General features: G+C 38.4%; 3 protein-coding genes and 1 non-coding gene across 14 annotated transcripts in view; 2 read left to right on the top strand and 2 right to left on the bottom strand.

The window, feature by feature from the left end:
- Positions 1 to 7,701: 7,701 nt before the first annotated feature.
- LOC106884241 (solute carrier family 35 member F5) lies at positions 7,702 to 103,622 on the bottom strand. 9 transcript variants are annotated; one of them, XM_014935509.3, is made up of 14 exons: positions 103,538 to 103,622; positions 39,523 to 39,662; positions 37,622 to 37,753; positions 33,258 to 33,314; positions 32,477 to 32,546; positions 28,766 to 28,828; positions 27,665 to 27,801; positions 25,622 to 25,791; positions 24,158 to 24,324; positions 22,864 to 23,023; positions 20,897 to 20,987; positions 19,197 to 19,354; positions 15,306 to 15,346; positions 7,702 to 8,188 (listed from the first exon to the last, which is right to left on the bottom strand). In XM_014935509.3, exons 2-14 carry the CDS (start codon positions 39,625 to 39,627, stop codon positions 8,151 to 8,153), a joined length of 1,389 nt encoding a protein of 462 aa, XP_014790995.1. In that variant the 5' UTR covers positions 39,628 to 39,662; positions 103,538 to 103,622; the 3' UTR covers positions 7,702 to 8,150. The 9 variants fall into 9 exon arrangements, 7 of the variants coding, with proteins under 7 accessions (XP_014790995.1, XP_089196564.1, XP_089196555.1 ...); XM_089340435.1 differs by having other exon boundaries at positions 7,873 to 8,188; positions 28,766 to 28,825; XM_014935508.3 differs by lacking the exon at positions 103,538 to 103,622 and adding an exon at positions 61,630 to 62,133 and having other exon boundaries at positions 7,873 to 8,188; positions 28,766 to 28,825.
- Positions 88,679 to 91,954, top strand: LOC106884242 (neuropeptide Y receptor type 6). Its single transcript, XM_014935512.3, has one exon. The coding sequence runs from the start codon at positions 90,027 to 90,029 to the stop codon at positions 90,951 to 90,953; it is 927 nt and encodes a 308-aa protein (XP_014790998.1). The 5' UTR covers positions 88,679 to 90,026; the 3' UTR covers positions 90,954 to 91,954.
- Positions 103,623 to 125,035: 21,413 nt separating the features above from the next.
- The window catches only part of LOC106884240 (28S rRNA (uridine-N(3))-methyltransferase), a 21,733-nt gene continuing 2,589 nt past the window's right edge, over positions 125,036 to 144,179 (top strand). The window contains exons 1-11 of one of the 3 annotated variants that reach the window (XM_014935504.3): positions 125,036 to 125,171; positions 125,746 to 125,939; positions 128,681 to 128,714; positions 131,263 to 131,406; positions 134,178 to 134,266; positions 135,203 to 135,273; positions 136,953 to 137,077; positions 137,544 to 137,674; positions 138,568 to 138,637; positions 142,926 to 143,127; positions 143,597 to 143,744. In XM_014935504.3, coding sequence (XP_014790990.2) covers positions 125,841 to 125,939; positions 128,681 to 128,714; positions 131,263 to 131,406; positions 134,178 to 134,266; positions 135,203 to 135,273; positions 136,953 to 137,077; positions 137,544 to 137,674; positions 138,568 to 138,637; positions 142,926 to 143,127; positions 143,597 to 143,744 — 1,113 coding nt within the window. In that variant the 5' untranslated portion in view covers positions 125,036 to 125,171; positions 125,746 to 125,840. Of the gene's footprint in view, positions 125,172 to 125,745; positions 125,940 to 128,680; positions 128,715 to 131,262; positions 131,407 to 134,177; positions 134,267 to 135,202; positions 135,274 to 136,952; positions 137,078 to 137,543; positions 137,675 to 138,567; positions 138,638 to 142,925; positions 143,128 to 143,596; positions 143,745 to 144,179 lie in introns of those variants that run through there. The other 2 variants (XM_052975385.2, XM_089340473.1) reach the window with 2 other exon arrangements.
- LOC128247152 (U6 spliceosomal RNA) lies at positions 135,798 to 135,906 on the bottom strand. The gene has a single exon (XR_008263565.1). It is a non-coding gene; the product is annotated as a U6 spliceosomal RNA (small nuclear RNA).

Here is a 144,179-nt window from a genome sequence, read left to right on the forward strand (position 1 = left end):
TAGGGCTGGCTGTTGGATATGGTCAAATTTTCATGAGGGATGGGGGAGTACTCAGTGGTCGGAGCCAGCTCTATCCATCCCAGGTGAATACTACAAGTGTAAATACAAATAAATAAGTACATTATTTACATTCGACAGACATTTGTCCTTATCAAGTTTGTTGTTAACACGTTTTAGCTGATATACCCTCCAGCCTTCTTCAGGCGTCTTGGGGAAATTTGGAACCTGGGTTCTCATTCTCAAGGTATTTTTCAATGTTATTATTATTATTATTCAGGTCACTGCCTGGAATCGAACTCTTAACCACTACACCATATGCCTGTGAGCAATTACTGAATGAATTTTAGGGCTTGTAAGCCTAATATTTTCCTATCCTTCCTTAATACTGGTTCCCATATGCTGTTCATATCTGCACTCAGTCTGCTTAGGAGGTTGTTGTGTCCTAGCATATGGACTGCTTCTTTTAGTTTTCATATTTTCCAGTGGTGTTCTCTGTCTATTATTTTAAATCCATCCCACAGGGGGAGGTGGTCTCCATTTTTCCATACACGATCAGCTATACCAGATTTATCAATATCTCCTCGTGTCACAGCTTTGTGATGTTCCTCTACCTATATTTTGTAAATAATGTACATAATTCCTCATCTCTTAAATATAGAACTGCATTAAATAAATAAGTGCTGAATTTCTTGTAAGCAGAAATATTACCTGTCAATGCATGATCAAACCTATAGATATTTTCTTTTCTTTGAAATATTAATCAAACTTGATAAACTAAAACACATTGAATAAATACCCAGCTAAGAAACAATAAAATGCTTGTACCTGGTAGTCTAAACGCAAAGATCAATTTGTCTCAGAGAACATTTATTTAAAAAAAAAGACAAAGTTTGTCCTCAATGGAGTTGGCCAAGTGATCCTACCCCACCCCCAGCCCTAAAACCTCTAGCCTTGGCTGTATGAGTTGCGTTGAAGCCAACCAGGGGCCAACTGGAAATTTTGCAGAGTTCAAACTGCTTACACAAAACATCTTTTTTTGTCTTTCATTTGTTTCAGTCATTAGACTGTGGCCATGCTGGAGCAATGCCTGGAAGAATTCTAATCAAATGGATCGACCTTAATGCTTTTTTCAAGCCTAGTACATACTCTATCAGTCTCTTTTGCTAAACTACTAAATCAGAGAGACGTAAACACACCAACACTGGTCGTCAGGGATGAACTAGTATATAAATACGTGCAATGGGCTTCTTTCAGTTTCCTTCTATCAAATCCATTCACAAGGCTTTGGTCAGCCCAAGGCTATAGAAGAAGACACTTGGCCACAATCAAATGGTGCTTTTTACATGCCACTGGTACGGGAGCCAGCCAGGTGGCACTGGCATCGACCACGCTTGAATAGTGCTTTTTACATGCTGAAGAGTTGTATCAAGCTCCAGTTGTATGTTTTGGTATGGTTTCTATGGCTAGACGCCTTTCCTAATGCCAACCACTCTATAAAGTGTACTGGGTGCTCTTTTACATAGCACAGGTGCTTTATGTATGACCCTGGCACCAGTGCTTTTGTGCTTTTACGTGGCACCAGCAGGGTTGCCAAATAACGTATGACAATGTGCTATTAGTTGAGAGAGGGAATGGAACCAAGGGAAGTGTGCCAGGCAAGTGGTTGAGCATAATAGGGATGGGGGGCACACAGTAAGACTGAACCCAGAACCATGTGGTTGGGAAGCAAACTTCTTACCACACAGCCACACCTTTTAGTTTGGCCAGGGAGGAAGGAACTGCTCTGATGATCTTTACACCTCCTTCCTTCCATACCAGTGAAACTGCTGGAACTGATTTGGACAACTTTAAAAAATGGCATCAACAGGAAACTGGGAAGGGAAATACAAAGGGTTATTGTTCAGCCTCAGATCATCCCTAATCAAGAAGACCTCTAACGAAATGCATTCCAGCCATGACCATCCTGTCTTTATTTTAGTAAAGTGCAAAGAGCCCCAAGATCACTTTAGCCAACATCCATTCCTAAGATTCTGGGGTGTGATTTGCAGGAAATTTAGCTGCCATTTCTAGCAGGAAAAGCAACCAGCATACAGACTTAAATTTACAAGGGGTTAATATTGGTTTCAAGTTTTGGCACAATGCCAGCAATTTTGGTAGCAGGGCTAAGTCAGTTACATTGACCCCAGTGTTCAACTGGTACTTGTCACCATGTAGCCCCTTAACAATGGGTTTGCCCTTCGTCCTTTTGGGGGGTCAATAAAATAAGTACCAGATGAGCATTAGGGTCAAGGTAATCAACTCACCACCCCGCCACCAAAAAAAAAAAGCTGCTGGCCTTGTGCTGAAATTTGAAACCAGTATTTCAGACAGCAAGCTAGCAGAATCCTGAGCACATTGGGTAAAATGCTGAGCAGCATTTTGTCTGTCTCTACGTTGTGAGTTCAAATGCTACCCAGGCTGACTTTACCTTTCAGGGTGGATAAAATAAGTACCAGTTGTATACTAGGGTTGATGTAACCGACTTGGACCCACCTTCCCAAAAAAATATCCCTCAAATAACATCCTGCTGTTTTTAAGACAGAAAAATGTGGACGATAGAATGAAGAAAATTTTTATTTCATGATATTAAAGAGCGAAAGTAAATAAATAGTGAAGCCATTGTGGAGTTTTGTGTTTTCCACTTTAATACAATGTAGCTAAATTTTTAAGGGGGGGGGAGACAGTAAATATAGGCATAGGAGTGGCTGTGTGGTAAGTAGCTTGCTTACGAACCACATAGCTCCAGGTTCAGTCCCACTACGTGGCACCTTGGGCAAACCAAAGCCTTGTGAGTGGATTTGGTAGACGGAAACTCAAAGAAGCCCATCGTATATATATATATATGTATATATATGTGTGTGTTTGTGTGTCTGTGTTTGTCCCCCCAACATCGCTTGACAACCGATGCTGGTGTGTTTACGTCCCCGTAACTTAGCGGTTCGGCAAAAGAGACTGATAGAATAAGTGCTCCAATATGACCACAGTCAAATGACTGAAACAAGTAAAAGAGGGTAAAAAAGAATAAATACAATATTATTTGAAAAGAAGCTTAATTTTATCCTTGAAATACATAAATAATAGGGATCCTAGCAGGTAACATCATTTCTGAGACAAAAGTTTCATCTTGGCATTTCAAGTTTCTTCCAAGATGATTTCCCCCTTTGCATCATTCAGTTAAACCATCATCATCATCTTCATTGATTCAGGTTCATTTTTTTCCTCTCCATCTTTGCATGGATCGGGCAAGCCTTTTTCTGCCAGTGTCCTGACATTGGTTGCAGTCCATTTCCATTCTCCTGAAATCAATCTTCACCACCTCTTATAGATTTCTCTTCTTCAGCTTCAACATAACAAATCACTTTAACCAAGCTTAATTGTGGAATGGAAGCGATCGACGCCAATAAATGCTGAACCGTTGTGCGTCAATTGCTGACCTCAACCAAGATGATTACCGTCAGTGCAACCTAGTTGCCTGATAAAAAAACTGTTGTCATGGGGTGAATGTAGTTCTCAAGGAGATCCAATGTGACAAGGCTGGCCCCCTTTGAATTACAGGTACAACTCTTTTTTCTCCAGCTGAGTGTAAATGACTCCTAAATAAAACAATATTTGTTTCAAAATACAGTTTATAAAGTGTAACCCTTGCTAAACATACGCATGAACACATGTTATTCAATTTTACTTCACTGTAAATTCTATTAAAATTAGATTTTTCAATAAATACTTTATAAACCTGTTAATATTCTTTTTTACTCTAGACACAAAGTCCAAAATTTTGGGGGAGGGAGGCCAGTCGATTAGATCGACTCCAGTACACAACTGGTACTTAATTTATTGACCCCAAAAGGATGAAAGGCAAAGTCAACCTTGGCAGAATTTGAACTCAGAATGTAAAGACCGATGAAATACCACTGAACATTTCGCCCGGTGTGCTAATGTTTCTGCCAGCTCACCACCTTTCTAATATTCTCTTCTACTCTAGGTATAAGACCCAAAATTTTGGGGGAGGGGGACAGTCAATTAGATCGACCCGAGTATGCAACTGGTACTTAATTTATCGACCCCGAAAGGATGAAAGGCAAAGTTGACCTCGGTGGAATTTGAACTCAGAACCTAAAGAGAGACGAAATACTGCTAAGTATTTCGCCCGGTGTGCTAACGTTTCTGCCAGCTCTCTGCCTTAAACCTGTAAATAATAATAATAATAATAATGCTGGCAAACTGCTCTCACTTGCTCTTCCTTGCAAGTCAATACCATCAATTAGCAGCAACATGAAATCAAAAACAAAATTAAAATTTCTAAAAAAGATGGCTTTGCTACTAAGAAATATTGATCTTTATTTCATGTTTTAATTTTCCTTCATTTACATCAAATAAAATCAGTTTTCTTACTTTTAACATTATTAAAAAAAAAAAAACTACTTCATGATAAAATCTTTAAAAGTGTGTATATATATATATATGTATATATACACATACATACATACATACACACACACACACCAATCTCAAAACAATAACATTAAAAAAAGATTGAAACAAAACTTCTTTAGATCCCCACCCCCTTAAAATACACGTATTTTTACCGATTTCAATCATTGGACTATGGCCATGCTGAGGCACCACCTTCAATGGTTTAGCTGACCACATCAGTCACGGTAATTGTCTTGTACATATCGACCTCCATTTGTTGAACTGCTAAGTTACAGAACAAAGTGACAACATAGACAACACTTCTTAAAATGATGTAAATATTAACACAGGGGCACCCACCCACACATGTCGATCCAACTGGCTCTTGTACAGTTTTCCACCTACTCCATTCCACTCACAAAGAATTGGTCAATTGAAACCTGAAGTAGAAAACAAGTCACCCAAGATGCTGCAGTCTGGGGGTCGAAGGAGAAAATATTTGCCAGTCAAAAGGGGTTGTGCAATAAGTTCAAATCTGGAATCTCAACCACAAACTTATCTTTTACTTGTTCCAAATCATTAGACTGTGGCCATGCTGGGGCACTACCTGGAGGAAGTTTCAATTGAATGAATCAACCCTAGGACCCCCTTTATTTTTTTTTTACAGCCAGGTACTTATTTCTGTTGGTGTCTTCTGCTGAACCACTAAGTTATGGGGATATAAACACACCAACACAGGTTCTCAAGCAGTGGTGGTGGACAAACACAAAGATGCAGATATGCAGGAACACACACACACACACCCGACAGGCTTCTTTCAGTTTCCATCTACCAAATCCTCTCACAAGGCTTTAGTCGGCCCAAGGCTAGAGTAGAAGACACTTGCCCAAGGTGCCATGCAGTGGGACTGAACCCAGAACCATGCGGTTGGAAAGCAAACTTCTTACCACACAACCGTGCCTGCACTTATAATGCAACATTGCTTTCTTCCACAGGTACAAGGCCAATTTTTGTGTAGGGGCCGGCAGGTATATTGTTGATAAAATCCTCTTCAGGGATTATAGAAGACTATTGTAATGGTGTTTATGTAACCAATCCTTGACTGATGAACTGCAAACTTGGACCCAAGCAAAAATAGAGATTGTAGAGGGAGACCAAGTTCCATATTTTAGCCTGGCACTCTACTGTTTCTGATAACTTACCCACCCCACTTCAAGTTACACATAATAATAATAATAATAATAATAATAATAATAATAATTAAATATACCATTCATGGTATGTTGGTATCTGGACAACAAATTTTAAGCCAAATTTAAGATGTAAAGTGTAATATAATTTTTGTCCTCAATTCTTTTGAAAAATATTTATATATTAAGTATAGCTTAAATTCTACGGCCGAGTGTGTTGCATTTCACAGATAAGTTTCCAACTGATCACAGATCTCTTGTGTATTATGCTAATAATAATAATAATGATGATGATGATGATGATGATGAGGAGGATTTCGAATTTTTGCGATAAGGGCAGCTTGGGGGAAGAGATTAAATCGATTGCATCGACCCCACCCCCCAGTGTAACTGGTGCTTAATTTATTGACCCTGAAAGGATGAAAGGCAAAGTCAACCTCGGCAGAATTTGAACTCAGAATGTAAAGACAAACAAAATGCCACTAAGCCTTTCGCCCGGCGTGCTGACGATTCTACCAGCCCACCACCACCAATAATAATAATAATAATAATAATAATAATGATCTTTTCTACTCTAGGCACAAGGCCCGAAATTTTGGGGGAAGGGGGGGGGGCAGTGAATTAGATCGACCCTGTCAATAATAATAATAATAATAATAATAATAATAATAATCAGTAGAAATTTGACAAATTAAATCAAATTCACCAGAATTTACTGATGGAAAAAAAAAAGGTAAAAGAATTTAATTTATTTCCCATTTAATTAAAATTTAGTAGAAACAAAAATGAGAAACAAACAGAAAGACTGAAATGGTGTGTGTTTGCATGCTCATAAGCATCCTTTTAGAATCAAAGACAGATATAAATAAGACTTCAGGGGGGGGGGGGGGTAAAAAGGATTTCTTCCCTTCAACCTGCTGAAAAAAATACGAGTAAAATCAGTAAACTTTTTATTATATATTTAAAAAAAGAAAAAAAAAATTATAGAAAGTGAACTTAGCAATTCCAAATAGCTTCACAAAAGCTGACGTTATTGAAGGACAGGACCTGTCTATTGTGCAATGCACACACACACACACACACACAAATAAAAATAATTTACTTTCAGTTCACAAAGAAGACTTAACAGAAAACAGTAATGAGAATAGAGATTATTTCGTAACTATAAACGAGGTTTTGAACAGAAGACAACCATCTTGCTCAGGTGCACAACATTGTTCGCCAGACACAACACACGAAATTAGAAACCAACAGTTGACAGTCAACTACCTTCACCTGGACACTGCACTCAATAATAATAATAATAATAATAATGACAATGATGATGGTGATGGTGGTGATGGTAATAGTAATAGTTTCAAATTTTGGCACAAGGCCAGTAATTTTGGAGGAGGGGGTGTAAGTCAATTATACTGACCCCAGTGTTCAACTGGTCCTTTTTTTAACAGCCCCAAAAAGATGAAAGACAAAGTCGACCTTGGCAGAATTTGAACTCAAAACATGAAGGTGGATGAAATGCTTCTAAGCATTTTTGCCTGGAATGCTAACGAGTCTGTCAGCTTGCAGCCTTAATAATAATAATAATAATAATAATAATAATTATAATAATAATAAAATTTGGCATGAGGCCACAAAATTGTGGTGGAGGGTTGCTGTCTATTGTGGAGGCCTAATCCATTACTCAGTTAGAACTTGCTTTTGACTTGGAAGGCAAAAGTCAATCCTGATCAGATTTTAATTCAAAGAAATGATGTTCCAGGTAACTAAATACACCAAGGTATTCAGAAGGATGCTGCCCTACCATTTCAGCCACTTCATCATCAATAATAATAATAATAATAATAAGTGATGATGAAGATGAGAATGGTAGCAAAGACAAGGATTATTTAAATAAAAATTGAAACTGTGTTTATCAATTCAACATAAGGAGACAGCCGAAGATTCGTGTGAGTAACTCACCTCCACCAGTGAAGATTTCCAAAGACCACAAGAATTGCAATGAATCTCTCTCTCTCTCTCTCTCTCTTTCTCTCTCTCTCACTCTCAATTTCTGTTTTAATTTTCTTCTTTTTACCTTGAGTAAAGAAAATATTTTGGTTCTTTATATTTATTGTTCTTCTCCTTTCAGTTACTTCAGAGAACACACACGCACACACACACACACACACACACACATGCATAAGAAAACAAAACATTGTAACAACCGACAAGATGAACATGAACAATCAGATATGTTAAATTAGTGGAATACTTTACAAACTTTTTTTTTTTTGACAATGTCAGTGAACAAATTGTTTATAGTAGAAGAGGGGATATATTCCCCTGCCCCTCCTGTACCGTTTCACCCACCCCTTATTCCGTGAAGGAAATAGTATATTGTCTTTCAAACGAAAACTGCATCTACATCATTAAGAATTGAAGAATATGTTGATGTTTAACTAACAATAACGTTAGTGAAAACTCGTTTCCATCAAGAGTCTATCTGTGGAATCACATCACCAGCATTTATCAAACTTTCAGCCTGTTCTCTGTCCAATTCTCGCATTCTAGAAAAAGAAAAATTAAATAAATTATTTATTCAAGAGGAAAGAATGTATGCATGCAAGGACAAAGACACTCGTACATCTATAAACGAAACTAAAATGAACATGAAAAAACGTATCGTTCTAGCAAATAAACAACCCCAGCTACAGAACCGTTGCATTCCTGTAAATCTTGCCATAACATGGAATTTCATAGAATGAAATATAATTTCCCAAGGGGTTCCAGGTTACATGGAAGTCAATGGGAAATGCAACTCAATTTGGAAAAGTGAAAACTAATCCGTATTGAATCACAACAAAGTGTATATGCCATGCCTTGTCATGCAATTAGCTTCAATATTTATTTCTTTATTGCCCACAGGGGGCTAAACATAGAGGGGACAGACAAGGACAAACAAAGGGATTAAGTCAATTACATCAACCCCAGTGCATAACTGGTACATTAAACAATGATGACGAATCCTGAGACACAGTAAGTTTAACATAAACAATCTTTTTCTGGCTATTATCAAAAGGGTAACTTTCATCCTCAAGGGTGCACAAAGATATATTTTCTTTTTAAACAGCATCCACCATGCCAAGAAATATGGTGTCTCATAGATTGGTTGAGGATCTAGAACTTCTGATGGTTTTGTTAGTCTCCATAGCCTAATAATCCAAGGATCATTTCCAATCAATCAAAAACTTTTATCTTTTACTCCCTTTACAGTAAACCAGTAATTTCCAACCATTTTTGACTTATTGACCTCTTTCAATTCCTGTTTTACTCAGGTGGCCCCCTCATAACCATTGCAAGTTCGATAGAATCCTGTTGTATTTTTTCTATAATTAAAATATTTTTAGGAATTGTATAAAAATAAGTGTTGAAATATTTTGTGCAATGTAGAAGCATGACTAATCTGTTGCAGATAAATTTTAACAAACAAAATCTTGCCTGAACCCTGAAAGGGTCAGAGAGGCCCCAGTTGAGAACCAGTGCTAAACACTAACAGGAATCAAGTCAACAAGGGATCCTCTACTTGGTTTCTCTGCCTGCTAGAAATAAAAGCTAAATCTATTGCAAATCATACCTAATCTCTTTAAAAGGAAGCATACATTGGACAATGTGGGCTTAAAGATTAAAAACGAACCAAAAACAAAAAACACACACACACACACACACAGGATGGTCACAGCTGAAACAGCTCTAATCAAAAGATTGCTCAAGCAGAACTAATTTAATCACAGTAATAAGAGGGAAAAAAATTCTTGATCAAAAACTGAATTTCATTCTAAAGTCTTCATAAGTTTCTTCTTAACCTGAGTTTACATCAACATCATCATTTAATGTCTGTTTTATATGCTGGCATGGGTCGGATGATTTGATTGGAGTTGGAAGCCAGAGAGCCAACCAGGCTCTAATTATCTCTTTTGGCTTGGTCTCTATGGCTGGATGCCCTTCTTAATGCCAACCACTTTACAGAGTGTACTAGGTACTTTATACATGGTATCAGCACCGGTGCTTTTTATGTGACACCAGCAGAGGTACATATTGTTTGCCAACATAACATGGCAGTCCTGGTTTAGGACGAATGTTGCTGTAATTTAGCCCCGGGAGACAGTCTCCAGCTGGCTATACGACACAATCTGTGTCCTTATATTTTTGAACAAGGGAATCTAGCAGCCCCACTTAAGCTATTTCCAGGTTATTTCCCTTCATCAGAACAGAATAATTGTCCGGCTGTAATTTAGCCCAAGGAAACATCGTCTCCAGCTATATATTTCAAATGGGAATTTAGCAGTGCCACCTCTAGCCGAACAATTATTCTGTGCTGACGAAGGGATATAACTCGGAAAATGCGATACACAGATATTGTTCTGAGCTGAGTGGGGGTGCTAGATTCCCTTGTTCGAAAATATAAGGACACAGACCATGTCATATAGCCAGCTGAAGACGATGTCTCCTGGGGCTAAATTACAGTAACATTAATCCTAAAAAAGGACTGCCATGTTATGTTGGCAAATAATCTTTACTCCAAAGAACTGTTGCTGAATATCTCTCGTTGTGAGATTTAAAAATAGCAATTTTGTAACCAGCAGAGGTGTTTAGAAAAAAAAAAAGAAAAAAATTATTGTAACTGTACATATTAAAATAGACATTTAACTAAATAGGGCTGAAAGTAAGTAAACACAACAATTTCAATATACAAGTTTAAATGATAAATTCATGCAGATTAAAAGAAAAATTCACAGCTGTGGAAAAATTTACAAGCACATACATGTGTACAGTTTGGTACATAATATGTATGTATATTTCTCACACACATTAGAGAGAAAAAAGAAAGAGAGTGGAGAAAATAGAAGCAACCCAGAAGCATTAGTTTGCGATGCACCATGTGACACCATGTTAATACAGTTTGAGAGAAGCCTTAACCAAACCTATGGAAGATTGGGTGTCTATTGACAGCACACGCAACAGAAAAAAAAAAGTAGTTGTTAGCAGGAAGATCTAATTTCAATGAGTTAGTCAATAAGAGGATCGTATACTTTATAGATTTCGAGATAAAACAGCTAAAACACAACAAAGACAACAACACTCGTTTCTATCTTAGCAACAATAAGATAACAATACTTTAACTGCAAGTTTTATGTTAGAAGCAAATGTGATCGGACTCAATGGATATCTGATGCTGGAGTTGTGCACACGAATTGAGGTACAGTCTGCTGGTTGGGTTTCTAACTTTTATCTATGGCCATGCTGGGGCACCACCTTTGAAAAATTTTAGTCAACCGTATCAAGCCCAGAACTTTTTTTTTTGTTTAAAGCGTGGTACATATTCTATCAGTCTCTTTTTGCCGAACCACTAAGTTATGAGAATGTAAACACACCAACATAGATTGTTAAGTTGTGAGGGGGACAAACAGACACAAAGACGCACACTGGGTTTCTTTCAGTTTCCGTCTACCAAATCCACTCACAAGGCTTTGGTTGGTCTGAGGCTATAGTAGAAGACATTTACCTAAGGTGCCATGCTGTGGGACTGAACCTAGAACCATGTGGTTGGGAAGCAAACTCCTTACAACAGAGCCACATAGAAGACTATATTTAAAAGTGCCATAAACAAGTTAACCATCCAGAATAGGAAGCAGATCATCAAGGGATTGTTTAGCTTTGAACCAGAGATCACCTGTTATATTCTGGCCTCGGCTTTCGACATCGGTTCCAACTGCAATGGTAAACTGTATGAGTGAAGGTGTGTAACCATTCATGACAAGCCTGTCATCACACAGACCCCAACACCTGGTGCCATGTGAAAAGAGCCCTCATTGGTTCATAAGATATACTTAACTGTAAATGGGATTAGGGGCAGTTCATACTAGGAAACAGGGGCAGCAATCTGCAAATTAACAAGTGTTTGCTGCTAACTTATGATGCCAAGTTCAAAACCGTCTTAGAAACGAAATAAATATTCTTACACTAACCCTTTTTAAAATCAATTCTGGTTAATTTTTAAGATTCATCCCCTTATGCCAGTTTGGGTTAGAGGGTTAACTTCCAAGGTTCCTGAAATTTTCCAACACTACACCTGATATCCACCCCACTCCATATGCATGCACGCATGTACATCATGACACTCATACACTATTCACTTTCCTGACTTTTGTACATAATTCTATGCACCTTTGATGAATTGTAGTGCACCTGAGCACTATACACAATAATTTCAATATATTATTATTATTGCCTTTGCCCAGCTTCTAAGGCTGGAGATGTACTACAGTGTCAGCTGTTCCCTTCCAGTGAACTAAGGCAACACCTCTTATTTTTCGAGAACCTTCCGGAGTATTCGAGCGGTTCCAAGCAGTGCTCTTTTCTGCAAGTGCTCCACCCTTATTGCGGCCCCTATTTGTTCCATGTACTTCTCGAGATTTTTGCTCACTGTTCCCAGGGCTCCGACAATTATTGGTATTACTACCATCTTTTACAGCGACCACAACTGCTTAACTTCCCAAGCTAACCTGTCATATCTCTTAACTTTTCTTTCTTCCTTATGGCATATATTGTTGTCAGTTGGGCATGCTATATTTATGATCCAGCATCGTTTGTTTTCTTTCTCAATTAAGACTATGTCTGACTTCCTATTCTCTATCCCATGGTCGCACTGAATCATAAAATCCCACAGGATCTTTGCATTATCATTTTTGATGATGCCTTCGGGTTTGTGGTCGTACAAATTTTTTGCTCTGTGTTTGATTATTATTATTAATTATTACTATTATAAAAACTTTGAAGACTTGAACTCAGGACTGTGAATTAGGAGCTTCTTTAATTAGAGACAGTATGTCTGCACATTTCTTAAGGTGCCAGTGCCGCTTGACTGGCTCCCATGCTGGTGGCACGTAAAAAGCACCCACTACACTCTCGGAGTGGTTGGCATTAGGAAGGGCATCCAGCTGTAGAAACCTTGCCAGATCAGATTGGGGCCTGGTGCAGCCTCCTGGCCTGCCAGCCCTGGTCAAACTGTCCAACCCATGCCAGCATGGAAAGCGGACGTTAAACGATGATGATGATGATAATGATGCTTTGTGTAGTAGCAACTAAGACTCCTTCATTCAACAAACCATTTAAAGTCCTTAAAATGGTTTAATTGCTAAATATAGGACACAATAAAGATGAGATGGCCATAGATAAGATCTTATTTGTCCAAAGAGCAGCCAGAAAGTCTGCCAATGCAAAACTGACTGGATCCACTCAGAAACATGTAAGCTAAGCAAAGCATTGTGTTTTACGTAATGATTAAGTATAATAAATTCAGTGGGTCAATCACAGCATTTTCCCAGAAACTTCTCATTGCCAAATATTGTGACTGCCACGGAGGGGCAAACACAATTATTCACACAACCAAATGTTAGGAAAGTTAGCTTCCTCAATGATTAATGACCTCCAATGGTCATAGTTTTTAAGTTATCTCTACAGATTTTTAGAGAATTTAAATAGGAGTGTGGTAAGTAGCTTGTTCACCAACCGCATGGTGCCAGGTTCAGACCTACTGCATGGCACCTTGGGCAAGTGTCTCCTACTATAGCCTTGAGCGGACCAAAACTTTGCGAGTGGATTTGGTAGATGGAAACTGGAAGAAGCCCATCATGCATGTGTGTGTGTATTTGTACTCCCCACCCCACTATCGCTTGACAATTGATGCTGGTGCGTTTACATCCCCGTAACTTAGCTGTTCGGCAAAAGAAACCAATAGAATAAGTACTAGGCTCACAAAGAATAAGGCAGTACTCCAGCATGGCCGCAGTCAAACAAGTAAATGAATTAAAGAATAGTAAAAATTATGTTTCACATACAAATACGTCAATGTAAACAATGTGATTCTAGACAGCAAAAATAGGTAAGGAGTGAATATGCAAATTTCAGGAGTTAAGGAGCAACGACTCCTGAAATATGCAAATACACTCGTTGCCTATTTTTGCTATCTTTAATCACATTGTTTAATTAGACGTATTCGTATTTGAAACGTCACAACTTGCAGTGCTGCCCGTGTGAAAAAATCTGTAGAGATAGATGAAAAAATGAAAACAAAGGCACAATATTGACTTATATTTGGGGGTATATTACGGTTGCACAATGCTATAAGGTAGGGACAGGGAAACCCCCGCCCGTGGGCACAATTGCACCCACAAGCCCATTTCATTGCACCTGCAGGCTGGTATATTTGTATGTACAAGAATATAGTAAGTTTTCCAATTATGAAATTTATACAATATTCATATGCTTATTTGCGACAAAGGTCGGGTTTCCAATACAACTTAAAACGGTCAGGCTCGAATAGAAAATCATCCGGTAATTGCCATTTGAATGAAAATTTTGTTTCCACTATAAAACACATATTGTTAGGTATTTATCACCCCCTTGAGATCCAACTACACTCTAGCTGTAAAATATAGAAACCCCATAAGTAATATAAATGTCCTCAATTCAGTGGCAGCGTTAATGAAGATGTTACGCATTAATTTAACGTGTTAAACTTCTCTTTATTAATGTATATCGAATTACACGTAGATATTTACAAGATTTACACAGCTATAAGAGTTGGAACTTGTGATCTGCCTGTGGCCCTTTTTCTTTGGAAATTTTTGCAGTAAAAAGTTTCCCCACCTCTGATTTAAGGTGTCCCTATGAGCAATGAAAATGGTCATAGTGTTTAAAGTTTGACACAAATTACATGAATGATTAATTTTTAAATTCTTTAAAATAATTTCTCTCATAAATACATGATGTGGTAGGGAGGGAGAAGCAATACAAGTTGGAAAATTTCTCTCCCTAAAGTGAAGCAGCCAATTCTAACTATGGGATCAAAACAATATATTCTAATATTCTATCATCATCATCATCGTTTAACGTCCGCTTTCCATGCTGGCATGGGTTGGACGGTTTGACTGAAGACTGGCTCCAATCTGATCTGGCAAAGTTTCTACAGCTGGATGCCCTTCCTAATGCCAACCACTCCAAGAGTGTAGTGGGAGCTTTTTACGTGCCACCAGCACAAGGGCCAATCAGGCAATACTGGCAACGACCGCGCTCAAAAAGTGTTTTTTACGTGCCACCTGCACGGGAGCCAGTCCGGCAGTATTGGCAACGACTACACTCAAATATTTTCACATATCACCAGCACATGTGCCAGTAAGGTGACGCTGGCAATGATCACGCTCGAATTGGTGCTTTTTATGTGCCACCAGCATAGGAACCAGTCAGCCCTGACAATGATCATGCTTGGATGGTGCTTTTAACGGTCAAGCAAGGGAGGTGATAAGAGGCTCATACAAAATAGCTGTTTAAGTAGACAGGGTAGAAATATGCACATACACACATGCTAAAGACAAATCATAAAGGGACACCTACTTACATTTGCACACAATGTAATAAAATAGGGCTTTTTTTTTTTTCTCACCTTTTTGTTAGTATAGAAAACTGTTATCAATGTAGTAAATGAAGCTGATTAACCAGTGAAAAATTAGTAAAGGTGCATAAAAACTTTCTTTTTAATTTTTATAGAAGGTTTCTAGGCAACCTTGACGAAAGAGTACCACAAGCTTAAATGTAGATAAAACTCTATAAAGGTCTATCACTCACCAAACGAATTTAACGAATTCACTTGCTTAAACATTAATAATCTAAGAATTTGAAAGAAAATATATTTTGAGCTTTGCTAACACACAAACATTGGTGCAAACACACAGACTTCTGACGTGTCGAGATATTATTTAAAACCGTTTCATGCAGCTGAAAATTTCATAATCTGAAATGCTGATTTCAAAACCACTGCATTTCCACAAAATATACACAGATCAAAGGGTTTGAACTCGGTGCTAACAAAACACTTAAACCCCTTTTGCAATCTTATTTCATTAAAAAAAAAATTTTTTTTTTTAAAGTGCAACTTTAAGTTTCAGTTAATTTTGAAAATTAAGAATTTGGAAGAATTTAGAAAATTATCTAATGTTTCATTAATTGATATATTAAATTTAAAAGTGTGATGGAATAGTTTCTTTTAAATATTATGGTATATCACAGCATCGACCGGGCTATCGGATATTGCTGAGTACAATGTGCTTGGCATTGTTTTAACTTTCAAATGACACCACTCAGGTGGCAAGGCGAGCAGGCCAACATTGCCGTTGGTCAGAATGGCTAGTCTATGACAGGGTGACCCATTTACAGCTGAGTGGACTGGACCCATGGGAAATGAAGTGTTTTGCTCAAGAACACAACATGCCGCCCAGTCTGAGAATTGAACCCTGATCTAGCAGTCATGGGGGCAATATCCTAAACATTAGGCCATGCACCTTCCCATTCATTTCAATACAAATGCTTTAAAACGGACGACTGTGTAAGGGACAATCACAGAGTTATTTATACAAGGTTCTCATTTTTAACAGGAAGCTGGTGTCTACCCATGGTTAAACAGGGAGAGGTTGGTGTTTTGAGAAAGATGAAATGATACACAGAGCCTCTACTCTTCAACCCTTAAGACAACTCCATGCTGGTTCAGTTGCAACAATCATTTCCAAATGAAGCCAATACTGTTAATTCTCATGTTTAATCACAAGAGTCAACATCACAGAATTTTAAAAATATCAAGAATTCAGCCACCAATAGGTGAGAGAAGATTTTTAAAAAGGGTTATTCTGATTGAATGGAGAGAGAGAGAATCCCTTTCAACTTCATGGTGCATATTGTATATAGACTTATTTCAACCCATTTCTATTGTCTATGTAGGAGAAAGACGAATGGATGCATAGCAATTTCTTTTGACTAGGCACACACAAGCAATGGGTGTTGAGATAATTCATTTCCTAAATGCACTATTAACATAATTAAAATGAGACGGTTAATAGTGAAAAGCACACATCCTCTCTCCACAATGCTAACATCAAGAAGTCTTGTTGTGAATGTGACCTGGCCACTACTGTCAGCAGGGATTTGCACTGGACAAAGCACATTTCTACAATTGTCCAGAAGGCCGAGGGTGTCTTGGCATCACTCAGCAAGACCTTTGTCAGCCGCTCTCCAGCTATCTGTTTAAGGCTGTATATGGTCATGGTGCAGCCACACTTGGAATTTGCATCACCAGTCTGGAACCTCTGTCTTGCTCAGGACATTGACCTCCTGGAAACTGTCCAGAGACATGCAACCAAGTGAATACCCTCAATCACACATCTACCACACTCTGAACGCCTTGCTCACCTGGGCATAGATTCATTGAAGCTCCGACATCTGGCAACTGATTTGCTAAACACCCATAAAATTATTAACCATCATGCCAACAACTACCTTGAACACCTTTTTGAGCTCCATGTGTCTCTAATACATGTGGGCAGGCCTACAAAGTCAGAAAACAGCACAGCTTCCATGACTTCCGGAAACATTTACTCACACTCAGAGTTGCTGAGGCATGGAACAAACTCCCTGCATCAGTTGTTAACTGCCGAGACTGCATCCTTTAAAACCTCCATGCTTCCTGAAATTCACCAACACTACACCTGATATCCACCCCACACCATGCACATGCACACCTGTATATCATGACTCATACACTGTTCACTTTCCTGACTTTTGTACATAATTCTATGTACTGTGCCTGCACCTTTAATGAGCTGTAGTGCACCTGGGCACTGTACACAATAATTTCATTATTAAATTAATTGAATGGATCCATACACGAAACTAGTGCTTTTTGACACAAACTCAAAAAGATGTGATCACAAAATATAAAGGAACAGATCCAAAAGTTTGAAAAATATTTACAGAAACATTCTACATATTATGCCAACATGTCAGCCCAAGAATTTTAATCAAAAGTATTTTTTAAAATTTGCTGCAAAACAATTTCGAATATATCAATTTCTGGAAATGACACCTTACAATATTGACTTGAGAAGCAACCTCAACGTTTTAAATGTATGTATAGCAACAGATAATTGTTTACATGATATCTTTTCTTTTATCTATGTCAAAACGGAAATATAAAATTAATGATAAATCCCACAAAATGGAAAGAATTTTCCATTCAGGCTTGTCTAGAAATCTAGGAACAATTCAGGGGAGACAACCAAATGCTTACTTGAAAAACTATTTGTGAACATTACAAGAATAAAGCTTGAGCAACCATCGATAATAAGAATTGAGATTGGTGACTAACGAGGTTTCCTAACTAGAGACACATTTTGGCATCTAACTAGGACATGGGAGTTCAATTCTGGCCCGGTCACATATAAATTAAAGTTGAATTAGACGAAATGTCTATACTTTAGGTGCTGGGTAACTAATCTGGTTACAAGTTGCAACTTGGCTTCTTTAGATTGGTAAAAGAGAAGAAAAGGACTGCATTTTAAGGGTTTTATTATTCTTTTACTTGTTTCAGTCATTTGACTGCGGCCATGCAGGAGCACCGCCTCTAGTCTAGCAAATCGACCCCAGGACTTATTCTTTGTAAGCCTTATTAACTTATTCTATTGGTTTATTTTTGCGGAACCGCTAAGTTACGGGAGGTAAACACACCAACCTCGGTTGTCAAGCTATGATTGGAGGAATGAACAGACACACAAGCATATACATATATACATACATATATATATATACAACAGGCTTCTTTCAGTTTCTGTCTACCAAATCCACTCACAAGACTTTGGTCGGCTGGAGGCTATAGTAGAAGACACTTGCCCAAGGTGCCACAGTGGGAATGAACCCGGAACTATGTGGTTGGGAAACAAGCTACTTACCACACAGCCACTCCTGCGCCTATTATTATTATTATTGGCGTTAGGAAGGGCATTCAGCTGTAGAAACTCTGCCAAATTAGATTGGAGCCTGGTGTAGCCATCCGGTTGCACCAGTCCTCAGTCAAATCGTCCAACCCATGCTAGCATGGAAAGCAGACGTTAAACGATGATGATGATGATGATGATTATTATTATTATTTTCAAAAAAGCCATTAAATCCTTAATTTTCCTTGGCTGATAGTCAACATCTAATCTTGTTTTATGATTAAGCAACTAGCAGTAGAAAGAGCAGCCAAACAATAGATAATAAGCCCTACAAATTGAACCCCTTTTTAATTCAATAACTTATTTACATTTCATGGATATTTGTCCTCATCTCGTTTGTTGTTAACACAACGTTTCGGCTGATATACCCTCCAGCCTTCATCAGGTGTCTTGGGGAAATTTCAAACCTGGGTTCTCATTCCTAAGGTATTTTTCCATGTTATCATCATCATTATTATTATTATTATTCAGGTCACTGCCTGGAATCGAACTGGGAATCTTGGGGTTAGTAGCCTGCGCTATTAACCACTACATCATATGCCCATGGGCTTTCTAAAGTTTTTTTCTACCACTATTAACCCCATCTGCCCACCACTCTCTCAAAAGCCTGAATGGTTTGATGGTACTTCCATTCAGATAGATTATTCTTACCAAAAAATAGAAATAAATATAAACAGATAATAAAAACATAATGTACCTTGGAATAAGCTGCCGATGCCGACATATACAGTGTAGAATTTTCTTTATTGCTGTCATAACAGGGTCCCAGTTTTCATAGTATGTTAGCAGAGTCAATGCAAAGAATGACAAAAACACTGGTATAGATCCAACATAAAACATCCACGTGTAGGAAACCTGTGGTTAAAAGATATGCAAAAAAAAAAAAATTAAATTTTTTTATTAATTTCATGCTTTAAACTTCTCAACAACCTTATTAAGTTTCCAATTTCCTGTTCACCTCAAACCCCGCACGAAGGGCTGGTGAATAGTCAGATTTTCTATTTTATATATTCCTCATCTTTTTCATCAGTAGTCACCAGTTGCTTTGAGCTGTCTCAAACATTCTGAAAACAATTATAAATACTATAGCATGTAATATATTGAAATTAAAATCCCTTGAATGAAAAAAAGAGTCAAAGGTTACCCACAGGGCCCAAACCATATATAGATATACACACTGGGCCTCACAGAGGTGATAACAGGTGACTGAGAACTTAGGCAATATGCTGTATGTGAGAAGCCTCGTCAGGCCAAGTGAAATCACAGTTGTGGTCATTGCCAGTGTCTTGTAAATGGCACCCGTGCCAGTGGCACGTAAAAGCACCCACTACACTCTTGGAGTAGTTGGCATTAGGAAGGGCATCTAGCTGTAGAAACTGCCAAATCAGGCTGGAACCTGGGCTCCAATTATCTGTTTTGGCCTGGTTTCTATGGCTGGATGCCCTTCCTAATGCCAACCACTCCACAGAGTGTTTACTGGGTGCCTTTTACATGGTACGACCAACACCAAATATCTTGCGCAGTTAGAGGCATCTGTCAGAATGGTGTACTGAGTGGCCAAAAAGTCCAATCTCATTGCCAACATAACAAATATTTCAATGTCCATTATTCTTTGCTGGTAAAACCTGAATGAGACAAAAGCACATCACACTGCCAGGTCTCTTGATAATGTCATCTCCTCTCTGACAACTGCTAATTCATCTTACTTGCATTCTTTTATCGCATTCTTGGTTCTTGTCTGCCACCAGAATCTTGCACTAGCAGAAAACACTGCACTATGTCCAAGTGAAATTTACAATAATAACCAAACTAAAATTCTCAGACATTCTGCATTTTATGTCGGATTTTCCGTGCTAGCATGGGTTGAATGCTTTTATTGAGGCTATATTTCATAAGAGAATGCCCTTATTGTTGCCAACCATTTTAGTCATCTTCTCACAGCAAATAAACAGTGATGAGGTGTAGTTCGAGGACTGACTGGATCAGTACAGATCAATATAGATATGTAACCCTAACCTTAACCCTTTGAGATAAAATATGCCAGATGCAAAAAGTTCTAACTTAATGGTGGCGGTAAATGACAGAGATGGCTTATGAAAGATTTGGGAAAGAGATCAGACATGAAAACATCGGGTTGCATAGACAAGATGACAGAGTAAAGACACATTGAGATATTCAGAACTACAGAGGTGAGATAAGGAGAAGAAAAAGAATTTGAAAAACTAAATGTTAAAATCCTGAAAATGACATTTGGTGATAATATATAAACAATTTTATTTACATGTGGTTTACATACTCAAGGCAATGCCCCAGCATGGCCGCAGTTTAATAACTGAAACAAGTAAAAGATAAAAGATATATAATGAGAAAATGAGAAGAAAATGTAAATGTTCTTACCCCTTTCAAAATCATATCTGCTATCATAGAGAATGGTATGAGAAGGCTAGTAGCTAATGTGCCCATCAGGGATGATGTTAGGTAACAACCCCTACAATAATAACAGCAAAGGATATTTAGGCATCGAACAAGATACTCTTGGAAGTATACATAAAACATAAACGTTACTCTTGGAGGTATACATAAAACATATAAACGTACTCAATGACACTGGCTCTGATTTGATCACAACCAATAACATTGTATTGCTATTTGCTATTTACATATGCAAGCTTTTAAATTTGTAAGGCACAAGAAAGGGGATGTTATGATATTCATACCTTATTGCCTTACCCACGAAAAAAAAGAAAAAAAAAGATAAAAACAATAATGATTTTAAGTAAACTGAAATGGTTCCAAACCAGGATTGAACCTGGATTCAAGGTTCAGTCATTCAAGAATTAACCTCTACTGAGCAGTGGATTTGATTTCTATTTTACCAAGATGCAAGTGGACATAAGTATAGCCACGTGCTTTGTTTTGGACAACACACTGGCTTTCATAACCTGAAACAACAGCCCCGTCTACACAACCAAGGATGATATTCTTTTCTACTCTAGGCACAAGGGCCGAAATTTTGGGGGAGGTGGGGCAGTCGACAAGATCGACCCCAGTACACAACTGGTACTTAATATATTGACCCTGCAAGGATGAAAGGCAAAGTCGACCTTGGTGGAATTTGAACTGAGAACGTAAAGACAGACAAAACACTGCTAAGCATTTTGTCCGGCTTGCTAACGTTTCTGCCAACTCACTGCTTTGAAAACTGATGGAAACATTTTCTGCTCTAGGCAAAAGGCCCGAAATTTTGGGGGAGCGCAGTCGATTAGATCGACCCCAGTACACAACTGGTACTTAATTTATTGACCCTGAAAGGATGAAAGGCAAAGTCAACCTCGGCAGAATTTGAACTCAGAACGTAACGACAGACAAAATACCACCAAGCATTTCACCCGGCATGCTAACGATTCTACCAGCTCGCCGCCTTACAGCTGAAGATGATATCAACACATTGTTAAGTGAAGCTAGTCCATTAGCCATTAAGGAATGGTATTTAACTTGTGTTTGTTGGCTTGGCTCAGCTCACCTACCTGTAAGAAGGTGAGTAAAGAGAAGCATAACTTATTAGTGCCAGTAAATAGTGGTAGTGCACTACAGAACAAATACTGCCTTGCCTCTCAGTGCTGGGTTCAAGCCCTCTCGTAGGACAAGTGAAGAAGACAGGGGCTACAAGGAGTATTGATTATTGAAAATCAATAAGAAATAAACAACAACTGCACTTCAATGAGTTTTCTTGTAGCACAATGAAGTGAAGACACGAAGCTTATTTGTTAAGGTATATGGCTCACAATTATAAGGTCTCGAGTTCAATTCCTGACAGCACATTGCGTCCTTGAGCAAGACACTTTATTTCACATTGCTCCAGTCCACTCAGCTGGCAAAAATGAGTAGTACCTGCATTTCAAAGGGTCAGCCTTGTCACATTGTGTCACACTGAATCTCTCTGAAAATTACATTAAGGGTACATGTGTCTGTGGAATACTCAGTCACTTGCATGTTAATTTCATGAGCAGGCTGTTCTATTAATCAGATCAGATGGAACAACCTGCTCATTATAATTAATGTAGTGCCAGTTAATGAAGGAAATAACGATTATCATCAATTCCTTCAGTTCAGTTCTAACAGTAGAGAAGAAATATCTTTAACAATACTTCCTAGTTTAATAATCTAATCTTTCTAGAATTTGCATAAATGAGAACATTTCCATGTTTCCATACATGGATTTAATCAGCCTTTTAGAAGATTAAAACCAACCAGTAAAAATGTTTGTAACACGGAATTATTGTTGTTTGTTTGACTTTGAAAAACAATTTAGCTGTCAGTGAGACAGAAAAACAAGAAAAGAAAAATGTCTATCATCAACATACCATATCCAAAGAATTTCTGTTAAAGCTGTTCCTACCATTCCACTAATGGCCAAAAACATCCATTGTTTGTCACTTGGCCACTCAAATAATTCCAACTTACTATAATGAAAAATAAAGAAGCCAGGCCACAACAGCGTCGTACTGAAGAATCCAACAAAACCTGTAAAAACAAAAAATTCGTTTTCTAAATGAACAAAAAATTTTTAAATATAAATAACAAGAAAAACCTAAATAATAATTAAAAATATATTTTAGTTAAATTTCGTTGTCTTGGGAGGGTCATTATGCCAATAATAATAAACACATGCACTGGTTCAATATCACTTCTTAGTCAGCTGGTTACATATTTAACCAGTTGACTAATCAATAATTTGTTTAATGTGCTGGTTAAACAATCAATTGTTTGTTTGTCAAAGGTTCTTTCCTTGCTATTCCTGACCTTAACAACAACACACCCTCTCTCTTCAAGGTCTCTTCTACTGACCTTATATGCAGCATACTTCAGCAGTAATCTTATGGTACACATTTCATCTGCATCCAGCTGTACTATGCCATACCCATCAGAGGTATTACATATTGCAGTTAAAGCTGTCCAGTAGCTTACACTCCAACATAACAATTCCATTGATGTTGTTTGGCTGTCTACTTTGCTTTCTACCATGCTATGATCATTGTTACGATTTAAGATAATTCTACAATGTTAACCCTTTTGTTACCAACCCAGTTGAAACCAGCTCTGGCTCTGAGTACAAAGGTCTTGTTTTCATAAATTTTGAATTTAAATCTTCCACCAAACCTTAATCATAATTTATGTTCCTAACACTAGCTGAATGAGAACTAAGTTATTTTACTAAATTCTTTGTTATATTTAAAGTAATTGAAAGAAACACAGAGCATCTCAACAGAAATGTGGTAGCAAAAGGGTTTAAAATATATAATAGAGAAACAATTCTTAACCCTTTTGATACCAACCTGCCTGAAACCGGTTCTGGCTCTGAGTACAAATGTCTTGTTTTCATAAGTTCTGAATTAAAATCTTCCACCAAACCTTAATCACAATTTATGTTCCTAACACTAGCTGAATGATAACTAAGTTATTTTACTAAATTCTTTGTTATATTTAAAGTAATTGAAAGAAACACAGAGCATCTCAACAGAAATGTGGTAACGAAAAGGTGAAATCTATTGGATGGGATGTGATGAAAGAACAGTTCCGACTAGTAACGAAAGTGATGACACTGATGACAACGGCTAAATGAAATGTATAAGAAAAAGTAATATAAAGTTCCTTTACCCAAAAACATAGGCAGATCAAGTTTGTCTTCATGATCAGCTTTTTTTTTCAACACAACCAAATATATTGCAGTAAAGACTGCACTGGCAATGGTCCATACAGCACTTGCAGGAATCCCATTCTTAATTTTTGTATCCGATAAACTAACAAAAACTACACCACACATACTGCAAAAGACAAAAAGAATAAATAAAAAAAAGAATGAAAATATAAAAGGAAAGATAGCAAGCATAAAATAAATGATACTACAAACTTCAAGGTTCAATACCATGATATGAAACTTTGGGCAAGTTTCCTCAACATTAGCCTCAGGTTGACTAATACCTTGTTAGTAGATTAAGATACAAGTTAAAATCCAACTGAGGTCGACTTTGCCTTTCATCCTTTCAGGGTCAATAAATTGAGTACCAGTTGCGTACTGGGGTCGATCTAATCGACTAGTCCCCTCCCGCAAAATTTCAGGCCTTGTCTCTTTAGTAAAAAGGATATTAAGATACAAGGTGAGTTTGTGACCATGCAAGCAAGACTAAGTAATATTGACCCATTGAAAAGGTATTGTGTTATGTGGTGAAATGTATTCTTGGAACTTGATAGTCTGGGAGAGGCTGAAAACGTTGAGTCTATCCCTTGAATGAAAGCAGGAAAAATATGCAGTGATATACATCTGGAAAATCCTGGAAGGACTCATACCAAACTTCGGCATTGAAAGTTACACAAACAGCAGAATGGAGTTCCACTTCAAAGTTAAAGCACAACAACAAATGGTTTTGTGGTGGTTTCAAATGTTGGCCCAAGATCAGCAAATTTCAGGGGAAGGGGTAAGTCAATTACACTGACCCCAGTTATCAACAGGTACTTTTTTTTTCTTTTATTAACCTTGAAAATATGAAAGCAAAGTCCACCTTGGCAGCATTTGAACTCAGACAATAAAAAGCTGGAGGAAATGCCATTAAACACGTCAACAACTCTGTCAGCTTCGCCATCTTACTCTCTTGATTCTATAACAATGCCTTACTGTATCAGTTTGATGGGATTTGTTGCCCATTTCATTGTCAGGTTTCAAAACAGAAACAACCACGACTTTGGTTCATACATTTGCTTCTTATCAATTCAATCAGAACTTAATATTGTGAAAACTGAAAGGCAGGCCTTGTGTCTAGAGTAGAAAAGAAAAAAAAAAAAGAATATTTAATTCTTTACAAAGTGGCGAGCTGGCAGAATCGTTAGCTGGCAGAATCGTTAGCATGCCAGGGGAAATGCTTAGCGATATTTTGTCTGTCTTTACATTCTGAATTCAAATTCCGCTGAGGTCAACTTTGCCTTTCATCCTTTTGGGGTCGATAAATTAAGTACCAGCTGCATACTGGGGCTGATCTAATCGACTGGCCCCACTCCCCAGAAATTTCGAGCTTTGTGCTTAGAGTAGAAAAGAATAAAGGTGAAAATTGAGTTCATAAGACTTACCCAAATGTTACTGCAGTCAATTTGGACAAAGAAAACCTATCGGCACTATTACTAGGGAAAATAGTTGAACCTATGAGGGTGAAGAGACAAGTTGCAGAAGACATAACATTGACAATGTTCGTCTCATTCTCGTAGAGCCCTTTCTGGTAGCAGAAGTTTCCAACAAAATACTGAAAATACACCAAGTCAAGAAAATAGACAAATAAAAAGGAACCAATAAAATGCAACATCAAAGAGCTACCACCTTCCTTCCTCCCTGCCTTCTTTATCCCCCTGGGGAGGCCAAATGTCTCCTCTATATTAAGACAACTATTCCCGTCCCCCTCTTATATTCTAACCTCTTGCCTGGAACACAGCCACTTACCTTGGTTCCATTCCCTCTCTCAACTTTGGTCTTTGTCTTGCAAGTTACTCGGCAACCTCACTGATGCTGGTGCCACATAAAGAGTAGCTGTGCCAGTGCCACCCTAAAAAGCATCCAGTCCACTCTGTAAAGTGGTTGGAGTCAGGGAGAGCATTCAGTCACAGAAACCATACCAAAACAGACAACTGGAGCCTGGTGCAGCCCTCCAGCTGGCCAGTTCCTGACAAACCATCCAACCCATACCAGCATGGGCAATGGACGCTAAATGATGATGATGACATGCAATAGCACTAACAACGGTTATACATTGATCATAAATACTAATCTATTTTGAAGACAGACAAGTGTTTGAGGATCTAATTTCTTTATGAAAAATTATCTAATATAGGCGTAGGAGTGGCTGTGTGGTAAGTAGCTTGCTTACCAACCACATGGTTCCGGGTTCAATCCCACTGCGTGGCATCTTGGGCAAGTGTCTTCTACTATCGCCTCGGGCCAACCAAAGCCTTGTGAGTGGATTTGGTAGATGGAAACTGAAAGAAGCCCGTCGTATATATGTATATATATAGGTATATAAATATGTGTTTGTCCCCCCATCATCACTTGACAACCGATGCTGGTGTTTACATCCCCATAACTTAGCAGTTCGGCAAAAAGAGACCGATAGAATAAGTACTAGGCTTACAAAGAATAAGTCCTGGAGTCGATTTGCTCGACTAAAGGCGGTGCTCTAGCATGGCCACAGTCTAATGACTGAAAGAAGTCAAGAATACAGAAAATATACTTTGACTTAAGCAAAAGTACAATCAATATGATGAACCTGATGACTTTCATCATCATCATCATCATCGTTTAACGTCCGCTTTCCATGCTGGCATGGGTTGGACGGTTTGACTGAGGAATGGCAAGCCAGAAGGCTACACCAGACTCTAATCTGATCTAGCAAGGTTTCTACAGCTGGATGCCCTTCCTAATGCCAACCACTCCAAGAGTGTAGTGGGTGCTTTTTATGTGCCACCGGCACAGGAGCCAGTGAGGTGGGCCTGGCATCGATCACGTTTGGATGGTGTTTTTTACGTGCCACCAGCACGGGACTCTTGATCCATGTCAGGAGAAGTAAACATTCAATGATATTTGGAATCAAAGACAGACAAGGACAACTCAATGTACCCACACAAGAAAGAAGAGTCACTTTGAAATTTGGTGATGTACCAAAGTCTCAGCTGATTAAAATGGAAAATAGCCAATGTGGCAGGACAGGAATAAACTCATCTTTCTTTCCCACTTCATTATTTTGTTCTTTATATCATTTTGTAAATTTGCAGGGGGGATCTTTTTCATACAAAAATTTCTCAATGTACCCCCAAAAGCTAAAACTAATTATCTTAACAATTATTAACATAAAGGGTAACTCTTTAAGTCAGTGGTTCTCAACAGTTTTAATATCAGGGTCAGATCCAAAATGGGTAATTTCTTTTTTTTTTTTTTTTAGGGGGGGAGGCACACCAAAATAAGTAAAATACAAATCAGTTAAAAGAAAAATGTATCTTTATAGCAGAAAGACTGTGAAGGGCCACTGGGAGGATGCTTGAGGGCTGCAGTTGAGAACTACTTCTTTAAAGACCATGAAATTAGCAAAAAACTGTCCAATAAAGTTAAAAGAACAAACATTTCCTTACCAAGATGCAATATATTATGGCAACCTTTGCCAATTGTTTAAGGCTAAGTTTGCTTAGAGCTCGTAATTTAGCCTCTTCGGCTCGTATAGAGGCATTGTATGATAATCGGGCTATGACCGACTCTTCTGCATAGATATCTGAAAGGAAGAGAGAAAAGGAAGGAATCAGGGCCATAGGAATTCAAGTGGGGACAAAGACATGCAAGAATATCATTATTGTTGCACAGTTCTTAAAGCATTTCCTGTTCATTAAGGATGAATAACATCAAGATATTAGCTGGCACTCCGTCGGTTATGACGATGAGATTTCCAGAGGTTCCAATCAATGGAACAACCTGCACGTGAAATTAACGTGCAAGTGGCTGAGCACTCCACAGACATGTGTACTCTTAACGTAGTTCTCGGGTGACGCAGAGTGTGACAAGGCTGACCCCCTTTGAATTACTGGTACAACTCATTTTTGCCAGCTGAGTGAACTGGAGCAACGTGAAGTAAAGTGTCTTGCTCAAGGACACAACACACCACCAGGAATTGAACTCACGACCTTATGTTTGCACTGACAACAATCACACTCGAATGGTGCTTTTTATATGCCACTGGCACAGGAGCCAATCAGCGACCCTGGCAACAATCACGCTCAGATGATGCTTTTAATGTTCCAGCCTTCATCAGGTGTCTTGAGGAAATTTCAAACCTGGGTTCTCATTCCTAAGATATTTTTTGATATTATTTTTTTAAAATTATTATCATTAAGGTCACTGCCTGAAATTGAACTCGGAATCTTGGGGTTAGTAGTCCGCGCTCTTAACCACTATGCCATGGGCATATGGCGTAGTGGTTAAGAGCACGGGCTACTAACCCCAAGATTCCAAGTTCGATTACACGCAGTGACCTGGATAATAACAATAATAATAATAATAATAACATCGAAAAATACTTCAAATGTAAATAATGTAAATAATGGACATAATTCTTCCTCTCTTAAATATAGAACTGCATAGAAAAATTAATAGAAATTTTATCAGGCCACTAAATAAAGTTAAATGAGATAAGGATGAAGATTTGTCACAATAAGGTGGTGAGAAGAAAGAAAGTAACCTACCAGAAAGTTGACGAATTTCTAAAAGATTATTAAACCGCACTATTGTTGTGTTCTCCCGGTCTGCTGAGAAAAGAGAGAGAGAGAGAAATAATGGTCTCAAATTTTGGCACAAGAACAGCAATTTCAGGGACATGCTCAACTGGTTCAGGTCAAACAACTGACAAGCAAATCTGTGGTATTGAGCAGAATATTTGCTGTAGACCATCTTATTATTATTATTATTATTATATGTGAAAACCAACTCTGGAACCCGGTGCAGCCCTCCAGCTTTGCCAGCTCCTGTCAAACCATGCAACCCATGTCAGCATGGAAAACAAATGTTAAATGATGATGATGATGATGATGATGATGGACTGGCATTTGTGTTAACTCTTTACATTCTGAGTTCAAAACCTGCCAAAATAAAATATCAATCGACAAACTGCTCCCCTCAAGATTTTCTGGCTTGGTGCCTTAATTTGGAAACTTACTTATTGCTGGTCAACCTTACTTTCAAGTCACTCTTTATAATACTGCATTGCACCATGGACAATTGTATGGAATAATATTTTTATGAATTTATTTGCAAATCACAGTCGTGGCAGATACCAGTGTTACACAAATGGCACCCATGCAGATGGCACATAAAGGCACCTATTACACTCTCAGAGTGCTTGGCATTAGGAAGGGCATCCAGCCATAGAAAACCATGCCAAATCAGACTGAAGTCTGTATTACCTTACCTCATGTATATTTTTTAAGACAGTAGGACATAACAGGAGGGAGATTTGGTGGCTATTCCAAGCAGATCAAGCGACCACATTAGGGCTCCTCCCTCACTGGCTTGTACAACTAATGTCATTGAGGCAGTTGACTTGCAGAGGATAGGGGGGGGGGGAATCAGGAGAGTATCAAAACATTCGGCGACAGTTATCTCCCTTCACATTCTTAGTTCAAAGCCAATCTGGCAGCATTTATACTACACATTCTTTCTCGGTCACTGAATTAGCAATGCAAGAAATCATTATTGCAGCAGATGTAGTTGTGTTATGAAGTTCTCAGTGAACAGACGTCAATGGTGCTAAGATTTTTGATTATCAGAAAGAGATACTCTACACTGGTTTCAAATTTTGGCACAAGGCCAGCAATTTCAGGGGGGAGAGGTAAGTGAATCACATCACCAGTGCATAACTGGTACTCACTTTATCTACTCCGAAAGGATGAAAGGCAAAGTCGGTCCCAAGAGTAATTGAGCTCAGAATGTAAAACAGACGAAATGCTCCGAAGCATTTCGCATGATGTGCTAATGATTCTGCCAGCTCACCACCTCAGGAGATACTTTATAGTGTTACTGAAATTCTTAACCCAAAAAAATTCCCTCCACCCATCACCAGAAGGGGTAGATTTGGGGATTTGAATGAAGAAATTACTTTTACGCTAAAAATTTCTTTTTTAATTATTGACACAGTTTTTGCTAAATTCATTTTCCTTAAGAGATGTTAATGTAATTGATAGGAAGCTATTAATGTTATGCAATACATTGCACACTGCATACAAAATTACTTCAGTGGGATGTTTAGAAACAGTTCTAGAGAAAAGCAAGCACCAGAAAATCAAAGAAAAGTTTCATTGAAAAATCAGCATTATTGTTAAATCATCATCATCATCATTTAACATCCGTTGTCCATGCTGGCATGGGTTGGACAGTTTGACTGGGCTGGCACACTGGAAGGCTGCACCAGGATCCAGTCAGATTTGGCATGGTTTCTACGGCTAGATGCCCTTCCTAATGCCAACCACTCCAAGAATGTAATGGGTGCTTTTACATGCCATCTGCGCGACGCCGGCATCTGGCATGACTGCGATTTTGCTCAGTTTCTTGGGTCTTCTTCTCAAGCACGACACAATGCTAAAGTTCTTGGCCACTGCCTCCGTGAGGCCCAACACTCGAAAGGATCTTGGCCACTTTGCCTCCATGTTGTTAGAAATAATAATTATTATTGTTATTTCAAATCCCTCTCCTATCAATAAAGTATGGGGTTTTATTCAGTTGGCCATACACCCTCTGCATCATAAAAATTTGCAGCTTTCTATCTAAGAAACTGTGTCCTTCAACCAAACGACCAGCAGCCATCACACAGGGCCAACAGAGACCCTATATGCAGTTGCTCAAACTGCTGGAAATAGCAACCAAACACCCCACCCCTAACACAATGATTTTCAAATAGTGCATTAACCCATGAGTATTTAAACTGGTCATATCAGGCCCAAATATTCCACCTGTTTTAGGTTCAAACTAGCCAGGTCTGGTCTTTTGTACCTAACCTACAATGCCATTCTAAAAATACACAATCACATCATCATAATGTTGAAGCTACAAGATAATGCATGATTAATTCAAAACAATTATCATCTTGGTAGGTGGCATTCCCATTATGTGTGTGTGTGTGGGTGTGGGTGGTGCGTGTGTGTGTGTGGTAAGAAGCTTGCTTCCCAACCACATGGTTCCGGGTTCAGTCCCAAAGTGTGGCACCTTGGGTAAGTGTCTTCTACTATAGCCTCGGGTCAACCAAAACCTTGTGAATGGATTTGATAGACAGAAACTGAAAGGAGCCTGTCGTATGTGTGTGTTTGTGTGTCTGCGTTTTTTGTCTCCACACCCTCGCTTGACAACAGATGTTGGTGTGTTTACATCCCTGTAACTTAGTGTTTCGGCAAAAGAGACCAATAGAACAAGTACTAGGCTTACAAAAGAGTAAGTCCTGGGGTCGATTTGTTCGACTAAAGCCAGTGCTCCAGCATGGCCGCAGTCAAATGACTGAAACAAGTAAACGAATAAAAGAATATATATATATATATATATATATTAACTCTACATCTTAATCATCATCATCATCATCATCATCGTTTAACGTCCGCTTTCCATGCTAGCATGGGTTGGACGATTTGACTGAGGACTGGTGAAACCGGATGGCAACACCAGGCTCCAGTCTGATTTGGCAGAGTTTCTACAGCTGGATGCCCTTCCTAACGCCAACCACTCAGAGAGTGTAGTGGGTGCTTTTACGTGTCACCCGCACAAATCATAGACCTTCCTTTGGTTTGTGACAGGCTGTCCATGTTTGTGCCTTCCTCATCTTCCAGCTTCTGCACTGCTCACCCAACCACCTAAGTACTCGAGGCCTTCAGCAACATTCAATTTAGAACTGCTCAAAGCAAACAGTTCAGCTTCACTGGATTGGTAGCATTAGTCTTCCACCCAGACTAATGCAACCGCAGCCTGGGTGGAAGCCACTTTATGATTGCAGACACTGGCCTGGAATGTACGCAAGGCCTTGAGGCAGTGATGCTGGACCGAGAAGTGGGGGGGGGGGGGGCTATGTTGCCATGGTCTGGGTTGGAACCCGGCCCTAATCTTTTATTCGTTTACTTGCTTCAGTCATTGGATTGCAGCCATGCGTGTGTGTATCTTGGTGTCTGTGCTTGTCCTTCACCACCACTTGACAACTGGTGTTGGTTTATTTATGTTCCCATAAATTAGCGGTTCAGCAAAATGTAACTAATAGAAAAAAAACAATGGGGTCAATTCATTCGACTAAACCATTGAAGGCAGTACTCCAGTATGGCCACAGTCCAATGAATGAAACATGTAAAAGCTAAATCGATTAAACCACCACAACATAGTAAAATGAAAAAAAAATATTAAAAAAAAGTAGAAAAAGAAAATCTTACCAGATAAATCATCCGATTCTGTGGAATTGCATTTATCGTCTGACTTGAGTGGCACGAAAACTGAATCGCCCTGGATGAGAAAATAAAAATAAGAGTAACTTAAGTTTTACAATAAATTGATTAAGGTAAGAAGAGTGTTGTAATTTACTTGAAGCATTGTAGGACAGAAGTAGAATAGTAAATGAAATGAGAAATGAGGAAAGCTTCTAATAATGCAGAATGTTTTTTTTTTTTAAAACCTTTATATTTTGGGTTATCCAAAATGGCAGGGACCTATGTAAATATACATTTCTTTGACTGTATTCTACTAGAGATAGGCCTTTGCGTCTGATATACAAAGGTTTTTTTTTTATACTTTCTGCATTATTGGCAGCAAACTTATCTTACCATTCAGCCATGCCTGCAGCAATGTGCACCGTGCATGCACAAAAATGTACATATCTATGCAGGCAGGCGTGAAAATGTCAGTGAAAGGCGAGAAGAGGAAACTGGAGAAGATAGAAGGTACAAAAGGCAAGTGTGTGAATCATCCTCCTCATCATCATCGTTTAACGTCCGCTTTCCATGCTGGCATGGGTTGGATGAGGGCTGGTAAGCGGGAAGGCTGCACCAGGCTCCAATTTGAACTGGCAAGGTTTCTACAGCTGGATGCCCTTCCTAATGCCAAAATATAGAATGTTTTGGGGAGGACAAGACAAGAAAGTGGGGAGGATAGAGAAGAGGAGAAAGAGAATGAATAACTGAATCTTTTATTATTTGCAGGATATTGAAAAAGGCTCACCAATAGCTTGTCCACTTCAATGGGGTGTTCTTCAACAGGTTCAAATCTAGGAAGAGTCTGAAATAAATAATTGTTAATGATAACGATAATGATTTCTGAAATTAGTAAAAGGCTAATGAGCTTTTGAAAAGAACATAAATAATTAAATCGAGCTCAGTATTTCACTGGTACCATTTTTATCAGATGCTAGAGGAATGAATGGTGAAGTTGACAATGATGGCATATCCTCATAACTATAAAGGTGGGGGGAGGGGGCACGGAGATGCTAGAAACCATTTTGCATGGCATTGATGATTCTTCCAACGTAAGGATGAGAAATAGCTGATTTCTGTGGGATTTGAACTCAGAATATAGCGAGAGCACACGAATGAACTGAAAGAAAAGTTAGGTATAAGAGAGAAAAAGAGGCAGCGTGCAAAAGAAAAGATTGTACTGGCACGTGTGACGCCTACGGAGAATGTCAGTCATATACTAGGTGTCAAGTGGAAGAGGGAATTCTGGGAAGATATGGAATAAAAGACTGTTTTCTTAAGAACTAAAGAGGATGATAACAAAGGAAGACCGTGACACTGTGACATGCCAAGTTGAAGAAGACGCATCCGACTCCTGGGAATATGGTAACACAGATATCAAAATGGTGATGGAGAGAGGTTAGGAAGTATTATGTTTACATTTGGGTCTCGCCCTCCCGCCATATATAGGTCCCCATCTACTGCCAGTCCACTCTCTTCATGTTCTGCCCCCATCCATCACATCCTTATGGCACCACTTGCTTCACAAAGGACGGCACTGGATCTTCTGTCTGTATTCAATACCCTTACCATCATGCACCCCCCTCTCTCTCTCTTTCCCCTATAACTCATTGATATCCTCTCTCTTTCTCTCTCTCTCCCTCACATCATGCAACTCTTTTGCTATGCATCATTCCCTTTCCTTCTCTTACAATCAATCTCTCCATAGTTGTGGTTTTCAACTGTTTTAATATCTGGGCCAGATCCAAAACATGGATTTTTTTTTTAAGGGGCCCATTTAAGGGCACCCTTCAATCATTGGGCAATAAACTGTGCTTGCAAAGACCTGTTGAGTCAAGTGAAGTTCTTGCCGTGGCCGATGACAGTACTGCCTGACTGGCACCTCTGCCAGTGGCATGTAAAAAGCACCATTCGAGCGTGATCATTGCCAGTGCCGCCAGACTGGCCCCCATGCCGGTGGCACGTAAAAAGCACCATCCAAGTGTGACCGATGCCAGTACTGCTTGACTGGCCCTCATGCACCAGGCTCCAGTCCAATCTGGCAATGTTTCTACAGCTGGATGCCCTTCCTAATGCCAACCACTCCGAGAATGTAGCGGGTGCTTTTTACATGCCACCAGCATGAGGGCCAGTCAAGCGGTACTGGCATCGGTCAAGATGTGGACCCTGACCCCTTCAACCAGCATAATGAACAAAAAAAAAAAGGTTATGTTTCTATGCCTTCTACTCTTTTGTTTCAGTCATTTGACTACGGCCATGCTGGACTTATTCTTTGTAAGCCTAGTACTTTATTCTATTGGTCTCTTTTGCCGAACTGCTGAAGTTATGGGGATGTAGACACACCAACAACAGTTGTCAAGCGGGGAGGGGGAACACAGACATACACATACACACACACACATATATATATATATATATATATATATACACACACACACACACATACAACAGGCTTCTTTCAGTTTCCATCTACCAAATCCACTCAGAAGGCTTTGGTCGGCCCAAGGCTATAGTAGAAAACACTTGCCCAAGGTTCCACACAGTGGGACTGAACCTGGAACCATGTGGTTGGTAAGCAAGCTACTTAGCACGCAGCCACTCCGGCACCTATTATTATTAAAAAATAATCATGATTTGCAAACAAAGCAGGATCAGCTGGCAAGACAGAGAGCTGCACCAAGTTCCAACTTTGTTTTGGCCTGGTTCCTACAGCTGGATGCCCTTCGTAACACCAACCACTTTACAGAGTGCTCCACTGGGTGACTTCTATGTGGCACTGGCACAGGTACCTTTTACATAAGCAATTCCAGTACATTAGTGAAGAAATATCTAAAGTCAAACTTGCAAACAGCTATATTTATCTAGGGTCTTTTAAAGAAAATTTAAGACCAGTGTTTAAGTCTGTCAGCTGCCAAAAACATCAGATACAGAAATTAATTTGAAATGTGATGACTAATTTCTTGCAAACATCACATTTTGCTGAAGAATCTAAAAACTGTTCTACGGGCATATGGCATAGTGGTTAAGAGCGTGGGCTACTAACCCCAAGATTCCGAGTTCGATTCCAGGCAGTGACCTGAATAATAATAAGATTGAAAAATACCCTAGAAATGAGAACCCAGGTTCGAAATATCCCCAAGACACCTGATAAAGGCTGGGTGGTATATCAGCCGAAACGTGTTAACAACAAACAAGATGAGGATAAATATCCGTCAAATGTAAATAATGTAAATCTAAAAGCTGTTGCCGACAAAAGGATTTGAACACAGCACTGTAAGGAAATGAAATATTTGCTAACTACACAATGATTTCGTTGCATTCAGGAGTATGTTGCCCTTGCCTGTCATCTGTTTACATCAAACTAGACAGACACAAGAACAGTTAAAGAGATTAGCGAAAGACACAGTTGTGATGATGTGATAGGAACTGCTGACTGTCCAGCCTACAACTAGCAAGCTGCTGTTTTGGTTGGCTGCTGTAGAATAGCCACATAACAGTAAATCAGAGGGAGAAAAGAAAAACAAAAAAAAAAACAACAGTCACAACTATATAAAGAGACTTTTTTTATGTAGCAGAATTATTTCCTTTTCCAGTGTAATTATTGATTTTTTTTTTTTCTCAGTAACACCATTCTGTGTTATGTCATTCATTTGAGAGACACTTCTCACATTCATTATTATAGCAATGAACAGCTAGAATCTTTAAAAAGGAATATCCCAACAAAATAACAGTCCAATGAATGGATCCTAAAAGAGAGGAAAGAATATCACCATTCTGATTTTCTTTATCAGTAACAGATTCAATTAATTTTTTGGTTTTTTTTTTTCTATCGTGAGTTTGACTTGCTAGAAATAGAAGTCAAATCTTCTAACCACACTTTACCATTTAAAAATAAGACAAGTCATTCGATAAATCAGTCTTACATAAGCCTAAAAAAAATTCACTGATTTGGACTGGCGCTCTGTCGGTTCTGATGACAAGGGTTCTAGTTGGTGCGATCAAGAGAACAGCCTGCTCATGAAATTAATATGCAACTGGCTGAGCACTCCACAGACATGTAGTTCTCAGGGAGTATCAGTAGGACACAAAATGTGACAAGGTTGGCCCCTTTTGAATTACAGGTACAACTCATTTCTGCTAGCTTAATGGACTGGAGCAATGTGAAATAAAGTATCTTGCTCAAGGACACAACGTGCTGCCGGGAATTAAACTCACGACGTTACAATTGTAAGCAAACACCTTAACCACTAAGCTACTAACATTCCCCCCTTTCACATTTCTTTTATGGTAAACCAATTCCCTTTCAGTCCCCCCACCCCTGTTGCTTATGTCATTCGTATTCAAGGTTATTACGGAAAGATTATCATGTCCACTTCTTTTGCGATAACAATCCTTTTTCTTCTTTCCATCTGCTTCTTTCTGACCATCTTTAAAGAGCTGATTCACTCTGGAATCAAAACGGATTCACAGAAGGAAACCCAGACAATTCTTTGACTTTAAAATAATCCCAATATGTCAGAATAAGTCAGCTTTTCTTGGGAGATGTTTCCTAATTAACCGTTTTACATACAGCTTTGAACAGTAGGACATGTCATGGCATACTAATTGTTTTAAAGGAAAGAAATTATTCTAAAATATAAATCAAGAGTGAACGGACACAAAACAAAACAGCAGATTATGGTATTAGAGTCATTGGAGATTAATGCTTATCCACATGCCCAAGTTACGTTAAATGTGGTCTTTTATTTGCTAAACAATATCCAGCAACCTTAGCTGGAACTGGAAGCAGGAAAATAAAGAAAAACAAAAATGAAATACAAAACAATATTAATGAATTATTGTTCATACTAATAAGAAGCAACCATTCTTTGCTTTTATGAGTTGTCAGATGCTACAGGTAGCATTTGAATTGGAGTTACATCCTTGAGAACAATTCTTGCTGGATTTTCATTTAACCCAAGTTAGGCCGCATAGAGTTCTGCCTTTCTCATTAGAATTGTGAGTGACAGACGTCAATCATTGTGTTTCTAAAAAAGCAGTTTAGGAAAGAAAGAAAGAAAGAAAGAAAGAAGACCAATTAAATATCCAAAGTGGAACACTTATTGTACATACTTTGCTAGTCCTGCTGCATTGTTGTCTCCAGGGCTTCAAAACCAGGAAACCCAACAGGTATACCATAAACATTGCAGACTTTGCATATGCTATGAAAAATGGCTTGATGTAATGCTCTTGTTTAAAGATATACTGCAAAAGAAAAAGAAGAAATAGACAAGGATGAATTCATTATACCATAACATATTGGGTGATTTCTGATTGCTGTTTACGAGTAAGCTATCAGCCCCAAAGAAACCTGATGGTTCTCTTTGAGCCGATAAACTGGAAGCAATTCAACAATCCGACATCAGGATGCTTTTAAGCTGCAACTAATTAATGGGAGAAGTTGGAGAGTTTACAACAACACTTTGAAACAAAGAAAGAAAATATAAGCAATAATTTCATTATCATCAGTTAACGTCCATTTTCTATGCTGGCATGGGTTGGACAGTTTGACAAGAGCTGGCAAGATAGAGAGCTGCACCAGGCTCCAACTGTCCGTTTTGGCAAGGTTCCTAACATCCACCACTTTACAGAGTATACTGGGTGCCTTTTACATGGCACCAGCACAGGTGCTTTTTACATGATTTGAAAAACCTTAGGGCTAGCATCAAATTCTAGCACTCTTTGATGTGCAAGTACAATGTAGTGCCAAGTAAAGTAAGAAAACTTCTGGCCTCTCCACCCTGGGTTAGGATAAGATATTGTAATACGGAAGTTTAATGGAATAAAGTTCTTCATTGTCATCCAACAGAAACAAAGGACTAACTGGAATGTCATTGCAGTCAGACACTAGTAGAAAATTAGACTGTAAGATCTCAGTAAAGACACAAAAGTGGGGAGCAGATCAAACTCCGTCAATCACAAAATACTAAAGAGAAAATATGCATCATTATTAACCCTTTAGCATTTAAACTGGCCATATCAGGCCCAAATATTCTACCAGTTTTAGGTTCAAATTGACAAGATCCAGCCTCTCTCACCTACCCTACAATGTCATTTTAGAAATATACAATTACATCGAAATCTCAGTTTCCGACTACCAAATCCACTCACAAGGCTTTGGTCAGCCTGAGGCTGTAGTAGAAGTCACTTGCCCAAGGTGCCATGCAGTGGGACTGAACCTGGAACCATGTGGTTGGGAAGCAAGCTTCTTATTTCTTTACTGCCTACAAGGGGCTACACACAGAGAGGACAAACAAGGACAGACAAACGGATTAAGTCGATTATATCGATCCCAGTGCGTAACTGGTACTTAATTTATCGACTAAGGAAGGATGAAAGGCAAAGTCGGCCTCGGCGGAATTTGAACTCAGAACGTAGCGGCAGATGAAATACTGCTAAGCATTTCGCCCGGCGTGCTACCGTTTCTGCCAGCTCGCTGCCACACAACCACACCTGCACCTACTAAAAACATAAAATATATCTTAGCAGAATATAATCTGCAAGAACAAATAATTTCCCATTACTCAGGATGAGAAGAACTACAATGAACTAAAAGAACACAGATTGAGGGGGGGGGGGGGGGGGGTCATGTATGAAGCACTGGTGGTAAAAAGCACCCAGTCCACTCTGCAAAGTGGTTGGCATTAGGAAGGTTGTCCAGCTGTAGAAACCATGCCAAAACAGACAATTGGATCCTGGTGCAGTCTTCTGGTTTGCCAGCTCCTGTCCAACTTCTGCCAGCATGGAAAACAGATGTTAAATGATAATGATGATGAAACTCACCTTCACCCCACAAAAATACTTTATGGCAATTGAAATTATAAAGATTATACTCTCAGTTTCCTTTACATGGAACTTGAAAAGCAAGTAAAAGAAAATTGACAAAAAACCCCCAATCTTGAACATAAAACTTAAACATGCAACACTTTGTGAAGTTTAACAGGTTTAACAAGAAAGTGAAAGTGTGGGATTACCTGAGTGAATTCTGATGAGGCCACCCATAAGATATTGACAACCAAAAGCACTACCACACCTAGGATTAACCTCTGCGGCTTTGACAATCCACTTAGCCTTAACATGGCAGGCTTGAACGGCGCATGCTGGACTGCGTAATCTACAAAAGAAAAAAGGAAAGAACCTTAAAAGTTATTTTACCAATCAAAGATTTCGTTTCAAAGCACAAAACCAATCAAGTCCTCTCCTGGGGGCAGGGCAAAGACTATGATAAAGAGGTTGGATTAACAGAAACAAAAAGTTCAAATAAAATATCACAGGGGAGTGGGAATTTAAATAGCATTGAAGTAGATTTTGCTTTCCATCCTCTTCTTAAGTACCAATCAAGCACTGGATCAACAGAAGAAAGCAATTACCTTTTATTTTTTACTTGTTTTAGTCATTTGACTGTGGCTATACTGGGGCACCACCTTGAAGAATCTTTAGTCAATAGAATTGGCCCTGATATTTATTCTATCAGTCACTTTTGCCAAACCACTAATGGGGATGTAAACGCACCAATACCAGTTGTCAAGGGGTGGTGGGGAACACACACACACACACACACACACATCTGTGCGTAAACAGACAAAAATGAAAGAAAAAAATTAAAAGAGAACAATATTCTGAAAACAAAAGTGTGTAGTATTTAATTCCATATATATTTATATAAATGTATAGGAGTGTACCCGAGTGAAATTGTTTTAAAGTAAATACTGTTTATGATGAAAATTCGCACAGTGACTTCAGAGCAAAACCTCTCACTACAGTTTGCCAAGATTTCATGTCTGACTGCTACTCCCTCCCACTCAGCTTTAGTTTCCTTCTACCAACGTGACTAATAGGACATACATTTTATAAGACACACACACACACACACACACATACATATATACATACAAGTGAGACCGTAACCATGGCCTATGCCAGTGCAGCATAACCAGCCTTTTTAAGAGTACCTTTCAATCATTGAGCAATAAACTGCGCTTGTAAAGACCTGTTAAGTTAAGTGAAGTTGTTGTGACCGATGACAGTATCGCCTGATTGGCACCCATGCCAGTGGCACATAAAAAGCAGCATTCGTGCGTGGTTGATGCCAGTGCCACCTGACTGGCTCCCGTGGCAGTGGCACGTAAAAAACACCATTCAAGCATGGTCGATGCCAGTACTGCCTGACTGGCCCTCATGCCAGTGGCATGTAAAAAGCACCCACTATACTCTCGGAGTGGTTGGCATTAGGAAGGGCATCCAGCTGTAGAAACTTTGCCAGATCAGACTGGAGCCTGGTGCAGCCTTCTGGCTTGCCAGCCCTCAGTCAAACTGTCCAACCCATGCCAGCATGGAAAGCAGACATTAAATGATGATGATTATATATATATATATATATATATATATATATATATATATATATAAGACACTGGCTTAGTTGTGTGGTTAAGAAGTTCAGTTTGTAACCACATAGTGTACTGGTTTAATTCCAAAGTGCAGTTTCCTGCTGTAGATCTAGGTTACCAGTATTCACTCAAAATATTGCAAACTCAAAACTACAACAGAAGACATTTGCTGAGGGTGCCAGGCAATAGAATTGAACCAGGACCATTTGGTTATATAGTAAACTTTGTAACCATTTTAAAATGTTGTCAAGCCCTGGTTAGTACCAAGCAACTAAAAAGCAGCTGTTCACCAACACTAAGAAGATCAAAAACGTATGTGGGAGGGAAAACAATGTTCCTTGTAGCCTGCCACTTCTTGGAATATTATTTTGTCTATCAAATACAAACAACTGGTTTTTCAATAGCTAAAAGACTACACAGCATGAATACAAATTCCTATTTATTCTCTCTCCTTCTTGGAATTACTTTCCAATATGCTTTATTCAAGAAGAAACAAACAAAATTTAACAATCGTTGCCAAAGAGATAATGTGAACTTTAAGCAGATTACTACCATTTTACCACTTGCTTGTAATACAGAACACTGAGATAATGTTTATACAACGAAAAAAAAAAGAAAACTTGACACATTTAATTAGTCAGCTATGAAAAAATTGTGGCATTACCACTTTTATGAATAAAATGCAATATGAAAAATGTTCGTATATGGGTGTGTATGGTCAGACAGACAGACAAATAGTAAGAGAGAGAGAGAGAGAGAAAAGAGAGTGTGTATGAGTGTCTGTGTGTCTTATCTTTAATTTTTTATTTATTTCAGTCATTAGACTATGGCCAAGTTGGGGGCAGACGGTGCAAAAAATAAATAGTTGCATACACAGGTGTAGGAGTGGCTGTGTGGTAAGTAGCTTGTTTACCAACCACATGGTTCTGGGTTCAGTCCCACTGCGTGGCACCTTGGGCAAGTGTCTTCTACTATAGCCTCGGGCCAATCAAAGCCTTGTGAGTGGATTTGGTAGACAGAAACTGAAAGAAGACCGTCATATATATATATATGTATATGGCAGTGAAACATGGCAGTGAAACATGGGCTGTAACTGCTGAGGACATACGTAAGCTCGCAAGGAATGAAGCCAGTATGCTCCGTTGGATGTGTAATGTCAATGTGAATACCCGTCAGAGTGTAAGTATCTTGAGAGAAAAGCTGAACATTAGAAGCATCAGTTGTGGCGTGCAAGAGAGACGATTGCGCTGGTATGGACATGTGGTGAGAATGGAGGAGGATAGCTGCGTGAAAAAGTGCCACACCCTAACAGTAGAGGGAACCCGTGGAAGAGGTAGGCCCAGGAAGACCTGGGCTGAGGTGGTGAGGCAAGACCTTCGTACATTGGGCCTCACCGAGGCGATGACTACTGACCGAGACCTTTGGAAATGTGCTGTGCGTAAGAAGACCCGGCAAGCCAAGTAAGATCGTTGCCAGTGCCCCTGGACTGGTTCTTGTGCGGGTGACACATGAGATGCACCATTTTGAGCGTGGCCATTGCCAGTACCGCCTGACTGGCTCCTGTAGGATTTTCGAGCAAGATCGTTGCCAGTGCCCCTGGACTGGCTTGTGCGGGTGGCACATAAAAGACACCATTTCGAGCGTGGCCGTTTTCGTGCGGGTGACACGTAAAAGCACCCACTACACTCCCTGAGTGGTTGGCGTTAGGAAGGGTATCCAGCTGTAGAAACTCTGCCAAATCAGACTGGAGCCTGGTGTTGCCATCCGGTTTCACCAGTCCTCAGTCAAATCGTCCAACACATGCTAGCATGGAAAGCGGACGTTAAACGATGATGATGATGATGATACATACATATATATATATATACATACATATATATATATATATATATATATATATATATATATATATATAATTACGTCATATGTAAACAAACAAGTTTGTTTTGACGAGTTGAAATGTATTATAGAACAAGTAGAAAAGATATATTTTTCAATGCATAAATACTGATAGAACAGTATATAAAGGATAATAAAAACAGAAAAATATGTCAACAACCAGCTGGTTGCTGACAAAAATTTTTCTGCTCTTAAAGAATTTTATCCTATATACGCTGTTCTATCAGTATTTATGCATTGAAAAATATTTCTACTTGTTCTATATATATATATATATATATATATATACATATATATATATATATATATACTCTCTTTACTCTTTTACTTGTTTCAATCACCTTGAAGAATTTTTAATTGAATGAATCGACCCCCCCACCACCAGGACTTCTTTTTGTTCTAGGCTTGGTACTTATTTTATTGCTCTTTTTTGCCATACTGCTAAGTTATAGGGACGTAAACAAACCAACACTGGCTATCAAGCAATGATGGGACACACACGCAACAAGCTTCTTTCAGTTTCTATCTATCAAATCCACTCAAAGGCTTTGGTTGGCTTGCGGTTATAGAAGATGCTTGCCCAAGGTGTCACACAGTGGGATTGAACCCAGAACCATGTGGTTGGGAAGCAAACATTTTACCACTCAAGCATGCCTACTCATTTACAACTATCACGCGACATCAAGACCTGAGCTAAGGGATTCATACATACATACATACATATACATATATATATATATATATATATATTATATGTATGTATATATTTCTAAATCTCTCAGAGGGATTTATGCAGTAGCAGCACAATAAAGTGATAGCACATTGTCAACTTAATGTGACAGTCCCATGAAAGAGAAGAATGCTACTGTTATTTAGCCTTAGGAAACACTGTTTCCTGTTGGCCTTGACACATTTCCTGTGTCCTTATGTTTTCACAGGGGAGATAAGCACCTCCACCCAGAAACTAGTTTCAGAGTCATTGACCATCATCAGTCTGGAGTAGCATGGCTTGCTAGCTGTTAATGCCTATCTGCCTTTGAAAACAGATATATTTCAAATGAAATACATTCACCGATTTTTGAAAATGGAAATAGTGTGTGTGTGTGTGTGTGTGTGTGTGTGTGTGTGTGTGTGTGTGTGTGTATATATGTATCTCACATAGAAAATCTAAAAATATTTCATTTTATTAATATGCATTCTAAAAATGTCAAGTAAAGATAAGTTAATCTGGTTTCCTTCTTTCAGCCCTCCACTCACACGTCCCCATTCCTTCCACCACACACACACACCCTTCACTCACACTACCATTATCGAACTGTACATATACAGCTCTCTTCTGCGATATATTTCAAGCTGTTTTTGAAATTATGCCAACAGTAATATTAAAAATAATGTATCATTTTTTTATGACTATTTCTGTCAACTTTGAGTGCCACCATCATTATGCTTGCTAATACTCTTTACCAATGAAATTCACCATTACCACTACCATCGTCATTAAATTATTTTAGCTGCGTGGTCAAAATTTTAAAGTTACAAAGATGTTCTGCTTTCTTTTTCTTTCTTTTTTCCTCATATCATCTTTTCCGGTTTATTTCAAGTGGCAAGTCTATTAATTTTCTCTTAGTAAATATTCAGGAAGATTGCAGAGAAACCTGATAGAGCATATCCTGCCGAAAGTAGCACTCAATCAGACAAGTGTGTTGCTTGCTTTTAAAGATAACTGTTGATAATTAAGATTTCTTGTCAATGCATTTAGAGAGCAATGGAGAAAAGTTATTTCATTTGAGTGATATTTGAATTTTGGAAACAACACACATTTCCTAAAATGTAAGGAGCAGCAGATTTTATTCCTTTGTTTTGCAAGACACCTACACCTGTCCCTTCTACACCTTAAAATCTCTCAAATGACACAAAGCCACCCCCACTCAATACTACTTCCCACTCCCAGTTGAGGGGGTCTTCATCTTTGTGACCCTATCAGTGCTGGTGCTGCATAAAAAGTACTCAGTACACTCTGTAGAGTGTATGTCAAAACAGACAGTGGAACCTGGTGCTGCTTTTGGCCTTATCAGCTCCTGTCAAACTTTCCAACCCATACCAGCATGGAGAACGGACATATGACGAGGATTACCATTCCTTTCATTTCCTTGTCGAGTTTCCAGCAAATGATAATCTCTGCCAAGTTCAGTAGTTTCACTTTCTGGATCATAAAGTGAAACATTGCTTGCATTGAATACCGGCTTGAACTTGTTGCCTGAACTTATGTATACAATATATACATTTCCTATGTGAGTGCACACAAATCATCATCATCATTTAACGTCCATTTTCCATGCTGGCATGGGTTGGACGATTTGACTGAGGACTGGCAAGCTAGAAAGCTGCACCAGGCTCCAATCTAATCTACAGGTTTCTACAGCTTGATGCCTTTCTTAACGCCAACCACATCAAGAGGGTGCTTTTTACGTACCACTGGCACAAGAGCCAGTCGCGACTGGCATCAACCATATTTGGATAGTGCTTTTTACATGCCACCGGCACAGGGAGCCAGTCAGGTGACACTGGCATCGGCCACAACTACAATTTCCATTTTGATTTCTATCTTGATTTGATTTTGATTTTACTTGACTCAATAGGTCTTCTCAAGCACAGTGTGTCACCCGATGATTCAAGGGTACTTTTAAATGGGCTGGTTATGTATTTACTTGAAAACTAAGTGTAGTGAAAGCTAGATACCCAAGTTATACACACACACACACACACACATATACAGACGTTTATATAAGCATCATATGCATTCACTTTTCTGATAGAATGACTTTTCTCTTAGTGGCCCAGACTAGGAACTGAATGATTCTCAGCTTTTACATCAATGCATGTGTGTATAATTTATATATATGTGCCCAGGTGTCGAAACCATAATGATATCCGTGGGGCAGCTGATGATGGGGGTATGTTGGATTGTTAGTATGGCTGTTTTTGTATATGTGGAATAGTATTATTGGATTGTTGGAATTCAGAAATTCTCAAAAATTTCTTTACCAAAATGGCATCTCTCATTGTTTATAAGTGCATAAAAAAGGACAAAATCAGTCCAGAAGAAGGGAGGAGGGGTTTGCAAATTTTCAATATATTTTCTTTATAAAAAGCTTCCCTCCATGTGTGTGTGTGTTTGTTTGTTCCTCCTACCATCACTTGATACCGATGTTGGTGTGTTTACACCCCCGTAACTTAGTGGTTCGAGAAAAGAGACAGATAGACTAAGTACTAGGCTTACAAAGAATAAGTCCTGGGGTCGATTTGTTCGACTAAAGTCGGTGCTCCAGCATGGCTGCAGTCAAATTACTGAAACATGTAAAAGAATATATATATATATATATATATATATATATATATATATTACACACACACACACACATATCATGTAACATCCATCTTCCATGATGGTACCTTTATGTCTGTGTTTGTCCCCCCCTCACAGCTTGATAACCAGCGTTGATGGGTTTACATCCCTGTAAAATTAGTGGTTCAGCATAAGAGACCAACAGAACAAGTACTAGGGTTACAAAAAATAAATCCTGGGGTCGATTTCTTCAACTAAACCCCTTAAGGTAGTACTGCAGCATGGCCACAGTCAAATGACTGAAACAAGTAAAAGAAGGCATAGGAGTGGCTGTGTGGTAAGTAGTTATGAACCACATGGTTCCGGGTTCAGTCCCACTGCGTGGCACCTTGGGCAAGTGTGCGTGTGTGTGTGTGTGTGTATGTGTGTGTATGTTCGTGTGTCTGTATTTGTCCCCCCACCATCGCTTGACAACCGATGTTGGTGTGTTTACGTCCCCATAACTTAGCGGTTCTGCAAAAGAGACCGATAGAATAGGTACTAGGCTTACAAAGAATAAGTCCCAAGATGGATTTGCTCGACTAAAAACAGTGCTCCAGCATGGCCACAGTCAAATGACTGAAAAGAGTAAAAGAGAGAGTAATAACACACACACACACACACACATGCAAAATATCTGTAGCGTGACTTAATCCAGTAAAATTTACAGCAAGAGTTGGTTCAGCCCTTTATGTGAAAATCCTGCTCTAAAAATTAGTCTTTCAGCTCTCTCGGTTTAATACAATCTGTACCAATAACGTGTGTGGAGTTTACTCAATTGATTACAGCTATTTGCCAGAGCAGTTTCTTACGCCTAGCAAAAGGAAATCAATATTTATACATAACACAACTTTCAGCCATTGAGTAACTGAACAGTCAAAGAACATCATGTTCCCCGCTGTTGTAGGTTGATAGTCGTTTCTTCTTCTAGTTTCACGGTTTGTCCTAAGGCACTGCCATCGTATGTGCAGTCAAATATATCAACCCCAATCATTGATACGTGTTTATTCAATCAACTGAAATCCTATTTGTGAATGTATTATATCGAAGGTGTGTGGCTTAATGGCTCGGGTATTAGGCTCATGATCGTATGGTCAGGAGTTCGATTCCCAACACGTATTGTGTCCTTGAGCAAGACACTTTATTTCACGCTGTTCCAGTCCATCCACCTGGCCATATTGAGTTGTACCTGTAATTCAAAGGGCCAGCCTTGTCACATTCCGTGTCATGCTGAATCTCCTTGAGAAGTATATCAAGGGAATGCATATCTGTGGAGTACTCAGTCATTTGCATGTTAACTTCATGAGCAGGCTGTTCCACTGATCAAATCAGCCAGAATCCTCATCACCCTCACCGTCAGAGTGCCAGCTAGTTATCTACAATATGGTGTTAGCAATGTGGTGGAGCAGAAAGCAAACCCCTAATGACTCAGTCGCAATTCTTTGTTGGAGAGTCATTTTGAATTACTTACTCTCCTAACGAGCCAATCAAATAAGTCAAATTTCTTTCAAATCACACCCTACTTGCTTAAAAAGGAAAAAGGAGATATTAGATAAGACAGTTCTAATTATATTTTTCCTGAATAGATGGGATGGTCACTGCTGGAATGTTAATCATAGTACTACTTGAATCAAGGCTAGTCAAGTTGTGAGGGAGGAATAAATAACATATCTCCAAGACAGAGCAGAGCAGCATTTATATCGGTCATGACCCATCCCCCTTCCTACTCAAACTACAGGACAGAACTCCCAGTTGGAAAGCAGCAGGTCGAAATACAAACGGTGAAACCATTTCCTTTTTAATAATTAAACTGACAACCGAATTGGTTAAACACCCACAAAATTATTAACCATTACCCCAACAACCACCTTGAGCACCTTTTTGAGCTCCATGTGTCTAACACACATGTGGGTATGCCTACAAAGTCAGAAAACAGCACAGCTCCCATGACTTTCAGAAACATTTTTTTACATTCAGTGTTGCTGAAGCATGGAACAAACTCCCTGCATCAGTTGTTAGCTGCTGAGACATTGCATCCTTTAAAACCGCCATGCTTCCAGGAAATTTGCCAACACTACACCTGATATCCACCCCACTTCATGCACATGCACACATGCATGTATATCATGACTCAGACACTGTTCACTTTCCTGACATTTATACATAATCCTATGTACTGTACCTGCACTTTTGATAAGTTGTAATGCATCTAAGCACTGTACACAATAATTTCATTATCATTATTATTATTATTACTTAGGTACACATGTGAAAGTGGCCCTGGATGGGAATAAGATTGTGTGACACTCAAAAGGAGACATCAGCTTCAACAGGAAATCAATGAGGATAGAATAAAACACATACATAGTAATGGTGTGGCGTGGCTGTGCAGTAAGAAGCTTCTTTCTCAACCATATGGTTCTGAGTTCAATCCCACTGCATGACATCTTGGGTGTCTTCTACTATAGCCTTGAGTGGATTTGGTAGATGGAAACTGAAAGAAACCCATTATGTGTATGTGTTTTCGTTTGCCATCCCCACAGCTTGACAACCAATGTTGGTGGGTATTTATCCTTGTAACTTAGTGGTTTGGTAAAAAAAAAAGGGGGGGGGGGCAATTGAATAAGTACCAGGCCTAAAAGCTTAAAAATTAAAATAAAAACTGGGGTCAATTGATTCAATTAAACAAACAAAAGAGAAGAGATTAAAAAAAAAAAAGAAAAATTATTATGAGCCAGACAGATTTTATAGTTTTAGTTTGAAAATTCAACATCTTGAGTTCAAATTCTGCATGGGCCAATGTAGCTTTTCACATTCCTACAGGAGGGAGTGGGGAGCACAACAAAATTAGAACAGTCTCATAGTATCACTAACACCAACTCATTAAATGTACCCTTCTTCACACTCCAGTGTTTAGTGTAGCAAAAGAAAATCATTACTACAGTTCTATATTCAAGAGATGAGGAATTATGTACATTATTTACATTTGACGGATATTTGTCCTCATCTTGTTTGTTGTTAACACAGCGTTCCGGCTGATATACCCTCCAACCTTCTTCAGGTGTCTTGGGCAAATTTCAAACCTGGGTTCTCATTCCTAAGGTATTTTTCAATGTTATCATTATTATTATTATTTAGGTCACTGCCTGGAATCGAACTCGGAATCTTGGGGCTAGTATGCCACAGGCATATGGCTTAGTGGTTAAGAGCACGGGCTACTAATCCCAAGATTCAGAGTTTGATTCCAGGCAGTGACTTGAATAATAATAATAATAATAATGATAACATGGAAAAATACCTTAAGAATAAGAACCCAGGTTCAAAATTTCCCCAAGACACCTGATGAAGGCTGGAGGGTATATCAACCAAAATATTGTATTCAAAAATAAGATGAGGACAAATATCTGTCAAATGAAAATAACGTTAAAATCATGTTTATTATTACTCAGCCTACACAGTTGCTGTTTTTTTTTATTTCATTTGCCATGTGACGTGTTCTGTACAATAGATTTGTAATTGCATCTAAATTTAATAAAAGATTATACATCAACAAAGTTCAAGAGATAAGCTTTCGAGTGTTTTAATTAATATGGTTCTAAAAATCTCTCTCAAATATGAAATAAATCATTAAATAGTTTAATGTTACAAGTTCAAAATACTGTAGTGTTCTTGAGCAAGTCACATTACTCCACTGGTAATTGTCCTTCCTAACAACAATAAAAAGAAAATTTTGTGAAGAAATTTTAAAATACTTGTCAAGCATGGCTGAGCGGTAACAAAATTGCTTTCCATTAACATGGCTCTGGGTTCAGTCCCACTATATGACACCTTGGGTCAATGTCTTCTACTATAGCCTTAAGCCAACCAAAGCCTTGCAAGTGAATTTAGTAGATGGAAACTGAAAGAAGCTTGCTGTGTGAATGTGTATATATGTATATCTGAGTGTGTGTGTGTGTGTGTGTGTGTGTGTGTGTGTGTGTGTGTGTGTGTGTGTGTGTGTGTGTGTGTGTGTTTATTTGTCTGTCCACCACCACTTGACATCTAGTATTGGTGTGTTTACATCCCCATAACTTAAAGGTTCGACAAAAGAGACTGACAGAATAAGTACCAAGCTTTAAAGCATAAGTCCTGGGGTCGATTGATTCAGCTAAAAAATTCTTAAGGTGGTGCCCCAGCATGGCCACAGTCTAATGACCAAAACAACAAAAGCATAAAAGAACTATTTCATTTGAAAAGCCATTTAACATAGGTTTTATTCAGGTACGTGTTGCCTGGGTAGGCAAGGTAGGCAGTGCCTACCCTGAATAAACAATAGATTGAGAGCAACATTTTCCTTTTATAGCAAAATATGCCCCTAAGTCAATAAAATTATGAAGGTTACTCTGATTACTATGCATAAAATGCAAAATGTTTTTTGTTTTTTTTTTGTAGATTAGGTAGGCATAATACGCCTCTGGCCTTTCAATCTCAGTATTAAAGCTACACAGAGTATTGCTGTAGTACACATGCTGCGTACATTCCTACAACAATGTTTTCTTTATGCGCTATAAAGGCAGAAGTAATTCTGCCTTCAACTCAGTCGCTTTATTTTTTGTGTTTTACTAGATAAGCGCCACCTACTGTCTACCCTGAATAATTACTGACAACACGTGCCTGGTTTTATTGCTTTCCCAATTAATGTCTTCTATACTAGCTGAGGCATGATGGGTTTCAAGAATAAGATTGAGCATTTCAGCTTTCCACTAAACCACGAAGCTGGGCAAGCTATCAAGTGCTGGCGACAAGACAGAAAACGGTTGTATGGAAATGGCAAAGTATAATGTTGAGTGCAAGCATTGCAGTCTAGCATCTTAAACCTAAAAAGTCATTGCACCTTGTATAAATCACATATATTACCATAGGAAAAAATTGCTTTCAGGAAAATGTTAGAGAGATTTATTAAAAATCAATTCCTTGAAAGTTTCCTTTTGGTGATGATAATATTTTTTTTGTTTAAAAGATTTACTAATGACAGCAGCAACAGCTTTTGCATTTAAATGTCATAGCCAGAGGAACATTGTGAATAATTTGCCATAAGCTCGTTACGAGTAAACCATTATCTCCCTTGTTCATTCACAGTGTTTAAGATTCAACATCAAAAATATAACTTGGCATATAAACAGTATTCGCATGATAACATCTACAGTGTTTACAGAGTTTTATATCTCTGGATATTTGCCTTTCAAGAGTGATGCAAGTTGCCAAAACAATACAATGCTAACCACATTTTTTACAGCTTCTTTGCTTGCTACGTTTATAGGTTAATATTTAGCCAGCACAGACTGAAACAATACACTATTCAACTAAAAACCTTAAATCCTAATTGTCACTTCTCTACAATGCAATTTCAGAAGCTTTGACATTTCATTATTTACATTCCTGGTGGGTTTTTTAACCCAACCCTGGGTTCTCATTCCTAAGGTATTTTTTGCTGATATTATTATTTATTCAAGGTACTGCCTGGAATTGAATTCAGAATCTTGGGGTAAATCAGCCGAAACGTTGTCGTCATCATCATCATTTAACAAGCTCAAAATACTGTAGTGTTCTTGAGCAAGTCACATTACTCCACTGGTAATTGTCCTTCCTAACAACAATAAAAAGAAAATTTTGTGAAGAAATTTTAAAATACTTGTCAAGCATGGCTGAGCGGTAACAAAATTGCTTTCCATTAACATGGCTCTGGGTTCAGTCCCACTATATGACACCTTGGGTCAATGTCTTCTACTATAGCCTTAGGCCAACCAAAGCCTTGCAAGTGAATTTAGTAGATGGAAACTGAAAGAAGCTTGCTGTGTGAATGTGTATATATGTATATCTGAGTGTGTGTGTGTGTGTGTGTGTGTGTGTGTGTGTGTGTGTGTGTGTGTGTGTGTGTGTGTGTGTGTTTATTTGTCTGTCCACCACCACTTGACATCTAGTATTGGTGTGTTTACATCCCCATAACTTAGAGGTTCGACAAAAGAGACTGACAGAATAAGTACCAAGCTTTAAAGCATAAGTCCTGGGGTCGATTGATTCAGCTAAAAAATTCTTAAGGTGGTGCCCCAGCATGGCCACAGTCAAATGACCAAAACAACAAAAGCATAAAAGAACTATTTCATTTGAAAAGCCATTTAACATAGGTTTTATTCAGGTACGTGTTGCCTGGTTAGGCAAGGTAGGCAGTGCCTACCCTGAATAAATAATAGATTGAGAGCAACATTTTCCTTTTATAGCAAAATATGCACCTAATTCAATAAAATTATGAAGGTTACTCTGATTATGCAAAGTGGTCAGAGACAGAAAGGGCAGCCAGCCATAGAAACAATGCCAAAAATGAATGTGCAGATGAAACATTTTGAATAGGTCAAGAAAGGAGCTTAAAATAAAAACTGACTCAGACTTTACTAATTTGTCTAATCAATGGCAACAAAGAGAAGCATGGAAAACAATGACGAGAAAGACAATTATAATTACCCTCTCTCTCTCTCTACACACACACACAAAAATTCTCTTGTCTAAGAATAGTAAATTTGTGCTCTACAAAAGTATGGAGTGACCCATCAGATTAATGTAAAGTTGTTTTTATTATAACATAAAAACAAACATTTATATATATATATATATATATATATATATATATATATATATATATATATCTATCATCATCATCATCATCATCATCATCGTTTAACGTCCGCTTTCCATGCTAGCATGGGTTGGACGATTTGACTGAGGACTGGTGAAACCGGATGGCAACACCAGGCTCCAGTCTAATTTGGCAGAGTTTCTACAACTGGATGCCCTTCCTAATGCCATATATATATGTAAAAATATATATATATATATATATACTGAAGTCCATGGCTATATTTAGATAAGTCATCTTTAAGCTGCGTTTATCAGTAATTAGTATCTTCAAAATGCCAGCAAGTACAACAAACCAATCTGCATCAGAATAGAAAATTTATACAAAATTCTTCCAAAGAAAATCACAACAATAATAATGGTTTTTAAGACTGGCACATCATAAATCTGAGAGGGAGGGAGATGTAGTTGATGCAATCGATTAAACATCGTTCCCCCTCAATCAACATGGTTAATGGTTATTTTATCCACACTTTGAAGGATTTGAAATCAAACGAGTGTGGATTAAAACAATAAAGGCAAATAAAGCACCATCTGAACATAGCTGATGCCAGTGCGGCCTGACTGGTTCCCCTGACGGTGACACATAAAAAGCACCATTCAAGCATGGTCAATGCCAGTACCACCTGACTGGCCCTCGTGCTAGTGGCACGTAAAAAGCACCCACTACACTCTCAGAGTGGTTGGCATTAGGAAGGGCATCCAGCTGTAGAAACATTGCCAGATCGGATTGGAGCCTGGTGCAGCTTTCTTGCTTGCCAGCCCTCAGTCAAACTGTCCAACCCATGTCAGCATGGAAAGCAGACATTAAACGACGATGATGATGATGAAACAATATACAGTAAAATATTTTGGAAAACCAAACAGGGACCAAAATACTGGTTTCAAATTTTGGCACAAGGCCAGCAATTTAGGGTGAGGGGCAAGTTGATTACATTGACCCCAGTGCTTAACTGGTACTCATTTTACTGACCCCAAAAGATGAAAAGCAAAGTCGACCTTGGTGGAATTTGAACTCAGAATGTAAAGACAAACGAAATGATGCTAAGCATTTTGCATGGAATGGTAACGATTCTGCAAGTGTACCACCTTAAAACAGGGACCAAAATATTGGTCTCAAATTTTGGTAAAGGCTAATAAATTCCAGGGGGAAGTAGAAGACTGCTTACAGCCCACACCTAACTTATATCGAATTATACAAACAGAACTGATAATTTAGTGATGAACCCTAATTTGAATACCATTTATATAAGGGTTAATTAATTTGTATTATGCTTATAAGTTACAGATCAATTTTCAGTCATAAACTTCATACGACTTGTTCTTAATGGTGCACCGTTTCCTCAGAATAGGAGTGGAACGACCAGTTGGTAGGGCACAGGACTATTTTTATATTAATTACATCCCTAAAAAACATGTGTTGTAATTGTTGACACCTGAAAACGCACCATCATGGGCCAGGTCAACAATACTCCTTTATACAGAAAGGTTCCAGGTTATGTGAGGCAAACATGGCCAGCCAGGAAAGAAAGCCAGCAGTCCTTAACCCTTTGAACCCCAGATACCCAGTGTCCTTGACACCCTCACCCCAGGTTCCCTGGGTAAAAGAATCAAAATAATGATTTCCCACCTAATATTGTTTCAGAGTCATTAAATGGGTTTTCTGTCTCTCATATTGAAATAAAATTCCAAATAGAGGGTAACATTGTCCTTACATTTTTCTTTGTTTGTTTTATTGCCAATACTGGCACTTGTGGTGCCCGTCGACCCACCAGTTACTGTCTGGTTTTCCAATACAGAAAATACTGGCTGGTAAAGCAGCCACTGGGGTATTTGTATCTGTGGCTGGCGGCCGGAATAGTGGCCACTGGGATATTTGTAAACAGTACCACATGGCAGCCTGTAAAGTGGCCGCTGGGGTATTTATATCTGCAGTTGGCAACTGGAATAGGACCTGTTGGGGTATTTGTAAACAGTAGAACATGGCTGCCGGTAAAGCAGCCGCTGGGGTTCTGAGGGTTAAGGTGACACCTTTTCTCAGCACTTATTCTGTCAGTAAGTACATTTAACGTGTATATACATCAACCACATCAGTGCGTTCACTGAGAAACAGTTAAATCTTTGGATGATATCAAAGTCATTCAACAAAAGAAAGAAAATGATATAGTGTTCAAAATAATTTTTTTTGTAGATTCCTATTTTATTTAACCAAGAAAACAGCTGTATATGAAACCACAATGTTCTGGCATAGCGAGGCTTTAAACAAGTAAAAGGTTGAAACTGTGCAATCTGGAAACTACAAAAAATAGAACTTACCAAAAATTATGTAAAATTTCAAGGATGTTATTAAATTACGATGCAAAAGTGCTTATCTGTGATCACCAAATTCACATAAAATTTATGCAAATGTACAGGGTGTCCACAAAGTCTGGGTACATGGGGGATTAACACATACTTTAAGAAATTATTATTTCTTATATTTAATTGTTTATGTTATGATTTTAATTACTCCATGTACTCAGACTTTGTGGACACCCTGTATAATGTTTTATTTGGATAAAAAGTACTTAGCTCTTTAAAGACACATGATCCTGAAAATGGTAACCCCTAATAGGGAGGAGCAGCAGTAGAGCTTCAATTCCCAGCCTTCTCCTTAATTTGTTTGCCTAGCATATCATCAAAATATATCCGTTCTATAATAAGACACTAAATTGACATAAGGAAATAGTGAAATAGTACGCAAGCAGATCGACATCGTCAACAACAACAACAACCAAAGCAGTGAGTGACTGATGCTCACACGCGAGAAACAAGAACTGAAACGGTGGCAGGCTTACGTTCAGCTCATTTCTGGAAAATATTTTTTACAAACAACACCGATCACTATTGTTTATAAGTATCAATAGTTAAACTATCAATTTTCAATGCAAGTAACTGAAGAGACTGCCAAACATGACTGGTTTAGTTCTAACTGAAAAATTAGAGCAGATATGTTATCATCAACCTAAATGTTGAAAAAAAAAAAAAAAAAAAAATTTTTAAATCAATGTTTGCTCATTATTTAATATTCTGTAAAATTACTAAACGTAAGAAAAGAGAGAGAAGACAGACTGATTAACCTTACATGTTTATATTCAGACTACTCCCAAAATCCAAAATCTTTTCTCTTTAAATTCAGACTATTTCTCAGTGCTAAAATCTAGCTAATCAGATATGGTAACACATGTAGCGTAACTGATTAAAATTCTAAGATTAGTGGCCTACAGATCTGGGGATGAAATTTTGAAACTGGAATGGAAATAGTTTAGTGAATAAGATATTAGCCGGGAGAATGTTAAATCACAAATTCATGTATCACAGCAGGTGCTCTTAGAAAAGTAGTTTTCCATTGTCTCTGCTTATCTAATAGAAAAATATGAGCCGGGTCTTTCTGGAAAAGTTGTCTTTCTGGACTAGTATCCTATGCAGCAAGGCATTTCTCTCTTCGCAAATTAATGCTAAACAATCTTGAGACAATCATTCAATTCCTGCTTTTGCAAAAGAACTGAAAGAAGTCTGTAACTTCACAAGGAATCACTAAGCAGACACTGAATTTTGGGGGATTTTTCTAAAAACAGTGAAGGACTATTTCTGCATATACCTTAGGGTCTCATATAGACAAAAGCAAGGAGTATGCTTCAATCTCACTAAAGGTATCCTTAGTGAAACACATTTTACTCAGAGAGTAAAGGTGAGAAAGATCAGTGTATGCGTGTGTGATTATCATTTCACGTCTGTCTTCCATGCTGGTATGGGTTGGACAGGTTGATGAGAGTTGACAAGTCAGAGGATTACTTTGGCATGGTTTTTATAACCGAATGTCCTTCCTAATGCCAACCACTTTACAGAACAGACTGGGTGCTTTTTACATGGCACCAGCAAGACTGGCACATCATAAATCTGAGAGGGAGGGAGATGTAGTTTTCCATGCTGGCATGGGTTAGACGGTTCGACTGGGGTCTGGCAAGCCAGGAGGATACACCAGGCCCCAATATGATTTGGCAGAGTTTCTACAGCTGGATGCCCTTCCTAACGCCAACCACTCAGAGTGTAGTGGGTGCTTTTTATGTACCACCGGCACAGGGGCCAGAGGAGCTGGCATCAACCATGATCGGATGGTACTTTTTACATGCCACTGGCATGGAAGCCAGTCAAAGCAGCACTGGCATTGGCCACATTCGGATGGTGCTTTTAACGTGCTACCAGCACAGGGGTCACAACTACAATTTCCATTTCATTTGATTTTGCTGATGATGTACTTGACTCAATAGGTCTCCTCAAGCACGGCATGTCACCCAATGATTCAAGAAACTTTTGAGTGGGCTGGTTATGCAACACTGGTGTAGATTACAGCTGTGAACTCACTTTATTTGCCGGGTCTTCTCAGTCACAGCATATCACCAGAGGTCCTGGTCTTTTGTCATTGCCTCTGTGAGGCCCAACATTCAAAGGTCAGGCTTCACCACCTCATTCCATATCTTCTTGGGTCTCCCTCTACCCCAGATTCTTTCCACTGTTTGGGAATGGCACTTTTTGAAATTAAATATAGAAAATGGTTCTACTGTCACTTCTTGGACACAAATAGAAAGAGACTTGACCGGCAAATAACGGGACAAAATACTAAACTATTATCACTGATATCTTGTTGCTCTTCACCAGTAAGCTCTCGATAGAGACATATTCCAGAGTGACAGTCTGTAATGATGTTTATACTTTCAGTAAACTATTTGTCCTTTTGTTAAGAAAATTCAAAGAATATGCAATTGACCCACAGAAACCCCAACCTAACAAAGAACTTCTTTGAAGAGGATCTGAAAATACATGTCAAGAATATGGATGGTAGGAGGGAAAGCTTTGATCTAGCTATGAAAGTCATGATAAATGTTCTTGTATGGCTGTAAAACAGAAAACTACAAGCTGATCAAACAACATTACTATCAATGATCTGATTATTTCTGGCGTGGAATGTTACAGATGTCTTCAGAATAGATGAGAATATTTTCTAGAATGGAACCTGTAACCAGAAGATAAGTTCCTCAGAACTTTTCACATGCAATAATCAAAAGCTCCAAACATGTCTGCTGTTCTCAGTGCTTATGCCAACATTTAGGCTATTAGATGGGGTGCTAGGTAGAATCCAGGAATTTCCACAACAACATTGTAGACTGCCTTTACTTAAAACTCAAACAAGGTGGCAGAGGAGTAAAGATTATTTGCCAACATAACATGGCAGTCCTGGTTTAGGACTAATGTTGCTGTAATTTAGCCCCAGGAGACATCGTCTCCAGCTGGCTATACGAGACGATCTGTGTCCTTATATTTTCGAACAAAGGAATCTAGTACCCCCACTCCTGGGGATAAATTACAGCAACATTCGTCCTAAACCAGGACTGCCATGTTATGTTGGCAAATATTATCTTTACTCCAAAGTACTGTTGCTGAATATCTCTCATGGTGAAATTTACAAATAGTAATTTTCTAAGGTGGCAGAGGTTTAACATCAATCCAAACAGCCTTTGAATGCTGCATCATGTCTCTTTGACAACATCTACTGACCACTAAACCAAAAAGCCATGCCATAAATTGAGTTTGTGTACATGAAGCCAATGACATAAGAAAGAAATTGCTAACTTACGACATACACCAACCAAAGTGACAGAACTCAAGTGCAAAGGGTCACCAGAAGAGAGGCTACAGACATATCAGAAGTCATGCATGACAATATTCTTAGAAGCCTACGAAGTGATAACAAGACCCGGCAAGCGAAGTGAGACCCTAACCATGGTCTATGCCAGTGTCACATAACCAGCCCATTTAAGAGTATCCTTCAATCATTGGGCAATAAACTGCGCGTGCAAAGACCTGTTGGGGCACCATTCGAGCGTGGTCGATGCCAGTGCCGCCTGACTGGTCCAATACCAGTGGCACGTAAGAAGCACCATTTGAGTGTGAATTGTTACCAGTGCTGCCTGACTGGCTTCTGTGCTGGTGGCATGTAAAACCACCCACTACACTCTCGGATGGTTGGCGTTAGGAAGGGCATCCAGCTGAAGAAACTTTGCCAGATCAGATTGGAGCCTGGTGCAGCCTTCTGGTTTGCCAGCCCTCAGTCAAACCGTCCAACCCATGCCAGCATGGAAAGCAGACGTTAAATGACGATGATGATGATGATGATGAGTAGTTTACCCTGGACTAACTAGGATGAATCAACAATAAAAATGTCACCCAGCTCTTAAGTAGCTACTCAAAAATGTTTCTCTCCCTATAAGACATGATGTGGCCAGGACAGAGAGAAACAAGCTACAGTGATGTGGAAGGTAAAAACCACACGATTTGATTGGTGCTCTGTCGGTTACGATGACAAGGGTTCCAGTTGATCGGATTTGCAGAACAACTTGCTCATAAAATTAATGTGTAAGTGGCTGAGCACTCAACAAACACACGTTCCCTTAATTCTGTTTTCTCAGGGAGATTCAGTATGGCACAAAATGTGACAAGGTGGGCCCTTTCAATTACTGTATGGACTGGAGGAATAAAAAAAAAATAAAGTATTCTGCTGAAGGGCAATGTGCCACTGGGAGCTGAATACTCTTACCATTAAACCACGATCTAGAAAAATGATGATGGAAGGTCCAACTCAGGGCCAGCCCTAGGATTGCTGGTGTCCTGGCCAAGCTGAATTTCAGAGTGTACAAACTGACAATCATGGAAATTTGCTTGGCGCCCCCTGCCCCCAAGTACATGGTGCCCTGGATGACTGCCCGGGTTGCCAGTACCTTGAGCTGGCCCTGGTCCTTGTAAAGGTTTCAATAAAATGAAAGCACAGTAGACCCAACCTACTGATCTAAGACAGTGCAAAGAAAGTATACACTCTAGCTGAAGTCCCAAACTTATTGTTATTATTCAGGTCACTGCCTGGAATTGAACTCGGAATCTTAGGGTTAGTAGCCCGCGCTCTTAACCACTACGCCATATGCCCGTGGTCGATGCCAGTGCCAACTGACTGGTCTCGTACCAGCGGCAAGTAAAAAGCAACATTTGAGTGTGATTGTTGCCGGTGCTGCCTGACTGGCTCCGTAAAAAGCACCACAGTCATATGGCGTAGTGGTTAAGAGCGCGGGCAACTAACCCCAAGATCCCGAGTTCGATTCCAGGTAGTGACCCGAATAATAATAATAATAATAATGCCAAACTTGAGAAATCTGCAAGTCTTCTATCTAGATAACTTAGGATTTCTGCCAATAATCACTGGAGCACTCAGGTACGGCACTAATTACTTCAGCACCGATCTTGAGAAGCTGGGATTCGCAAAAAGTAATCAAAAGGACTACAGCTGTAAAAGGTACTGGCAACATATGTAAAAGAGTCTTGGAAATTCTTCAGCGTGTAATAAGATCCACATATATAATGCTATCCATGCTGTTTACCCATGTACACACGTAGCTATATGCACACGTGTAAACACACACTCACACACACAATGTATCGACTTCTATAGATCGCTCCTGGCAAACAGTGCTCGCGCAGTGAGTAGACGAAATATCAAGTTTTGTAGAGTCAGCGAATGTGACAGAGTCCTTTTTCACGGTCAGTTGACCGGCCCGACAAGGTGTGTGTGTGTATGTGTGAGAAGTTATTCAGTCATGAGCAGCAGGTAGTTTCTTTGGTGAAGGTGGGGGAGATATCGTATTCAATTTGTTTAATAAAGATATTTCGCAGTTATTATTAGCAGGTCAAACAATCATATGCACATGTCGCAGTCGACACACACTCACCTCTGGTTCGTGGCAAAAGGTGATCACCAAGTATATTATCAGAAATAAAATTCAAGTAAAAAAAAGAGTTCTATACATTTATATATTCTTTAAAAAATTTTTTTTTTTTTAATGTGAACTTAGATTCATCTGGAATCCATCCTCCACACTCCAGTTTAATCGAATAACATAAAATTTATTGCGCGTGGAGCAAATTAAAACGAACGAAAAAACTAAAAATTATTCGGTGTATTTGAATAAAGTTCATCCGACGTAAAACTCAACGCTCGTTTTCTATTTGAACATTTACAAGAATAGCGATGGAACGAAAATTGGGAGAATAAGAAGAAAAAAAAGAAACAATTCGAATAATCGGGCTTCCTACAGTTTCCCATAAAAAAAAAGAAGCAAAAAAAATGTATACATTTTCATGAACGGAAAACAAGGTATTTCGTTTTATTGGGTTTGTGCATAATGAACGAGAATTTTATAATTTAATTTACAACAGTTTTAGAATAGTAAAAGAAAAAAAAACGGTCGTTAATTATGCATCAAGTGAATTCTAATAATTTTTACTAAAAGTTTCGACCAATTCCGGAGAGTAAGGAACAAGATCCCAGAAAGTCGAGTCCTTGGTCCCTTCGCTTCACCTATGCTCTTGTAACCTCCTAAAACCCGTTCTTTTACTCAATAACAAACCAAATTGTTAGGAACGTAGCAAAGATGAATGAACGAGTGTTGTTTAGAGTAATCTAATTCATTCGATTGAAGAAGAGAAACAAAACTTTTTCAAAGATCCACGCTGATTAGAAGAGGGGAAATAATTCTGAATCACTTTATATGTTGACCTAGAAAAATAGTTTTACTTTTGGAGATGAGAAGAAATACAAGGAATTTGGCGAAAATATTTTTAAAAAAATAAATAAATGTAAGAAAGAAAATACTCACAACAGCATAATATAGTATCATGTATAAAATAAATCCTCATTGGTAATAAATACTAACCCTCCCCCTTTTTTGGGGCTTTTTTCGTGTATTGTATGCCTTCCTTATTTTAATTTGAATTTTTTTTTTTACATGGTATGTAAATCCATTATTTACAAGTCACTTGGAAAATCGCAAGCTGTCGAACAGCTTGTTCTTCGTCTCGACACGATGGGACTGGTGATTTTCTTGCTAGAATTACGGTGTTTATGTTTGTTTCTTTCTTCGGCATATTAAAAAGTCACGAGTAAGAGTTTGTTCTATACATATATATATACATACATATACATATTATATATATATGTAAGTATGTATGTCTATATGTGCGCACGCGCGTATATGATTGCTTTCTGTTCTAAAGTCTATTCAGTCAGGGTCACCAGGATACAATCAACGGCCATAATACACCTTCAATGAATGACTAACATACACGCATATTCGAAACCGTAACACCCACCCATTTATCACGAGGTGGAAGAGGAGAGCGTGTGTGAACTATAACAAAAGATCAGTAGTTGAAAACCACTGCGTTGTCCTAGAAAGAAAAAAAAAACATTACCACCCACGAAAAGCAGATGATTTTACTATTCAAGGTGGGGAAAAAAGTGTGTGAAAGACAGAAAACTTATTTAACTTCAGCCAAACTATGCAAACGTCAAGAAAATAGTAACAAATGTCTCCCTGGCTCCGATGTGTCTCTTGACGGAAAAAAAGACTTAATTCTTGATAGAACGCCAATCGATACACAAGTAAACATTCTTACTTGATCCAAGTTCTTATTTCTGGCAGATCGGTGAACTGACGCAAAAGACAGTCTCTGCCCAGAGACACGCACAAAAACGAAAAACAAAAGAACAGAAAAGCAGCAGTAAATTTGAACTCGTAACTCATAAAGCCTATAATCCAATACTTTATTCATTCCGTCCACGTCTCCCCACCTGGGAAGGGGAGTGCCTATGGGTGCTAACTTTTAACAAATTCATAAAGAATATGATTTCAAATGGGTGAACCGGAAACACTTATTTTAACTACGTGTTAACTCTCATACAAAAAGACCGTGGGGCTCTCTCGAGCAAAGTCATTTTTGTCTTGTCTTCTTCCTGCAGATCGCTAATTAACAAGGCAAAACAAAATTTCAACAACTGGCAAGTGTAATCAATTTAGAAATTCGGCTTGCCAGGAGGTTAATTTATACTCAACATGTAACCGACGGGGTACTCCGTCGGTTACAAGTGTTCCAGTTGATTCGATCGCCAGAACAGCCTGTTCGTGAAATTAACGTGCAACTGGCTTAGCACTCCGCAGACACACACACACGGACCCCTTAACTTAGTTCTTAGGGAGATTCAGCGTGACACACCGAAAGCAACAAGGTTTGGCCCGCAGAACTACAGACTGCAACTCATTCTCAGTGGGCTGGGGGGGGGCAAAACATGAAACACTCGCGACCCGATGATCGGGAGCCGAACACAGCCACCGCTAAACTACCAGCTCTCCCTCTCCCTCCCTCTCCCTCTCCCTCCCTCCCTCTCCCTCTCTCTCAACTGTTAAACCACAAATGATAGCTTTGTGGTATTTAGTGAAGTATTGTTGTCTACGAGTGGAACATTTCATTGTTATTACACCGAACCCTTCCTAACCTAACTTCAGAACTTAGGTAAATACAATATGTTCCCTTAAAGTATTTAGTGATAACGACACACTAAAATGGACTGGTCAGTTGGGTCACATTGTATGCATGTGTGCATATATAACAGAGGGGCTCAAACATTTTGGGCTACTGCACTCCCCTCATGGCCATATAATACCCTCAGCGCCCTCACCCCTATTTTATGTACAAATAAATATTCTATATTTTACTCATATTATATTATGAATCATTTAATATAATATTATATAATTTGTATACAATACAATAATAAATATGGCAGTCCTGGTTTAGGACTAATGTTGCTGTAATTTAACCCCAGGAGACATCGTCTCCAGCTGGCTATACGACACAATCTATGTCCTTACGTTTTGAAACAAGGGAATCTAGCTGAGTGGGGGTGCTAGATTGAATCGTATAGCCAGCTGGAGACTGTCTCCTGGGGCTAAATTACAGCAACGTTCGTCCTAAACCAGGACTGCCAGGTTATGTTGGCAAACAATCTTTACTCCAAAATACTGTTGCTGAATATCTCTCGTTTGAGATTTATAAATAGTAATTTGCTAATATTATAATAAATTCATAGCTCATAGCATCCCCTTCCTCCAAACGCCTCCTTTTTCTCTACAGCACCCGCCTGGACCATCTCAACGCCCACTGGGTGGGGGAGCAGTAGTACCCACTTTGAGAACCTATGATATACAATAATGAAAATGATGTTGAAACCAATATAGCTGTTTGAACCATGACAGAAGCACACGAGATAGGAGTATCTCGGTTCTGTCTCAAACAATTTTGTTACAGCCACTATCAAAATTGATATGATAAGACTCTTCACCACAAACCAACAATTTCTGAGTTGAAAATCCTGTAACAGATATCAAAATGACCAAGGTCAATAAAAAATTTTTAAAAACCACTTGAACTCAGATCAAACTCACAAATATTTGAAATAAAGAAAGGCATGTAAAAAGTACTGAGCACCATTCAAGTATAATCAGTGCCAGTGCAACCTGACTGGCCCCTGTGCCAGTGGCACATAAAAAACACCCACTACACTCTCAGAGTGGTTGGCGTTAGGAAGGGCATTGAGCTGTAGAAACCTTGCCAGATTAATTTGAAGCCTGGTGCAGCCTCCTAGCTTGCCAGACCTCAGTCAAACCGTCCAACCCATGCCAGCATGGAAAGCTGACGTTAAATGATGATGATATATCTGTGTTTGTCCTTGACCACTGCTTGATCACCAGTGTTAGTGAGTTTTACATCCCTGCAAGAGCGGTTCAGCAGGCTTTAAAAAAATATTGATGTCGGTTCATTCAACTAAAATTTTTCAAGGCAGTGCCCCAGTATGGCCACAGTACATTGACTGAAACAAGCAAAAAGATAAAAGGAAAGATAGTAAAGGTTTCTAATTTAGGGAGAAACCAACAATTTGAGGGGAGGACTATAATCAATTATACTGACACCAATACGTGACTGGTACTTTATTTTATAGACCCTGGGGAGATGAAGGACAAAGTTGGCCTCAGCAGGATTTGAACTTAGACTGGAAAGAGCTGAAAAAACTACCCCAAGGCATTCTTCCAGCCAGGGCTGTGGAGTCGAAACAAAACTTTGACTGACTCCTCTACTAGTGGCACCGCTGACTGACTCCTCTTTATGTAATTAAGTGATTCTGGTCTACATATCTCATAAAGCATACACTTTACTTTGAGTAGGTCTATATGTTAGAACTGGTTTATATTAAAGAATAAAGATATTGGGAGTCGGAATCAGAGTTGATATAGTTTTACCGACTCCGACTCCAGCTACCCCTTAATTGTTTCCAATTTCGATTCCACCGCCCTACTTCCAACATGAAAGATTTTGCCAAGTGCCTGCTGTTTAAATTCTAGCAAGGTCAACTTTACCTTTCATCATTTCAAAGTCAATGAATTAACAGCCGACGGCAGCAGCAGACTGACGGAATTATTAGAGCATCACACAAAATACTTTGTGGCATTTATTCCAACTCTTTGCTTTTCTGATAGCAACAACAGTGACAGCAGTGGTGCCAAGCGGTGTAACAGGCCTTACCCTCTCTTCTGGACAACATTGGCGATGCGCAGAGGAGGGACTTACTTGCATGCAAGGGCAACTACCAGCCTTCCAATAAGAATTTTATAAAAACCTATTTGCACCCATGCTAATTCCATAATCTCACAACACACACTATTCAAACAGGGAATTTTTTTTTTTCTCATAGAAATTAACATAATGCTTAATTTTCAGATATTGATTATATTGGACAATCACTAAAACACATTTGCAAAAAGTCTACATCTACCTTTATCTGTTCTTCACAATATGCTTTTGTAGTCAGGTTTTCTCTTTTCTCTACTGCTACTATTATCATCAGCCAGACATTTGTTTTGTGTAGTTTAGTAACAGATAGGCGTAGTGGTGGCTGTGTGGTAAGTAGCTTGCTTATGAATCACATGGTTCCAGGTTCAGTCCCACTGCGTAGCACCTTGGGCAAGTGTCTTCTACTATAGCCTCGGGCTGACCGAAGCCTTGTGAGTGGATTTGGTAGACGGAAACTGAAAGAAGCCCATCGTATATATATATATATATATATATATATATATATATATATATATATATATATATATGTATGTATGTATGTGCTTGTATATGTTTGTCTGTCTGTGTTTATACCCCATCATCACTTGACAACTGATGCTACTGTGTTTACATCCCCATAGCTTAGCAGTTCGGCAAAAGAGAGCGATAGAAAAAGTACTAGGCTTGCAAAGAATAAGTCCTGGGGTTGATTTGTTCGATTAAAGGCGGTGCTCCAGCATGGCCGCAGTCAAATGACTGAAACAAGTAAAAGAGATATAGGTGCAGGTGTGGTTGTGTAGTAAGAAGCTTGCTTCTCAACTACATGGTCCAGGGTTCAGTCCCACTGCATGGCACCTTGGGCAAGTGTCTTCAACAGCTTTGAGCCAACCAAAGCCTTGATGATGATGATGATGATGATGATGATCAGTCATTGTTATATACCTAGAGGTGTACCAATAAAGTTCATAACTGCCCTACTCCCCCACCATACCTCCAACTAAAAAATTCATCTGTTTTGCCGTTATCTTTCCATTATTGACTTTACAAAGTTCTTTGAGGAAAATAATTGGCACTCTGTCGATTACAACGATGACGAAGGTTCCAGTTGATCCGATCAATGGAACAACCTGACCATGAAATTAACATGCAAGTGGCTGAGTACTCCACAGACGCATGTGCCCTCAATGTAGTTCTGAGGGAGATTCAGCATGACACAACGTGACGTGGCTGGCACAGTTCATTTTTGCCAGCTGAGTGGACTGAAGCAATTTGAAATAAAGTGTCTTGCTCAAGGACACAACGCATCGCTAGGATTGAACTCACAACCTTACAATCGTGAGCTGAATACCCTAACCACTAAACCACACACTTTCACTTCAGGAAAATATACAATATACAGTGATTTAGTTGCTATTTCTTGCATGTTGAGTGACCACATAGAAATTCCTCTGACTTATTCATTTTGTGAAATGACTTAGAGAATAACACATTGGACTGCAGAGGAGGTAATTTCAAAGCCATGGCACATATTTTGCTGTGTATTTGTGTTGCACAGTTAATTCTAGACACCCCAAGGTAGCTAGCTGTTAGACATAAGTCTACCATGGTATCTGGAGATGATATGGTACCTCCTGAGATAGGTTGCCATCAAATGCAGTGAGGCAAGAGATTTGTGTAATTCATGAAATGTTATGAAACCAGAACTAAGCCCCTACGTCAGTAGCCCTTAAAAGCCATCAAAGGTTGAAAAGACACTGGCATATCCCACATATACTACCTATTTCATTTTTGCGTCATTTAGACAATTTATTTACCGCACCCTGTATATGTGTATGTATATATGTATATATATATGTATATATATATGTATATATATATATATATCATCATCATCATCATCGTTTAACGTCCGCTTTCCATGCTAGCATGGGTTGGACGATTTGACTGAGGACTGGTGAAACCGGATGGCAACACCAGGCTCCAATCTAATTTGGCAGAGTTTCTACAGCTGGATGCCCTTCCTAACGCCAACCACTCAGAGAGTGTAGTGGGTGCTTTTACGTGTCACCCACACGAAAACAGCCACACTCGAAATGGTGTCTTTTATGTGCCACCCACACAAGAGCCAGTCCAGGGGCACTGGCAACGACCTCGCTCGAAAACCCTACAAGGCCAGTCAGGCGGTACTGGCAACGGCCACGCTCAAAATGGTGCATCTCATGTGCCACCCGCACAAGAGCCAGTCCAAGGGCACTGGCAACGATCTTACTTGGCTTGCCGGGTCTTCTCACGCACAGCACATTTCCAAAGGTCTCGGTCAGTCGTCATCGCCTCGGTGAGGCCCAATGTACGAAGGTTTTGCCTCACCACCTCAGCCCAGGTCTTCCTGGGCCTACCTCTTCCACGGGTTCCCTCAACTGTTAGGGTGTGGCACTTTTTCACGCAGCTATCCTCATTCATTCTCACCACATGTCCATACCAGCGCAATCGTCTCTCTTGCACACCACAACTGATGCTTCTAATGTTCAGCTTTTCTCTCAAGATACTTACACTCTGACAGGTATTCACATTGACATTACACATCCAACAGAATATATATATCATGGCACTGTCGGTTACGAAGGTGAGGGTTCCAGTTGCGAACCCTTAATGTAGTTCTCAGGGAGATTCAGCGTGACACAGAGTGTGACAAGGCTGGCCCTTTGAAATACAAGTGCAACAGAAAGGAAGTTGTGGTGAAAGAGTACAGTAGGGTTTGCCACACACACACACACACACACACACACACACACCCCTGCCAGAGGCTCGTGGAGCTTTAGGTGTTTTTCACTCAATAAACACTCACAATGCCCAGCCTGAGAATCGAAACCATGATCCCGGGACTGCAAGTGCATTGCCCACCCAAACCACTGGACCAATGCGCCTCCATTTATCTCTCTCTCTTTCTTGTTTGTTGTACCTTGTTTATCATTTTGTCCATGTTCTTTTGCCACTTCATGTACCCAGTTATGTATCTATATGTACATGAAGGTATGTACATACATGTACATATATATGCATATACTCATATATTGTTTATATATATATATATGTATATATATATATATATATATATATATATATATATATACTCTTTACTCTCTTTACTTGTTTCAGTCATTTGACTGAGGCCATGCTGGAGCACCGCCTTTAGTTGAGCAAATCAACCCCGGGACATTCTTTGTAAGCCTAGTACTTATTCTATCGGTCTCTTTTGCCGAACTGCTAAGTGACAGGGACATAAACACACCAGCGTCGGTTGTCAAGCAATGCTAGGGAGACAAACAGACACACAAACACACGCATATATATATATATATATATATATATATATATATATATATACGACAGGCCTCTTTCAGTTTTTGTCTACCAAATCCACTCACAAGGCTTTTGTCAGCCCGAGGCTATAGTAGAAGACACTTGCCCAAGGTGCCACGCAGTGGGACTGAACCCGGATCCATGTGGTTTGTAAGCAAACTATTTACCACACAGCCACTTGATATATATATATATATATATATATATATATATATATATATATACAGAGAGAGAGAGAGAGAGAAAGAGAGAGAGAGAAAGAGAGAGAGAGAAAGAGATAAGACACCATAGTCATTCCAATAATTGAGCCTGCTTTGGAAGTTATATCTGTGTATATGCTTATATATAAATCTGCAAAGGAGGCTCGTTGCCATAGAGCTTGACTGATATTCAGAATCAATCATCAATTTGTATTTTATCTTCCTCAGCTTCAGCATCTCACTGCTGTTCTTTTGGTTAATGACCAGCAACTGGTTATCATTACCACGGTTCAACAGTAGCAGCATCTGAACAAGTTTCCTTTTAGGTCCGCCCTCCCCCCCCCCCCCCGTTTCCGTAAGAGTGATAGCATTGAAAACTCAACATGTGCTTCCTCAGGTTACCTTAGCAGTTGACATGGTTTCCAACACAAAAGAGAAACTTCTTAAGACTCCTCAACATTGATTGATAATAAAGACAAATCAATTTTGGCAAACAGTAAAAGCAATTAAGACTTTCAGCAAACTTGACCACAAGCTAGCAAGGGAACCTTTATCCAGTTACTTGACCTATATAACATACAGCAGTGAAATCACCTCCAGATCACAGTCTGCTGTTTTAAAACAACAAGGACACACTGGTCAGTGTAGTCTGAGATTAAAAAGAAAAGAAAAAAAGTCATCGGTCTACTTGATGAGAATTGATCTGGGACAAACTTGACCTTGGAATTTTATGCTGCAGTGACCTTCCATTTCAAGACAGCTAGGTGCTTGGTTTTCTGACTTCCTGAAGAAAAAAAAGGCACCAAATGCTAATGGCTGATTGGTACTATCAATGAAATCTTGTCAAAATATTCTTCTTCCACGATTACATTGAAAGTAATACAAAAATGGTCCTAACCATTTTATTAACCGACATAGGTAATGCAACTTGCACATGTTGGTAGATCATCATTGCAGGCAAATAGTGAGTTCCAAGTAGAAGCAACATGCAGTTATTGAGTACTTGATAAAGCTGGGATGCAAGCTGTCCAATGTCCACAGAAAGTGGTTTATGGGGATGACATCATTAACAAAAGTACTATGCACAGACGAAGAAATTTCAGTGAAATCAACAGAGGAAGACAAACCACACAAGTGGAAGAACATCGACTGCAACCATTGACATAAATCCCCAAACAGACAGACAAGTGACAGTCTGCAAGTCTTGGGAACTGGACTGTGACCCCAATGCATTACAGAAGATGGAAGAAGAATTTGAGTATCAGAAAAAGTGCGCAAAGTGGACACCTCTGCATTTGGCACCCAATTTGAAGAAGGATAGAAGCCTGCTTTGATATATTAGAAGCATTTGAAGCCATCTTTTACCAAACTGGTGAAAGCAATGAAACATGGGTCTACCTTTATGATTCAGAAACAAAGGCCAAGTCTATGAAATGGCATGGCACTTCTTCTTCAAAGTCTGAGAAGATCAAGAGCCAGCTATCAACACAGAAAGTTATAATGACTATCTGTGGGGTAAACAACTGCGCCATTTTCTTAGATTTTCTGTTGCGTAGCTGTACCACGAACAGCAAGCAGGACATTGAGACAGAAATCATTAACCGGAAAAAAGACCAAATACAAATTAGAAAATGATCTGCATTCACCCTTACAAATCATAATCCCACACATCTGTAGCAACCAATCAAGGAAGCAGTAAATTGGGCCGGTCAGTGATCCCCTATTCATCATACAGCCTAAATCTGACGTCCTCTAACATCTCCCTAATCAATCCAATCTTGTCTTTGGGGACAACAATCTGATCACACAGAAAAAGTGAAAGTGAGTATACAGTGTACACCTGAATAGTTTCAATAGGATTACAGAGTTTGGATCAAAGATGGCACAAATGCATTACTTCTGATGGACACGGGAAATAAGTACACAACCAAAAAATCTAATTTAAGCAACTTATGTCGGTTAATAAAAAGTAAGGCTCACTTCTACATCATTTTATTTACAACCCTCAGACTAACAGAGAGGACTGAAAATGAAGTCAGTCAGACCCCAAGACATAGAGGTAACACTAAAGAATCGCATAAAATACAGTAAATGATATTCAAAGACAACAGAAACTGAACTCCAAATCGTCATTATTAAAGCTTCGAGCTGGCAGAATCATTAGCGTGCTTAGTGGAATTTCATGTGCCTTTTTTTTTTTCCTTCTGAATTCAAATGCGACCGAGGTCCACTTTGTTGTTCATCTATTTGGGGGTCAATAAAATATGTACCAGTCATGCGCTAAGGTCAATGTAAACAACTAGCTCCACCCCCCACCCCGAAAATTCCAGGCATTGTATGTATACCCCAACTCCAATAATGAGAGAAGGTATTCAATTAAGCCTTACACAACCCAAAGGACCAGCCTCAAACTCAGGATCAAGTCAGAGACTCAGGAATCCTTACTGCCTAGTAATACATCCTACGCATTTACTCCCCGACACTCTGGTATTGCAAGCTACCAGAAACGAGTCTTTGTATCTTTCTCTACTAAATATACAAATAGTAATCTTGACATGGAAAACATCAGCTGAGCTTTATATATTTCTGCTAACAACTGAAATTCCAAAATTCATTCAACACTGCAAAACTCCTTCACTAAGAAAATAGCTTCGGCTCAAGCAGCTAAGCTACCAGGAATGATGGATCCCAAGTTTTGAAGCTCTTTTCCCTAAACTAGAGAAATAACATCTCCATTCAAACAATTAAACAGAAGAAGGAGACATCATCATCATCATCATTTAACATCCATTTCCCATGCTGGTATGGGTTGGACGGCTTGATAGGAAATGGCAAGGCCACACCAGGTTCTATAGTCTATTTTGGCATAGTTTCTATAGCTGGATGCCCTCCCTGATGCCAGCCACTTTATAGAATATACTGGGTACCTTTTACATGGCACCAAACAGAGTTTCATGATTCTGTTATATTGTCAAATGAACAAGGAACTGAAAGATACTCTCAACTAATGACAATTGATCAAAGAGACATTACAACAATCACCAGCATTTAAAGGGCTCCATTTATTTATCAACACAATGAACGCTGAGGTCTATCAAAGATTTCAAACATGGCCTAGATAAGATTTCCTGTGTCCCAGAGCTGCCATCTTCAGCAGGATATCATCAGTATAGAGTTACCTCTATCCAGCTACTCATTCCTTCACCAACTACACACACACACACTGCAAAACCTAAAGTACAAACACTATAAAACATGATACAGTGCACAGAACATTGCTCCAGCATAGGCAAAACTCAATGTTTCAACAAACCAATTAAAGAACAAATATCAAAAGAAGTTTTAAATCGTTATCTCCAATGTGAATTTGAAAAATAAAAGAACAACAAAGAGTCGGGGCGACAGGAAACGGTAACCATTGAAGCAGAAATACCTGTCCAATTTATTTACCATAGTTAAACGAGCATCTAATTTTAAAAAACATGTGTTGTAAACGTGGAGCTAAATTATTTACTCAAGCCCACAACCTACCTCTTACAAAATACAATAACAAAAATAGGCAACAAGTAATTTTCTCTAACGTATCTATCATATAATATGTAATCAATAGAGAGTAGTTGTGAAGATCAGCTTTGAACTGTTGATAGAGAATGCTCTAATTCAGTTAATATCCATTAACCGTAAAATGATAATCAACAAAAAAGTTGTTGGTCTTGTTAGCCGTTAATCAACTAATTTATAATAAGACAGTCTCGATATAGAAAGAAGTAAAGAAATAAGGCACTTGCTCACATGATAATAGATATAAGAGTGATGTGAATAATCTAAAAGATGACGTCAGCAGTGTTGTTCTGTTGCAGTGTGTACAAAAACAGTGAGTGAGTGTGTGTGTGTGTGTGTGTGTGCTGACGATCAGCTGGTAAAATAAGCATGTTTAGGTTTTAACGATTAGGGGCATCTGTTACATGAATATATATTCTTTTATTCTTCCATCTGTTTCAGTTATTTTGACTGCGGCCATACTGGAGCACCAGCTTTAGTCGGATAAATCTACCCCGGGGACTTATTCTTTGTAAGCCTAGTACTTATTCTATCAGGCTCTTTTTGCTGAACCGCTAAATTAGGGGATGTAAACACATCAGGATCGGCTGTCAAGCAATGCTAGGGGAACAAACACAAACAACAAACACATACATATACATATATATATGACGGGCTTCCTTCAGTTTCCGTCTACCAAATCCACTCACAAAGCTTTGGTCGGCCTGAGGCTATAGCAGAAGACACTTGCCAAGGTGCCACTGAGTGGGAATAAACCCAGAACCATGTGGTTCGTAAGCAAGCTACTTACCACAAAGCCACACACACACACACACACACACACCCACACACCCCACCCACACACACACCCACACACACCCACACCCACCCCACACCCACAATTTGCTTGTTTGTTTTTATGTCAAGTTATATATTATTTTATTTTTCATTTGTTTCAGTCATTTGACAGCGGCCATGCTGGAGCACCGCATTTAGTCGAACAAATCAACCCCCAGGACTTATTCTTTGCAAACCTAGTATTTATTTTATCGGTATCTTTTACCGAACCGCTAGGTTACGGGGACGTAAACACACCAACATCAGTTGTCAAGCGATGGTGAGGGGACAGACATATACATACATATATATATGTATATATACGATGAACTTCTTTCAGTTTTCATCTACCAAATCCACTGAGGTTATAGTAGAAGACACTTGCCCAAGGTGCCACGCAGTGGGACTGAACTCAGAACCATGTGATTGGTAAGCAAGCTTCTTACAACACAGCCACATCTGCGCCTATAAAAAAATGAATTTAATGTGAAACAGAATTGATACATTTTTAATAGTGAATGTTTATCAAACTTTCACAAGAGGAACAACAATCACCACTTGTAAATGAGTGAGGGGGGGAGGCTGTATGAGTAAGAAGTTTGCTTTTCCCAACCACATGGCTCTGGGTTCAGGCCAACTGCTTGGCACTTTGGGCAAGTATCATCTTCTATAGCACTGGGCTGACCAAAGCCTTGAGAGTGGATTTTCTGGACAGAAACTGAAGAAGTCAATTGTGTGTGTCTTTGTGTCTGTCCCCCACCACTGACTGGCTGGTGTTGGTTTGTTCACGTCCCTTTGATGCAGCAGTTTTGCAAAGGAGACTGATAGAATAAGTACCAGGCTTAACCAAGAAACAAATACCGGTGCCAATTCAATCTATTACAGATTCTTCAAGGAAGTGCTCCCGCATGTGTATGTGTGTGTGTAGGCACAAGCATGGCTGTGTGGTGAGAAGCTTGCTTCCCAATCACATGGTTCTGGGTTCAGTCCAACAGTGTGGTTGACCAAAGCTTCAGGCTGGCCAAAGCCCTGAGTGGATTTAAAAGATAGAAACTGAAAGAAGCTAGTCATATGTGTGTGTGTGTGTGTGTGTGTGTTTGTCCCCCACCAACACTTGACATCCAATGGTGTGTTTACATCCCCATAACTTAGCGGTTCAGCAAAAAGAGACCGATAGAATAAGTACTAGGCTTGCAAAGAATAAGTCCTGGGGCCAATTTGTTCAACTAAAGGCAGTGCTCCAGCATGGCCACAGTCAAATGACTGAAACAAATAAAAGTGTGTGTGTGTGTGTGTGTGTGTGTGTGGACTGTGAGATTGAGAAAGACAGTAAAGGGGTGTATGGGGAGTATATCTTGAAAATATTTTTGATTTGGTCTTAAATTGAATAACATACCGAGTACAGGACAACATAGCTCTACTATTCTATATTTTTGAGATGAAGAATTATGTCCATTATTTACCATGGATGGACAGGTGTCCTCATCTGGCTTGTTATCACAATGTTTCGGCTGATTTACTCTCCAGCCTTCATCAGGTGTCTCCTGGGGGAATTTTGAACCCAACCCTCTATTTGTCTAACATGGTACACTGTTTTCATTCGTAAGGTATTTTTGTTTAGCTTATATTATTTTTGCTGTTGATATTATTTTTGAAGTCCCTGCCTGGGATTGAACTCAGAATCTGAGGGTTTGTAGCCCACGCTCTTATCCACTATGCTATATGCCCATGGGCACAAAGAGTTGGGTTTGAAATTCCATCAGAACACCTGATGAAGACTGGAGAGTACACCAGCCAAAACACTGTGATAACAACAAAGTGAGGACACCTAATCCGTCTGTTGTAAGCTCTAGTCAGTAAAGTTGACACATTGTAAAGTGCCAGATCATGAAAAATAGAGCAGGTGATTTATTGAGAAACAAACTTCTAAAACTATACGCTAAACCCTCACCAGGTCATGGTTCACCTATCGCTTCCTCAGTACAATGCAGATATTTCTGGCTAATATATGTAAATATATATCGCAGACTCCTCAGTATATCACAGGTTTCTGTGGCCGATAGGTATTTATATTTTTTTAGATTTTAATTATTTCTGTGGTTAAATAAGCATTTCCATGCCTAAAGATTAATAAATTAATAAATAAAAATACAGTACAGTACTGCACTGTGTAACACATTAATTAAAATATATTAAAAGAAAATACGTAATGTACCGTAGATGAGTAAACAAAGAATCGCACATACTGTATGGGAAACGAAACTTGGGAGGAGAGTGTGTGGTATTGTTTTGCATTTATAATAAATTAAATATATACAAATTATAAAAATAATAATAATAAATATATACATTGTAATTGTGATACCCATACCAGTGGCACGTAAAAAGCACCATCCGAACGTGGCCGATGCCAGCGCCGCCTTGACTGGCTTCCGTGGCACGTAAAAAGCACCCACTACACTCACGGAGTGGTTGGCATTAGGAAGGGTATCCAGCTGTAGAAAACCTGTCAGATCAGACTGGAGCCTGGTGCAGCCTCCTGGCTTCCCAGACCCCAGTCGAACTGTCCAACCCATGCCAGCATGGAAAGCGGACGTTAAACGATGATGATGATGATGATGATATATAAATTATAAGAATAATAAAAAATATATACAGCACTGCTTCTATTTCACAGATTTTCACCTATCGCGAGGGAGCGGGGTTTGGAATGTAACACCCGCGATAGTCAAGGGATGACTGGAAATCATAAAACGAGTATAGTAGATGGATGGTCGTGACACTGGTAACATCCAATCTGAAGTAATGGAGTGTTACTCATTTCATGGTCATTAATAAAAGTTGTTGTGTGGTTACTTGCAAGAAGAAATTAATTACGTGAATTATTTTCCTGTAATACAGCAGATGAGGCATAATTAACTTGAATAGTAAATAGATGAGAAATAAATTTCCCCTTGGATAAGTGGATTACAATGAACAATATCAATAATTGCCGATTGAGATAGAGAGACGAAAAAAAACCATGCCACAGCTGTAGAAGTTACTGATGAGACGTGCGAATGCTCAGTTTGGTCTGTCCAAGAACCTGGAGTTGTATCTCTAAATGTCCAGAACCGTCTGCATGGCAAGAGTGAAGGCGTGGGAACCAGCGGGTGAGCTGCCTTCAACACACAGTGATCGAATGAGCACCAAAGAAAGGTTTTTATAGGGGACATGAAGTCAAATTTCAGAACATTTAAGAAAACCATATCACACCACAACCTCATTGGTCAATTTATAGACCAATCACATGAAATTGTGGTGGTTCACTCATGGTGTTTGATCAAGTATATAGCCGTTAAGTTTGAAATGTCCGCTACCACTTCATCCTACAGTTCTATTTTTAAGAGATGAGGAATTATGTACATTATTTACATTTGACAGATATTTGTCCTCATCTTGTTTGTTATTAACACAACGTTTCGGCTGATATACCCTCCAGCCTTCATCACGTGTCTTGGGGAAATCAAAAAATACCTTAGGAATGAGAACCCAGGTTTGAAACTTCCCCAAGACACCTGATGAAGGCTGGAGGGTATATCAGCCGAAACGTTGTGTTAATAACAAACAAGATGAAGACAAATATCCATCAATTGTAAATAATGTACCACTTCATCCTGTATCCACAGTCACATCAGGGTGTCCAAGATTCACCCAATACATGGCACTTTAGCTGAATGCTTTTGTTTTACAGTTTGTTTGTTTTTTTTTTAACCACACATTTTAATCTGAACGTGGTGTATGAAAACTATGCTTGTCAAAAGACAAGCATTTTAAACTTCCAATAAAATCTGTGTGTGTGTCTAAATTTCAGTATATGATTAAAGGATATAATCACTGCTGGGGGAAAAAAAAGAACTGGTGTTCTTCCAACAAAAACCATCAAATAGACACACCATTGCCATCCTCACCATCAGAAGTCCTGTGAAGCCATGATTGGAAATCTATATCCAACAACATTCTGGTTCAAAAATTATGATATAATAAATAAGAAAATATGAAAAAAAAAAAAGACAAGCATTTTAAACTTCCAATAAAATCAACTGCAAGAAATACCTGTAGCTCAAAATTTCACAGTTAATTAATGAATGACAAGATTCTTTATAAAATCACAGAAATTCTTGATCAGCAACACCAACAGCCTGAACCAACATTTAGCATCTAACTTGTGTTTTCCTCAATGTCATTATGGTAAAGCATTGCAGGAATTTTATAGTTTGATCAGAAACCACTTAAAGGGATATTTGAATAGTCCGTCTGTCTTGTGCAGATGGACTATTCAAATATTTCTCCAATCAAGTAATTTACACAGAGAATGCAAAGAACTAGGCAGTGGGGAGAAAAGAAAAGCATCTATTTTCAGACAATGTAAAGAGAAGACATATCTGTCAAAATGCTAATGGTTCTAAAGAGTTGAGGAAATTACTGAATTGTTTGCTTCTGTCCATGAAAACAATCATTGGCACCGATAATCATTTATATTCAGCCATGATATAATGGGAGCCTGTAGTAATATGGCTAAAGACAACGGCAAACTACTAAATGATATTTAGGGCATTTGTACATTGTGTTCAAGAATGTAAAACATAGCAAATAATTGATCGACACACACTAAAGAATCAAGACTAAAAAAACAAAAATGGAATAATTATTAATACGACAGGCTGCAGTTGGGAATACTGGTGCCTGGGGCTAGTGTTTAATTCTGGTTTCTAGACAACCACTCCCATAAAAACAATTACTGTTAAGTCAATAGCTTCAAACAAAATAACTAAGCAAAAAGAAAAATCTGAACATTAAAAAAAAATTATGTGAGATGGATAATGGAGACAGGGAAATATTTTTATGGATATATATAAAAAAAAAAAAATTTTCAATCAAAACAAAAAAATCAAAATTATGGATTTTTTTTTCTTAGGTTCTGGTACTCAAGTTACAAGATTCTGTTTTAATGAGACTTGAACAAGCATTCCTATACTTCATTCCTGTCCTATCATACTGTATTGCCAAAAGAATGCTACCATATCAAATGCCATATCAGCATAGAATTTGATGTACTAAAACCAATGCCTGCTATTATCTAACCCAGTGACCTATGAACCCCTTTGTGACCTATGAACCCCTTTGTGACCTATGAACCCTTTTGATTCCCATTTTACTTGGTTCAACCCTCATACACATTCAATGCTTTCAAAAATCCTATATTTTTATGATTAAATATTATTAGCAACTGTATAAAAAAATTTTGCTAAAATATTTTCTGTGTCAGAAGTATGACCAGTTTATTGGACATAAATCTTATGTGGCAAAAATCTTATGTGAACTCCCAAGGGTCATGTGGACCCCGACTGAGAACCCCTATGTGATATCAATATAGCACATGGACATTTCCAGAGTTCTTATAACAATGTGATAATGTGACTGCCCCATCTCACCTATACCACACTAAAAATCACAAATATATTTTGCCAATTTTGTTCTTTTACATTTAAATATAATATTACTCGTCCAATTTTAAATTAAATTACTCACAATGTACGCAAGAAAATATAATGTTCTATAACTTAGATTGGCCAAAATACTGTAATCAAATAGTTACATGTGTAATTAAAACTGGTGATAATACTAATAACAATTTTAAAAAAGCAAGTTATTTTGGCATTTATACCCCAAGTATAGATTCCTAATATTAATCTGGTACACGTTCTGTGAATCCTGGAAAGATGAAACTCTTTCCCCGACAGATTTGAACTTATAACTAAATATGGAACTACAATCTCTAATGAAAATCATTTTTTAGATTAGCAAAAAGATCAAATAGGAGATTAGGGTAATCAATAGAATTAAATAATGGTCGGCTGATAATTTATTGTAATGACCATGAAGATTTTGAGAGATATTCACTAACGGTCAGGAACATTTGAACTAAGAATGGCTGAGAGACAAAACTGATTCCATTTCATCACCCTACCACATTTATGCAATTCAAAAACAACACTACCATTATTGATTCTTGACCAACCTACCTGAAACTGCCCTATATTCTATGATATAAACATCCTGTTTTAAAGCAATCAAAATTAAAACCTGTCATCAAAATGTCAAATTCCAGACTCCATCTTAATAATGACAAAGTTCAGTTCTAGTAGTGGTTAAGAACGCAGACTACTAACCCCAAGATTCTGAGTTCGATTCCAAGTAGTGACCTGAATAATAATAATAATAATAACAACATTGAAAAATACCTTAGGAATGAGAACCCAGGTTTGAAATTTCCCCAAGACACCTGATGAAGGCTGGAGGGTGTATCAGCCCAAACGTTGTGTTAACAACAAACAAGATGAAGACAAATATACGTCAAATGTAAATAATGATAAAGTTATTTTACCATCATCATCATCATCGTTTAACGTCCGCTTTCCATGCTAGCATGGGTTGGATAATTTGACTGAGGACTGGCGAACCAGATGGCTGCACCAGAAGTAGAGTAATATGCTTTATTAATAAAGCTGCAAAGACATCAACCAAAACTGTCCGACGAATGGGAACGTGAAACTCTGAGTAACAGTTTTTGTGATGTCTTTACAGCTTTATTAATAAAGTGTGCGCATGTGTGTGTGTGTAATTTAAAATATAAATAATAAACCATAAAATAAATTATTCTTCAAAATAAAATAAAATTAACAGCAAGATGGAAAATAATATTTATTTTTGTATACTTCCACTTGATATTAAAAAAAGTTACTCTCCTACTTTCTTTAATTTCAAAATCTTTCATCAGATCCTCACCATGACACCATAAACACTTTGAAATTATATTTCCCATCACACAAACCATTTTGAATATTATTATTATTATTAAAGTGATTTCTTTTGTACTGTAAACCCTTTACTATTTCTGTGGTACCCCATCCATTCCTTTGATGCCCTAATCATGCGCTTATTTTGCATAACAGTTAATGCAGCACTTGTAAGCATTATTTCTGACAGGGTTTGAAATCAAAAATCTGAAGTAATGAACAAATGACATGTACATTATTTCGAACCACAGCAGCATCAGCATCCCTGAGATTTTTTCATCTGGTACTCTTGATGTAGATGCTGACTCAATTGCTAAATACTACGTCATATTTAATAAATAGATAAGATTATCTGAACCAAACACTTGTTGAGTTTAATTACCATTGTTATGATTGTATTATTATTTAGTTACAGAAATAGTGAGAACAGTATTCAGCCAGATAAATATCTAGACACCTGACATACAGAGATTATTCCAACAGCAATGCAGCTATCCGATTAATTTCAACATTAAGAAGAAGAAAAAAACGTCCCAACCACCACTACCACTAGAGAAACCGTCGTCAACAGAAGCAGTAGCTGCAAGGAAGATTATTGTATTTTCAACTACTTAACTGGGTTTATCTGAAAATAACAATGAGTTAACTCTCGAGGGTTTTATACCAGCGTGTGTGCGTGCGTGCGTGTGTGTGTATATACACTCATACTTTGTACACTTTATGTGTCATGGCTGAGGAGAGTTTTAATTCAAGATATTTTTCTTATTCATAAATTAACATTTCAAATTAATAAGCATTTTCATCACTATCATCGTCATTTAACATCCGTTTTCCATGGACATTTCCAGAGTTCTTATAACCATGGGTTGAATAGTTTTACAGGGTCTAGCAAGGCCAAGAACCACACCAGATTTCATTGTCCGTTCTGACATGGTTTCTACAACTGGATGCCCATCCTAATGCCAACCACTTTACAAGTGCACTGGGTGCTTTTTATGTGACACCGGCACCAACAGGGTTGCCAAGTAATTTGCAAGACAAGACCTCTTGATTAAGAGAGGGAACGGGACCAAGGGAATTGGCTGTGAGCAAGGTGAGAGGTCAGAGTAAGATAGAGGGACAGAGATTGCTGTCTTACTATAGAGGGGGTTCCTTGGTCACCCCAGTAGGACAAGGAAGAAAAAGGAAAGAGAGAAATGGATGACATTGGAGATGTATTGGGGCCTGTGAGCAGTGGTGACAGGTATAAGTAGTACAGAGGTGTGATAGAGGGGGCGGGGGCTTCCATAAGTGTGTGAGGAGATTCCTCGGCATAAGGAGAGGGAAGAATACTTCAGTCATTGATCATCATCATCATTGATTAACGTTCATTTTCCATGCTGGCATGGGTTGGACAGTTTGACTGAGGTTTGGAGAGCCAGTGGCTGCACCAGGTTCCAACCTAGTCTAGCAGAATTTCTACAATTGGATGCCCTTCCTAACACCAACCACTCCAAGAGTGTAGTAGGTACTTTTTACATGCAACCGGCACAGGAACCAGCATGGGGGTACTGGCGTCAGTCACAATTTGTTGGTACTTTTTACGTAACACTGACAACGGAGCCAGTAAGGCGGACCTCTACCTAAATAAATCCACTTCAGACATTTTCCCTTCCTCTGCAAATGAAGAATTAGAGCCAAGTTAGAAGACGGTCCTGAAGGTACTTGAACTAGAAACCAAACTAATGAAGGGGCCTAAACAGAGTTCCACAGAGTTACACTTGTAATAGTAGCAAAATTTCCTTCGCATCACATCTTCCTGCTTTGAAAAAAGAACAAATGATGATATAGTCCTAGATTCACTTAACTAGAAAAGAAAACGACAAGATGATCACAGCATAAATCATATACACCTATTCAATCAGCCTGACCTGGGGTTAAAAACATAACAAATAATGGAGATCTTTAATTTTTCTACTTGTTTCAGTCAGTAGACCAAGGCTATGCTGGAGCACCACCTTGAAGGATTTTAATCAACCTCAGTGATTATTATTATTATTATTATGGTGGAGGCGCAATGTCCCAGTGGTTAAGGCAGTGGACTCATGGTCATAGGATCATGGTTTCAATTCCCAGACTGGGCGTTGTGAGTGTTTATAGAGCGAAAACACCTAAAATCTCCACGAAGCTCCGGTAGGGGGTGGTGGCTAGCCCTGCTGTACTCTTTCACCACAACTTTCTCCCACTCTTTCTTCCAGTTTCTGTTGTACCTGCATTTCAAAGGGGCCAGCCTTGTCACACTGTGTCACGCTGAATCTCCCCGAAAAGTATGTTAAGGATACATGTGTCTATGGAGTGCTCAGCCACTTGCATGTTTATTTCATGAGCAGGCTGCTCCATCGATTGGATCAACTGGAACCCTCGTCGTCATAACCGACGGAGTCCCACAATTATTATTATTATTATTATTATTATTATTATTATCATCATTATTATTATTATTATTATTAAACATTTGGTAGTTTCAAGGCAAATTTCTACTGCCTCGTCTGCCACACTTCCATGTTGTTGGGGTGTGTGCAGCATTGCAGGTTCTTTTTTGTTGGTGGTCGAATGCAAACACTTCCTGGTATTGCACTGCGTCAGTCTTATTGTTTGTATTGCATGTTGTGTGTGTGTAATGTGTTGGGTATCCAGCTTGCTGGTGGAAGTTTATTTCATTGGATGTTTACTGTACAGAGTCTGGCTTGTGTTGTTTAGGTTATATTATTGAACTGATAGTGTGTTGTGTAGGATGTAGGCTGTTCCTAGCAGGGCTATTTTTTGGACAGTGTCTAGTGTTGAGGATCCAGGCATAGCATTTACAGTTTTGTTCATGATTTTTTCATCATGCCCAATGTTCCAATTATTACTCGTATTGTTTTCACTTTCATTCCTCACATCTTGAACACTTTGATTTCAAGGTCTCTGTACTTCAACAATTTCTCTACTTCTGTTTGAACAATATCTTGGTCAGAGAGGGGTGGAGGACAAACACAGACAGAAAAATACACACACAGGTATATAGCTATATATATCTTGCAGTTTCCATCTACCAAATCCACTCACAAGGCTTTAGTAGAAGACAATGGCCCAAGGTGCCATGCAATGGAACTGAGCCTGGAACCACATGGTTGAGAAGGAAACTTCTTAGCACACAGTCAAACCACCTTCATTTAATCATTAGAAGAAGACGTCTGCAACCTGACCCAGCATCTCAATGGTAAAATGGAATGTTATTGAACAGGATTCATAGAGAACGCTAGACTTGTGATTAACGATCCCACACAGGCACCATCGCCAAATACAGAAGATACACAAGTTGTATTTGTGATATCTGGCAGATACTACGGCTCGCATTCAAATCCAAAAATTGATATTAGTTGCACAAAATGTGGAAACTGTTCCTATAAATATTGTATGGCAATAAAACCTATGATATTGTATATATATTCTCATCAGTTAATATTCGTTTTCATGCTCTGTAATCAAGATGTTTGCTTTCCAAACGCACGAGGCAACTGGAGCCTGGAGAGTGAATTTGGGAGATAGAAACTGAAAGAAGCCCATCATGTGTATGTATGCACATATACACATGTGTGTACATATATGTGCATGTGTGTATATACATGTTGCAGGCATGGGTGCTATTGACCTAACACTGACATCAGCCACGACTACAGTCTGACCTGTCTAGCCAAGTGAGACTGCAGTCGCGGCTGATGCTGGTGTCAGGTCAATGGCATCTGTGCCGGTAGCACATAAAAAACAACCGCTACACTCTCAGAGTGGTTGGCATTAGGAAGGGCATCCATCCGTAGAAACCTTGTCAAATCAGACTGGAGCCTGGGGCAGCCCACTGGCTTACCATTTTCAGTCAAACCATCCAACCCATGCCAGCATGGAAAGCAGACGTTAAATGATGATGATGTGTATTAGCAACTGCTTATCTTTACATCATACGACAGTTGTAGAGGAGTGTCCCTGTCATACAAGCAGTGTCATTAGTTGCCAACCTTCTGTGAAAATATGCTTGGCCATGGTATTATCTAGAAACAGGAGACGGTTAGCAACAGGGAGTGCATCCAGTTGTAGAAAATCTGCCTCAACAAATTCCATCTAACCCATTCAATCATTGAAAAGTGTTTGTTAAAATAATTTTTATTGTGTATTTAAATTTGTAAATATTTAATCGATACAGCTTCTTCACCCCTTTTATGTTTGTCTGTCCTTGTTCGTCCCTTCTCTGTAATGCTTTTATGGCAAATATTTATGAAATAAAGAAGTTTGCTTCCCAACCATATGGTTCTGGGTTCAGTCTCACTTGGGCAAGTGTCTTCTAAAATCATCTCGGGCTGACCAAAGCCTTGTGAGAGGATTTGGCAGATAGGAACTGAAGAAACCCGTCATGTGGGGGGGGGGGGGCATTTGTAGCTGTGTTTGTCTCCCGCCACTGCTTGACAACTGCCGTTGGTGGGTTTAAGTCCCCATAACTTAGCAGAAGGCAGCGAGCTGGCAGAACCGTTAGCACACTGGACGGAATGCTTAGCGATATTCCGTCTGCCGTTACATTCTGAGTTCAAATTCCGCTGAGGTCAACTTTGCCTTTCATCCTTTCGGGATCAATTAAATAAACACCAGTTACATACTGGGGTCGATGTAATCGATTTAATCCCTTTGTTTGTCCTTGTTTGTCCCCTCTATGTTTAGCCCTTTGTGGGCAATAAAGAAATAATTTAGCAGTTCAGCAAAAGAGTCTGATACAAAGTACCACACTTAAAAAAAAAAAAACAGTAATGAGATCGATTCGTTCAATTAAAAATTGTTCAAGGCAGTGCCCCAGCATGGCCGCAGTCTAATAACTGAAACAAAAAGTAAAAAATAAAATATATATGCAAACTACATAGAACTAGCAACAAAATTCCCCACATATCACACCTCACTGCCTTGGAGAGAAAAAAAATCAGGATAGCCATGGCATAAACACCCTTGAACATATGGCTGCTCAGTCAGACTGGCCTAGGGCTAAACAACAACTAGAGATTGTAGATGTCCAATATATCCATAATATGAATCATCCTACATTGAATCACTTGATTTTGTTGCTGAATACCTAAACCACTTAGGTTGTGTGTTTTTGTTGTTATTGTTCAATTAAAACACCACAAAATGGCTGACATAAAACAACAGCAGGCAGGACTAATGGCCCATATGGCCATGGACCTATATATGAATGAATGATTGAATGAATGGAGACAACATGCTGCGGAAGAGACTGCTTAGTCCAGTGGGAGACAGCTGGTGGCATGACACATGCACTGAGCCAACCCTGTAAACAGGATAGCAATGGGGAAAGTATATAATAAAAACACTAAAGCAAAAACATGACTGACAGAGCAATTAAGATGGCCAGTTTTTCTCTTTTACTGTGTTTCTGGTGCTGTAGGATATGACTACTAGAGAAACCATTTGAGAGCAGGACAATTCAACAGCAAGAAAGAAACAAACAAACAAAAAAATACCGGTGCAAAACAGTATATCTTGTCTGACATTTGTTTCTGATACAAATGTTGTGGTAATTTAGCCCAGAAATGTTGCTGTCATAACCTGGAAATTGCAATGCACAGATATTGTTTTTGAGCTGAGTGGGGGTGCTAGATTCCCTTGTTTGAAAATATAAGGACACAGATACTGTGTCATATCGCCAGCTGGAGACGATGTCTCCTGGGGCTAAATTACAGCAGACTGTCTGTTGGTACAATAGCTCAGACAACTAGAGGTTTCTCAGCATTTTACTTCACTACTTTACTTTTCTCTGTTCAAATCTGACCATTATCAATTGCTTTTCCACTAGAATAAACACCACTACTATTTTAAGATACAGTCATTACCTGCCATAGGATTAGAGTTAAGCAAACAGTAAGCAAATGGGCCCCCGCTGGGAACTTCACCTGCACTGTATGGAACACACCACAATTTCTGGGTACAGATAGGGAAAGGCAGAATAAGTAACGTTGAAACTAGTTTATAATGGCATTCTCAGAAAAACTAGTCTCACACACACACACACACACACACACACACACACACACACACACACACGCACACACGCACGCACGCACGCACGCACACGCACGCACGCACACACACGCACGCACGCACACACGCACGCACACGCGCACACGCGCACACACACACACGCGGGTTTTTCCATAAATGAAACTTGCACATAAATATGAAGAGAAGGAAGTGACTGAAGTGTGTGTATAAGTATGTGTGTGTATGTATACACATAATATGTGTATGTGTGTGTGTGTGTGTGTGTGTGTGTGTGTGTGTGTGTGTGTGTGTGTGTGTGTGTGTGTGTGTGTGTGTGTGTGTATCTTTTATGTTTCAGTCATTAGACTGTGGCTATGCTGGGGCACTGCCTTGAAGAGACTTAAAAGAATTGACCCCAGTACTTTTTTTTTTAAGCCTGATATCATTCTCTTCTGCTGAACCAGCACACGCACGCACACACGCTTGCACATACCCACCCACAATAGGCTTCTTTCAGTTTCCGTTTGCCAAATCCACTCACAAGGCTTTGGTCGGCCCGAGGCTAAAGTAGAAGACCCTTGCCCAAAGTGCCACTCGGTGGGACTGAACCCAGAGCGATGTGGTTGGGAATCAAATTTCTTACCACCCATCCATGCCTGTGCATTTGGGACTTATTATGCACTGGAAGCTGTGCTAGCACACTATGGAGTAGCAGCGGAGGAGGGATGGTATGGGCATGCCTCGGGAAGAGTCACAAAGAATGAGAAGGCAACCATACTCTGGGACGTGCCAGTGCGCAGAGATGGAGAAGTTGAGGCCAGTTGTTGGGGATCACCTAGGAAAAAACATGCCTTGTATTCAACGTATCGGTGCCAACAGATGAAAATGTTTCTCTGGAAGAGATGGAGAAGCTTTCAAGATGCAAAGATCTGGAGGTGGAGGTACTCAATTGTGGAGCCTGAAAGTGGAAACAATTCCTATTATGGTGTGCGCCTTGAGTGTGATAGAGGCACATTCAGACAGATGCATGGCACAAACACCAGGACTTGCAAGTCTATGTAACATGCCAAAAGTGGCACTGGTGAGCACCACACACAGCCCACGTAGAGCAGTTTCAGTGCAGTGAAAGTAGGAGCAACACAGCAAACCACAGCATTAGCCGGAGTGCACAGAGCTGTGCTCGATGGTGCAGTGAAGGCTTGTGATGGGGGTAAGACTGCTGAAGGAGGGGAAGGAGAAGAAGAAGAAGGCGGAGGAAGAGGAGGAGAGGGGGAGGGAGAAGGAGAAGAAGAAGAATATGACTAATTAACTACTGCATAAAATTTTGCTGGCAACGATGATAATAATGGTAATCGTTGTTTCCAATTTTAATGAGATGCATTTAGTCTGACACTGATCCCAATTTTTAAACCTTAGTTCATTAAGTCCAGAAGGATGAAAGGCAAAAGTGATCCCAATGGGATTTGAACTTGGGCTGTAAAGAGCTGGAACAAATAGTACAGGGTTCGTTGCTTTAATGATTTTGCCTATCCACAACCCTAAATTGTTTGTAATATAGGCACAAGAGGTGAAATTTGGTGGGAATGTAAAATCAATTAAATCTACCCAGTATCGTCCAACCCATGCTGGCATGGAAAGCAGACGTTAAATGAAAATAAATGAAATGAATAAAAGGATACAGTTTTTCATCACTTCAAAACATTTTTGCAATAGATTGTCTGCCTGTTATCCTTTTTACCAGTTGGAGAGCCAGACTGAACCAGACACTGAACAGTATAATGCTTCTATCTGTCCAGTATCCCATAACAACATAGGACAGTGTGGACCTGCCTCTGCAGCTGACCAGCTGGAAAGGTCAATGGGTTGACCTTTCCAGGTTGATTTTTGTCTCCTGTCATCACTTTGCACTTTCTTAGAGCATTGCCAATCATCTTGATGTGCTTGGTGTCTAACACTATTATGGTGAGGTTATAAGGCGACGAGCTGGCAGAAACGTTAGCACGCCGGGCGAAATGCTTAGCGGTATTTCGTCTGCCGCTACGTTCCGAGTTCAAATTCCACCGAGGTCGACTTTGCCTTTCATCCTTTCGGGGGTCGATTAAATAAGTACCAGTTATGCACTGGGGTCGATATAATCGACTTACTCCATTTGTCTGTCCTTGTTTGTCCCCTCTGTGTGTAGCCCCTTGTGGGCAATAAAGAAATAACACTATTATGGTAAGGTTATCTGTGTATGCCAGTACAGATCTTCAGCGTTCTAGTTCATGTAGGTTACATTTCATTGTCTCTCGTTTTCACAGCAGTGGAAAAATAACTGATGTTTGTCTTGCTATGTTTTTTGTTGTTCACCACCACTGCTGGATGGATTTGGATGAAACTTTCAGGGATGTTTGGCCTCGTGACTGGCACAAACTGGTTAGATTTTGGGATCGATCTGGTACCAGACAAAGATTCTGGATTATCTTCCTGGCTTTTTTACTTAATTTTTCAGAGCAGTCAGGTTATGGGGACATACACACCCCACCATCGGTTGTCAAGCGATGTTGGGGAGACAAATACACACACACATATATATATATATATATATATATATATACACACACACACACATATATATGACGGTGTTCTTTCAGTTTCTGTTTAATCCACTCACAAGGCTTTGGTCGGCCCAAGGCTATAGTAGAAGACACTTGCCCAAGGTGCCACGCAATGGGACTGAACCTAGAACTATGTGGTTGGTAAGCAAGCTACTTACCACACAGCCACTCTGGCGCCTACAATTACAGTTCTGAAATTATTGCATAATCAGTTTTTCGTACATTCACACACACGCATGCACCCACACATACACACAACAACCACCATACATACATCATACTTACTAAACTAGAAACTACACACTTGTATCGGTTATGAATGCAACCCATTTGTTTGATTAGATTTTCAACTGAAATATGAGTCAAGTGTTTGAATAAGCCTTCCTACTTAACTTTTCTCTCTTTGGCCAATACTGAGATGCTATAACATTAAGTTGAAGTTAAGCAAAGCTAGATATGACACAAGCTATTCCACAGGGCTTTGAAACCTCTCTCTGGAAGTCTACCTCAAATTGTAATTACATTTGTCTAAGGACTCAACTGCAACAGAACAAAACAAATGTCATCTTCAGAGTACGAGTTTGGATTACAAGTTACTTACCTACGACTACATCCCTGAAATTATAGCATCATCAGTTTTTTTATACATACATACAAATATAGGATTGCTATCCACTTGTGACCAAGAAAAACCATTGCTGACCTTTAGGAACATTGTGCGCTCTAGGACTAACTTATATTTTGCATTTGCAGCTCCATTGGTGGCTAATGAGCCCTGCTCTTGACAAGCATACACAACTGTAATCACTGCAAACCAAGCTTTCCCCATTCACTACACTAGCAGTGCACTTTCAAGCAGCACACTTCAATTCTTCATGAAGAATACATGCTCTCTCAAAGGTGTCAAATCCCTCCTTAACCTGCTTCCTCCATCTGTGGCAATGACAGGCATTGTTCTCCCAGTCGGTCTCCTGCATATCACAATCCTTTAATGAGGAACTGACACAGTCTTTAAATCGCAGCCTTGATTTCTGCCAGGGTCTCTTTCCACCATCAAGTTCCCCATATACATATATATATACATATATACATATACAAACGTAGACACACACACACACATATACATATTAACGTATAGGCATTACACTCACTAAACTAGAAACTACACACTGCTTTCAACATGAATGCAACCCATTTGTCTGATCCCGTTTTGTTTTCAAGATTGGTTGTTTTCAGCATCATACCTGTCTTCCTAAGTGTGGGACTCATAGGTAACATATTTGTGATATATATTTATGCACGACAGTCCCAGAAAAGCAATGTAGACACATTCATCCTTGTGCTAGCAGTGAATGATCTGATTGGATGTATCTTTGGAATGCCTCTGGAAATGGCTGAACTTTACCCTGCAATACAATCAGATGGATTGTGTAAGTTATACAAGTTCATTGTCTTCATCAATTCTCTCATGTCATCCATGATTCTGTTGGTTATTGCTGTTGAAAGATACAGGAAAATATGTTGTCCCCATGGCAAACAAATGACTCTGAAACTACGACGAATTCTTATTTTTCTCACAACTGTGATATCAGTTGCATTGGTCCTGCCAGTTCTGTTTCACTTTGACGGTGTTCCCTTCATCCATGAAAACAAGATATACGTGATATGTGGCTGTGACCTTAGAAGGTCATCTCTCTGGTTTTATGCTCTGGCAGCATTAATTATTAACATTATGCTTTTCTTAAGCATGACTGTACTTTATATTTTGGTTCAGAAGACTATTGCTCAGCGTAGCAGGAAAAGGCAACGTGGAAAAGCAGCTTCACAAGCAAGAACAAATCAATCGCACACAAACATTGTACTTATCTTAATCTCCATTTTGCTTTTTATCAGTTTTTCACCAACCCTTATTTTCTTTGTCATGTATCCATACTTCAAAGATTCTAACTCGTTGCAGATATGCAAGGTAGTTCTATATCGTACATGGATACTAAATTCATCTTTAAATCCCATGGTGTATGGATTTTGTAACAAAATATTCCGCAAAAGTTTTGCAGATACATTTACTAGGAGTAAAAGTACCTTTGAAACGGAAGAGAAATTTTAAATTTGGTTTACAGCAAACATTTTAATATAGAGGAATACTTTCAAGTAGCAGACACATTTTCTTTGCTTACCATTTCATAGGAAATGCACTCTATTTTTTCTTTTTTAATTGAAAATAACTCAACGATTGAGGTGTTTAATGAAATAACTACCTTTTCTGTTTTTATTTTGATATTTAGAGAATTACATTTTCTTCCATAAAATTGAAATGTTTTAATTTAAATCTGACCATTTAAAGACCTGCTGTTTGTATCCTTCACCCAGAGTCAGTCTAAGGTAGGTCAATTTGTACACCTGAACAGTTTCTTTATAACATATTTACTATTGTTTTTGTTATTTTATAACTTCTATGGGAACATAACTGTTTATCTAAGTTCTACTAACTCTTTGAATCCCACAATTTCTGAATTACATTTTAAATCTACATTTGAAAAATACAAGAAAGTAAAAAAAAATTGTTGTTGTTTTCATCATCATCACCATGTTTACCATACCATCATCATTATGAGAAAATTTAAGTTGTTAATATTTTTGAAATTGTTTCAGAATTGCTAACACTTAGTAGATTGGTTTTGAATTCTTTCCCTGCCAAATGTAGTGTGCAGGAGAAGCGAAAGCATTTTTGGCGACATATGCTACACACGGGCAGGATGTCCATGCCAGGGCCACCGTGAAAGACGCATGTTCCTATGTTTGATCTCTCCATGTTACAGATTAGATCTTGTTTGTAAATGTTTTGAGTCGAGTAATTTTATGTTTTGGAGATTGCATCTAAAAGATGGATTAACCCTTTCATTACCAAACCGGCTGAAACCAGTTCTGGCTCTGTAGTACAAATGTCTTGTTTTCATAAGTTTTCAATTAAAATCTTCCACCAAACCTTAGTCACAACTTATGTTCCCAATACTAGCTGAATGATAACTAAGTTATTTTACTAAATTCTTTGTTATATTTAAAATTAATTGAGAGAAACGAAGAGCATCTGAAAATAAATACAATAAACGAAAGGGTTAAATTGTTGATGTTTTGTCTTGCTATGTTTTTTGTTGTTCACCACCACCTCATTACTAATTGAGAAGATATCTTTTTTCTGGCTCTTCAGGATCTGATTTCATCTCGTAGGCTTTTATAAAATGAAGTACCATTCAAGGAGTTGTGTTTATGGCATCAGTTTACTTCCTTCCTTTAGAACTTTTGGCCTTGTACCTAAACTAGAAATTATTACCTCCACCTTAGCAAAGGCGGAGGTATTGTTTTTACTTCTACTTGTTTGTTTGTCCATGGACAAGATATCTCAAGAACCGCTGGATGGATTTGGATGAAACTTTCAGGGATGTTTGGCCTCATGACTGACACAAACTGGTTAGATTTTGGGATCAATCAAGTACCAGACAAGGATTCTGGATTATCTTCCTGGCTTTTTTTTACTTAATTTTTGAGAGCAGTCGAGTTCGTTTTTAGTATTCTCGTCTGTGAGATCAGTCTAGTTTATTTCAGATTTTCTCATTTTAAAAATCATCTGGCTAATTGTTGAGAGGACGTTGGTGTTGCCTTGGTGGAGGTCTGCGCTCTCTGAGTGCTCTTGTTATCATCATTATAATTATAATTATCATCATCATCATCACTGTCGTCATCATACAAGAAATCTAAGTTGTTATTGGTTTTGAAATTGTTTCGGAATTGCTGAAAATCATTTCCATCCCAGTGCAGCTGTGAAAGAAGTGTGTGCCTGTGTTTGATGCATTGAATATATGGAATGGATCCTGTTTGGAAATCTGCTGAGCCTTGTGGTGTTATGTTCTGGAGATTGTATTTAAAGGACAGCTTCAATTTCTCATATTTGTTTTGCTGTGTTTTTTTCTTTTTTTCTTTTTGTCGTTTATCCTCTTATTGAGAAGACATCTTTTCTTCCTGCTCTTTAGAATGTGATTTCATCTTCTCCCAAAGTGGACTTCCCGGTTCTCGTAAAATGACAAACCATTCAAAAACCGGGGCTAATGGCATCATTTTACACCCCTCCCTCCCCTCAGAATGTCAGACCTTTATTCTTTTATTTGTTTCAGTCATTTGACTGCGGCCATGCTGGAGCACCACCTTTAGTCGAGCAAATCGACCCCAGGACTCATTCTTTTTGTGTTTTATAATAGTCATTTATGATAATGAAAAGGTTAAAAAGCATGGTGTCGATTAACCCGGATTACATATGTACATTTGATGACTAAGTCATTATTATAAGTTAAGTGTGTAATAGTCACACAGACTCAGAATTTATATTTCAGAGTTTATTATGTTGCAAGTATTAAGATCAGACCCAACAATTCTTTCGATGTCAGTGATTCTTAAACTGGAGCCCACGGTCCCTTAGGGCAGTGGTTCTCAAAGTGGGCAGTATTGCTCCCGGGGGGGGGGGGGAGTTCTAAGGGGGCATTGAAGTGGGACGATAATGGAGTAGTAAAAAGGGGGGGGGCAATAATGGGGTAGCGATTTATGTAAAAAGTGGGGGGGGGGGCAATAATGGGGTAGTGATTCATGTCAAACAACAAAATAATAATTTCGTTAGGTTAAGCTTTATTTGTGAAATACAATTGTTTTGAATTTGCTTCAGAAAAAGGACTTAGTTGGGGTGGGGGCATTAGGAATGTGGCATGGGTGTCAAAGGGGCGGCATCCCAAAAAGGGGACCACAAAGATTTTAGCGGGGCTGCAAGGGGACACTGAAATATCTTGGAAATGGGTGGCTTGAGAAAATTAAGTTTAAAAATTTCAAGACTTTCAATCTCCCACATCCTATCATCCTTTTTTTGTCGTTGACCTCAAAACATCACCCCACTCCTACATACTCATTTGCTAACCACACTTGTTATACAACATGTGTGATGGGCCAATGGAAAATATGTGGGTACAACAGCTGATCATGCATGTGTTGTCGGTATTCTATGCTCGCATGATTCACCACTCCACTATTGCAATCCACATGTTTGCATGTCTCTCGCCATCGTTTCTCAGTTGTCATTCGCTATTTCGTGCAAATAGAATTAAATGTAAGCTGTACAAGTGTAGGTGTCTTTGTGAATGAACAGAGAAACAGCGACAGAGAAGGACACACAAACACACACACACACGATGAAATGGATGCTGAAAGTACGAAGCAGATATTTGGGAAAAGCTAATGGAGGAAATCAAAGGCATGATGTTGTGATGACAACAAAATTAGAATTAGAAACAAGTCAGTGGATGTTTACAACCAAAGAGTTTTAAATGCGATAAATAGACTGATGGTATTTTTAATCATGATTGAGAGAAAGATGGTGACAAGAAGAAACAATGCAAAGAAACACTTACAAGTGGTGGTGGGGGATGAAAAATAAAAAGATGTCTACAAAACTCAACAAAGACAATATTTACATTATTTACATTTGACGAATATTTGTCCTCATCTTGTTTGTTATCAACAATGTTTCGGCTGATATACCCTCCAGCCTTCATAAGGTGTGTTGGGGAAATTTCAAACCTGGGTTCTCATTCCTAAGGTATTTTTCTGATGTTATTATCATTATTATTATTATTATTCAGGTCACTGCTTGGAATCAAATTCGGAATCTTAGGGTTAAGAACGCGGGCTACTAACCCTAAGATTCCGAGTTCGATTCCAGGCAGTGACCTGAATAATAATGATAATGAAAAATACCTTAGGAATGAGAACCCAGGTTCAAAATTTCCCCAAGACACCTGATGAAGGCTGGAGGGTATATCAGCCGAAACGTTGTGTTAACAACAAACAAGATGAGAACAAATATCCCTCAAATGTAAATAATGTACATAATTCCTCATCTCTTGAATATAGAACTGAAAGACAATCTTTTAGTCACCTGTTGGACAGAGGCTACACTCCCAGAATCTTAGTTCACTTTTGAGTCCTAGGTGGGACCCCATTTAGCTTCTTCAGTGACAATGCTAAGGCCTTTAAAAAATGCATTAATGTCTCACATGCTTTCTTTCATCGATCTGAGGTCTTGTGAGCATATTTTAAGGAACTTAAAATGTTAATCTCCCAAACAACAGAAGTATGTGACACACAGAAAGCCCCAATGCTTTAGTCTCACCTGCCACCAGGGCCATGGAGTCAGAGAGTCAGAAACAATTAAGGGGTAGCTGGAGTCGGAGTCAGTAAAACTATACCGACTCCCAATATCTTTATTCTTTAATATAAACCAGTTATAACACATAGGCCTACTCAAAGTACAAGCATATGCATTATGAGATATGTAGACCACAATCACTTAATTACATAAAGAGGAGTCAGAGTCAGAGGTGCCAATAGTACAGGAGTCAGAGTCAAAGTTTTTTGTTTCGACTCCACAGCTCTGCCTGTCACAGCTCGGGGTTCAAATTCCGTACACTTTGCCTTGCAACCTTGTAATGCTGATAAAATATGTACCAGTAATATACGGAGGTGATTCCATCAATTGTACTACCATTGTACAAATGCTTGGTCTTTTATCAATTTATACAGCCAATACTTTTAATTCTCTTCTATAGATAGGAAAGAGTGAGAGAGGGAGGGAGGGAGGAAGGGAGAGAGGGAGGAAGGGAGAGAGGGAGGGAGAGAGAGAGAGAGAGAGAGAGAGCATGAATGATTGAACAAATAGGGGGCTGTCTTCATGGACAGTCAACTTGTTTAAAAAAAGAAAAAGATTTTAAATTCACTTAACGGCCTATAACATCAAGCCAACCCCTAAACAAGCTCTGCAACCAAAATGATTTCACGATTACCCCTCCAAATGAAAGCGAAACTGTTGACCCCTACTTCATACTTGATAAACCTAACTTCTCTTATCTTTTACTTGTTTCAGTCTTAGACTTTGGCCATGCTGGGGCACCACTTCAAAGAATTTTAGGTGAACAGATCAACCCCAGTAGTTATTTTTATTCTAAGCCAGGTACTTATTCCATCAGTCTCTTTTACCGAACCACTAAGTTATAGGGATGTAAACACACCAACACCAATTGTCAAGCAGTGGTGGAGGGACAAACAGAGACACAAAGACACACACGCAAAGGGCTTCTTTTAGTTTCCTTCTACCAAATCAACTGACAAGGCTTTGGTCAGCCCGAAGCTATAGTAGAATACACTTGCCCAAAGTGCCTCACAGTGGGACTGAACCCAGAACGATGTGGTTGGGAAGCAACCTTCTTACCACACACTCAAGCCTGCACCTATTCTATTGCAAAGTTCTTTAAATTTAATCCTCAACAATTACGAAATTGCTAACCAAGTCATACATTAACTCATCTCCACAAACAAAACGTTCCTTAGTTATTTACCTCCCCAAAATACACAACTAATGTCTATCTTAACTTTAATGGCGCCATGTGGAAATAAGATAATATTTCCAGGTCTCATTACTCTCCCAGGCAGTGAGCTAGCAGAATCGTTAGCACACCGGGCAAACTACTTTGTGGCATTTCAACCATCCTTATGTTCTGAGTTCAATTTCCACCGAGGTCGAATTTGCTTTTCATCCATTCAGGGTCGATAAATTAAGTAGCAGTGAAACACTAGGGATCAAAGTAATTGACACACACCCTACCCCAAAATGGCTGCCCTGGTGGCAAAATTTGAAACCATTATTATTGAGCTTGTGCTTATAAAGAGACTGGTTCAAAAACTCCTTCACTCTCTCCCCAAGGTTGTATGCCAGTACAGCAGTAATCAATAAGAAAGAGAAAATAACTTAGAAGATAGGTTAACCAGATGGATTGTGAGTCTATATCCTAGATTAATGGTTCTCAACCTTTTTAATATCTGGGCCAGATCCAAACCCAGATATTGTTAGGGGCTGCACCAAAAGTAAAACAAATCAACTAAGGAAAAATTCATTCCTAGAAAGAAGAGTTTTGGAGGCCACAATGAGGCCCTTTGGGCCAAGGTAGAGAATGACTGTCCTAGATACACTCCACATGGAAAAAGTGGTAGGATGGTTAGGGCAGGAATACCCATCTGTTCAAGACCTTACCCGAGGTTAAACAACAGGCAGTAGAAATGATTGATAAATACAGGTTAGAATGAACAGAATCTCTCATTTCTAAACAGATTAAAAGGCCCAAAGGGCAAGGATGCTAAGATAGTTTTGTGACATTTCATGACGCCACATTTTATCTTCTCCAATCCCATCTCACATGACACTGACCTAAGTGCCATTCATTTAAATAATACAGTTCCATATTCAAGAGATGAGGAATTATTTACATTATTTACATTTGATGGATATTTGTCCTCAACTTGTTTGTTGTTAACACGTTTCGGCTGATATATCCTCCAACCTTCATCAGGTGTCTTGGGGAAATTTCGAACCTGGGTTCTCATTGCTAAGGTATTTTTTGATATTATTATTATTCAGGTCACTGCCTGGAATCGAACTCGGAATCTTGGGTTAGTAGCCCGCGCTCTTAACTACTACGCCATATGCCCATCAAATGTAAATAATGTACATTCATTTGAAGTATACTGACCTTAACATCAATATTAAAACCAAACAAGGCTATACATTAAAATTTTTTTTTTTAATTTCTAAAGAACCCTGTGTTTGTCAGCAAAAATTGCACCATTAAGATTGGTGTTAGATCTATTTGAGCCAAACTGTATACATCATTCGCATTCCTTATTGCACTGACAATTACATTGAATAACAGAGATGAGAGATTCAAACCTTGTCTAATGCCTTTTTAAATTGAAAATTAGCTAGATATCTGATCTTTGATTTTAAATTTATGCACACACAAACCTATAAAATTATCAGATGCAACGGGAATTACAAATTCAATTCAATGAAAAAAATATAAAAATAAAAAAATTATAGCTATGGAATCAACTCAATTTTTAGATCCTGATTACAGTTATGACAAAACTATGATTTACTGGTTCTGGTCAGAAAGATTTGGAGTCGTGATAATGGTGAAAAATTTCAAACTGCTGTATTCTAGAGACGACAAGCATAATGTAACTGTGAAATTTGCCCTTTATAGAAAGTATTGATAATTACCTTTCAAGTTGTCTAGCTAGGCTTACTCTATCCAAAATGATAGAACACATACTGTGGCAGTCTGCACTTTCTACAGAGAGGGTGCTGGCAACAAGGATGAATTTTGCACATCGTTAAAATGCCAATGTATCTTAAAAGGTATCCCAAAATCAAAGGTAAATCAATAATTGCTTTTTTTTTTTTCTTTTCTCTTTTTTGTGCATGCTCATTTTCAAAGTTCTGTACAAGATGTTTATGCAATGAGAGAACATAACAGACACCATCTACAGTGTATTGTAGTTTGTTTAACCCTTTCATTACCAGCCTGGTTGAAAACACTTCTGGCTCTGAGTACAAATGTCTTATTTTCTTAAATTTTGAATTAAAATCTTCCACCAAACCTTAGTCACAATTTATGTTCCTAACACGATCTTAATGATATCTAAGTTATTTTACTAAATTCTTTGTTGTAATTAAAATTAATTCAAAGAAACACAGAGCATCTCAAAATAAATACAGTAACGAAAGGGTTAAAGAAATACCAGCAGAAACATTATTCAAATTATTTTTAAAAGCCTAAGTTAATGAACTATCAAATGAAGAACATAGCTTTCAGATCTTAACTGGCGTATGTTCACTGACAGTGACAATACTCTTGGGAAAAGGCTGAACACCATAAATGCTTTCTTTAAATATAGAACCTTTGTGCACAATCAAAAAGACAGCTTAAGTGTGGAGATGCTGTGGGGAAATCTAATTACCTTAAAGGTTCAATTTGGAAAACTAACCACCTGTGAAATACTAAATTCAATTCAATCAAATCTATTCCACCCCATCAAGAATTAGACCATCTTAAAGTGTAAGAAATCCTCTCACGTTAAATTTAGTAAAAAAAAAAAAAAAAAAATTTTTTTAACCATAAAGAGCTTGATTATTCAAAGCCTGCAAGTGTGTGTGTGTGTATGTGTGTGTGTGTGTGTGCATACTGTTATAATAAAACATTTGGTCATTCAGGAAGAAAACACCCATGTCAATATCTAACAGAACAATAACTGCGTAACCAAGTGTTTAGCTTTTGAGAACTTTTACATATTTATATTGTTGGAATTGATTTTGCAAAAATATATTAAGCAGGTTTCTCTTAAAAAACCCCAAAATCTTCAATTTATTTTTTGCTCACACCTAAAAAAGTAGACGGATAACAACATGTCTCAATAGATGAGTACAAACATGAGCTTGTAATCAGGGATACAATATCTACAGCTTCCGAACTATATGCATGTTGTTTCCCAACATCAAAAATTCTATGAACAAGTCAGTGGTGAAGCCTCTACCCAACACTCAATCTACTATAAATAGCAACCAAATCACCTTTAAAAACCAAAAAAAAAAAAGGGGAGAGGATAAATTAAATAAGGGAGTCCAGAGCACACTATAATCAGAGAAAATAAAAATATCCTTTTCTACTCTAGGCACAAGGCCCAAAATTTTGGGGGAGGGGGGGCAGTCAATTAGATCGACCCAGTATGCAACTGGTACTTAATTTATCGACCCCGAAAGGATGAAAGGCAAAGTCGATCTCAGCAGAATTTAACTCAGAATGTAAAGACAGATGAAATACTGCCAAGCATTTCCCCCAGCATGCTAACGTTTCGAAAAATATCAAAGCTGGAGTGCTTTTGCTCTGATCAAAACCAATTTGTGGCTAAGGAGCAACTTCTGTACTTAAATAATGGTACACAGTAAAGTGAGACATGCAGGGGACCATGTCTGACACTCTTCTCAATGAGTATATTCAATGAACTCACTGCAGTTCAAAAGTAAAGTTCTGAGATGCTGCAGGGGTGGAGTAGATCCACCACAGAAATCAAAGTGCTACAGCAATAGTGCTCTATAAAACGCACATGCACACAAGCTGAGCTCCATTGGAAGTCAGAGCATTATGGAAGATGATGGTCTATTAGGGTTAGTATATCAAGCCTGTGTACAACCGCTCCATAAACCCATCGTTATCATCATCATTTAACGTCTGCTTGCCATGCTGGCATGGGTTAGACGGTTTGACTGGAACTGGTAAGCCAGAGAGCTGCACCAGGTTCCAGTCTGATTTGGTATGGTTTCTAAGGCTGGATGTCCTCTCTGACGCCAACCACTCCCTCCAAGAGTGTCAATTGATGCTTTTTACGTACCACCGGCACGGGTGCCATTTACATGTCACTGGCAACGACCACGACGATTTCACTTGGCCTGACGAGTCTTATCAAGCACAGTAGATCGCCAAAGGTTTCCTGGATATCTGTTCTGCATTCAACTATCAGAATTTGAACAAACTCCCACCCAGAGACGGCCGTAAGTTCCAGCTCAGCTGACGAGATACAAATTTTCAAACTCGGCATTGTAGGAAAATAACAGATAATTTGGTTACACAAAATTTTACTATAGCAAAGAGCACTCTGAACTAGGACACTACAGCGTGTGTCTCTATGTTACACGGTGAGGTGGGAAGACTTTATCAGGGATACTGCGCAAATTCATTTAACAACTGAGGAACAGCAGATTCTCTGCACCGTTAAATCAGCAAATCAATGATTTGGCCAAGGGGTAATAATACCGATTTATTACACAGGTAGAAAGGTTACGAATTTATTATAGGAGATGAGTGACTGGATTTGAACTCAGAACAAGTAATTACGACAGTGTTTCGAGCATAACAGATGTCTGCCCTCTACCGACTGTGTTTCTTATAACTTACTGAAAAATAGATATTTTTAGATAAAATTTGCAACAAATACGTGTACAATAGGTTTATTTTGTATACAAATGGTGTACAATAGGATTATATCGGAAGCTGATGTGAAAAAAAGTGGCAGTTAATTCACGCACTTCGTTGAAAACGTCTGAGGAAAACGAAGTCGAGGTGTGTCAATTGACCTCACCCCCAAATTTTTTAACAGATCAAATTCCGATATAATCGTCATCTACACCAACTGAAAGGCATTTGAGAAAGTTATGAGGAAACAAATCGACGTGTGTGAATTATCCAAAGCCCCACCGAAAAACATTCTTACAAGTTCCGATATAACCCTAACCCTTTTATCGTCACCGACCCCGATTATATATAAGTAATGGCTTTCTTTCGTTTTGAGTAGATCTCTGTAAACATTGTTGTCGGTAATTTCTAAATAATTTCTTACACTATTTGAAATATATAAGTCGGCAAATTTGAATGGAAGGGCTGTACTCAACAAAACTGACCCAGTTCAATGCCGGTAACTGATTTAATCGATTGAAAAGTGATGATTAAAGTCGAATCAACAATCCCCGACGGGATGTGGACGCAGGGTTACAAGCTGATAAGACAACGCCATTCAAACTGTAGACAACGACCATATGATGAACAAAAGGTGAAGTGAGATAATCGGACTGTGACCTTTTTTTTGAATCACGAATAGATATAGTCAACGAAAAACTGATGATAGGAGGGGAAAATAAAAGATAAGCAACAGACACGAGACATGTTTAGATAATCAATTAAAAATACACAACATCGCAACAGTTGACAATTTGTCATTCTTAAATCACATCAAGGTTTCACAAACAGAATTTAACTGAAGAAAACATGATTTTTAATTGTAGATATTTTTTCTACATAAGCTTGAAACCACAACCTGATCAAGGGAGATTGTTGCGACGTTCCAAGGGAAAATCATAACAGATTCACGAGCATTATTATATATATATACACTGGAATAATAAACATATGGATCGGACACTAGCGTTCAGGGATATAATAAAGGTGCTCTATTGACTTTTAGCGGTCCCAATTTCTTATTATTATTATAATTATTATTCGTCAGTGTTTGGGGGCAAAATGCTTTGCCGTATTTCTTCCGGCTCTTGACGTTTTGAGTTCAAATCCCGTCGAGGTCAACATTGCTTTTCATTCCACCGGGATCGATAAAATAAAGTACAAGCAGGTAGGATGATATCGACTAATCCCCTTCCAATTTACTGACCTTAAATCTAAATCAGATATTATTATCATTATTATATCATCATCATCATCATTTACCAACAAGGGTACCGCATACTAATGTGCTATAAAATACTTTTACAAAAAGAAAAATAGATGTGGGCGTAGAAAGTCAGTGGTACCAATGGACAGGGTTAATTTCTTCTAACCCTAACCCTGTCCATTGGTACAAAGAAGAGGGGGCAATAGTAACAAACGAAACTGAAGCCGAACGATGTCTTGAGGTGTCAACTGAGTCATACTAATCTGGGCAACCTCCCTATTGTTTTTGGTTGGAAGAGAGGGTTATTAAGTACAACATCCGATACGTTTATGAGGGGAAAGGAGTCGGTTGGATACAACGGCATTCTTTTACAACTTATTTATCAACGGCAAAAATAAAAGTGATGAAATGTAAAGGGATTCGAATTGGGGATGCAAGGACACACACATCACACATTCGATACATATTTATACATGTGTGTGTGTGTGTGTTTGTGTCATACACACACATACACATGTACATGAAGGTATATGGCATATTGTAAAATCCTCTGAATTGCAAAGGTAGATGGAGGATTAAAGCAAAATAGAAGCAATTAATGACATGCGAAAAGGTTTTAACGAAAAAAAAAAAAAAAAAAGAGGCGAAACAGTTTTATTGTCGAGAATTGAAAACCACCCAGCTTTCACCTCTTGCAATGAATAAATCATGATATTATTTTTATTCAGGCAAGATTCACAAAAAGCTGTTCACCAGTCAATAATAATTGATGGTACTTCTATCGACCCTACAAGAGATTAATGTAGTTTGTGGTGAGATATGAGAATATAAAAATGAGATGATGACTGGAATTTTAGGGGTGAGAGGAATTGACAAATGACGCCTATCGTTTCCAAATTCTTCTCGGGTATATATTAGTTAAATGACTAAATTGATTCAAAGCTAAAACCGAAAAGATAGGGGTAAATCCGTTTGCTAACCGTCGCTCTAGAATTCCTTTCACTGCCTCGAATTCATAAATGAAAGAAAATACGACTGGGTGATGTTCACTCCTTCATTTAACCAGGAACGAAAATAAATGAGGAAATCCTTAAAGACGCACAATTTGTCAATAATTCAGATAAATATTCAAGGCTGTTAATGTTAAATTAAACTTGTTTTTAAACTTCAGATTTAATATGAAAGTTTGATGGGGTTTTTTTTTTTAATGATTACAAACAAAATATAGAAATACCCACATTAAAAAGAAATACGTACATATTTTGAAATATTGATAGAACGAGAAAGAAACACGATAATTAAATATTCATACATGGAATGACATTTAATATATGTGTCGAGACAAAAAGTTTATATATTCGATTCAGATAAACAGATATAAACAAACAAGCAGATTATAATATTCCTTAAATACACGCAGAGATGAGACGAGGCGGTTGAATGAAAATGAAAGAATACGACATGAATTCAGTGACAGAACATTTAAGTAGGAAACAATTAAGGTTGAAAGAAAGTAATGACTATTTATTAGTATTATTATAATCTTACCTTTCAAGTAATTTATGATTTCCTAGTACAGTATGAGGACAGATATTTGCAGTACATTTACCAGAGTGCTTCGTCTGCAACTGTCACTCGACGGGGGTTTAGCTTCAAGTCGTAGTATTAGCAGCAGCAGCGGAACGAATAGTAGTAAATATACTATTCACCCGGGCAATAAATAAGATATTTACGAGGAAGCTTCTATGAATGTGTTTGTGGGGGGAATTGAGTTATCGACACGGCGGCAGTAGTAAAGCGTTTTTAGTGAAGCTTTCACAAATATGCAATACGCAAATAGAGAAATTCACCGAAAAACATTTTGGTTGTTCGGGTAAATAAAATATCGAAGCGGAAGCTGCTGTCATAAATATCGTGAACCGAGTTATCTGCACGATATTATTTATAGTAAGCGATTTTGGAGTCAATTTTACTTTTTTTTAACTGGAGGAAAAGTAAGAGATAAGTTTACCCCTCTTTCCTGTTTTCATTCTCTCTCTCTCTCTGTCTCCTCTCTCCTCTCTCCCTCTCTTTCTTCCTTCCTCTCTTTCGTCCTTCACTCCCTTATATATTTATCTGACCTCCTAACATGTTTTCTTGGGGCTTCTTTTCTTTTCCATAAAACTTCTCGTTTTCTAAATTAATTAAAACTCTGGAATAAGACTAATATGTATTAAAAAAATCAAAATTTATATGGTGTGGTTCAAGTAAAAAATTTATCTTTTCATATTGCAAAATTCTAAGAAAATTATATTTTCTATTAAAAACGTTTAGTAGATAGGAAGTTGTAAACATTACTCGAAATACAATCTTATGTGTGTATGAACACACACATACACACATATGAAAGGAGAGATACACATACTCACGCCGAATGAAATGTAGAAAAACATAAATTTCACATATGTATCACAATTTAATTGTTTTCAACAGCTGTTTCATTAAGAATAAGCACAATTAAGTCTACAGTTACACCATTAAGATAGACAGTTAATGAAATTTAATTGAAATGAAATTAGTTTTGAGTAATGTTCATCCCAAATCATCAGGAATACTACCAGCTATATCTGCTTTAATAACCATAAACCATTGCTGGTTTAAATACACAACACTGAGAGAATCATGTATATATATATATGTATATCTATCTATCTATCTATCTATATATATATATATATATATATATATATATATATATATATATATATATATATATATATATATATATATATATATATATATATATACAGGGTGCGGTGAATATAATGTCTAAATTACGCAAAAATGAAAATAACACTGACATCTCATTTTAACAGATATATTTACCAAAATTACATAAAAATATCTTGAAATACTAAAGAGTAAATTTATTCAATAAAATCACCTTTGGCTTCAACCATGGCCTCCAGACGACTTCAGAATCTTCTGAATGGCTTCCTTGTTTAAGTTGGTAAATGCTGCCGTAATCCTTGCCTTCAGTTCATCTTTGGTGTTACAAGGAGTTTTGTTGGTCTCTCGCTCAACTGCACCCCACACATAATAATCAAGGGGGTTGCAGTCTTGGGAGTTAGGTGGCCAGATGTTAGGGGCGATGTGGTCGTAGAAATTATCTGACAACCATGACTGGGTTCTCCTACTTGTGTGGCATGGTGCAGAGTCCTGTTGCCAAACAAAGGGTCTTCCAGCAGCCACCCTCTTGACCCAAGGCGGCACTACCTCTTCCAGGCACTTGATGTAGGCCTCCATGTTGAGTGTAAGGCCGTGTGGGAAGATGAATGGAGGCATAACATCGCGATCACTAGTGATCGCTCCAAACACCATGATATTGACTGGATGTTTGATTTTTATCACTCTCGGTACATGTCCTCAAACTGTACTGTCCTCAAACTGACACCCAAACACTGAAATGTTCATATTGGAGCTTCTGGCACGAATGCCAAGCTGTACAGCATGTTGTTTCCAAATTTCTAGCAGAGTGAATTGCGTCATAGTGCTGTTTTTCTCACAGATGGTACTCAACTGACCCTACTATACTGTGTAGTTGACAAAATCAAAAACCAGCAATGTGCATGCGCGAAATTACAAATATAAAATGGCAAAAAATTTGCCATGTATATATATATCATATGAGGGATTTAGTTCACTTGTGATCTAAATGAGTAGGTATGCTGGGTAAGTGCTATAGTTGGTTGACCATTAGGTTCCAAGATCATAGCTAAGGCTGGATCTAGGGATCTGTGTTAGGGTTCCGTTATAGCAGATATATATGATATTAGAGGAAAAATCAAAACCATGGCAGAACGAGTATCTCAAGTCATTTAGAATAATTTAAATAGGATAAGGTGAATTTGAAGTCTTACAGCTGTTTCTGGGATAACCTGACTGGTTGGTTAGTATGTCCATGCACTGGGTCTTCCATCATCAGAGACAAGGTATGAATATTTTAGACAGGGAAAATTTACAATTTACAAGGAATAAAATTGAAGAATAAAGGAGTAAAATAGAAGCATAAAGAGTAAAAGTAGTTAGAAGAATATAGGCAAGAGAATAATGTTCACAACTCATCTTTTTCCAGAAGATATAGATGTTGGTCGATACTTTCATGAGGATACAGGTTTTTTTTTTAACTAAAAAACCAGTTAAAAAACAGGTTTTTAGTTTAAAATGAAATGTCAAGTGGACATTTTTGCATTTAATTAAAGTGTTAAGGCTGCTGAAGCTGCTCATGAGATTTGTGCTGTGTATGGAGACAGAGCAATGCCTCAAAGTGCCACTTGCCATTGGTTTTCAGGCTTCAAAAATGGGTATTTTGACCTCAAGGATGGATCACATATCGGTTGACCAATTAAGTTCGATGAAGAGCAATTGAATCAACTTCTTCACAAAAATCCACGTCAAACGACCAGAGAATTGGCAGAGCAGATGGATTGTGATAAAAGAACTATGGTGAACCCCCTTCACTCAATGGCCAAGGTTCAGAAACTTAGGTACCACACACTTTGAGCAAAAACAACAAAAATCAACGCTCCACAATCGTTGCCACATTGTCACAAACAGTGTTTTCTTTATCGCATTGTTACTGGCAATGAAAAATGGTGCCTTTACATCAATATGAAGCAGCAAAAAGAATGGCTCAGACCCGACAAATAAGCAACTCTACAAGCAAAACAAGACCTTAATCCTCAAAAGACCATGTTGTGCGTATGGTCGGACTGGGAAGGCATAATTCATAATGACCTGCTTGAGTGCAATCAAACATTCAATGCAGAATTCCATATTCAAGAATTGCACCAGCTCAATGAAGGAATTCCACAAAAAAGACCAAATAGGCGAAATGGCATTCTTCTGCAACACAATAACATCTGTCCTCACATTGCCAATATGACCAAAAATGTAATTCAAAAACTCAAATGGGAAGTGCTGCCTCATCCCTCATACACTTCAGACTTGGCGCCATCCAATTTTCATCTCTTTCCATCGCCTTCGAATGCTCTGTGCAGTGCATCGTTCAATGTTGATGTGGAATTGAAGGTTTAGATACACAATAAGACAAGTGAGTTGAAGTTCCAAATAGCTACAATGCCTTGTGTTGATAGTCGCACACCCACTAAAATTAGGATACAGCATGTCTGTAGGACAAACAGTAAGGTTTAGAGAAAGAACTAATAGAAAGGAATTACAGTTTGAGATTATTAATAATCTTATTAGGCACATGGTTAAGCAAGGTTTTAATGCTAAAAGATTAATTAGACAATTAATTGTAGTTGCAATCAGTACAATGGTGTTTTGACTAAATTCAGGTTTATAACAATTTTGATAATTCAGTTACAAACTTGAAGCTTAGAGTGATATTGTTACAGCATTGATTTTAACACATTGGTCTACAGATGAACCCTGTCATGTGGTATCATTTGTATACTTGATGTTGGTGGAGAGTGAAAATGACTTTCTAGGGTTGTGTGTAAAAATGATTAACACTCTCGAACAATTAACAGAAGCTTTATCTACTGCATGTAATGTTTTCTATGCTGGTCTTCCGACAAAAACTAACAGTGTCAGTTACACACTGGAGGAGACATACTACAGGAATCTACAACAATTTAACTGGTATAACAATTACAGCTGGCCCATCACAAGTGGAAAATAATCACACTATATAACAATATAATCTGTGTCTTCTAAACTGCCATGAGAATGCAGATGTCAGGTGGCTGCCTCAAAATTCTATGAGCAGCAGCCTCACATTCAGAGGCAAAAAGTTGAAAATTTTTGGAGCCCATGACACTTGTATGGACCCTAAGTAAGGCATGTGCAAAATTTGAATGAAATCAGTTGGGTAGTTCTCAAGTTTTAGTGATGCACACATACAGACAGATAGACATTCTCAGTTTTATATATATATAGATTACTCCTAAAAATTGAAAACTTTCATACACCGCAAAAATTACACTTATTTACCATGCTTATATCATCATCACCATCATTTAATGTCTGCTTTCCAGGCTGGCAAATATACCACTTGTGTGAGAGAGAGTGTGTGTGCATCTGAGTCTTATTTTTGTTACTGATTAAACGTCTGCAAATGAAACTTTTACTCAAGGAAGTACTATTTTCTTGTTTTTATTTTCAAAACTTGAAACACTGCAAAATGAAAGCTCAGTGAACTGTGGGTGACGTTTGAAATTATTACTGCGTTACTGGTTTTCCCTGACGCTCTACCTTGTTCATCCAGTACAAACAACACAATGAAATCATTTCAAATTTTAGCTATAGTTATTATATAGTGTTCTCTTTTATACTTTAGTCAAATGTTTTAGGAATAGTTTCTAATAATCTTACTACCTCCTCACATTTTTCTGTTGCACTTATTTTCAACACAAACACTGGCAGAAATAGTAAAAATATTTTATAATTTAACTCTATATAATTTTTTTCTATCAGCCTTAGTTTAAAATTTGCTTTCATGAGGTAAAATATTTGATATAAAAATCTCTATTAAATATATATCAGGTTAAGCCAAAAGTTTTTTTAGATTTCCACTGATCATATTCGGCAACTTGTAGCTTCAAGTTATATCATTAATTTGATATAATTTACTACTTGTCCAGTCTTTGCTGAATTTTTTTTCTTTGTTTATTTTCATAAATAACATAAAATTATTGTTCAATCTTTATCTTACAGGTTTGATAATTAGTGGTGAGAATATTGCCACTGACGCTACTTGTGGAAAAAAGGATTGGATGGAAGGGCAGTGGCAAAAGAAATAAACGATGTGGAAAGCTCAGGAACTGTCCACAAATGTGTGGCACAAAACTGGTTCAGACATTTCAAGGAAGGAAATACTAGTCTCAAAGACAAACCGAGGTAAGGGGAGAACCTTCTGTTGTGGAAGATGAAGCCTTACTTGAAATGGTTGAACAACGGCCAAGCAGAAGCGCTCATGTTGTCAGTAGTACTTGGTCCTTCACAAACCACCTTCTGTTGACACCTCTATGAGCTCAGCTTTGTGAACAGACACTGTTGAGAAGCTCTTCATGAACTGACCAATGACCAGGCTCTGTGATATGTGAACATTTGCAAACAACTGCTGGCAGATCCTCAAAAGTCCCATTTTTTGCATTGACTTGTAACTGAAGATGAAAACTGGATCTATTTTCATAATCATAATATGAGAAATCAGTGGCTTTATTAGAGCCAGGCTTCAGAACCTGTTGTCAAACAAGGGCAGTTTGAACAGAAAGTCATGTGTGTTTGGTGGAATTTCATGCATTCATAGCCTTGCACTTTTTTTTGCATTAAAATGTAAGCCAACTTTCTCCATTGTGATATTTATAGAATTTGCACAGGTTTCTAAATGATTTTCACTTTTTCCAATCAATGCACTTCCAATTCAAACCATAAACATCTTGTCCTTGTGTTGTATGAATCTGTAATCTTCTCAATTAACCTGTTTCAGTCCAAAACAGCTGTAAAGGAATGGAGAGAAGATGCTAGTTTCAATAGCAAAAACACTCAATCACTTTCTCATTAGCACATACACAAACAATTAGAAGTTTTATCCAAGATGTATAAAAAGTAGTCACAAGAGAAAGTTGAATGGAGATTGTAAAAAAATATTACTAAAAACCGCTACGCAATTTTGTCTGATGCTCTGCTCTCTCTGATATATGTTGTCCTTGACCAAGTAAATAAATAAAATATGGGTATTCTTCAAGAGTAGGTGTTTTGCTTTGTTTCAGGGCAGGACACTAATTTCTACATTGTGTGAGAAATAGGTTATGAGTCCTTTTCAAGAATATTACCAGCAAAAGGTGAAATAACATATCTGGGAGAACTGGAGAGATTTATCTTTTGTTTAATTAATCACTAGTCTGGTGAATCCTTGGAATTTATCAAAAGATTAACTTCCAATGACAGGTTTAACGTTTTTTAGTTAACCAGTTTCGTCTTGTTTCCAGTTTGTGTTTAATATCGATGAAATATTAACTCTATGAATGTGAACCCATGAATATTCATAAGGTAAATGGTTGCCTAAATTATGTCAATACAGACAGGCAGTTTAACAGGTTAATGTGTTCTTAAGGTTATTGTAAACAACCAAATACAATAAGGTTAGCACATATGTTTACTGAACACATAGCGTAGTTTTGATCATAATGATTACAGCTATTGTTTCGTGTCCTTGCTCAAGTTATAAGATCAATGTTACCAATATTTATTCAACAGATGCCATAATCAATCAAAGAGACTCTTGTACAAGTAGTTCTTACTTTGTTGACATTTTTATTGTGTATGAGTGTCTCAGCTTTTACAATAGGTACTCCATATCTCAGTGTTATACGAGGTGACAAAAAGAGTATCAGGAAGGGCATTTGGCCTCAAGTCCCCTGCAGTCAATGCTTGCATGGAAAAGCATTGAGTGCAGGTATAACATGATGTAATTGAGTATCAGAGTCTAAGTATCATTGGTATGAGTGTACATGTATGAGACCTCATACATGTACACATGTATGAGGTCTGACCAAAAAGTATTGGGACTGAGCCGACAAAAGAGAAGACCACAACAGATATCCGTTCAGCATTTGATCTCCTTCAAAGTTCTCCACTTCAGAAGCCTCACACTTTATACAGCGTTGTTTTCATTGACGGAAACATGCCTGGAACTTCTTTTATGGAATAGCATGCAGCTGCCTCATCACATTCTCTTGGATTTCCTTGACATCTTGAAATCGCGTTCCTTTCAAGTGCGATTTGATTTTTAGAAAGATTCTTAGGCATAATAACCTTCAAGTCTCTTTGGAATCCAACTATATGATAGACTTATTGGCCAGAGATGCCCCCCCCCCCCACACACACATTTTCTGTGCCATGGTCACTATTTTTTTAATAAATTTTGAGTTTCATTTTGTAGATAAATGTGATGTGTGTTAGTATGTATGTATGCATAACTGCCAATTTTTTTCTTTCACATTAAATTCCAATACTTTTGTTATCTACACACTCTGAAAGGTATTTATAGAAAATTTCATTAAAAAATACCCAATTTTCTGGAAGTTGAGGAAACAAAGCCAACTCATGTGAATTTTCTGAAACTCCTCTCCACACCCCTGAAAAATGTTTTCACAACAAATTCCAGTATAATCAAAATCTACACAATGTGAAACATATTTGTAGAAAATTTCACTAAAAATTATCCATTTTTCTGAAAGTTATGAAGAAACAAAGTTGGCGGGGCACAGTTGTGTATGTATGCCTCTATTATTTCTTGGCACAAAAGAGGTGTTTTTCATGTCCTGTATATACTTCCGTATGAGTATTTTGTATCTAAATTATTATTGTAAGACAGTCATACAGCTCAACAATCCCACAGCTTTTGCTTATTTACTTCAAAGCAATCCAACCTTTTCCATGTGACAAACATCATATTCAGTGATATTAATTATATAAATAAGTTTGTAGGTTGAGGGGGGGGGCAGTGGGGGAGGGGGGAAATTAAGGCAACGTACAGGTTTTGCACAACAACAACAACAACAAGCAATTAATTGTTTTAATTGCTTAAAGTAGCATTGAGAATGTAGGTCACTGGGAGTGAATTTTATTTTAGGACGCTACAAAAGTGAAAGTAACTACACCAAAATAAGGAAGAAAAGAAAAGAATTTTTTAAAGAAAACTGAATTCCGTCCAACCCATGCCAGCATGGAAAGCGGATGTTAAACGACGATGATGATGATTACATCATCATCATCGTCGTTTAACATCCGTTTTCCATGCTGGCATGGGTTGGACGATTCGACCAGAGTCTGGGAAGCCAGGAGGCTGCACCAGGCCCCAATCTGATCTGGCAGTGTTTCTACAGCTGGATGCCCTTCCTAACACCAACCACTCTGAGAGTGTAGTGGGGCTGGACGAGCTGACATCGGCCATGTTCGGATGGTACTTTTTACGTGCTACCGGCACGGGCGTCATCTAACAAGAATGATATACACTTTTACTTCTTTCAGTCATTTTGACTGCAGCCATGCTAGAGCACCACCTTCAGTCAAACAAATCGACCCCCAGGACTTATTCTTTATAAGCCTAGTACTTATTCCCTTGGTCTCTTATGCCGAACCAATAAGTTTCTGTGACATAAACACACCAACATGGGTTGTCAAGTGATGGTGGGGGTGGGGTACGAACACAGACACACAAATACATACATACATATATCTATCTATCTATATATATATATAGAGAGAGAGATAGATAGATAGGCGGTACTCCAGCATGGCCACAGTCAAATGACTGAAACAAGTAAAAGAATAAAAGAGTATACGACGGGCTTCTTTCAGTTTCCGTCTACCAAATCCACTCACAAGGCTTTGGTTGGCTCGAGGCTATAGTAGAAGACACTTGTCCAAGATGCCACTCAATGGGGCTGAACCTGGAACCATGTGGTTGGAAAGCAAGCTTCTTACCACACAGCCACTCCTGCACCTAAATTAAAATTAAATTTCCATTCATCAAATTAATTAAATTTGTGAACATGTCTCCTTCATTGCTGAACTCAATTCCCCGCATGTGTCAGTGCAAATAGGATGTGAGCAAAACAGTGTCTGTCCAACATTGTTATCACAGTTTTTCTTGGCCAACATCTGTTTCCTCTCTATATTCTGATTATAAAAACTGCCACTGTTTAAATCCAGTGTAGAGAAGGATTAACAGCTTCATAAGTATAAATTTCATTGAAGCCCAACCATTGAAAATAAAACGCATAGGTGCAGGCGTGGCCATGTGATAAGAAGCTTGCTTCCCGACCACATGGCTCTGGGTTCAGTCCCACTGAGGGGCACCTTGGGCAAATGTCTTCTACTATAGCCTCAGGCCGACCAAAGCCTTGTGAGTGGATTTGGTAGACAGAAACTGAAAGAAGCCCATCACATATATATATATATATATATAAATCGTGATGGCACCTGTGCCCAGCGTCGCCTTCCTGGCACTTGTGCCAGCGCACGTGTAAAGACACTCGAGCGAGATCATTGCCAGTACTGCTGGACTGGCTCCTGTGCAGGTGGCACGTAAAATACACCATTTTGAGCGTGGTCGTTGCCAGTACCGCCTGACTGGCTTTCATGCCTGTGGCACGTAAAAGCACCCACTACACTCTCATAGTGGTTGGCTGTAGAAACTCTGCCAAATCAGATTGGAGCCTAATGTAGCCATCTGGTTCACCAGTCCTCAGTCAAATCGTCCAACCCATGCTAGCATGGAAAGCAGACGTTAAACGACGACGACGATGATGATGATGATGATGATGGTACAGCTGTGTGGTAAGTAGCTTGCTTACCAACCACATGCTCCTGGGTAAGTGTCTTCTACTGTAGCCTCTGGATGACCAAAGCTTTATGAGTTGACTTGGTAGATGGAAACTGAAAGAAGCCTGTTGTGTATATGTATGTGTGTGTGTGTGTGTTTGTCCTCCCATCACTGCTTGACAACTGGTGTTGGTGTGTTTACATCCATGTAACTTAGCAGTTCAGCAAAAGAGACCAATAAGAATAAGTATCAGGCTTAAAAGACAAAAAAGTACTGTGATCGATTCATTCAATAAAAAATTCTTCAAAGCATGGTGTTCCAGCATGGCCACAGTCTAATGACATGAAAGATAAACGATAAAAATACTCATCAATAAGAAGCTTATATTGTGGAGATTTAAACTTATTAGAAAATTGCAAACTAATAAAAACCTATGTTAATTATACAAAGGAGATGTCTTCAGCCATTATGCTGTGGTGCCTTTCAATGAAGCATAAGCTATACGGTTCAGTGACTTTTCGAGGAGAATTAGAAAATGTTTGGACGTATAGAAAACTGGTTTTTATGCTCCACAATGCTGCTACAAATATATATTCCTTTGTGGTGAAGTATAATGCATGTGACCTTCTCAATTTTAAAATGGTTCTAATATTCACGTCTTAAATAATGAAACATTTACAAAGCTATTAGTTCACTGGTTGTTGTTGTTGACAATGACCAAGGACATCATGTGGGAGAAGAAGAGAGGGCAGAGTGTGTCTGGCTGTGGTTGATCAGTCTGATGTCTGCTTAGAGGGTTTTTCTGGGCATTGGTGGTGTGCTGGGACCAAAGGCAAGGAGTTGGCTCTGGGTTTACACAGTTTGTGTTTTCTCTGTGCCCCTGCAATCTTGTTCTGTTTGTTGGAGATGGCCCCTATGTAGGTTCAGCTTTGCCAGTCAGGGCAGCCTTGTGCTTGCATTTCCCAGGTGTTGGTGGGGGTTGATCTCAAAACTCTTCAGTGAGGCTTGGAATGTGTCTTTGAAGCCCTTTTTCTGTCCACCTTGCATGCACTTGCCTTCTGCCAGTTCACTGTAAAGCAGTCTCTTGAAGAATCAGGCATTCGAACAAGGAGGCCTGCCCACCTGACTTGCGCTCCTCAAGAGACTTTCACAAAAAGCTGAAGCTATGCCATAATATTTGAAGTACCTCTTTCAGTGTTCCAAAGATCAAAAAAAGTTCAAAATTGTTGACATGAGGTTTCTGCTGCCTATAGCATTGAGCCATATCTATTCAAATTTCTTATTTATAGCTCGGTGAGTTCAGCTTATCCTGCTTTTCTATAAAAAAAAACCCCACCAAAACACAACATTTGCTGAGTGTAACACAATCCTGTAAAGGGACTTTTCTCTATTACTGAAACCTAACAAAATATAACATTATTTTACAGTGTTTTTGTTAACTACATCAATGTGGCTGCATCTATCCCTTGCACTCGTTTACGTCTTAATTAAGCTCACAAGATTAACATATTCTTTGTTGCGGACTATAACATTCAATCAACTCAACAACTCATAATTAACATGGCCAGCTGTGACTTGGCAAACTATTTTTATCACATCAGCAATTGAGATTGACAACATTGATTTTTTTAAGTTTAGATACAATTAAAAAATTCTGTTGGAATCTCAGATCAATGTCTTATGAATTTAAAGTTTTAACTTACGATGAACATAAATTGTTACGTAAAACAATTACACAATGCATTTACTATAATATTGGTAAGATAACTCATTTACATAATAGACATTAAAGGTAATTATGATAATAATGTTTAATTAGATAGGTAAAATAAAATTGGAAAATTAGAGGTCAGATGTCTTGGATAATTTGTTTGTCTCAGCCTGTTGTGAAGTCTAACTTCAAAAAGGAAAGTTGATTTAGTGATTAAGTGATTAGGCCTATATGAGTCAGAAATGAGATTATGTCAAGATTCCTTCTTGTTGCTTTTAATTAGTCTCAGGAGACCTATTATTAATAGTCTCCATTTCCTTGTTTGGAATTGGGCTGTTTTCTCTCTTTCCCTGCTCTTCAAAATGATTAAATCACTATTTAACTTTACATGATACACACAAATTGATCTTGTTTTAGTTTTCCTATGTCTCAATTCTCACTCGAAGTATCGTATACTAAACATTCTCTACAATATCTACTAATCAAGATCTGTTGTACTTTTATAACATTGTCAATATTTTCTTGTTTTCACTAAAGATAAGAAGATTCAAGTTACAGAACTTCTTAATTAATTCAACAGCAAAATTTCCTCGAACCACTGTCTTTAACCCTTTAAGCATTCAGATTATCCTGTCAAACATTAATCCTTATTTATTCCCATTCATCATCGTTTAACGTCTGTTTTCCATGCTGGCATGGGTTGGACGGTTCGATCGGGTTCTGGGAAGCCAGGAGGCTGCACCAGGCTCCAGTCTGATCTGGCAGAGTTTCTACAGCTGGATGCCCTTCCTAACACCAACCACTCTGAGAGTGTAGTGGGTGCTTTTTACTTGCCACCGGCACAGGGGTCAGAGGGGGCTGGCATTGACCGCGATCGGATGGTGCTTTTTAAGTGTGTCACCGGCAAGGAAGCCAGTCAAGGCAGCACTGGCATCGACCACGATCGGATGGTGCTTTTTATGTGCCACCGGCCCATTGTCTTGAATTAATCATGCACTATCTCTTGTCTTTGAAATTTTGATAGTGTGATTGTTCATTTTTAGAATGACATTGTAGAGTAAGTGTGAGAGGTTGGATCTGGCCATTTTGAACATAAAACAGGTTGAATATTTGAGCTGGATATGGCTGGTTGAAATGCTAAAGGGCTAAACAAAAACTAAACAAACTAATAAAGAAATTTCTAACGTAACGAATTTACCAAATTTCCCTGAGCAATCATTTCCTATTGTCTTTAAAATTGGAATTAAAGTTCTTAGTTCTAATTCTTTGAACTGCATATTCTCCAGTTAAGGCAAGATGGCCATAGCTGGAAAGGCTAATCTAAATGCTAGAGTACTATCAATCAGAGTTGACTAGGTTTATCTAATAACAACAGAAACTATTATATTGAACTTAATCTATCCAAATGTCTCCAATACAAGAAGAGCATAAGAGCACCTATCCATTAGACGAAATCCGATGTTGATTTGCAAGAAATGTTACAAGTATTAAGCGGAGAGGAGTTGGTAGAAATGCTACACGAAATGTTGTACAGTATTCATTCATTAAGAGAATTTCTAAAGAAAATCTGCTGCTTGACAGGCAGGCAAGTAATGAAAGGTTGTTAATGAAAGATGACAACAGAAACGAAGGTAAATATATCTTGAATATGAAATAGCTATTCAAGGCAACAAAAGGAAGAGGAACAATGAAAATTTATGAATAGATGAGGAGAGCATTGATGGGAGATCAGCAAATGATACTGCTTCGTTTTAAAAAAAAATTGATCAGATGAGCTCAGAAGCAAAGCTTAAGAAGCATTAAAATAAATGAGTGAGAACAGCTTAGAAGTTTTTTTTTAAAAAAGCCATAGATATCTAAACTGTTATGTGAAATTCAGGAAAATTTTCTCCATCATTAATAATAAAGAACAAATTCTAGAAACTAGTGCATGAAATAAACAGGAAGGAATAACAGTGATATCAGAATGGTGCAAGTTATGGAAGGAAAATAGTGAAATATCTTATATTATTAGCTGACTGGATGTAAAATACCTGCTGAGGTTCATTATCATATTTATTTGTATATTATTGCAGGTATTTGTGGTTAATGCACACCTCTAATTAAGGCCTACCAAATCCATCCACAAGGCTTTGGTCAGCCTGAGGTTAAAGGAGAAGACACTTACCCAAGGTGTCACACACTGGGACTGAACCCGGAACCCAGTAGGTATTATTCTTTTATGTATAATACTTACTGATCTTGTTGGTATTAAGATGAGTGGTGGCAAAAGAAATGCTTCGTCAAATTTAATTTAATTAATGGATATTTCTCCTCAACTTGTTTGTTGTTAATGCAAAGTTTCAGCTGATATACCCTCCAGCCTTCATCAGGTGTCTCGGGGGAAATTATGAACCTGGGTTCTCATTCCTAAGGTATTTTTCTATGTTATTATTATTATTATTATTCAAGTCACTGCCTGGAATCGAACTCAGAATCTTGGGGTTAGTAGCCCATGCTCTTAACCACTATGCCATATGCCCACAGGCATATGGTGTAATAATAATAATAATAACAACGAAAAATACCTTAGGAATGAGAACCCAGGTTCGAAATTTCCCCAAGACACCTGATGAAGGCTGGAGGGTATATCAGCTGAAACGTTGTGTTAACAATAAACAAGATGAGGACAAATATCCGTCAAATGTAAATAATGTAGATAATTCCTCATCTCTTAAATATAGAACGGTATGCTCTACAATGAACCAGTAAAAAGTCAATTAGTGAAAACAAATATAAAAGTTGTAATGCACAATTAGCAAATGTTTTTATGATACTTCTATTTAAGTAGCTCCATTATGAAATACGTTTGCCTTTTCAGTATAAACATGTGTAACGGTGGAGGTGGTGGTGGTGGAGGTGGTGGTGGTGGAGGTGGTGGAGGTGGTGGTGGTGGTGGTGGTGTTGACACTTAATGATAATAATTATAGAATTTCAGGAACAAAACTATTTGTGTATTATTCTTAATGATTATTGACTTAATCTTCACATATAATGAAAGTATTCCATTCTGGCTTTCTCTGTTGAAGACTGATGAGTTTATTCCATGGGACCTGAACCTGCCGGCTGTGCTAAGAATTTGATTCATAGGAAAAGGTAACATTAATATAGGGATTTGAATTCTTTGAGAGAGAAAAAGAAAAGAGAGGGAGAGAGAGAGACAGACAGAAAACGGTGAAGGGGAGAAAAAGGGAATTAGAGGCTGGAAGAGAAAACAGTATAGAGTAGAGTCGCATCAAAAAGGTAAGATAAACTTAAATATATATAGGCACAGGTGTGGTTGTGTGGTGAGAAGTTTGCTTCCCAACCAAATGATTGAATGCCACACATCCTCTTCCAAATAAGTTTTATCTTAATAATTCTGATGCGCACTCTATACGATCTTTTTACTCTTTCGTTTTTCTTGCTCTTATTCTTTTACCTCTTCTTCTCCCACTATTCTATCTTATTACTGTCACTCTCTCTCTCTCCCTCACTCCTCCTCCCTTGCTCATGTGGCTCCCACGTAACCATTGGCCATCTTTCTTTCTTCTCCTAACTTGTGTTTCTTTCTTTCTCTCCATTGTAGCTGGAACAAGGAAGACCTGTTCTTGTCTGTCTCCTGTCCAAGCTTGATTTACGCGTTCGCCACCACGACCTTGTTTAGGCTTAGCAGCCCTTCCTGTTTATTTTCTCTGTCCTGTTTGTGTTACCTATTTTGACCCTCCGCAAAATCCCAAATTTTATTTAATTTGCTTTTCGGGAGCAACTGTTTTATCAAAAGCGTATATTGTTGTTAAATGCCCGAAGTACAAGACTAGAAAAACAGTCAACAGCTGATGAAGGGTCTTTCTTTATGTTGTTTGTTTTGTTTTCCATTTGTGTCTTTCGTTGTTCGAAAGAATAGTTCATGTTCCATGTACTTATGTTTCGTATTATTTGTGTATGTCTTTTGTATCTATGATTGTCCTCCAGCACCACTTGACAACAGGTGTTGGTGTGGCAGTTCGGAGGAATAAGTACCAGGCTCAGAGAACAATAAGTGCAGGGGTCGATTTATTTGACGAAAAATTCTTCAAGGCGGTGCCCCAGCATGGCCGCAGTTTAAATGACTGAAACAAATAAAAGATGAAAGAAAAAAAAAATGTAATACTCACTACAGTAGCAATTATTGATATGATTTGTCCCTGAGATCTAAATCAAAACATGTCTCTAGAAAAAAATAAAGCAAAAACAGAAAATATCGATAACTTGATTCATTAAAGAAGATTGTAGCAATTGTGATTGATTGCTTAGGAAGATGGTTGGCAGTTGACAGACAAGAGATAATTCAGAGGGAAAAAAGTAAACGAGGAAGGCGGGAAGCAGACACTTGGCTGTGTGCAAACAAAATGATGTTGAGAAAAATATCGTCAGGATTTTGTGAAATAGATTAAACTTAATTCTTATAAATAGTTAATAAACTCTTGGTTGTCTGGCATCATTGTAGACTTTAACAATAACCATACTTATGGTAACCCAAATAAAAGATTTGTTTAGAAAAGAAAGCATTTTTGTGGTGGGAGACAGATGTAGTTGACAGAAGACAGTCGCTATGTTTGGTACTTGTATTAACGTTGAAGAAATGTAAGAGATTAATTCAATGTGATTTTAATGTAGAATATAGGAGACAGATCTCAATACTGGAAATTCATTTAATCTCATATTTGATAAGTCACAACTAGGACTCGATTAAAACCATGTGGGGTCCCAGGGCACTTCAAGTTTGGTGGGTCGCTCATACACAAGAATTAAAATCTTGGAAAGTTATAAAATTTAAAACTCAAAACTCGTTTAATTTATGTAATTGAATTTGATGAGTTAGCAGAGAAAGTTTAAATCAATGACTGGAAACGCTTTTCAAAATTCAAATTTCGTTTTTTACACATCCACTTGCGACAATGAAGGAGGAGGAGAGGGGATAAGATTTTTTTCTTTCTTTTAATGCGATTTACATATATTTCAGAATGTGGAATACGATAAAATGACAGAATAGGCGCAATAAATGCATGTGTGGTGTGTGTGCGTGAGTGGGTGGGTGGGTGGAGATACCAACATGAAAAAGACATGGATTGAAATAAAACCTTTCTCAAAAGTAGTCATAAAGAACAGTGAAAATAATGAAATGAAATATTATCCAAAAGTGAACCATTCTGAAAGATGCTTTGTCATCTGAAAACATTCATCGCCTGTTTTCCCATATTTTTCCCTCCAAAAAACTCAGCTGAATCTTAACAAGAAAAATGCAAAACGCAGATTCAAGAGTATGATGGGAAGTAGACAAAATTTGCAGTTTACATGTCTTTATACATGTGGAGGGCTTTTTTTAATCGTGGGTGCCACTGACTTGCTCGTGTGCGTGACACAGGTGCACGCGTCCACTGACAAGCGCGGGTGTACACGTTGGTTCAAGTCTTCTTAAGTAGTACTCAAAATGGGGATGCGGGGATCTGCAATATAATAGTTTGAAAATAGGAGAAAATAATAAGAAATTAGAAGTTACTCATTTTGCCCCACTTCCCTATAGTAATTTCAAGTGTTTGAGCAAAGGATGAAAAATATAGAAAAAGAAAGAAAAAGGTTCCATTTAATGAAAAACATTTGAACATGTTACGGAGATGTACTTGCATAGCAAGTGACCTGATCTGAGATCGTGTGCTGGAACGAAAACAATTGCAGCGTGGAAGGTGTTTATAAGCCATTTAAGAAACACATTTTGGCAAATTAAATTTAAATGTTGAAGTGAATCTAACGGTTTTTGTGTGTTTCTTAAATGGCTTATAAACACCTTCCATGCTGCAATTGTGTTGATTTGAACATATTTACCATAATTCTAAAGTCCCCCCAAAATGCTTACTTGTTTCATAAAATAAGACCAATTTTAAATGCCTTGCTGAAATAATTAAGTTTAGAAGTAACATGGATGTGTGCGTGCCTCTAACTGCAAGTGGTCAAACCAAGGTCACTACTCAGTCATGCGTAGAAAGAAAGAATTTGCCCTAGAGACACTAACTTCTTCCTATCAATCTCTTTATCTTTACATTCATACTTACACTCATTCACGCATACATATATACATACACACACACGTACACATATACACACACACGCAGACACAAACATACATACAAGTAACTAACTTTATTAAAAAATCGAAAATTAACCTCCTTCCCAACTCTACAAACAAAAACGAAAACCTGGATAAGACCACCATGTGGCCTTGCAGCTGTCGACATTCCGACAGATTCCATTGTGCCTGCCAGCCAAACTACATTACTGGCTCAAGTAACTGACCACTGTCCCCCTAGCAGGCACAAGGTAGAATGCCACTACCTAAAAGGAAAACAAGACTTGGAAGGCAGCTCCTTGAGCAACACTCTTTGTCTGATAACCTAGAATACATGCTCAAAGAAGTTGCACGACTGTAACGTAACGTATCATCAGATGAAAGGATGAGATTGTATGAGAAGAAGACTATGCATGGATATGTTAGTAGAAAACTCCTTGATGATAGTGACATTTATCACGAAAGCAGTTTATCATGGACCAATAGCCACTTTGAAGGGTAAGTGTTTGCAATCCAAGAACAGGAAATATCAACCAAGTACCTTATGCACAAAAGGGATAGAGATGTAGGAAAAGCCATAAATTGTGACAACCGATGCAGACTTTGTGGAGTTCACACTGAAGATATCATCCACATCATAAGAGGTTGTCCGAAAATGTCATCATGGTATTATCTACCAATGAGACATGATGTTGTAGCTAGGACACTCTATAATGAAATCTGTCGGAAGGATAATCCTGAGGACAAAGAAATAAAAACCCACAATATGGTAGAAGCCATAACCACTCATGGTAAAAAGGAATACTAGTGGAATGTACCAGTGAAAACTTCAATAACTGTCTGGGTAGTTTTTGAGTTGAATTAATTGGTGTCTCTAAGGTGGAGAAATCTGTGATTATTTATCACTAAAGAGAATCCATTATGTTTTTAAGCAGTCAAGATACCATTGTATTTTGAAAGATAGCCTCTTCATGCCAGACTACTGGGAGGTGGGAGCCCCCAATATTTAACAGGGTGGAGTGGGGGTAAGAGCAGTGCAATTACCCCCCCCCCCCCATAAATCCAGCCCTGGTCACAACTGAATCATTTCCAACATAGCACAAGGCCAGAAACATAGTGGAAGGTTAACAGTCCATCAAATTGGACCTTAGCACCTGACTGTACTTTAGAAAGGATGAGAGGTAAAGTTGGCTATGCTGGGATGTTCTTCACCTAAATAATAGCAACAATGGAGTGTTACTTGATACAAGGCCACAAATTGGTCGAATGGTGGTATTTTTTAATGAAATCCATCTCAGTTATTTTATTTTTCATAGAATCATAAAAAAACTCAAGCATATATGGTGGAACTAAAATTCAGAACACAGAAATCTGAAATTAAATACTTTTAGGATTTTACACTGGTACCCTCTTATTTGTCTCTCCAATATTTGTTTATTGTGAAGGCTGTGCGCTGGCAGTATGGTTAGCACGCCAGACAAAATACTTCATGGCATTTCTTACGTTCTGAGTTCAACTTTGCCTTCATCCTTTCAGGGTCAATAAAATAAGAACCAGTTAAGTAGTAGGGGTCGATGTAATTGACTTAATCCCTCCCTCAAAATTGCTGACCTTTCGTGGTTAGTCCCAGGTCTGCTCTGATGGAGCAAACCTTTTACTCAATCATCATCGTCATTTAACGTCCGCTTTCCATGCTGGCATGGGTTGGATGGTTTGACGGAGAACTGGCAAGCCAGAGGGTTGTACCAGGCTCCAATCTGATTTGGCAAGGTTTCTACAACTGGATGCCCTTCCTAATGCCAACCACTCCAAAAGTGTAGTGGGTGCTTTTTACGTGCCAGTCAGGCAGTACAGGCATCAGCCATGACAATGACTTCACATGACTCAACAGGTCTTCTCAAGCACAGTTTATTGCCCAATGATTGAAGGGTACTCTTAAATGGGCCGGTTATGCTACACTGGCATAGGCCACAGTTACGGTCTCATTTGGCTTGCCAAGTCTTCTCAAGCACAGCATATTTGCAAAGGTCTTGGTCACTTTGAGGCCCAACATTTGAAGATCGTGCTTTACTAACTCATCCCAGGTCTTCCGGAGTCTACCTCTTCCACAGGTACCCTCCACTGTTAGGGTGTGACACTTTTTCACACAGCTGTCCTCATCCATAGGCAACACATGACCATACCAGCGCAGTCGTCTCTCTTGTGCACCATACCTGATGCTTCTTCAACTTCTCAATCAAACAGTATTTAATCATGACCACCCAGCTTGGTTTTAGTTATCTGTCGACATTGTCCATTGTCTTCTCTTTTTGAGACTGCAGTATTTGATTTTGGGGGTATATAACTGTTATTTCTAGCAGGTCAAGCAACCCCATACAAGCTTTCTAGTTAGTTTGTCTCATTCCAATAGCATGGTGTCTAAATAAATCTGCTGTCAAAGACCAGTGGAATAAAAAAGTCCCGCAGCTGAAAAATGGAAGGGCAACCAATTGCAAACTTTTTTCTTGAATAAGTCTCCATCGAACTCACAACAGCAGAATAAAAATAGACGTGAAATAAATGTACAAATGAATTGGTAATTGTGCCAAATCCATTTGCAATCAGGATGTCTTTGATGTTTTCTACAAAATAGTGATATGACATATTAAACAAAATTGAGCTGACAGAAATAAAGTAATGCATTACAAAAAACAAAACAAAAAAAATCTTTAATAGCAAAATTTATGTTTGTATTGTTCAAATCTTTCCAAAGTAACTGATTTGGGTGAGAAAGTGCCAAATCACTTATCATATAGTTATCACTAGTTTTTTAATTTTATTTCGAAGTCATATTATTTTATTTATTGACAATAAATACAGTAGCATACCTACACAAGTGTTCCCCACCACCACCATTCTGGTTTTGTTTCCTCGTAATTTCCAGATAAATGGATTTTTTAAAAAGAAATTCTTTACAAATACGTTTCTGAGAGTGTGAATTCTGATTATACAGGAGTTTATTGTGAAAAAAAATTTCCGTGTGTGTGTGAAGTTTCAAAACGATTCACATCAATCGGTTTTGTTTCCTCATAACTTTCAGAAAATGGGTATTTTTTAAATGAAGTTCTCTACACATATCTTTCCGAGTGTTCAGATTCCGATTGTATCGGAATATGATGTGAAAAGAAAAATGACGAGTTCGCACATACTGACAACTCATAATTTTTGCCGTAATTTCAAGTTTCATTTAATAGATGTGTTATGTGTGTCAGTATGTATGTGAACGAGCAAATCGATTTGCTTTTTTCACCTTAAATTCCGATATAATCGTAATCTACACACTCTGAAAGGTATTTGTAAAAACGTTCATTCAAAAGTATAAATGTTTCTGAAACAAAGGAAACAGAGTCGATTCGAGTGAATTTCCTGAAACAGTTGTTCCCATCCATGGAAAAAATTTATTTTCATAACAAATTCCGATTCCACTCCACAGACCTCCATGACCTTTCTTGCCGCCTGAATGATGGTTGCTCATATGAAGTTAAACTTTATACTCTCAAGAGGAGCTTGGCCCGAGCAAACATCCCTTCCATCTTGGAACCATCTGGATTGTCCAGACGTGATGGGAAAAGACCTGACGGCCTCACCCTGTGCCCCTGGTCGTGAGGCAACCTTGTCTGGGATGTCACAGTTAGTGACTTCTTTGCTTCTTCTCACATCCTGGATGCTGCAGTCAGGGCGAGATCCACAGCTTCTGCGGTCGAACGGAACAAAATCCTGAAATACTGCGATCTGTCGGCCAACTACATTTTCCATCCTGTGACATTCGAGACATTTGGTGGGGTCGGACCATTAACTGCGAGATTCCTGTCTTCACTGACAACTCGTCTTGCAGAGGTAACTGGTGAGGGCGCTTGGCTGTTCCAGCGCATCAACCTCGCCATTACCCGCGGTAATGCTGCAAGCGTGTTTGGCGTACCTCAATAGCCATTAGAAAGGTTTCACAGTGTCCCCAACTTTTCAACCCAAGGTGGTGAATTTATTTTCTCTTTTTTTTTTTGTTTTTTTAATTTTTCCAATTGTGTTCTCTGTTTTGTCCAATTTTCTTATTTAATTTTGTAAAACGGTAAACACTGTGCAGGCAATAAAAATCAGAATCTACAGGATCTGAAGCATATTTGTAGATAATTTATTTAAAAACATCCGTTTATCTGTTAGTTATAAGGAAACAAAGTGGATGGGAGAGAGGTGCTCACTTATACCGAAATCAGTATCTACAGATGTCCTTTTGTCTCCAGACAATCAGACGGTCGCCGATTTTGAAGAGTCCTTGTTTCTTAGGATTATATTATTCTCTTATCATAATTTGTTGCTGATATGAATTATTTCCAAGCAATTTCTTTAGCCTTTCCAGAAGAGAGAATTTCACCGAGTTACTCGTGATCAGACACAAACACGCGCACGTTGTCTCTTTCTCTCTCACACACACACGCATCTGAGAGGATGTATAATTTTTGTTTTAATTATTATAGTTGCTTTAAACTACATAAAAAAATGATTCCTTCATATGATGACTGTACATTAAATTTGTTTATCATTTCCAGCGTGTATATTCGATGCTATTCTTAAGCAAGATATAATTAAACCGGAATTTATTACAAAAGGGTCTATACTAAATGTGTCACCGGTTACGGCAAGTATGAATCCTTCGTCTTCGGAGAAAATTAATTTGAAAACGAAACGGAAACGTCGCAGAGAAAATATAAAGCAATCACAACCGTACATAAATATGCGTAAGGTGAGCTCCAGATTAAAGTATTCATATTAAAATGTTATTAACGACAAATGATAAATCCTAAATATTATTTTGGGTTTCGTGAAAGCACGTGTTCCAATTAACAGTTATTTATTTTATCCCTCATTGCAAAAAAACATTTGTTAAAATCTCTTTTATGGGACAAATGTCTCAGCCCTTTCTCCTTCCCAGTCATACCTTTGCAGTATCTGCCACGATTAAGATTTCTTTTTTCTTTTCCGTTTATTTTTCCTCGTTCTCTAGTATTCTACAAACATACCTCCACCCCGCTCCAGCTTTGTTTGCTTATAACTTTCAGAAAAACGAATATCTTTAATGAAATTTACAACAAATATGCTTCAGATGGTATAAACCCCGATTATATCGGAATTTGTTGCTGGGAAAGTTTTTCTGAGAGGTGGAGAGAAGAGTTTCGTAAAATTTACACGAATCAGCTTTGTTTCCTCATAACTTTCAGAAAAATTAATATTTTTTTCGCTAAATTTTCCACAAATATCTTTCAGACTGTAGATTGCGACTATATCGGAATTTGGTACATATTGACACATCGCAATTCTTTCTTCAACATTTCCAGTTTCACTTTGTGCATATATGATACGTGTCAACATGCATTTGTACAAACCCGCCAATTTCTTTTTATTTAAATTCCGATATAATCGTAATCTACACAATCAGAAAAGTATTTTGTAGAGGAAAATTTTATAGCAAAATCCCATTTTCGGACAGTTCTGAGAAAACAAAGCTTGTGAATTTTCTGAAATACTTCTCTCCTTCTACGGAAAAGTTTTCCACACCAAATTCCGGTATAATCGGAATCTACACTATCAGAATCGTATTTGTGGAAAGTTTTATGAAAAAGATATTCACTTTTCTGGGTGTTATGAGGTAACAAAATGAAGAAGGCACAATTATAAAAGTATGCCGATTCCACGTTCTGAAACGCTTGTAATTCGTTTAAAGAAAATTGCCCTCTCCACATTTATACTTTCCGCGATTATAATAAACGTTTTTTGTTTCGTTATTTTGTAGTATTCCATATTCTGAAACACTTGCGGAATGACTGTGACAGCTCTTCTGAATGTCTACACTCGATTCTATGTGTCAGTTAACATGCTAGAAATAATGTGTATATCTCACATATGCACACATCTAGATACATACAAAAATGCCTGTTAGAAAATTACTATTTGTAAATCTCACAACGAGAAATATTCAGCAACAGTACTTTGGAATAAAGATTGTTTGCCAACATAGCATGGCAGTCCTGGTTTAGGACGAATGTTGCTGTCATTTAGCCCCAGGAGACGTTGTCTCCAGCTGGCTATACGACACGATCTGTGTCCTTATATTTTCAAACAAGGGAATCTAGCACCCCCACTCAGCGATACACAGATATTGTTTTGAGCTGAGTGGGGGTGCTAGATTCCCTTGTTTGAAAATATAAGGACACAGATCGTGTCGTATAGCCAGCCGGAGACGATGTCTCCTGGGGCTAAATTACAGCAACATTCGTCCTAAACCAGGACTGCCTTGTTATGTTGGCAACTACGTGTGAATATGTGGGATGGCTACTCATTGCTTCCCACCTGTTCCCGCTGGCGACTCTTGACTGCCCAGCTCTTGGAAGAATCCGGTTTCTCAGGAAGTGGCACCAAATCCTAAGGTAGGGGAGAGAACTCCTATGATAATAAGAACGAGCAACAACACCGTCTTGATTGAATTCCAAACAAAAATTATTCACAGGTGAAATAAACAGGCGTGGCCATGTGGTTAGAAGTTTGCTTCCCAATCATATGTTTCCATGTTTAGTCCCACTGCGTGGTACCTTAGGCGAGTGTCTTCTGTTATAACCTTGGGCCAACCAAAGCCTTGTTAGTGGATTTGGTGCACGGAAAGTGAAAGAAGCTTGTACATATATACATATATATGTACGTGTCTTTGTGTTTGTCTGTCCACCACCACCACTCGACAACCGGTGTTTACGTCCCTGTAACTTGGCGGTTCAGCAAAAAAACACTGGAATAATTAACTGGCTTTGAGCCTGATCGTTGCCAGCGTCGCCTTACTGGCACATGTGCTGGTGGCACGTGAAAAACAACATTCGAGCGTGGTCGTTGCCAGTGCCGCCGGACTGGCTCCTGTGCAGGTGGCACGTAAAAAAAAAGCCTTTTGAGCATGGTCATTGCCAGAACTGACTGACTGGCCCTCGTGCCAGTGGCGTGTAAAAGCACACACTACACTCTCGGAGTGGTTGGCCTTAGGAAAGGCATCCAGCTGTAGAAACTTTGCCAGATTAGATTGGAGCCTGGTGCAGCCTTCTGGCTCTCCAGTCCTCAGTCAAACTGTCCAACCCATGCCAGCATGGAAAGTGGATGTTAAACGACGATGATGATGATATATATATATGTCTGTGTGTGTGTGTGTGTATGTAATTGGGCAAAGATTTAAAAGAAATATGTAGCTAAGAATAAGTTATGTCAGTGTTAATCAACATAAAGCTTGATTGTTCTCTTTCATTTTTAAAAGACTTCCTCTCTTACAAGAAGTTCCCTCATCCTGCTGCCAAATCTTCACTTTTTGTAAAACATTTGGATAAAATTCTATCAAATTTCTTTCGAAAGGTAGCTGTGTGTTTAATTAAAAAAAAGCAAAATCTATATTTTTGTACGAAAAATTTTTTTGGGGTGGAAAAAATTATTTGCAAATTTTCTTTTTATTTGTAGCTACAGGAAGCAATGAAGCAGAAAAGGGAAGAAAGTAAGCAAAATCTTTTCTAATATTAAAATAATTCTTCTGGCATTCGATTTGACCAAAGCTAATACCAAAGACAAAGCATTCCATTTTCATTATTACCCTGCAAGGAATATTCTTGTTATCCTTTCCACATGATTAAACTTAGAATCAACTATGAAGTATAATTGTAAATATGTACGCATATAAATACTGACATTACGCCACAATGCTGCTGGTGCCACATTAAAAAGCACCCTGTACACTCTGTAAAGTGGTTGGCGTTAGGATTGGCATCTTGCTGTAGAAACCTTTCCAAAACTGATTATGGAACCTGGTGTGTCTCCTGGCCTTACCAGTTCCTGTTAAACCATCCAACCCATGCCAGCATGGAAAACGGATGTAAAAGGATGATGATGATGATGGTGGTGGTGGTGGTGGTGGTGGTGGTGGTGGTGGTGGTGGCGGCGGCTTCGGTGGTGGTGATGATGGATGTGTGTATGTATGTATATAAAAGTGGTGAGGACGGAAATCCTTCAAAGGGATGTCAAAAATCCAATTCTGCCGGTACAGTCCAAGTAAAGAGTATATATAAAAATATATACATATAAATACAATTTGTAGAATCTATATTGGTTCCGTATCAACCTGGATTATGAATTAAAGTTCGTCTACACATAATTTTTCCTTTCCTTATACTTCATATGTATGTGTATATATATATATATATATATATATATATATATATATGCACACAGATTTTATTACTTCAATTTATTCCATTAATTTTATATGAATGTATCCACACATTCCACAACATTAATATCATAATTGTCTTTTCTTTGTTCATGGAGAGTTGTAGTTGGATGTCAGATTTGTAGCTTAAGGCCCAGGGGTTTGCATTGTATTACTGGTATATAGTGTGTATATAATATGTTCAGTATCAAGTATTGAAATGGCTGCGTGTATACTATTAGAAGAATTCTTACAGAGAAGGAGAATAAATTTAAGAACTTTATATTTACTACATAAAAATATATTTTATTCATTGGTTGTTGATGAAATATAATCAAAATGTAGAATTTAATTGAATGAAGTAATCTATGCAAGGAAGTTCAGAAATGTAGAAATAACAGCTAAGTGGTGGTTTTCAGTCATGTGGCATAGAGAAATAGATGGCCATAGCAACGACGTGTATGGCAGTAAGTCTAGTCGACTAAGAAGCGAAGAGCAGGGCAAGCAAGCTGTTTTTATTAATGGAACGCTAGACATTCTAGAAACTTCCAAGAGAAACACGAAGCTTATTGAATAATTAAGAATTACTTCTCAGGACGTAGAATCTTCCGAGAAACTTATTAAAGGGAGATTACTCTATAACATTTCTTGCAAGATAGATCATTCAACTATTTTAGCTACAGACCACAAGATTACTCTACTGGTATTGTGCTGACACGAACACTATCCCAATCTACCCATCTTATAATAGATACCATGAAGAATAACAATTTTGTGCTGAAGGTGGTGACTATTCTAAAAGTAATGAGTGTCCTGTTAGCTTACAGGGATGACTTGGAATCTGGAATGGGTTTCACTAGGTTGATGATTATCCAAGAGGTAATCCATAAAAAACGAATGTATTGAATGCCATTCTCGTGTTGTTGTTTTTATCTTCCTCTATCTGTGGTACCACAGGTAATCTGTTGTCTTACTTTTATACCAAATGTAGTGAGGTATTTTTTCAAAGTACAGGAGTTTGGATATGGACTCTTGTGGTTTGCAAAATGTTTTAACTTTTCTCAATGTTTCTGCTGTTACATGTCACAGGTGAGCAAAGTGTTAATATTCCTTTTCTCCAGTGTAATGGCTGCTTGACAATCCAATTCTTCATCGATCTACTCTGCTGATACAAATTCCTACAATCTTAAGTGGAGAAAGCTTATCCCATCTCTTTGAAATTCAAATAAACTCATTTGACCTCTAATAGGGGTCATTGACATCAGCCTGGGGCTATTACTGCTTACCTCAGAGTTCCAATAAAGAAACAAAACAATAGATTAAAAGTCAAATAATGTGGGGATTTGCTCACTAATTTTCAATGTCCCATCAATGCTTTTATTAACCCTTTCCTTAGAATCATTATTTTTACATGCCTTTTCCTCTCTGTTAGATTTGAATATCTCCCACCTGAGGTCAGGAGGTGGCTAAGGAGGCCTTACAGAGACAGACAAACAAAAAATTTTCTGACTGTTGATGTATCATCATATTTCTATTTTCCATGCTGGCATGGGTTGGATGATCTGACGAGCTGACAAGCCGGAGGGCTGCTCAGGTTCCTGTCGTTCATTTTGACATGGTTTCTATGGCTGGATACCCTTCCTAACACTTTACAGAGTGTATTGAGTGCTTTTTATGTGGTATCAGTACCTGCAGGGTTGTCACATAGCTTACAAGACAAGAAAATCTCAACTTAGAGAAGTGGCTGCGTCCCAGGTGAGAGGTTGGAGTATGATAGATAATCTGAATTTCATTGAGTCATTCTTTTGGTTTTTTTATGTTTTCCTTTTCGTATTTTTAGATGAACTGAAGGAAAAAAAATTATCGAAAAAAATGAAAACACAAGAAAAAACAAAAAAGAAAGCTACAGAAGAAAGAACCATTACAGAATCAGAAGAAAAATTGAATACAAATACCAAAAATAAAGAAAAAAATGATGGCAAAGGTTGTAGAATTAAAATATACTAAAATGATCTGTTGTTGCAGCCTTATATTCTTGCCGTTATTTTTGAGTAGGTTCAGCATTTCTTGGCTTGATTTTTGGTACAAATGCTATTGATCAAGCAAAGCAGTTTAATGATTTTTTTGCAATGGTCATTATAAACCTTGCTCTAAAATGTAATATTTAAAACTTGCAGTCTTCAAATTTAAAAATAGTGAGAAACTTTTTGTAAAAGATTTTAATACAACATGGAACAAATCTAAAAGTTTTGCTGAATCTCATTGTTTATTCCTTCTTTGGTATTTTTTTAACATTTGGTGTTGATTCGTTTTAGAATTTAATTTTTTTTATGTATTTTAGCTTGTTGCCATGATAATTATAAATTTGGTCATTTTGTAAACTGAACAGATGTTTTTTAAGAAGTCATTATTAACCTTGTCCAACCCATGCCAGCATGGACAACAGACGTTGAAAGATGATGATGATGATGTGTAGCAGACTAGTGCTCCTGTACAGACAATGATGATTTGATGGAGAGAGTGAGCTCATGTAATAGCACAAACATTTCATCATCATCATCATTTAACATCCGTTTTCCATGCTGGCATGGGTTGGACGGTTTGATTGAGGACTGGCAAGCCAGAAGGCTGCACCAGGCTCCAGTCTGATCTGGCAGAGTTTCTACAGTTGTATGCCCTTCCTAATGCCAACCACTCTGAGAGTGTAGTGGGTGCGTTTTAATGTGCCACCAGCACAGGGGCCCAGAGGGGGCTGGCATCAACCACATTTGGATGGTGCTTTTACGTGCCACTAGCACGGGAGCCAGTCAAGGCGGTGCTGGCATAGGCCAAATCATCTGTGCAGGTTCTTTAGCATGGAATTGCTGAATTGTCTTTCTTGGACTTAAAAGACTAACGAGAAGATTGACTTCTAATTAAGAAGTGGATGAGATAAAACTCTCTTGGATAAAAATGTGATCTGACAGTTCTGATACTCATGCAAAACAGTCCTAATTTGCTACAATATATGTCTAAACTCTTAGCACCATACGTCTGTATGAAAGGACTTTTCAAGGTGAATGCCACAGTATTTGGCGTTCCAGCAACACAGTCATGTTTATATATAGATATAAACACATATATATACCAGAGTAAGCACATAAATGTGAAACAAGGTGGAAAAAATAGTACTCGAATACCAGAGGTAGAGTAATATGCTTTATTAATAAAGATTCAAGGACATCAGAGTTTCACATTCCCATTTGTCGGACAGTTTTGGTTGAGATAAAACTCTCCTTGGATAAAAATGTTTTATCTCAACCAAAACTGTCCGATGAACAGGAACGTGAAACTCTGAATAACAGTTTTTGTGATGTCTTTGCAGCTTTATTAATAAAGTACAGTGATACCTCACAGTACGAGTTTAGTTCGTTCCCTGACTGAGCTTATCTTATGATTTACTTGTTTTACAAAACTTTCCCCGTTGAAATTAACTAAAATATAATTAATCTGTTCTAGCCTCCAAAAAACCACGTAAAAATAATTTTTTATGGGTTTTAAAACAGAAAAGGTGTAGTTACAAGTAAAATGACAATTATAAAAAAAAGAGAATTCAAAAGAAATATGTAAACTGGTTTTATTAACTGAATTACCTTAAAGATGGGACGATTTAAGTGCTCATACTGCGGATTTCCGCTTGTACTTCAAGACAAAAATTTGCACGAGTCTCGGCTCGTGCAGCAAATTACTCCTACTGTGGGGCAGTCATACTGTGAGGTTCTACTGTAATATATGTGTGTGTTAGTGTCTCCTCATCTTTATTTTGTGTGATTATTGTACATGAACATCACACGTGGTGTTGTTAATTTTCAATCCATCATGATGCATGTCCAGCCTCTGAGAAATATTGCTTTAATTAGGAAGACGTGAAGGCCAGCAACAGGAAGTGATTTTGGTTGTAGAAACTTGGCCTGAACTGAACCCTAACCCTAACCCTATTGAACATGTAAACCAATTCATTGTCAAAGGAAAATTTCAAAAGTCCAAAGTGAATGGTCAATTGCAGACCTCATTATAAAAAGGATTTCTGAGGGGAATCATTGAAAAGATTAAAATATTGCAGCATAGATTTTGAAATTTTGGTTATAGATGCAGGCATAGCTGTGTGGTGAGAAGTTTTCTTCCCAACCACATGGTTCCAGGATCAGTCCCACTGTGTGGCACCTTGCATAGGCATCTTCTTTTAAAGCCTCTGGACAGCCTAAGCCTTGTAAGTGGATTTGGTAGATGGAAACTGAAAGAAGCCTGTCATATGTATGTGTGTGTTTATGTTCCCCACCACTGGTTGACAACCGGTGTTGGTGTATTTATGTTCCCATAACTTAGCAGTTCAGCAAAAGGGACCGATAGAATAAATGCCAAGTTTTAGAAAAAAGAAATTAGTACTGGGCTTGATTCAACATGGCCACAGTCTAACGACTGAAACAAGTAAGAGAATAATTGATTTAAAAAAATATCTGAATACATTAAATAGTTTGCTTTTGGGGAAAAATGTACTTATTTGAAAAAATCAAACAGTTTTCAAATGTGTCATCATCATCGTCTTCATCATTTAATGTTTATTTTCCATGCTGGCATGGGTTGGACAAAAATCATGTTTCCATGCTGGGAATTGAACTCAGGTCACTTGGGTGAAAGCCAAATATCCTAACCCCGAGACCATATGCAATTGTATGTGTGTGAGCTATAATTATTTCTTTGTTTTCATTTTTGCAGGCCGGTCATATACTCTGACCATTGCTTTGCCCGGATCAATTTTGGATAATGCCCAGGCTTTCGTTCTTCGGACATATTTAGCTGGCCAGGTAGGACAAACCTATGAAATATAAAAATTAAATGGGAAAAAAAAGAAATATGATTTGTTTAGAAAGAAATTTTGGACTGAAGATTCTTTGAAAGACAATATTGTTGTTATTTCTTTTATCGTTTAAGTAAAAGATAAATGAAATAATTGTGGCCATGCTGGGGCATCTCCTTGAAGAATTTTTAGTAGAATGAATTGATCCCAGTATTTAATTTTTAATGCCTGGCACTTATTCTCCATAACAGCTAAGTTATGGAGATGTTAACACACAGACACCAGTTGTGAAGTGGACACACACACAGGCACATTTGCAACAAGTGTCTTTCAGTTTCTGTTTACCAAATCCACTCACAATGCTTTGGTCTGTAAGCAACAAAGGGTTTCTCCCTCTTAGTGAAGAGCAGCAGATTACATGATGCTTCTGTGTGAAGTGTAATATTGCATGTGGGTAAAACACAGCCATTAAAAGCAGAAACTTTGCAAAGGCAGGAAAGAAATTAGGCAAACTTGATCTGCTGGGAATGTAATCATCATTATTGTCATTGTATGTCTGCTTTCCATGCTGGCATGGATTGGACAGTTTGACGGGAGCCGCGCCAGATTCCATAGTCTATTTTCTACAGTTTGATGCTGTTCTTGCTGCCAGCCACTTTACAGAGTGTACTCGGTGCTGTTTTTTATATGACACCAACACCAGTGCTTTTCATATGGCACCAACACCAGTGCTTTTCATGTGGCACCAACACCAGTGCTTTTCATGTGGCACCAACACCAGTGCTTTTCATGTGGCACCAGCACACTATGAATAAAGACTCTGCTAGTTATGTACACTCAAAACTTGTAGAATTTGCTGTGATTTGCGCCATAGAATGTGCACCATTACCAGCATATGTTGTGCAACTCTTAAATATTTTCATATATGCTGTGTTGATTGCAGGTGGCTCGTGCAGCTGTGATCTTTAATGTTGATGAAATTGTTGTCTTTGATGAAAGAAAACGCAGTGACAGGTGAGTTTTATATTCTTAATTATTATTATTATTGTCAACTTAATCATTACTGTTATTATTTTGATAGTGGCTTGGTATATAAAAGCACCTGGCATTGACCATGTTTGGATGGTGCTTTTTACATGCCACCAGTATGGGAGCCAGACAGGGAGCACTGGCATCGACCATGTTCACAAGGTGCATTTTACATCATCATCGTTTAACGTCCATGCTGGCATGGGTTGGACGGTTTGACTGAGGACTGGCGAGCCAGATGGCTGCACCAGGCTCCAATCTGATCTGGAAAAGTTTCTACAGCTGGATGCTCTTCCTAACACCAACCATTCCAAGAGTGTAGTGGATGCTTTTACATGCCACCAGCATGAGGGCCAGTCAGGCGGTGCTGGCAACGACCATACTCAAAGGTATTTTTACGTGCCACCTGCACGGGAGCCAGTCTGGCGGCACTGGCAATGACCATGCTCAAATGTTGTTTTTTCACATACCACCAGCGCATGTGCCGGTAAGGTGATGCTGGCAACGATAAAAATATGGAACACTTCCTGAATTTGCGTGTCATCCTTGCGCAGGGGCCATGCTAATCTTCTCTGTATCGTTCCAATTTTGGTATATGTACTTCCACATTCTCAATAATGTTTGGAATTCAAAACTAAAAATTTTAATGTATTATTCTAATTCTATGGATTGTGGGTCAAGGTTCACTGAATTATGGTAGGAGAGGAAGAACCAAAAATGAAATCTTTGTTATTTCTAAGGATTGTGAATTAAAGTGAAAATCCACTTTAATTATATCCTGTGTGAACTGTGTGTTGGCAGATTGTTCAGCCCTTGCCCATGCTGGAGAGTTACACCAGGCTACAATTGTCTGTTTTGGCCTGTTTTCTATGACTGGCTGCCTTTCCTATGCCAACCACTTTACAGAGTGTACTGGGTACTTTTTATGTGGCACCACTACCAGACCTTTTTATGTGGCACCAGCACCAGGGCTTCATATATGTCACGGTTTGGGTGCTTTTCATGTGGCACCAGCACAGGTCTTTTTTACATACATGGAGATACCATAAATCCTCGAGTATAATCTGCACTTTTTTCCCCAAATTTAAAGGTCAAAATTTCTAGTGCGTACTATATACGAGGTTAAAAATGAAAAATATTTTCTAAGCAAAATTTTCTAAGTGATAAATATATAAAGGCAATTTACTTAATATTTATTTTTCACTGACGTTATTACTGTTATTTCTTTATTTTCAGCAAACAAAGTGCACAAAAAAGCTACACGTTTGCATTATGTTATATATATAATAATAATAAAGGACGTTACCATATATACGTTTACAAACCAAGGATGTTATATAGACCTCCTTGACTCAAGTTAGAGAAGGGGTGCGTATTATACACAAGGTTTAGGTTTTTCAGAGGTACAGCCCCCTAAAAATCCCCTGCGTATTATACTCAAGGGCGGACTATACTCGAGGATTTACGGTATATATATTACCTCACATTAGGTATACACCTTATGTTTCCACACTCTTTCATAGACACAGATATTGAAAATGCTTGATTCTTACTCTCTAAAAGCCTAGAATAATTTCCTTTCCTTTGCAACAAAGGCTTCTGGTCTGATTTTTCCAGCCCATACTACAGCAACTCTGCTTATGTGCATTCTGCTTTATTCTTAGAGATGCACCTGGAGGGTCTAAGGGAGATTCTAACCACCTCTTTGGTCGGCTCCTACAGTATCTGGAATGTCCACAGTATATTCGCAAACAGTTGTTTCCTAAACATAGTGATCTTCAATATGCAGGTGAGATGTTCCCATTTCTTTTATCGTTTTGTTTCGTATCCATTTTATCGATGCTTTTAAGGCATGTTGTGATGGGGTTTTTTTTTTGTGAATTTGGAGATTTATATACTGGTGAAGCAATTGTTGTTGGTGTTGTTGTTATAGCTTGCAGTCTTCCTTAATTGGAGTCCAAGCTTGGCTGTGAGGTTAACAAGTTTCCTGTGTAACCACAGGATTCTAGTTTCAATCAAACTCTGCAGTACCTCGGACAAATGCCTTCTGTCTTAGTCTTCGGGTTCTGATCTGATTTGGCAAAGTTTTTACGGCTGGATGCCTTTCCTAACGCCAACCACTCTGAGAGTGTAATGGGTGTTTTTTATGTGCCACCAGCTCAATACAATGGCAGTAATTTAAATACAAGCTTTCGACTTAATGCAGAGTGCAACATGTGTCATTGTTTCTACCTTCTCTCTTTATTATTTTTCAGGTGTCTTAAATCCTGTCGCCTCTCCACATCATATGTCTGTTAATGAAGAGAGTATATATCGAGAGGGTCTAGTTCTTAGTAAATCTTCGAAACCTAGCGGAGGTAGTCTGGTGGATGTGGGTCTGAAGAAGGTAATGTTTAGCATCTGTTATTTCTATTTTAACATATGAGACATTTTTGTGAGGAGAAAATATCTTTTGAAAGCTGTGTCATATCTGTTTTACAACTGACTGCTGTACCTGAAAGGAATAAATGAAATTTGCCAAATGCTTTACCCAGGGGCTTAACAGAAGGCCTATAGTAAGATTTGAACAGACTATCTTAGGATTCGTAGTTCAGCTCCTTACCTTCACAAGCCTTATGCACTAGATCAGATTTTCTACAATGTTTATTTTTGTCAGTGTTTTGGGTGCAAAACCAACTGCACTCAAATTTTGTGTGTCCATCAGTATATGTACCAGTAATATGCTGGTAACAAATCAAGTGACATTATCTTGAATAAAATGTACATTTAGTTTTCATTGTTCAGTTAAGGAATACCTGTTTCAAGCTTAATGTGTATTGCTGACATAATGAATGGTTATTGGTAGCATAATGACCCTCTATAACGATCCTTGATTGGATTATCCTCACCATCATTTGATATCCCTTTTTCTTTAGCATGGTTTCTACAGCTGGATGCCTTTCCTAATGCCAACCACTTCACAGAGTCTGTTGGGTGCTTTTTTTCATGTTATTAGTATTGATGAAGTCACTAAGTACCTGTGAGACAAGACTCCCCAACTCACTGGGGTGTAGTATTGAGGGATATGAAAGTAAGATAAAGGGACAGGAGCAGGTGTCCCTTCATGGCTTTAAAGAGAGAGAGAGAGATGGATGTGAGGGTAAGGTACAAACAGAACAGGATAAAGGGACAGAAAAAGTGGATGGATGGGGTAAATGTGCTGGAGTGAGAAGTGTAACAGATGATGAGGGATGAACTCTGAAGCTAGATTTTTTCAGAAAATCATTCTTTCTTTTTCAGAAGGTTCTTGTAGACCAAACCATTCCCAGTGGACAGCGTGTAACTGTAAAATTAAATACGTTACGTTCCAGTGAGTATATATAATATACCAGTAATATACCAGTAAATGGATATAATTCCACTTAGGCTCGTGCTCAGTAGCTATTGTTGTTATTCTCATTGTGCTACTGAGAACCACAAAAGAGGAGTTAAGTTCCTGGTAAGCTTAATCCAGGACTGGGTTTCAATTCTTGATGAAGAAAAGAAAAAAATCCAATTTTCTTAGCTTCTCTTGTTTATTTTTGAAAAAAGCATAAGACAGCCAAATGTCTCCGATGTTGTTACTGATATTCACAGAAAATATATGGTTGTCAAAGCTTCATATTTCTCGTTCTCTACAATCTCAGAGTATGGATAGCATTTGGCAGAAATGAACTGAATATTGGGTCATCTCATAAATAATGCGTTTATGCTTTTATTTTTCAAAATTTAAATAAACAAAGTTATTTTTTAATCTAAAATATACTGTCCTTCATTTTCTACAATACTCTTCCCTCTATCTGGTAGACTTGAAAGGCCCCCCCCTATTCCAAAATTTACTTGTCTGTGATGAAAAATACTCCTCCAGTACTGTTCTGACCTCGTCAGCAGAATTCATATTTTTTCCGTCCAAATGATTTTGAAGACTGCGGAATAAATGATAATCAGATGGGGTAATGTCCGGCAAATATGGTGGGTACGGCATCGTTTCCCATTCAAACTACTCCAGCCTTTGGAATGTCATCCTCGCTGTATGTGGCCGAGCATTATCTCGATGGAAGAACACCTTTCGTCTTCAAACCAAAAATAATTGTTTTTCTTGTTGCGCTGGTGTCGATGAATAGTTGAATGACCAAATCCAAGCTTCTCTGCTTGTTCCTCAACAGTTATGATGGGATTTTGTTCCTCCAGGGTTTGCAGGATGTCCTTGTTGAGCTCTGCGGATCTTTCAGGGCAAGTCTTGTCTTCTAGACTGTTGTTTCCGGTTCGGAATTTCTGGAGCCCCTGTTAACACTGGCTTACACTTCATGTCTGATCCCCATATACTGCATTAGTATTCCTCACACTTTCTGTTGCATTGTTGTCTTTATTGAACTCATAAAGCAAAATATGCTGAATATGTTCCTTTGTCACTTCTATTATAGCTTTGAAAAAAAATACCTATTAAAATTGAACTGCACTCTCCAGAATTTGCAGTAAGAATACGCACAAGGTAAAATTACTACCTGCTTTTATAGCAAGTTGATGCAGGTAGTTTATCCCGTCCCCCTCCGACTTTTAGTTGATGCAAATGAAAAAAAACTGCATTATTTATGGGATGATCCAATACGTTACTGTTTTTGTTGATTTTAGCTTTTGTTTATAATTGATAGTTTGAGGATCGATAATATAATGGAGGTTCAAAGCAGAATGGTTATCAGCCTTCCGTTCTGTTAAATAAATAACCATCGTTATCGTTGTCTCTGTTTCGCTCTGGTTCTCAACCATTCTTTTCCCTGTGGACCCTTTGATTTCTACTTTTCTTTGGATGGACCCTCGTAGCCATTCAACATTAAAAAATTCCTATTACAGGTAGCGAACCTCTTATCCAGCAACCTTGGGACCAGAGGTCATCCAGATTTCTGGATTTCTGGACACAAGCTAAATATATACCAAAAATATAAAATAAACAAAAAGAAAAAATAAGGAACAAGTTAATACGTTTCTGAAGCAGGGTCTGTTTGATTTGGCGTTGTGTGATGCAAACACCGTGGAAACCAAAACAAAATGGCTGTGTGGTGAATTACTACAGTCCATGGAATTCAAAGCTAGCCAGTTTAAAGAATAGCCAGATTTCTGGATTTCGGATAAGAGGTTTTGGTATCTGTATTATGTTTCTATACTCTTTTACTTGTTTCAGTCATTTGACTGTGGCCATGCTGGTGCACCACCTTTAGTCAAAAAAATCGACCCCAGGACTTATTCTTTGTAAGCCTAGTACTTATTTTATTGGGTTCTTTTGCCGAACCACTAAGTTACAAGGACGTAAACACCCCCACCCAAGTTCATAGGGACCCTAGTTGAGTCCCAATGGTTTAGTTCCTGACTCAAGTGAATACCTTGTCGTATTTAATTCTGCCCCTTTATGTTCTTTATTGAAATGCTGTTGGAATTGAATTAAAAGGATAGCATTTTATTTATCTGGGGTTGATAAAATAAAGGGCCACTCAACTGATGGGGCGAGTAATGGCTTTGGGTCCAAGTCGGACATTATTGTTGTTATCTTTGAGAACAGGTAAATGACTAAAGTATACTGGAGGCGCTCTTAAGCATCCGAATTTCAAAATTTTGCTGTTATCAGTTGCTGTACAAGCTACGTTTTGCTTTTGTTCAACGAAGATTAATAAAGTACATACCAGTGATATACTAAGTCAATTCAATGAACTATAGTCTCTTATGTCCGAAATAGGGTTTACTGTTAGAAACTTTCTTATTGCCTGTCACTTGGTCGCGAAGAGAAAAAAGTAGAACGTGTTTATGCTTGACGGGCGAACCGGAGCAAGCAGAGTTATCTACCTTGCCCAGCTACACAACTATAAACGCTTGTATTGGCTGAAACATCCAACCAGACGTGTACTCATCGTCAAGCATCTACCATATTCTGAACGCTTTGCATCCCTGGGCATGGACACATCAAAGCTCTGATGTCTGGCAACAGTCTTGGCAGACACCCACAAGATTGTCCATAATCTTTCCAACAACAACCTTGGCCACCCTTTTGAATTCCATATAACTAACGCTTGTGGACAGGTTTACAGAATCAAGAAGCAACACAGCACCCATGACTTTCAGGAACATTTTCAGAATTTCTAAAGCACGGAATAAACTACCCCCAACAGTTGTTAGCTATTGCTTCTTGAAATTTATGAACACTATGCCTGATGTTCACCCCACTTTTTATTTTTAAATGACTCATTCACTGTTCCCTTTCTGTGCATTATTCTCTGTACTGTCCAATGCCCTTTTTGGCTACTTTTACTGATGACTAGTCCTTCACCTGAGCACTGTATACAATAAATTCATTCTTATTATTCTTACAAAAAGTGGTGAGTTGGCAGAATCGTTAGCACACCGGGCGAAATGCTTAGCAGTATTTTGTCTGTCTTGAGGTTCTGAGTTGAAATTCTGCCAAGGTTGACTTTGCCTTTCATCTTTTGGGGGTCGATAAATTAAGTACTAGTGCCTTGTACCTTTAGTAGAAAGGATTGTTATTATTATTATTATTCATCGTTTAACGTTCATTTTCCATGCTAGTATGGGTTGGATGGTTTGATTGGGGTCTGGAAAGCCAGGAGGCACCAGTCTGATCTGGCAATTTTTCTACAGCTGGATGCCCTTCTTAACGCCAACCACTCCGAGAGTGTAGGGGGTGCTTTTTATGTGACGCTAGCACAGGAGCCAGAGAGGGCTGGCAGCGACCACGATCAGATGGTGCTTTTTACGTGCCACTGGCATGGGAGCCAGTCAAGGCGGTGCTGGCATTGGCCACATTCGGATGGTGCTTTTTATGTGCCACCAGCGCAGAAGCCAGTCGGGGCAAGGGGGCTAGCATCGACCATGTTCAGATGTTGCTTTTTACTTGCCACCGGCACGGGGACCACAACTACAATCTCCATTTGATTGTGATTTGATTTGATTTTGATGTTGATGTACTTGACTCAATAGGTCTCCTCAAGTACGGCATGTCGCCCTACGATCCAAGGTACTTTTTGAGTGGGATGGTTATATTAAGGATTATTATTATCCTTACAAGATTTCCATTGCTAGATGTAATTTGTTGCAACACTATAACACAGTGCCAGGAAAGATACTTTGGAGTGATTCCCCCCCCCCTCGTTACACCTCTTTCTAGGCATGATGCTTTAGAATTTTCAGAAATACTGCATAAAAGTTACAACATTCATTCCTTTTCCAAGAAAAAAGGGCCTGGAATTAAAATTGCAGATTCAGCTGGCTAGAGCTTTGCAGCTATAATAGAATACAGATGGTTAAGAGCGCAGGCTACTGACCCCCAGATTCTGAGTTCGATTCCAGGCAGTGACTTGAATAATAAAAATAATAATAACATCGGAAAAATACCATAGGAATGAGAACCCAGGTTCGAAATTCCCCCAGGACACCTGATGAAGGGTGGAGGGTATATCAGCCGAAACGTGTTAACAACCAAGATGAGGACAAATATCCATCAAATGTAAATAATGATTCCTTATTGCTAAATTGGCTTTGATAATATCCTTTCCCATAAAATATAAATATTAGTGTCAGATTGATGATTGTAAATCCTTCATGTACTTTTTCAGAAAAGGATATTCTGAAGGGCACAGCCGTTTCTTTCTCAACTCCCCGTACAGAAGCTGGTATTTATTGGGGTTATACTCTGAGAATGGCTGATAGCTTGAGCTCTGTGATCACTGAGTGTCCTTATGAAGAGGGTTACGACACCATCATTGGAACATCTGATAAAGGAACAAGTGTTGATGAATTGAAGCTAGAAAAATTTAGGTTTGTCTCGTACTTCTTTTTGAAATATATAACTGTATGTGTTTTGCGTAGTGAAGGTGTGTGGCATAGTGGTTAGGGTGTTTGGCTCACATTTATTAGGTCGTGAGTTCAATTCCCAGCAGTGCATTGTATCCTTGAGCAAGACATTTCATTGAGATGTGTGTGGTTGCACTGTCCAGTACAGTTAGTCCTGCTGCCACCAGATAGTACGAAATCCATGGTTTCAGTCCTGTCATTTTATTATGTTGTACTTATCCACACCATTGTTAATATATACATGAAAATCTCATGAGAGAAGTACCTGTTCTTTTTAACATGTCCAGTTTTCTATTTCGATCTAGTTATACAAATTCATATCTAAATACCTATTACAAAAAAAAAAAAAAGAAATTATAATTAATATATGAAACCATTCTGTTATCATGGTAGCTATTATTTTTATTCCTATTGTTATTTGAATGTCATCTAGGCATGCTTTGGTGGTGTTTGGTGGCTTACAAGGCTTGGAAGCTAGTCTGCAAGCTGATGACAAATTAACAGTGGATAATCCTAGATACTTATTTCAACATTATTTGAATACCTGTCCAAACCAAGGAAGTCGTACAATACGTACAGAGGTAATTTTTTTCCCTTTATTCTTTCTTTCTTTTTACCCCCTTCACACAATAACAGTCTCCATTCTTGGGGCTTTTATTATCAGACAAAGCTCTCAACCGGAGGTGGCAAACCTGTGATCTTAAGGCCTGATGCAGCCTTCTGAAGGGCCAATTACAGTTTTCTGAAAGGATTACATTTGAGGAAAATCATTTTATGGGAATATATTTTTAATTCAATTTATTTGAAGCCTATCTTTTCAGCTAACTGTGTATTTTAGAATCAACTTTTTATAGTTGCTTGTCTGGACCTGATGCTATGTTAAAAGTGGTGCCACATAAAATGCACTCGTGCCATTGCCATGAAATGGCACCTGTGCTGGTGCCACATGAAAGGCACCTGTGCTGGTGCCATGTAAAGACCCAGTACACTTTGTGAAGTGGTTGGCATTAGGAAGT

Source organism: Octopus bimaculoides, chromosome 2 (genome assembly GCF_046866305.1).
Source record: "Octopus bimaculoides isolate indiv1 chromosome 2, ASM4686630v1, whole genome shotgun sequence".
Taxonomy (NCBI): Eukaryota; Metazoa; Mollusca; class Cephalopoda; order Octopoda; family Octopodidae; genus Octopus; species Octopus bimaculoides.

Bases quoted from the DNA above. Each gene is read 5' to 3' on its own strand.
- LOC106884242 (XM_014935512.3), top strand. From the start codon at position 90,027: ATGAATGCAACCCATTTGTCTGATCCCGTTTTGTTTTCAAGATTGGTT.
- LOC106884241 (XM_014935506.3), bottom strand. From the start codon at position 61,669: ATGAGGATTTATTTTATACATGATACTATATTATGCTGTT. The intron at 39,663-61,629 runs GTGAGTATTTTC...TTTCTTTTGTAG, and splicing joins TGATACTATATTATGCTGTT to ATTACGCAGTCCAGCATGCG. The intron at 15,347-19,196 runs GTACATTATGTT...TCAAATTCTTAG, and splicing joins CATCGGCAGCTTATTCCAAG to ATTATTAATGTTTAAGCAAG.